This window comes from Budorcas taxicolor, chromosome 13 (assembly GCF_023091745.1).
Source record: "Budorcas taxicolor isolate Tak-1 chromosome 13, Takin1.1, whole genome shotgun sequence".
NCBI lineage: Eukaryota > Metazoa > Chordata > Mammalia > Artiodactyla > Bovidae > Budorcas > Budorcas taxicolor.
Genome location: NC_068922.1, coordinates 77,618,788 through 77,762,966, shown reverse-complemented (window position 1 = coordinate 77,762,966; position 144,179 = coordinate 77,618,788). Strand labels below are relative to the sequence as shown.

General features: G+C 45.7%; 1 protein-coding gene across 1 annotated transcript; it reads left to right on the top strand.

Annotated features, from left to right (window-relative positions):
- The first annotated feature begins 49,041 nt into the window (after positions 1 to 49,041).
- B4GALT5 (beta-1,4-galactosyltransferase 5) lies at positions 49,042 to 120,836 on the top strand. The gene is made up of 9 exons (XM_052650581.1): positions 49,042 to 49,156; positions 101,613 to 101,747; positions 111,219 to 111,332; positions 112,295 to 112,419; positions 113,521 to 113,637; positions 114,260 to 114,447; positions 115,384 to 115,506; positions 119,132 to 119,233; positions 120,126 to 120,836. Exons 1-9 carry the CDS (start codon positions 49,042 to 49,044, stop codon positions 120,271 to 120,273), a joined length of 1,167 nt encoding a protein of 388 aa, XP_052506541.1. The 3' UTR covers positions 120,274 to 120,836.
- Positions 120,837 to 144,179: the final 23,343 nt, after the last annotated feature.

Sequence of the window (144,179 nt, the reverse complement as noted above, 5' to 3'; positions counted from 1 at the left end):
TCATACCTGCCCAGAATCCCAGTTTTCCTTTGGAGATTCTCCCACTTTCACTTTGGACCACGTGGTTTGGGTGAGGCTGACTATGCCCTTTGGCTCTGGGGTAGATCATGTCACCAGTCCTGGCCCATCAGAGCTAGGCCACAGTGATTAATTCAAAGGTGACCCCATGGAGAAGGAAATGGCAACCCACTCCAGTATTCTTGCCTGGGAAATCCCATGGACAGAGGAGCCTGGAGGGCTACAGTCCATGGCGTTGGAAAGAATGAAACATAACTTAGCAACTAAGCAAAACAACAAAGGCTAGGAGTGATGGGAGAAAACTGCAGAGTGATGGTTACAGGGTATGCGGTTTCTTTTAGGGGTTATGGAAAGATCTCACATTGGTTGTGGTGATGGCTGCATGATTACGTGAATATAATAAAAACCGTTTCACTGTAAGAATGAAAAACACACACACACAAAGGTGACCCTAGCATGGTCAATGAGAACCCTCCCTCAAACCTTTATTAGAACTATGTGGATGGGGGACTTCCCTGGCAGTCCAGTGGTTAAAGACTTTGCCTTCTAATGTAGGGGTTGCAGGTTTCATCCTTGGCCCAGGAACTAAGATCCCACATCCTGCTTGCCATGTGGCATGGCCAAAAAAAGCAAAATTAAAAAAACGAAAATAATAACAAAAAACCTACATGGAAAAAGTACTCCTCACAGCGGTTGGGATGGTAAGAGGGAAGCAGACTAGAGTACTGAGATCATCTTTCTTACCTGCTTGAGAAGGAAGGCAACAGAGACCAATCTGAGCAAGACAGAGTCCCCACTGACATTGCTTGAGTCCTAGATCCAGCCATATCGGAAATGTCTACGAGCTTTTCCATTTCATAAGCTAATATATTCTGTTTTCCTCCCCTGTTTTGTTGGCTCAGGCTAGTTAAGCACATAGTAGGAATAGATGTTCAAATAGCAGTGGTGGTTTTGCTTATAGTCACAGGCCCATCCCCTTACTTTTTAAAAAAACATTTTTTTCTTTAATAGCTTTGGTGGTGTGTCGTGTGGAAGTCACTCCATCATGTCCAATTCTTTGCGGCCCCATGGACTGTAGCTCACCAGGCTCCTCTGTCCATGACATTCCCCAGGCAAAAATACTGGAGTGGGTTGCCATGCCCTTCTCCAGAATATCTTCCCTACCCAGGGATTGAACCCGGATGTCCTGCAATCCAAGCAGTTTCTTTACCATCTGAGCCACCGAGGAAGCCTATTGTATACCATATAATTCACCCATTTAAGGTGTACATCATAGGGGACTGGAATGCAAAAGTAAGAAGTCAAGAGATACCTGGAGTAACAGGCAAGTGTGGCCTTGGAGTGTAAAATGAAGCAGGGCAAAGGCTAACAGAGTTTTGCCAAGAGAACACACTGGTCATAGTAAACACCTTCTTCCAACAACACAAGAGACGACTCTACACATGGACATCACCAGATAGTCAATGCCCAAATCAGATTGATTATATTCTTTGCAGTCAAAGATGGAAAAGCTCCACATAGTCAGCAAAAATTAGACCAGAAGCTGACTGTGACTCAGACCATGAACTCCTTATTGCCAAATTCAGACTTAAATTGAAGAAAGTAGGGAAAACCACTAGGCCATTCAGGTATGACCTAAATCAAATCCCTTACAATTATACAGTGGAAGTGACAAATAGATTCAAGGGATTCGATCTGATAGACTGAGTGTCTGAAGAACTATGGATGGAGGTTCATGACGTTGTACAGGAGGCAGTGATCAAAACCATCCCCAAGAAAAAGAAATGCAAAAAGGCAAAATGGCTGTCTGAGGAACCAGAGATCAAATTGCCGACATCCGCTAGATCACAGAAAAAGCAAGAGAATTCCAGAAAAACATCCACTTCTGCTTCACTGACCACGCTAAAGCATTTGACTATGTGGATCACACCAAACTGTGGAAAATTCTTAAAGAGATAGGGATAACAGACCACCCTAACTGCCTCCTAAGAAACTTGTATGGAGGTCAAGAAGCAACAGTTAAAACTGGACATGAAACAGCAGACTGGTTCCAAATTGGGAAAGGAGTACGTCAAGGCTGTATATTGTCACCTTGCTTATTTAACTTATATGCAGAGTACATTATGCGAAATTCTGGGCTGGATGAAGCACAAGCTGGAATCAAGATTCCCTGGAGAAACATCAATAACCTCAGATATGCAGATGACTTCTGTTTCTACCCACTTGTGTATACTGGACATTTTATATAAATGGCCTCATATGCGATGCACTCTTTTGTATCTTTCACTTAGTGAATTTTCAGGGTTCATCCGTGTTGTAGTATTTGCCACTACTTCCTGCCTTCTTGGGCTTCCCTTGTGGCTCAGCTGGTAAAGAATCTGCCCGTAATGGCTTCAGTCCCTGGGTTGGGAAGATACCCTGGAGAAGGAAAAGGCTACCCACTTCAGTATTCTGGCCTGGAGAATTCCATGGACTGTATAGTCCCTGGGGTCGCAAAGAGTCGGACTCAACTGAACGACTTTTGCTCACTCACTCATTCTTTCTCATTGCTTAGTAAGATGCCCTTGTAAGGGCATCACATTTTATGTATCCATTCATCAGTTGCTAAGCATTTGAGTTGTTTCTGCTCTTGTCTATAATAAAGAATACCGCCATGAAGCTACATGCACGTGTTTTTATGTGGACATATGTTTTCTATTCTTGGACATGTATCTGGCAGTGGGATGGCTGGGTGATACGGCAGTTCTATGTTTAACCTCTTGAGGAACTGTCATCCCGTCTTGCAAATGACTGCACTATTCAACATCTCCACCAGCGATGTGTGGGCACCCTGCTTCCCAAGCTGACTTTTGCTGTGTAACTCTAGCAAGTTGTTTCAGCTCTCCATGCCCCAGTTTTCCACATTTGAAATGAAGATTTACCATGGCTGGGTGATAGGGCAATTAAAAAGAGATCATGCCTATGAGATTTGGGGTAAATCTTTTAAGTTCTGGACATCTTTTTTTTTAAATAGTAAATTTTATGTTTATGTTTATTTTACCACAGAAATAGGGATAGCAAAAGCATTTCCTTCATCGGGTTCATCTGGGGAGGAAAGGGGACTCAGCTGCAAGACTCAGGGCACACTCAGTAAAAGATGAGGTGGCGTTAGTGGTAAAGAACCCCCCTGCCAATGCACGGAAGGTAAAAGACCCGGGTTCGATCCCTGAGATGGGAATATTCCCTGGAGGAGGACATGGCAACCTGCCCCGGTATTCTTGCCTGGAGAATCCCCATGCACAGAGGACCCTGGCGGGCTACATAGCGTCCAAGGAGTTAGACACAAGTGAAGCAACTTAGTACCTACTTAGAGTGTGATTCCCTCTTTCCAGCTGAGCAAAACTTGCCTGCACATCTGTGTACTATGCACCAAACTGTATCGTATGTATTAATGCTCCTTTGATTTAAAGTCGGAATTCTTTCGCCTTGCGAAACCCTGGAAGACTCGCGACCTAATCTCTGGAGATCAGCTGACGTTAGGGAACACAGAGTGTTTCAGTGGGGTGACATGATCTGCTGATGAATGACACACTCCTTTGGATACAGAAACTGTGCTTGAAGCAGGAGAGTGTGAAAACCTCATGACTGGTGAGTGGGGTGGGGGTGGGGACGTGGGGGAAGGGGCGGGGGAGGGCTGGATGCAATGGCAGTCCCCTGAAGGCATCCTGCCTTTCTCTCTGATCTCACCTCTCCCTCTCCTTCCTCCCACAGTGCCCATCAGTCAGAGTAAATAATTCACATTTTTCTGGAAGAAGCGACGCTCTCCAGACCTTCCTACACGCTGTCCCCTCTGCCAGAGAGCCCTTTCTGCTCCTTTCCTCCCTGCTACCTAGCCAGTCCGGTTCATCCTTGAGTTTGCAAATTAGAGGTGAACTTCTCCAGGAAGCTTTCTGAAGTGGGGATCTTTTTCTTTTTTTTTTTTAATAGCAAATTTTATGTTTACATATATTTTACCCCCCAAAATTTTTAAATAGGAGTATGATTGCTTTACAGTATTGTTAGTTTCTGCAGTATAATGAAGCTGTATAATATAACCATATGTATACATTTATCCCCTCCCTCTTGGACCTCCCGTCACCCCTTACCATCTCACCTGCCCCTCTAGGTCATCACAGAGTGCCCTGTGCTGGACAGCAGCTTCCCACTAGCTATCTACTTCACACGTGGTAGAGGATACATGTCAGTCCTCATTTTCCATTTCAGCGTACCCTCCTCTTCCCTTCCCGGGTCCACATGTTCGTCTCTATGTCTGGGTCTCTATTTCTGCTCTAGAGTCTAAATAGGCTAGAATCTATCATACACAGTGAAGTGAGTCAGAGAAAAGCAAACATCTTATATTAACATTATATATGTGGAATCTAAAAAAATGGTATGAATGAGCCTTTTTGCAGTGGGAATCTTTCATCTTGCCTATGCAACACTTATTTCCTCTGGGTCAGAAAACAGCATCTCAGTTTCTCTTTGGGGAGCCATTGCCGCCCCGTCTCTTATGCATGGGGTTCAGATGTGAGACCCTGGCTCCATAGGTGAGCCTGGCCAATGAGCATATCCGATTCTCCTGGCCACAGTGATTGGCTCGGAGCTAATCGGGTGGGTGTATCATTCCAGTGAGGCCAATGAAACTCCTTCCCAGGAGTCTTGTTGGAAATGTTAGGAAAGACAACTGTTGGGGTTGCCAGTTACAAGAATTTAGCGAGCTTGGAGTTGCTGCTGGCTATCTCTGCCACTTACAGAAAGCCTCTCTGAGAGTAAATCCGAAGCAGAGGAAAGCAGAGCCGAAAAGAGAAGAGAGAGATGAAAGAAGAGACAGAGGTATATATTTTTTGACATCGTTTGAGTCCCTGGAGTCATGCCTCCAGGCAGTTTTGCAGCTTGATTTCTTATAAAATCCTCTCCCACTTTTATTTCACTAGTTTGGTGGGTATTCTTTCACTTACAACATAAATGTGTACGTCCGTGCTCAGTCACTTCAGTCATGTCTGACTCTTTGCGACCCCATGGACTGTAGCAGGCCAGGCTCCTCTGTTCATGAGTTTCTCCAGGCAAGGATACTGGAGTCAGTTGTTATGCCCTCCTCCAGGGATCTTTCTGACCCAGGGATTGAACTCATGTCCCCTTAGTATCCTGCATTACAGGCGGATTCTTTGCCCACTGAGCCACCTGGGAAGCCTTACAACACAGACACACCTGAATAATTCTCCCCAATTCCATATACACCCTTCAGCTGGGATACCCTTTCTGGGCTCTCACACAGCTCCGTGTCCTCCATTTTCTTTGCATTTATTAGATTGCATTCTAACGATCTCTTTGTTTGACTGTATCCCCCATAAGACTCAAAGAGCCGCTGTGCCTGGTTTGCTGCTGGACCTGGAGCACCTAGCCAGGCCCAGCGCATGATAACACCTCAATAGATTCAATGTTCATTGCTTCTTAAAAAAAAAAAAAAAGAAAATCACAGACTGGGGATTCCACACAGTCACTTTATGCTAGAAGATGCTGGGCTCGAGGTCTCTGCACGCCGCACCCTATGAGCCAGTGAAACTAGACTAAGAACAAAAGAGAAGAAAAGTGGCCTGTAACCGAGCCCTCAGTATCTTCTAAGTCTGTCTGTGTACAATTTGATGAGTCTGGGTATACGCAAACGGGGCTTCTCTTGCGGCTCGGCTGGTAAAGAATCTGCCTGCAACGTGGGAGACCTGGGTTCAATCTCTGGGTTGGGAAGATCCCCTGGAGAAGGGAATGGCTACCCACTCCAGTAATCCGGCCTGGAGAATTCAGAGTCGGACATGACTGAGCGACTGTCACTGTCACTTTCACAGGCAAACAGTCGTGAAACCATCGTCACGATCAGTGTACTGCTGCAATTGCAGCCTGGGATAAAAAGGTAACACTCTAACGCTAAAAAATGAGAGAAAGGGAAACAGTCTTGAGAGCTTCCATCAAGATGATCGGATCTGCCCTCATCATTTCACGGAGGAGAAACCAGGCCTTAGAGAAGGCTCCACAGATGACTGAGCAGAGTCAGACAGCAAGCCACGCTAATGTCTTAGCTGAAGATCCCATGCCTGTTCCAGAGCCTTTTCAGGAAGTCCTTCCCACCTGCTCACTTTTTCCTACCTCTGGTAGGTCTGGAAGAGTTCAGGGCACAGGTGACAAGTCTATGGAAGTTCTGTTCCTGGTCTGGGGACATGGTCCCCAACAGGAGTCATCTCTACCCCCAGAAAGAAGGTTTATTGGACAAGTAAACACGATGGAATGGAATGCCTGCCGAGGACCTGGCCAACAATTTGACTTTCTGCTCCCTAGAAATTGATTTCTACTGAGCCAATACACTAGTCATCAGATGGGAATGGCATTTCATCATCCTGGCCTTTGCTGTTCAGTAGCTCAGTCGTGTCCGACTCTTTGTGACCCCATGGACTGCAGCACACCAGGCCTTCCTGTCCTTCACCATCTCCTGGAGTTTGCTCAAACTCATGTCCGTTGAGTCAGTGATGCCATCCAACCATCTCATCCTCTGTCGCCCCCTTCTCCTCCTGCCCTCAGTCTTCCCCAGCATCAGGGTCTTTTCCAGTGAGTCAGCTGTTCACATCAGGTGGCCGAAGTATTGGAGCTTCAGCTTCAACATCAGTCCTTCCAGTGAATATCAGGGTTGATTGCTTTTAGGATTGACTGGTTGGATCTCCTTGCTGTTCAAGGGACTCTCAAGAGTCTTCCCCAAACCACACTTTGAAAGGTCACCAGAAACCCAGAGGTTAAAGTCTTTGGGACATAGTTCCCAGGCTAGACCATCCTGACATGTGAGTGTGGGAGAGGAATGCATTATGGGGACCCAGTGAACCAGTCTTGGAAGAGCACGACCTTGTATGTGAGAATGTGCAACCATGAACTCTGAGAACACTTCAGTCAAGGAAGATGTTGCGTGAAGGGCCTCCCAACGCCATCCACGTGACCCGGAGGGGACCGTCTGCAGAAGCTTCGAGGGGCTGCGTTGTTTGTAAACAGGAAGTGGGACCCCGTTTGTGTGTCTGTTCCTGAGGACAGAATGAAAATGAGTGGGCTTGGGTTTCCCTGGTGGCTCAGAAGTGGAGAATTTGCCTGCAGGTGCGGGAGACATGGGTTAGACCCCTGATCTGAGAGGATCTCACGTGCTGCGGAGCAGCTGAGCCTGAGCACCCCAGCTACCGAGCCTGTGCTCTGAGCCCAGGAGCCGCAACTTCTGAAGCCACGGGCTGCAAATACTGCAGCTGCGTGCCCTAGAGCCCGTGCTCCTCAACAAGAGAAGGCACGACAGTGAGAAGCGCATGGACTGCAACTAGGGAAAAGCTCGTGCGGCAATGAGGACCCAACACAATCAGGAATGAATGAACAAATAGATACATTAAAAAAAAATACCCGCCAAAAACAAATGGGCTTGAGAAGATCAGAAGGAAATACCAACCCGAGGGAGATTGTAGAACCTCTGTCTCTCATTGTAGATTTTAAAAACAAGACAGTTTTTTTTTTACCATTTTAGGAACTATTTGATTACGATCATTTTTGAAAGCAGAAGCCCAGTTCCCAGTTAGGGGATCAGGACCACTGCGGCTAACATTACTTAATATGGTGCAGTCAAGAAGGGACAAAGCCAGGAAGTTCATATTTATTGACTGTAAATATGCTACTAAAAAAAAATCACAGACTAATTCATAGTAGCATATACACAGATACACACAAAATGAATCTATAATTTTCTATCGGTCTGTATGGAAATGCACAGGTATCTTTGGAAAGATCCCACCCGTGCATTAAGGTATAAGTTACCTCGCTCCATGATGGTCACAAAGAGAATGTACTGTGTATCACTTATTATCAAAAATGAAAAACGAAGCTTAACAAACAAAAGCAGCACATGTTCTTTGTAGTAACAAACCCAAACAATTCAAAAGCGTGTAGTTAAAAGTGCGAATTACCTTGCTCTTCCCAAGAAATATTTGTTGAATGGAGGAATAAATGTCTCAACCCAAAATAGTTGATGAACAAGTGATTAAATAAGAGAACAGTTCGGCCCAGAGAGATCTCCATTCAAGGTGACCTCCCCTCCCCCACCAGCCCCCAGAAGGCCAGCTGGCTTCCCTGAAAGTCTGGGCCTCGGGCCAAGGTTTTTCTTTCTTTCTAGACCAGGGCCCTGTCTGGGAGTCCTTTTCCCTCTGAGCCTCGTAGAATGACTCATGGGGATTTTTGTGGACAGAGTCCCCTGGTGACCAGAGCGTCACCTCCTGTTCTTCAAGCAGGTGGGTTCTGAGTAGATGTCTCAGAAATGGCTGGTGAAGGACGGGGCTTCCAGAGTGCCTGTCCGCTAGCAATCAGCCTCCAGGGGACTGTCAATCCCTAGTTGTAACAGTACTTGAGGAGACACTGCCGGCCCAGGCAGTGAACCCAAGGTCCAGTCCTGCCAATTAACTTGCTGTGGGGTCTTTCCCATCCATAGAATGAGGGTCGGGTGTGGCAGATACTGGTGGTTGCCTGTCTAGCATCTGTCCTGTCCCTTTCTCCTTGCTTCCAAAACCTCAGTGGTGGGGGCTGGGGGGTGGGGGTGGGGAATTGGATTGCCATGTGTTTAAGGGGATGGATGGACCTCTCTCCATTCCCAGTGTTTCTGTGTGCAAGTGAGTGTGCACACACGTGTGTATCTTTGTGTACACACACAAATCTTATGTAGTCCAAGTGAATCATTTTATGTACTTATTGCAGTAGAGCTGCTTTATAATGCTGTGTTAGTTTCCACTGTAAGCAGAGTGAATCAGTCATACATATACATACATCCCCTCCTCTTGAACCTTGCTCCCATCCCATCCCCTGTATCACCCAGCTAGGTCATCACAGAGCACTAAGCTGAGCTTCTCATGCTTCACAGAAGGCTCCTCCTAGCCATCTGACACACGGTAGTATATACATGTCAATCCTAATCTCCCAGTTTGTCCCACCCTCCCCTTCTCCCATTGTGTTCACACGTCTGTTCTTTACTTCTGCAGCTGTATTCATGCCCTGGAAATAAGTTCATCCGTATCATTTTTCTAGATTCCGCATATATGCGTTAATATACGATATCTGTTTTTCTCTTTCTGACTTACTTTACTCTGTATAAGAGACTCTAGGTCCATCCACATCTCTACAAATGACCGCACGTCTCCACATCTCCTTTTCATGGCTGAGTAATATTCCATTGTGTGTGTGTGTGTGTGTGTGTGTACCATATTTTCTTTATCCATTCATCTGTTGATGGACATTTAGATTGTTTTAGCAATCCCACTACTGGGCCTATACCCTGAGAAAAGCATAATTCAAAAGGACACACGTACCCCAGTGTTCATTGCAGCACCAAGAGAATCATTTTAACTCCATAATATCCCCTTGGTAGTAATGGGGTTAGGGTGTAATAACTCTCTTCTCTGTGGTTTTGGACAAGTCACTTAATCTCTTGGTGCCTCAGTCTGTTCTTTAAATTGGGAAGGGTCCTTCCATCCTAATGTTTGCTGTGGGCCTTAAAAGTAAGCCAGCTCAAGGGCTCAACATCCAGCAGGATTTAGAGTAACGGTTCTTAGACAAACCCTGTTGACTCAATCCCCTGTTTGAGGGTTTCTTTGTTCTTTTCACAAGAAACAGTGTGGCAATCAGTTTATTAACTCCATTTGCTAGTCCCACTTGGAATACGTAGAAGTTATCATGTTATAAACACATTTTCTTCAATAAGCAAGTTCATCTCAAAATATTAGGGGTAGGTAGGAGGAGAAATGCTATGGTTTTTCCAGTGGTCATGTATGCATGTGAGTTGGACTATAAAGAAAGTTGAGCACCAAAGAATTGATGCTTTTGAATTATGGTGTTGGAAAAGACTCTTGAGAGTCCCTTGGACAGCAAGGAGATCCAATCAGTCAATCCTAAAGGAAATCAATCCTGAATATTCATTGGAAGGACTGATGTTGAAGCTGAAACTCCAATACTTTGGCCACATGATCTGAAGAGCTGATTCATTGGGAAAGACCCTGATGCTGGGAAAGATTGAGGTCAGGAGGAGAAGGGGGTGACAGAGGATGAGATGGTTATATGGCATCACCACTTGATGAACATGAGTTTGGGTAAACTCCAGCAGTTGGTGATGGACAGGGAGGCCTGGTGTGCAGCAGTCCATGGGGTCACAAAGAGCTGGACACGACTGAGCAACTGAACTGAACTGAGGAGGAGAAAGACTCTTAAGGATGGAGGATGTGGGCTGTGAAATACGGAGATCTGCTGGGTGTCTGGAAATCGCCTGTGTCTGGAAAGCCAGCCTGTGGGAAATACAGAACGGCTGTTCCCTTCCCTATCAGTCCAGATGTGCTGGGGTCTGGGATGACGCTAGGGCCTCTGTTAACAAGAATTGAATCCGTTGAAGAATCTGGGGAACACCGATTCTAGAGATTCATTCTAATCTCTGATTTTACCCTTTACCATCAGGGGAAGGCATCCTACTTCCATAAGCCCTGGTTTTCTCATCTGTAAAACGGTAATGATATTACCAGCCTAAGTGGTTTGTAGAATGAATTAACAGTGGCTCCCAAATGGAGGTGACTTCGTCGCCCAGAGGCCATGTGGCTGTCTAGAGACATTTTTGGTTGTCATTCCTGTCATTTTTGGTTGGTGAAAGGATGGTGCCACTGGTATCTAGTGGGCAGAGGCTAGGGATGCTGCTAACAATCTTACAGTGAGAGCACAGCCTCCACTGCAGAGACTTGTCTGGTCCCAAATGTCAAAGGTGCTGAGGCTGAGAAGCTCCAGGGTACATGTATTAACATGCCACGAGCTCTACAGATGGTGAAACCAAGGAGACTAGTTTTTTAATGGATGGATTGTAGTTGTTTATTTTTAATGTGTATTTATTTATTTATTGGCCATGCCCCACAGCATGTGGGATCCTAGTTCCCTATCAGGAATTGAACCCACACCCCCTGCATTGGAATTCGAGACTTAACCACTGGATTGCCAGGGGAGTCCCCTGAGGAGACTTTTTAATTGTTTAGAATAAGCAAGGCATCAACCCTGGTGGCTCAGAAGGTAAAGAAGCCACTTGGGTTCAATCCCTGGGTCGGGAAGATCTCCTGGAGAAGGGAATGGCAATCCATTCCAGTACTCTTGCCTGGAGAATCCCATGGATAGAGGAGCCTGGTGGGCTACAGTCCATGAGGTCACAAGAATCTGACAAGACTGAGCGACTAACACACATCAGCAAAGCTGCCCACAACATAAAGGCCGTCCCCAGTTCAGTGAAAAGCGAAAGTGAAAGTCGCTCAGTCGTGTCCGACTCTTTGCAACCCCGTGGACTATACAGTCCATGGAATTCTCCAGCCCAGAATACTGGAGTGGGTAGCCTTTCCCTCCTCCAGGGGATCTTCCCAACCCAGGGACTGAACCCAGATCTCCCTAATTGCAGGTGGATTCTTTACCAGCTGAGTTATCAGGGAAGCCCTTCCCCAGTTTAGTAAAACAGAGTTAAGAGTGGGGCGTGGAGAAGGTCAGAGCACTAGAGAGAGCTCTGTTATTCTGTGTAAAGGCTGGTGGGGAGATGGCAATGGTGCCAGAATCTCTGTGTGTGACCCATTGGGAGAAGCCTGCTGCCTGCCAGGGGTTGCCAAGGCCTTTATTCCTGGTTGTGTTGTGTGGCAAGCTTGAGGTTAATACATAGGTGGTATTACAGCTCAATGAAAGTGACTCTGTTTTCTGCAGTTGCTGGTTTACCCCTCAGTCATCATTCACCTAGACAGCACATTAAAAAGCAAAGATATCACTTTGCCGACAAAGGTCCGTACAGTCAAAGCCATGGTCCTCCCAGTAGTCATGTATGGATGTGAGAGCTGGATCATAAGGAAGGCTGAACACCAAAGAACTGAGGCTTTCGAACTGTGGTGCTGGAGAAGGCTGTTGAGAGCCCCTTGGACTGCAAGGAGATCAAACTAGTCAATCCTAAAGGAAATTAACCCTGAATATTCATTGGAAGGACTGATGCTGAAGCTGAAGCTCCAATACTTTGGCCACCTGATGCAAAGAGCTGACACATTGGAAAAGACCCTGACGCTGAGAAAGATTGAAGGCAGGAGGAGAAGGGGATGACAGAGGATGAGATGGTTGGATGGCATCACCGACTCAATGGACCTGAGTTTGAGCAGACTCTGGGGGATGGCGAAGAACAGGAAAGCTTGGTGTGCTGCAGTCCATGGGGTCACAAAAAAGTTGGGCATGACTTAGCAACCAAACAACAACATTGTTCACAATGTGAAGGATTCACCTCATGGCCCAAAATGTCTGCCTTAGCTCCAGCCATCATGTTTCCATTCCTGCTAGCAGTTAAAAAAAAAAAAAGGCTCACCGCCATCTATGAGGACATATTCTGAAAGTTACACACACTATCCTTACTTTCATCTCATTGATCAGATCATGGTCACATGGTCACAGCTAGTTACTAAGGGAGTCTGGGAAATGTAGTCTGTATTCCAGTGTCCATATGCACAACTAAACCTGGGGTTTCTATTATTTTTAAAGAAGAAATAACATGAGTAATCAACTGCTTTTCATTTCTCCAACTCTAGGTTCACTGGGAAAGAATGAAAGGTATTTCCCCAACTCTTGACCAAGAAAGTAGCCAGGATTTTGTGATTGAAAGGTCTGGATATTTTTTAGCCCCTGGATGGAATTTACAGGCCATTCTTTCCCCAGGTCAGGGTCTCAGATTGTGGTGGGCAAAACCGGCTACACTGAGGGGCCTGGAGGAGCTTGTTCCAAACTGAAGTCTCAAGTCCCAGCCAAGGTGACCCACTCACAGTTGTGGGGAATCAGACCTTGGAATTTGCCTTTTGAACAAGTCTCTCCAAAGGCTGAGAAAGTTAGGATTCTTTTATTTTCAAATGACAGAAAACCATCTGATATTGGCTTATGGAAAAATGCAATTTATTGACTTAAGGACTGGCTTAAGTAATGGAAGAGTTCTGGCTTCAGGCCTGGCTGGATCATGAGCCCAGGTGAAGGTGCCGGATATAGCCTCTTGCCATCTCTTGGCTTTGCTCTTTGGTACACTGGCTCCCTTCTCAGTCACCACTTGACAAGATGGTAACCAGTAGCCTCATCTTGCCAGAAAAAGTCTAGTGGGAAAGAGGGTCATTTCCTGGAAACTCTACTGAAGTTCCAGCATTCACTCTGATTGCACTGATTTAGGTCATGGCCCATCTCAGAACTAATCCCGGTCACTCAAGGATGACAGTGCTTTGATTGTCCAGGTCTGGTCACATGTCTGTGGGGATACAGACAGCCTCACCTGCATTGCAGGGACTAGACATGGGGGAGGCGAGTTAACCAAAGAAATACTGGATGCTGTGAGCAAACAAGAGTTGAATGCTGGACAGGCAGGGCAATTGTTTTCTGTGTAGAATCACTGTCCTAGGTCCTGTATCTCCCCAACCTGCCCAGGGAGGGACTGTAGACTTCTCGGCACCCTCGTGGGTGGGTACAAGCTGCCCTTTGGTCCAGATCATGAAAGGAGAACTAAGGCACCCAGTCAGGAGATCATCAGAGCATGAAGCAGGCTTTGTGGATCCCTTTATTCCCCTTCTTCCTTGCCGACAGAACCTAATTTTTGCTGGGTCCAAGCCAGCCATGACTATTCTGTCTCCCGTTGTCTTAGTCTTGGCATAAGCTTAGGACCCAGTCCTGCTAGTGAGGCAGGAGGGGAAGTCTGCTGAGGGCTTCTGGGAAGGATTTTCCTCCTTGTTAAAAGAAAGAGAAGCCCTGTCAATGCAGGAGACTCGGGTTCAATCCCTGGTCTGGGAAGATCCCACATGCCGAGGAGCTACTAGGCCCGTGTGCCACAGCTACTGAGCCTGAGCTCTGGAGCCCAGGAGCTGCAACTATGGAGCCCACGTGCCCTAGAGACCATGCTCTGCAAGAAGGGAAGCCATCACAATGAGAAGCCTGTGCACTGCAACCAGAGAGTGGCCCCTGCTCGCTGCAACTAAAGAAAAGTCTGAGCAGCAATGAAGACCCAACACAGTCAAAAATAAATAAATAGAACTAGTTTTAAAAAAAGAAAGAGAAGCTTTCTCCCCCAATCTCTTTTCTTTCACAGATGTCTTCTCATAGCTTTTGGATGTTGTTGTGACATTTGGAGCTGCAGCAGTCATCTTGAGATCATGAGGGAAAGATCAAGGGACTCCTCCAAAAGGTGACTCATTGTCCTAATACTGAGATGCTGAATTATCCAACCCTGAAACATCCTACTTGTTAGCTTATTGTTACCCAATATAAAAAATATCTTATAATTTAAGGCCCTCTTAATGGAGTACCTAGTATCTATAGCCCAAAGCACCCCAATAAATCTACCTCTGTGTTAAGTCACTTCAGTCATGTCTAGCTCTTTGCAACCCTGTGAACTGTAGTCCATCAGGCTCCTCTGTCCATGGGGTTCTCCAGGCAAGAATACTGGAGTTGGTTGTCATGCCTTCCTCCAGGGGATCTTCCCAACCCAGGCATATAGAAGCTGGTTGTATTATCCTAAGCAAGTTATACTCCTCTTTGAGACTCAGCTTCCTCATATGTAACAAAAGAGGGTTGATTAGAACCCCCTTCTAGGATTCTACTATCATTTTTTATGTGACACCAACCTTGTCAATTCTTTCCTTCTTTTCTTCTAACAGGGAAAAAAATGAATAAAAAGAATTAATAGTAGAAGTAAATAGTCACTGACAATTTTGGAATCATTCATTCAATAAATATTTACTGTTCAACCGTGTTGACCAGGACTCTCTCATTTGGAAGGAACTTTATTCATACTAGTCTGAACCACAAACAGAAAAAGTCCAGAGATAGGTTTAGCTTCAGGTAAAGTTGGGTGAAGATCCCCAGGTGATAACATGTAGAATCTATGCCTCTCTCTGTCTTCATCCTGCTTTCCTTTCTGTTGGCTTCATTTTCTGGGGGGGGCCTTTCCACATTGTGGGGAGATGGTCGCCAGCAGCTCCAGATTTGCAAACAACCAGCTCAGTAACAGAAAAGGAAAGATGGCTTCTACCTTCCAGTTCTAGCATAAATCCTGGTGCGGGCTCTCATTGGCCAGGATTGGGTCATGAGCTCATACCTGAACCAATTACTGCGGATAGGAAAGTAGAATTACCTGCATGGGGGCCTGGGTCATGACTCCACCCAAAAGCCAGAAGGTAGTGCCTGTCCTGGACTGTGTATCTATCCGGGGAACAGAGTCACTGTGAGTGACTATCCCATAGCATAAGAGATTAACTATAGGAAGTAAATCTTCTACAAGTGTGGGAGGAGTAGGAGGCCTAAAGGCTTAGAAGAGGACTCAGCGATTCAAATAGGAGTCATCAGTCAAATTGAGAGACCAGGGGAGTTCATTGAGAGATCTATGGGAAACAGTCGCCTCTGTGAGTCTGTAGCCGAGTCTGTAGCCGAGCCTGTAGCCAAGGGTCTGGCTATGGGCCCAGGCCTTTTGGTTAGCAGGGCCAGCAGTCAGGAAAAAGAGCTGGAAGCGTCATAGTGGAGAGCAAGGACAAGTCCACCAGCCATAAAAATGACAGTTATAATCTAGTTTGAAAAGTGCTTTAACAGAGGAAAGCATACGGTGCAATGGAGTCCTGAGGGCTTGCTGAATCCTCTCTAGAAATCAAGAAGGTCTTCCTGGAGGAGATAACATTTGAGCTGAGACCTGAAGAATGAAGAGAGGACCAGATAAAATGGGGCGGGGGGGGGGGGGGGGGGCGGGAAGTAGAGGAATTAGCACATGCAAGAGCCTAGAGCCAAGATAAGATATAAGAGAGCTAAAAGTAACTTAATCTGGCTAGGACCAAAGTATGAAGTAAGAACGGTTAGGGGTCAGGCTTGAGGCCAGCAGGGGCCAGATTGCAAGTCCTTATAATGAGGAATTTAAACTCTGTCCTAAGAGCAAAGGTGAGTCATGGGAGGATTTGTAGCAAGGGAAAGGTAAGTGTCATATTTCAGCGCTGGCAATTTGGAGACAGGAGAGTTTTCTAAATATCTCCTTTCTAGGAAAAGCCCAAATATTTCACTTGGAACTCAGCTCTTTACCTGCAAGGGTTTGCTAGCTGTGGTTTCCTTCCTTGCAATCTGGGCAGTAAGACATTGTGAAGGTGAGTGTTGGTAATGATACTTTCAACTTCAAGTTACAGCATGCCTGACTCATAGTGGCTTAAGTAAAGAAACAAATGTTACTATCTTTTATAACAAAACGTCCCGAGGTTGGCAGCTCCAAAGCTGTTGCAGTGGCTTGGTGGTGTTCTCAGGGACCCAGGCTCTTCTCATCTTTCTGCTCTGTCATCTCTAGCAGTTGGCTTTCATCCTCAGACTCATTGCCCGCAACAGCTGCTTCCAGCGCCCTGTGTCGTGTGATTGCCGGACATTGATCAAAACGGGAAGGAAGGGGCAGGGGCCAAAGACTCTCACCTCCCCAAATTCTGTTATTAATGAAGTTAACCCCCAGATTTCCCCTGACCTTACATTGGCTAACAGTTGAATCATGTGCCCATCCTGGACCAATCACTGTTGAATGGGGAATGGGATTACTTAAGATGGATCATGATTTATCACCTGGGGCTGGAAAACAACCTATCTTTCAAAGATCAAGGGATTTCTGTCCCTTAGCTAAGCCCCAAATCAAGATTTCTGGGGAAGGAAAGATGTGGAAATGGAATGCAAATGCCTGTGAGGTAGCAAAGATAGGGCCAGATTGCAGGTCCTTATAATGAGGAATTTGAACTCGGTCTTAAGAGCAAAGGTGAGTCATGGGAGGATTTGTATCTGTTCAGGTCCTCTGTGAAGACCTCTGTGAAGCAGATGCTCAAGTGGAGTTAAGAAGGAAAGAGGTTGAGGGTGTTATTTTGTTATTTTAAGTTAAAGGACACCCAGAGCCTTCTCTGAGGGGCTACATTTCTTTGCATCATTGAGCCACAGAACGAGGAATCTGCTCCAGGAAGCCAGGAGGCAGTGAGATAGGAAAGGGGTAAGGCACAACCTTTAAAAGAATGACATAAGCTTTTCAATAACAAATATAAATGCTGCTACTGCTGCTAAGTTGCTTCAGTCTGTCTGACTCTGTGCGACCCCATAGATGGCAGCCTAACAGGCTCCTCAGTCCCTGGGATTCTCCAGGCAAGAACTCTGGAGTGGGTTGCTATTTCCTTCTCCAATGAATGAAAGTGAAAAGTGAAAGTGAAGTGGCTCCGCCGTCGTGTCCGACTCTTAGTGACCCCGCAGACTGCAGCCCACCAGGCTCCTCCATCCATGGGAGTTTCCAGGCAAGAGTACTGGAGTGGGTTGCCATTGCCTTCTCCAAACAAACATAAATAGTATGTATAATATACACATATTTTAGAAAACTTATGGATTTTTGCCTAACTAAAAAATTCATCACATTTTGATTCCACTTGTTTGACTTAGTATGAATAGAATGTTATATTTCTAATTAAAAAATCAATATGCAATAAGCAACATAGATTTACTGTACAGCACAGGGAACTATAGTCAATATCTTGTTATTACCTATAATTAGAAAATAATGTGAAAAATAATATATGTTTGTGTGTATAACTGAATCACCTTGCTATCCACCAGAAACATTTAAGTCAACCATACTTCAATAAAATATATAAAGAAAAAATTTTTTAATAAGAGTAAGAAGGCAAGGGGGTTATAGTAAGTGGGAGGAGTGTTGTACTTATGAAAGATAGAATATGGGAGACAACAGAATTGATCAAGGGAGCTTCAGACTGCAATGCAGATCTGACAAAGTCTTCATCAACACCTTGGGGAGCTCCAGAGCAAAGACTGTTGATTAGAAAAGGCCCAGGTAGGACAGAAGTGGCCAGCCTGGGGACTCCCCTGGTGGCCCAGTGGTTAAGAATCCATTTTGCAACGCAAGGGATGCAGGTTCGATCCCTGGTGGGGAAACTAAGATCCCACACGTCACTGGGCAACTAAACCCAAGCACACCACAACTACGGAGCCCGCGTGTTGCAACGGAAGAGCCTGCATGATGCGACTAAGACCCGAGGCAGCCAAATAAATAAATAAATTTTTTTTTAAAAAGAGAGAGAGAGATGGCTAGCCCAAGTCCCCCACTGTACTCCATCATTGCCTGGGGGCTACTCAGGAAGAGACTGGTCTTGGCTTGAAGTTTAGATGGATCCCAAAGACACTGCAGCTGGAGGCTGTCCACCCACTGCACTCTCCACAGGGGAGCAGCATGCTCTTCCTTGAAGCTGTGTCCCTCCAGGACTGCTCCAGGGCACCCGGGACCTGGTCTGGTTGTATCATAAGAAAGTCAACTTTGAGGTGAGAAATCTGTTTTTGCCCAGATCGGCATCAGCCTTGACGGACGGAATCAGAACAATTGTGAGATTAAGCTCAATTCAGAAATTGAGTTTTTTAAGAAAAAAATTTTTTCCCACACATAGACTATTTTCATTCTGGTGAAATTAGAATTAAACACATATGCACAAAATTTTTAAAAAATCAGTCATAATTCTTACACCACTGATGAGGATGAGATTAATAAGATAGCAACAGGTGACATTTACAAGGTGGTGATTATGTGCCAGGCAGTGTGATAAACAATTCATATTCCTTACCTGTATAATCCCAGCTATGCCACTTGAGTGTGTTACTTAGTGCCTCTATGCCTCAGTGAGAACATCTGCCTAATGGGTATACATGACAGTATCAACCTCATGGGGTTGTTCTGTGGATTCAGTGACGTTAATTCATGTGAAGTGCTGGAATACGACCGGGCTCAATAAATGCTCAATAAATATTAGCTCTTCTTTTCACCACAAGTCCTCATTCTCTTAGCCACAATCCTGAAATTTTTTTAAAAAGCGATGAAAACCAACAGCTGCTTCCCAAAGTCTGGTTGGTGTCAAAGCTCATCTGAGAACAAACCCTCACGTGATCTGAGGATATGTACAGGCTTGTTGAACCCGCTTGGTGTGAATATTCAGGTTCTATCAATAGGTTTGACTACTTTTCTGAAATGTAAAAATTTCCCAATTTTGGAACGCTGATCTCTGATAATGGTCTGTAGACTCGTGGTCTCGATCCCCATGACAAGTCTGTGAGGGTCAGCAGCCTCAGTTGATAGACGAGGAACCTGAGGGTCAGAACAGCAATGTACATTGCCCCGCCCACCTGCCTAGGAAGTGAAAGAGTGAGGATCTGAACCCAGGCCAGCTGACTCCAGAGCTTCTGTTCGGGGAAATTTTTTTTTAAATAGAGAGTAGTTTCCTTTACTGCAGGACTTTCCAGAAACTTTAACCTGCTAACATGCTCTGTAAGTCTCCAGGTGGGGCTTCTAGAAGAGGCGGCATTCCCCAAACTCATAGAATGTGGATGTCAAGGTCATTTTCGCATAGGGGATCTCCAGAATGCTAACACTGCAAACCAGGGAGTCCCCTCAGAAGAGATAAGAAACCTGTGCTGGCCAGGATCAGGAAGGGGCCAAACCACATGCACTCGGGCCAGCAGGGGAAGCCTTGGCAACTCCCACTCTATCACAAACTGACTATGTTTGACCTTGACAAAAAAATTCCGTGTCCTGACTTGTACGACAGATGATGAAACCGTCTTGAGATTCTTCAGCCCACCAGAAGCATTTTGGTGGGGTGGATGGCGGGGGACTGGACCATTCAGCATGTGGGATCTTAGTTCCAGGACTAGGGATCAAACGCGCGTCCACTGCAACCGGCATCAGAAGCGCACAGTCTTAGCCTCTGGACCGCCACAGAAGCCCTTTTTTCTTTTTTCACCAGCAGCATTTTGTACAGTCTTTAGAGTTGACTCATTGGAAAAGACCCTGATGCTGGGAGGGATTGGGGGCAGGAGGAGAAGGGGACGACAGATGGCTGGATGGCATCACCGACTCGATGGACATAAGTTTGGGTAAACTCCGGGAGTTGGTGATGGATAGGGAGGCCTGGCATGCTGCAATTCATGGGGTCACGAAGAGTCGGACACGACTGAGCGACTGAACTGAACTGAACTGAAGAAGAGGAGGCAGGCTAACGCACTTGAAGTAGATATTCAAAAAGAACTTCAAAGGGTGCCACTGGTGCCCGGTTCCTGGAAACCCTCTGAAACATGGGGCAGGGCTGGCGGCGCTGCTCGGTGGCAGGAAGGCAGGCAGGAGACGTTCTGAACGCCCCTCAGGCTCTGCCCTGTGGAGTCCCAGATCACCTTCCAGGCCTTCAATAGCTGAGTCTGTCAACGTCGCTTTTTGGGCTGTTCCACCATTTTCAGTAAGGACCGGGCTGGCCAGATTCAATTTATTTATTTCACTCCTTTAAAAGAAATGTAAAACTCAATTGTTCCCCTGGCTTTTGAAGTTTTATTTTCCAGTTTTTGAAATGCTAAAAGCTGACCCCAGAGAAACAACATTCAGGCAGAATGAAAATATCCAGAAAAAGCAAGTCTTCCTTTCATCTTCTTCCCCCTGCCTGCCTCCTGGTCCCTTCCCCACAGTCATTCACAGTTACACTTATGGATCTCCTTCCAGGTAAACTTGAGACATATATCAGTTCAGTTTAGTCGCTCAGTCGTGTCCGACTCTTTGTGACCCCATGAATTGCAGCACGCCAGGCCTCCCTGTTCATCACCATCTCCCGGAGTTCACTCAGACTCACGTCCATCGAGTCGGTGATGCCATCCAGCCATCTCATCCTCGGTCGTCCCCTTCTCCTCCTGCCCTCAATCCCTCCCAGCATCAGAGTCTTTTCCAATGAGTCAACTCTTCGCATGAGGTGGCCAAAGTACTGGAGTTTCAGCTTTAGCATCATTCCTTCCAAAGAAATCCCAGGGTTGATCTCCTTCAGAATGGACTGGTTGGATCTCCTTGCAGTCCAAGGGACTCTCAAGAGTCTTCTCCAACACCACAGTTCAAAAGCATCAGTTCTTCGGCGCTCAGCCTTCTTCATAGTCCAACTCTCACATCCATACATGACCACTGGAAAAACCATAGCCTTGACTAGACGGACCTTAGTCGGCAAAGTAATGTCTCTGCTTTTCAATATACTATCTAGGTTGGTCATAACTTTCCTTCCAAGGAGTAAGCGTCTTTTAATTTCATGACTGCAATCACCATCTGCAGTGATTTTGGAGCCCCAAAAAATAAAGTCTGACGCTGTTTCCACTGTTTCCCCATCTATTTCCCATGAAGTGATGGGACCGGATGCCATGATCTTCATTTTCTGAATGTTGAGCTTTAAGCCAACTGTTTCACTCTCCTCTTTCACTCTCATCAAGAGGCTTTTTAGCTCCTCTTCACTTTCTGCCATAAGGGTGGTGTCATCTGCATATCTGAGCTTATTGATATTTCTCCCAGCAATCTGGATTCCAGCTTGTGTTTCTTCCAGTCCAGCGTTTCTCATGATGTACTCTGCATAGAAGGTAAATAAGCAGGGTGACAGTATACAGCCTTGACGAACTCCTGTTCCTATTTGAAACCAGTCTGTTTTTCCATGTCCAGTTTTAACTGTTGCTTCCTGACCTGCATACAGGTTTCTCAAGAGGCAGGTTAGGTGGTCTGGGATTCCCATTTCTTTCAGAATTTTCCACAGTTTATTGTGATCCACACAGTCAAAGGCTTTGGCATAGTCAATAAAGCAGAAATAGATGTTTTTCTGGAACTCTCCTGCTTTTTCCATGATCCAGCGGATGTTGGCAATTTGATCTCTGGTTCCTCTGCCTTTTCTAAAACCAGCTTGAACATCAGGGAGTTCACGGTTCACGTATTGCTGAAGCAATACGTGATAAGACATATATAAGCATATATTATTGAACCTATTGAGATGCTTTGGGCTGCAAAACATGCAGCCTACAAGCATACAGTTTACTTGGAAGACGCGTGGACATAGAACAGTTTTTAAGCTGGTTCTTTTAAGACTAGAATCCCCAACCTCCAGGTCCAGACCAGTACCTCCTTTCAGATCAGGCATTAGATTAGAAATAAAGTGCACAATAGATATAATGCTCTTGAATCCGTTTCCCTCCTTCACTGATCCATGGAAAAATTGTCTTCCATGAAACTGGTCCCTGGTGCCAAAAATGGTGGGGACCACTGATTTAAGGGACCAATAATATATTGTCAAGAATTCAGGTTTTTTCCCTCTTTCTGCTCTGGCCTTGCAGTGTGACCTCTGGCCCTGTACTTTTGAGTCTAGATAGCAGATGAATCAGGAGTGTGGGCAATCGGAATATTCTGGAAGCCACTCCTATGCCAGGACAGCCAGCAGTACTTTCTCTCTGCAAGGAAGAGCTTTTGAACTCTGTGATCACATCCACTGGACCCTGACTGAATATGTCCCCAGTCCAGCTTCTAACTGCCCCTGCCCCCAAATGCCCATGGTTCCCCAGTGCCATCTGGTGCTGAGGCAGGGAGTGTGGAGGAGGTGGAGAGAGAGCCATCTTGATGATTACAGTTAAAAGTCCTCACCTTGGGCTTCTCTGGTGGCTCCGTGGTAAAGAACGGAGTAAAGAACCCTCCTGCCACTGAAGGAGCAGGTGTAAACTGCTCGTTTCGCTGCCTGCCTGAATCACGGGCGTCACTCCTGCCTCACCCACTCCCTCCCCCTACAGGGCCTTGGCACATACTGCTCCCTCTGCCCAGAATGCTTTGCCCTTTCCTCTTTGCCTAATTAATGGCTATCTGTCCTTCAGATCCTCCAACGTTTGACCGTAACTTTCATGAGGGCAGGATCGTTTTTGCCCTCCACTGTGATCCCGACACCCAGCACACACAAATTTGATATGCAATCAGCATTCATTAAATACGTGTTCAGAGAGTGAGTGACTAAGTGAATAAGTGAGGTAAGCGGGCCGTTAATGCTAAACCATTCGACAAATGCTCTGTGAGTGAGGAAAATAAGTACCTAAGTCGCTGTATCACTGTGGGAATTAGATATGTCGTACGTTTAAAGTACCTCGAGTGATGCCTGGCTGTGGTGCTGAGTAAGGATTCCTCTTAGTGCTATTTTGTATTGTTGCCATGGTTATTATTTCCTGTAGGTGTTCTTGCAGCTTCCTGATGGGATTAAGCCCTCTTGGTCCTGCTCTGATTGGATGCTTCTCTGGGGACCCTGCAGAGCTCCACCCCGACAACTGGGTCCACTCGTCCATCCAAGCACTTTCATGCATTCCCCAGAGGCAAGGATTGGTCCCGTCCGGAGGGAACACATTCTTGGTGTCCTGCACTGCTTCTGGGTCTTGGCTTCAGAGTACCTCATCTGGATACAGAGTGTCATGAATACATTAAGTGGCACCTACCAGTCCCTGGTGACTTTTCTCTCTGAAACAGGCGTGGGCACCCCAGAAAGCCATGCTTACAACTGCACAACCCTGCCCTCAAGCCAGAATTGACTGGATAAAGGTGGGTACCTGATCTGATGAGCCAATCAGATCTTCTCTCCTGTGAATTTGGGATTATGACCTAGTGATTTTTGTGGGTAGTTGCTTCAAGAAAGAGGTCGTGCACTCAGGTGCTGTAAGGCAGCCATATTTGGTCACAGGCTTAGAGAAGAAGAGGGGAGGAGGGAAGAGAAACAGGGGTGATGGAATCTGTGGGCAGGATGGCAGAGGAGCACAAAATATGCTGCCAAAATTCCTGGTGGATTTTCAGATGTTAGTTTGAGAAATGGCTGAAGCCACTGCCCTTCCTATTCTCCTGTGTGATATAACACTGGTTTTCACATAAAGATAGCTGGGTGATTGTGTGGACACCTATCGTCTGAGCTTTTGAGGTCTTGTTCATCCCTCTTCAAAAAATAGGACTTTGATTTTCCCAGGGGAACTACCTCTGTTTTACTTTCTGTCCATGGTGTTCAGCAAAGCTGATTCTATCTTCATGTGGCTCTAAGCTGGCCCAATCACATTTTATCCCCGAAAGATAAGTAACTGGCTCAGAAATGAACATATAATGCAGCTGAGCCAATGAGACTCCGTTTTGGGACACTAGGCACAGTGAGAAGGCAGATTTGCTTGACCCTGCAGTTGGTGAGAGGGCTGGAGCCACTGGTACCAGGTTGGTCCCAGGAGGAGAGGCTCCCCTCTGAGATGGAGGGAATGTACCTGGGGCATCATTTTAGCCTTCGATCCAGCTGTGCCTGAAGCTGGTCTTTTCAATTAAGTGAACCAAATGACTTTTCTTTTTGCGTAACCCAATGTTTTGTTGGTTTCTTCTGTCACAAATGAAATGCTCCTCCTTTTCACTTAAGCTAGTGATGATTTGGAAGGACTGATGCTGAAGCTGAAGCTCCAATACTTTGGCCATCTGACGCGAAGAGCTGACTCATTCGAAAAGACCCTGATGCTGGGAAACATTGAAGGTGGGAGGAGAAGGGGATGACAGAGGATGAGATGGTTGGATGGCATCACTGACTCAATGGACATGAGTTTGAGTAAACTCCGGGAGTTGGTGATGGACCGGGAAGCCTGGTGTGCTGCAGTCCATGGGGTCACAAAGAGTTGGACACAAATGAGCAACTGAACAACTGAACTGAAGTGAACAGTGATGATTAAAGATGTTGGGTTAGGATAAGAATTGAGTTTCTATTCTGATGACCATGCTTCCACTCCTTTCCCAAAGACTCTCCTTCTCCTCACTTTCTATTTTGAGAAACTGTCTGGGAAAAAGAGAGCTTGGAACTCCCCTTCATCAAATGATGACAATTTTAATTGTATCTCTGAGGAGGGGATTATAATCAGCCAGAAGTGAGGAGAGGATCAGTGACGGCAGGGTTATACAGATGGGGAAACTGAGGCTCACACAGGTGAAGTGACTTGCCCCAAATTAACCACATAGTAGGTAGCCAATCTGGGATTTGAACCCTGATCTATATGACTTTGCAGCCTGGCCTTTAACCATCACCTGTCCTGCTCAGCAATAAGAACACGTCCATGCTCCACCACCTGCTAACATTATATACATGGAAAGGCTCCCAGTTGATGCTCTTTGACCTGCAAATCCCAGGTCAAAGGTTTATTTTAAGAACTGAAGGTGTGCTTCACAACACGGAAAGTTAGACTTGGAGATAACGTGAATGTCTCTGAAATGAGATTTGATCAATTATGATATCACAAATTGTGCTAGGAAAAGCGATATTTATATACATTACATGATGGTTGTCAAGATCACCGACTCTGGAATCAGACTTTCTTGAGCTCAAGTCCTGACTCTACTTTTACTAACCGTAAATAGCATATGTGCATGCTCAGTCGTGTCTGACTCTTTGCATCCCCATGGGCTGGAGCCTGCCAAGTTCCTCTGTCCGCTGGATTCCCCAGCCAAGAATACTGGAGTGGGTTGCTCTTTCCTTCTCCAGGGGATCTTCCTAACCCAGGGATCGAACCCTTGTTCCCTGTGTCTTCTGCATTGGTAGGTGAATTATTTTACCACTGAGCCACCTGGGAGGCCCCTTTCTAATCGTATACTCTTAAGTCAATTTACTTTACCGCTATGAGCTTCACTTTCCTCTTCTGTAAAATGATTATAAAAATGGTTCCCCACCCCAGAGCAGAGGGTGCCTAGAAATATCACTGGGTATAAGCAAATGTGGGCTCTGGAATTAGATTCTATGGAGAAGCTTCTAGCCTTGCTGTTTAATTTCTCTTCTTTCCCCATCTGTAAAATGGGCCTAAAAATAGGATTATAGTGATCAGTGAATACATGCATATAAGTACAGCGCTTTGGCCAAGGCTTGGCACAGAGCAAGGACTTAATAAATGTTAGCTATGGATGGGGAAGGGTCCTGGTTCCTCCTCAAGGACATACTCACATGACAATCTGGTACGTATCTCTGAGTTCTTCTACACGAACTAAAGCCCCCATCTAAAGATGCAGAATGACAACTTCAGGCTGAGCGCAAGCCCTGGACCCCAGATTGGTTGGAACCAGAAAGCTGATGATTGAGATTCTTAGAACACCATCCTGTTACCTCACCACCAACCAATCAGAGGAAGATCACACATCCTGCAGACCACCTCTCAAATTTTGCTTATAAACATTCTTCCCCCAAAACCACAGGGGAGTTCAGGCCTTTTGAGCATGGGCCTCCTGTCCTCCTTGCACGGCTCTTGCAACAAACCTTTCTCAGCTCCGGAAAAAAAAAAATTTTTTTTTTCTAAAATACTACTTTATTATACCTGCTAAAGTCTTATAGGGGCTTCCCAGGTGGCACTTGTGGTAAAGAACACGCTCACTAATGTAGTAGATAGAAGAGACAAGGGTTCGATTGCTGGGTCAGAATCCCATGGACAGAGAGCCTGGCAGGCTACAGTCCACAGGGTTGCAGAGTCGGACATGACTGAAACAACTTAGCATGCATGTGCGCACACAGCCTTACAGTCACCTGTCTCGACTTTTTACATATTCTAAGTGTTCCCCTCGGTGTGATCATTGTTAATGTTCTGGAGCACTTACATGTGCCAGATACTGTGTTTAACTCTGTGCTGAGCCTGCTGCCTGTTTGCTTGTTTTCCTAGATGGGAGATTTATAGTTTGATTCTCCAGTGACATATTTATGGTTGAATATAAATTAAAAGCCTGCTTGCACACCAAAGCCGGGTCCTTTGGGAGGACATCACCTGTTTTTGTACACCTCTAGGGCTAAGATTTCCTTTTTTTTTTTTTTTTTTGAGCTAAGGTTTCTTTATACATTTTTTAATGGTTTACAAAACTCAAAAGCTGAAAGTTCCCTGGTGGCATAGTGGTTAGGATTCCAGGCTTTCACTGCTGTGACTCAGGGTTCAATCCCTGGTCGGGAAACTGAGATCCGACAAGCTGATCAGTGTGGTCAAAAAAAGTCAAAAGCCAAACAGCATTTTGTGCCACGTGAAAATGATATGAAATTCAAATTTCAGTATACAAAAATAAATTTTTATTGGCACACAGCTGTATCTGTTTGTTTTCTTGCTGCCTATGGTTGCCTTAGCCTCCGATGGCAGAGTTGAGCAGTTATGGCAGAGACTGTGTGGCCCTCAGATATTTACCAAGTGATTTTTATCTAAAACGTTGGTGGACCTCAGTCATATTTGGGTCTTATAACATTTTTATCTCCTTTGTAGCAATCCCATTTGAACCTGTTCTCCTGTTTTTATTTTCTTTCCAATAAGGAGAGGACTCAGAGGTTATGCCTGGCCCAGGGTCATTCCCCAGTTCATCCTGATAGTCAGGTATCCTGGCTTCTGAGTTCAGGGGCTGCCCAACGTGCTAGAGTAGACCCTGATGCTGGGAAAGATGGAAGGCGGGAGGAGAAGGGGACGACAGAGGACGAGATGGTTGGATGGCATCACCGATTGAATGGTGAGTTTGAGCAAGCTCTGGGAGACGGTGAAGGACAGGGAAGCTGGGTGTGCTGCAGTCCACGGGGTCGCAGAGAGTCAGACATGACTGAGTGAATGAACGACCACACTGGGCTAGAGCCCTGCTCCTTAGATGTGCCGGAGACTCGCCCTGGAAATCCCCCAGCCGCTGGCCCGCCAGATGGGTTTCAGCAAAGGCAGGACCAGCAGCGTCTGCTGGTCTAGAGAGTGCAGCGTCTCCTCAGATGGCCCCGCGGGGCGCCTCGCCAGGCCCTTTCTTCCTCTGGAGCCCGGCCTGGCGCACACAGGCTGCTCTGTGAAGCTGTGGGCAGGCGGCCTCTGTCTCCAGCAGTGTTCAGTTACCCCAGTGACATTCAATTGTTCCTGGGAGAGGAGGCCCGCGTTTGGCAGCTCCTAGACCTGGATTCCAGGAAACCTCTGCCTGACTCCTATTCTGTTTGTTTCCAATCAGCAAGTCGGCCTGTATCGCTTTCCGCCGGTTGCGTAAGTCTGCCTGCCACGCTCGCCGCCTCTCTCTTGCTCTCATCTTTATGTCATCCAGCTCACTGCTGGTCGGGGAGGAAGGCCTGGGACCTCTCAGGGAAGGGGGCAAGATGCGGGCGTGTCACCGGGAGCTCACTGCTGGGGACACACCCGCAGCCCAGATAACAGATCCGAACGGCCGCCTGGCCGAGCCCTTAAGTTTCCAGGGCTGCGTGTCTCACGCAGGCTCTCCGCTCTGAAGAGACCCCCGAGGTGGCAGTTCAGGCCTGCAGGTGCCTGGCCCACGTCTGTGTGTACACTGATGCATACCCTCCGCACAGCGGTTTGGCAGGAGCTTGGGAAACCGAAGTTGAACACACAACTCACCCAGGTTCAAATTCTGGCTGTGCCACTTACTGACTGTGTGCCTCTGGGCAAGCTGCTGAGCCTCTCTGTGCCTCAGTTTCTGTATCTGTACTATGGGGATAATAATTAAACCTCCCTTTTTAGATTGGAATAAGAATTGAATCATTTAACGCATGTACAGGGCTTAGCACAATGCCTTGTACATACTAAAGGCTCAATAAATGCAAGTGATTGTTACTATAATTACAGTGAAGTGAAGTCACTCAGTCGTGTCCGACTCTTTGCAACCCGTGGACTGTAGCCCACCAAGCTCCTCTGTCCATGGGATTCTCCAGGCAAGAATTCTGGAGTGGGTTGCCATTAACTATTATTATTTTAAAATGTTTTATTGGAGTATAGTTGCTTTACAATGCTGTGTTCATTTCTGCTGTACCACAAAGTGAAATCAGCCACATGTATACATATTCCTCTCTTCTTTGGATTTCCTTCCCATTTAGGTTACCTGTGAGCAATGAGATTCCTATGCTATACAGAAGGTTCTCATTAGTTACCTATTTTAAATAGCTATTATTATTGATATTCATCAGACAGCAAAGGTCACATCTGTGCCCAAGGAGATAGGAACGATAGCATTTATTGAAGCACTATTTTTAATAATGGCAAATGGGAAGCCGTCTAAATATCTCTCAGTAGGGAATGACTAAACAAGTTATGGTAGACCCACACTGTGGATTTCTGAGCAGCAGTTCAAAAGAAAGGGGCAGATTTATACAGCCTGATGTGAAAAGACTTCCAAAATATAATCTTCAGTGACAAAAAGCAAGAAGCCAAAGGACACACAAACAGGAACATAGATGCAAAGCACAAATACGCAAGACAGTCTGTGGGTAACATAAATATGTAAATACACAGGGAAAAATGTCTGAGATAGCGCCGTCTGAGATGGCCGTCAGTAGCCACACGTAGCTATTTACATTTAAATATAAGTTCATTTTAAAAGTTTAATTAAAATTAAATAAACAATTCAGTGTCTCCATGGCATCAGCCACATACAGGTGCTTAGTAAGTCACCTGTGGCCAGTGGCTAATATATTGGACACTGTGGACTAGCTAATCAGTGTAGAATGTTCTATTGGACGGTGCTGGTCTAGATGGGTGAAAAAGCCAAACTGAATAGCGGTTGCCTTTTGAGGAGGAGGCAAGGGTCTCATTTGTTCTTCTGTTTATTTACTTTTTTTTTTGACTGCGACACACCACATGTGGGACCTCAGCTCCCTGACCAGGCATTGAACCTGCATCCGCTACACTGGAAGCAGGGAGTCTTAACTACCGGACCGACTGCCAGGGAACAGTGTTTATCGAGCACCGACTGTACCCGCACTACACCCAGACCACAGCTAGGAGTAGAACAGATCAAACGACTTGCCCTCTTGCTTTCCAGTGGGTGATATGTCAAGTGGAAACTGAGGCTTCGGTGAAAAATAGAGCAGGCGCCTGGATAAAGAATGTTGGCAGACGGCACGGGTTGTTAAGACACTTTTTACATTCACCTGAATTTTTTAAAAATGAGGAGACTGCCTTACTTGTGTAATTAAAAATTTATAAAAGGAAACCAAAGTACCTCAGCCCTGGAGAGAAGAAACCTGGGTACCTGCCCCAGTTCCGTCCCTAACCCTTTCACCGTGTGCCTAGTGGCTTAAGCTTTCTGGGCCCCCGTTTGTCTATCCTGATGTGCCTTAGATAAAACCTCCGAGGCCCCACCCCCAGCCCCTCCATCCTGTAGTTGATGTTTCCGCCAGTCTTTTCATCTGTCCAGGAAACCCATGGATCACTGGAGTCCTTTGGAAGTGTTAACACGTAAAGACTCTGCAGGAAGCTGTTGCAAGAATCACAACAACCCAAGAAGGAAAAGGAGGAGGATAGAAAGGAGGGGGCGGAGGAGCAGGACTGGGGAGGTGGGGAGACCACTTGCAGTCAGCAGAAGCTTGGACCTCCAGCAAACTTAGCCTGAGAGCTGCTTCAGCACACCCAGGTTAAATCCACACAGAGTTCTTGTTAGAGTCGTGCAGACAGACACTTCATAATCAAAGCTAATATCTACTGAGACTGACCATGCTGCAGGCAGGCAGGCTTTCCATGGATTAGCTCATTTCATTCTCACGAGAGCTTTATTGAGGTCAGTGTAATTTATCAATCTCACTTTACAGATGAAAAAACTGAGGTTCCAACAAACTAAATAATACCCAATTGTTAGGCGGAGAGGCTGGACTTTTCAACCCAGATGTGTTAACCACCATGTGTCAGCACCTGTGGCTTATAGTCAGCTAGAACGTGAAGCAGAAGTGAAGGCTTTTGCTTTTTAAAAGCAGTCCATGCATGTATCCTGGGCCCATAGACCAAGCAGAGGTTAATTCTGATTGAGGGTGTTGGGTCTTCTTGCTTCTGCCCTTGCCGGCCACTCCCCAGCAGCCAAAGGAATCCTCAGTCAGATGCTGACCCTCTGCACAAAGACTGTCCCGGCTCCCAGCTCACTCAGAGTAAAATGCTTTTCATGATCAGCAGGGCCTTCTGCGATGGCCCCCAGCCCACATTGCTTCTGGTAGCGGTCACTTGCTTCCCTCACTCCCCTCCAGCCACAGAGGCTGCATCCTTGCTGTTCCCACTGGCAGCTGGGTCCCTTCCCTGGGCTTCCGTGGGAGCTGTAACCTCCCAGGACTTCCCGGAGGAGGTGAGCTCTGAGCTGAGCCTGGCAGGGTGTGTGGGTGTATGTTAGCTTCAGAGAGTGGGAAAAGAGGGGAGGTTTTCAGAGAAAAGGGGGCGTGGGGGGGATGGAGAAAGAAAGACAGAGAGAGAGAGGCTCCTGCAAGAGACATAGAGAATACCGGTGAGGTCCACGTTCCTGAGAAAAGAAACTGAGTGGAAAGCGGTGAGGAGGACTGAGAGGCAGGCAGGGCCAGGCCATGCCGGACTTGTCAAAGAGTATTCAGATTCTCTCTTGAGGGTGCCTGGGAGTTATGGGAGAGTTTGAGCAGTGGAAGGACACATTCGAATTGGCTTTTCCGCCGCTCACTCAGTCCTTCCTGGGAGCTCTTTGCAGCTCATGACTTACCATCTGGTGGGGTTCCAGGTGACTCTCTGTTCCACCTCTGTCAGTAACTCTAACTATATATATAGTTTAAAATTATGTCTTTTTCCCTCCTGAGGAATGTGTTTGGGTGCATATTAATTTTTGTTTTGTTTTGTTTAAGTGCAGTTTTAGGTAAAGAACAAAATTGGAAGGGAGGTACAGAGTTACATAAACTCCCCCACCCTACCCCCCGCCATTCGTAGGCTTTGCACATTGTCAACATCACTGGCCAGAAAGGGGCATTTGTTTTTCTTTTTAATCAATGATGAAACTTCACGGCCACTTCATAATCACCCGAAGGCTACCCGAAGGTTTACCTTAGGCCTGTATGTTTGCTCTTATTGCAGATCCTATGGGTTGGGAGAAATGTACAATGACGTATGCATGCGTGCCAAGTCACTTCAGTCGTGACAGACTCTGTGCGACCCTAGGGACTGTAGCCCATCAGGCTCCTCTGACCAGGGGGATTCTCCAGGCAAGGATACTGGAGTGGGTTGCCATGTCCTCCTCCAGGGGATCTTCCTGACCCAGGGATGGAATCCGCGTCTCTTTCGTCTCCTGCCTTGCAGGCAGATTCATTCCTACTGAGTCATCGGGGAAACCCTCTTGTCTCCATAGCTTTGCGTTTTCCATAATGTCACATAGCTGACATCATACAGTATGTGGCCCTTTCAAATTTGTTCCTTTCACTGTGTAATGTGCATTTAAGGTTTCCACCCTTTGGCTCTTATGACCATTTATGTACAGGTTTTTGTGTGGACACATAGTTTCACATATTTTCTGAGTATACCTCAGAGTGAAACTTCTGGGTCGTGTGGTAACTCTATGTTGAACCAATTGAGGAACTGCCAGATTGTTTTCTAATGTGGCTGTGCCATTTGCACTCCTACCAGGCTGTGTATGAGGACTCTAACTGATAGCTTTTTATACTTTTTTTTCCAGTCACACAATTATATGATCATATACAGAGAAAGAGAAGAAAGGTGAGGATAGGGTGACCAGCGGGGGTCAGAGGGGAAGGCTGGTTGGTACCTGATCCTGCAGGGTCTATAGGCCTCAGGGAGGTGTTGAATTTTATTGTGACTTCAAGGGGTGGCTGCTGCTGCTGCTAAGTCGCTTCAGTCATGTCCAATTCTGTGCAACTCCAGAGATGGCAGCCTACCAGGCTCCCCCATCCCTGGGATTCTCCAGGCAAGAATAATGGTGTGGGTTGCCATTTCCTTCTCCAATGCATGAAAGTGAAAAGTTAAAGTGAAGTCACTCAGTGTCCGACTCCTAGCGACCCCATGGACTGCAGCCCACCAGGCTCCTCCATCCATGGGATTTTCCAGGCAAGAGTACTGGAGCGGGGTGCCATTGCCTTCTCCGTCAAGGGGTGGCTATTGGAGGTTTTCAAGCAGGGAAAGAGCATGAACTGATTTGTATGTGTGTGTGTATGTGTGTGTTTTCATTATTTAGACATTTAATCCATTTTACCCATGTAATAAATGGGTAATGAATGATTTATATGGTCCGCCCCCCTGCAACAAGCTTTACTGTTTATTTTCATGCAAATACAAATATATAGTCTTGCTTTCCTACTGTGTTTATATATGGTAGATATCACCCTTATTTTTTCACATGACAATGTAGTTTAGAGATTTTTCCATATCAGTATATGGACAGCTTCATCATTCTCTTTTTTTTAGACCCTGCATCATATTCTGTTACTGCATGGATCACAGTTTATTTTAGGGTTTCCCAGGTGGTGCTAGTGGTAAAGAACCTGCCTGCCAATGCAGGAGACATAAGAACCCTGGGTTCAGTCCCTGGGTTGGGAGGATCCCCTGGAGGAGGGCATGGCAACCCACTCCAGTATTCTTGCCTGGAGAATCCCATGGACAGAGGACCCTGGTGGGCTACGGTCCATAGCATCACAAACAGTCGGACACAACTGAAGCGACTTAGCAAGCATGCACACTACTCTTAATAGGTAATATTTTTTTGCCTTTATTTTGCTTTTGTGACTCATATTTTTTTAAAATAAATAATTCTATACAAATGTCATCTCACACATATGCAGGGTTATTTGTAGGACGAATTCCCAGAAATGAACTTGCTGGGTCAAAATGTATATGCATTTACCATTTTGATAGATTTTGCCAAATTGCCCTTCAGAGAGGTTGAACCAGTTTATACCCCACCAGGAATTATGAAGGTTCCCGAGGCCTCAAACCCCTATCACTCAGTGCATTATCAAGCTTTTGGAACTTAGCCAGTGTGATAGATGGAACATGGTGGTTCCTGTAGTTCTAATTTGCACTACTTAGAAGGAGACAGGCTAAACAGCTTTCCAGATGTTTAACAGTCATTCAAATTCCCTTTTCTATGAACTGTTTACATCCTTTGTCCATTTTTCTTATCTGTCTCTATGAGCTCTTCTTACATGAGGGAGAGTAGTTCTTTGTGGGATGAGTTGCAAAAATTTTCTTCTGGCTTGTCATTTGTGTTTTGACTGCATCTGGTGGGGTTCTTTTTTCTTTTTCTCTTTCTTTCTCCTTGCCATAAGTTTTTTTTTTAACATAGTAAAATTTATCAATCTTTAAAAAAAAAATTTTTTTTTTAGCCACACCGCACAGCATGCATGACCTTAGTTTCCCCAACCAAGAATTGAAACTGCACCCCCTGCAGTGGAACCCGGAGTCTCACCACTGGATGGCCAGGGAAGTCCTCAATCAATCTTTTCTTTTATGGCTTCTGGACATTGAATCATAGTTAGAAAGCCCTTTTTCATATATATATATATATATTAGTATTTATAGTTCCACTGTTCATATGTTTTAAATTCCTCCAAATGTTCTCCTGTATGTCTCATTTGCTGTTCTCTCTAGCAAAGCTTCATTCATTCATTTTAACTGTTGCATAGTATGTCATTATTGACCAATAAAACCACTTTTCCCCCTAGCTCCCCTAATAGCTAATTTAGGTTGCCAGTAATTTTTCATTATTATACTCCGTGCTACAATCAACACCTTTATATGTATCTCCTTACGCTTACTTGCCGGAATTTCTTTGGAGTGTGTATCTAGAAGCAGAACTTCTGTCAGTCTCTGGATGTAAAACAGTATCTGACTCTGGCTTTAGCTTGTATTTCACTGTTCTGTCTCTAGAGCAAGCATCTTTTCATGTTTACGGTCCCCTCGGATTACCTCTGCTTGCAGAAATGCTTTCCAAACCCTTTAGTCCTTTTTCATTGGGGTGATGGTCTTTTTTTTTTTTAACATTGATCTGTAAGAATTCTTTATAAATTCTGGATGTAATTTCTTTGTTAGATTGATTGTGAGTATTTTCTCTGGCTTGTCGCTCGTCTTTTTCCTTTGTGGGGTCCTTTGTCATAGAAGGATACTCAATTTTGATGTATTAATAGTACAATAGGCTAATCTTTTCCGTTATGCCTTTCATGCCTGGTTTAGGAAATCCCTTGCTCTCCAAGATCATAAAGATATTCTTTCATATGTTCTTTTAATCATTTTAGAGTTTGAGGGGAAAAAAATTCTTTTGAAATCTAAATGAAGCCCAAGGAGATGGAGGTGCTTTTATGTTCTCTGAAACTGGGCATGGGCTCAGAAAGTGGAGGGACCGCTCTCAGCTCTGACCGTCCTGCAGCCTCTCGCTCAGGGCAGTATTACACCTGCTGCCATACGGGCTGATTGACTACGGCCAGGCTCCAGGCTGTTTAGACCCCAGACTCAGATGATCTCTCACTGCCTTTGATCACGATTCCTCATCCCTGCCTGTGACCCTGGGGAGTAGCTGCAGCCACAGCGTCTCCCTCTGGCCCCCGTCACTCTGCTCAGAGCACTGCTGCTGGCTCAGAGGATGCAATGGGGGAGAGGCAGACACAGCTGTTTTTCCTTTTTGAGACCGTGACAATTGTCTGATTGCTTCAGACACCTGCTGCAACATAATGCCCTTGGCTAATAGACTTTCCCTGTTGCGGACATGGTGGCCTTTCCTCCAACCCGGGGGTGATATTTGGAGCTGTGTCTGTCTCCTGGGAGTTGGGGTATTTTTGCATCTCAGCAGAGAATGAACTGAGCCCAGCTTTGGAATGTCAGCACTCTGTTCAGGAGCTGGGCTGGCAGCGGGCAGCAAGTGGGTTGGACGTGAGAGTCCTCTGACCTTCCCACGGGAACTTTCCAGCGACTTTCCCATCTAGGGTCAGGTCATTTTAGGATTTTCCTGGGCCGCTGGCACTGTTACTTTGTAAGGCCCCATTCACATCCTGTTGCTGCTGCTGCTGCTAAGTCGCTTCAGTCGTGTCCGACTCTGTGCGACCCCATAGACGGCAGCCCACCAGGCTCCCCCATCCCTGGGATTCTCCAGGCAAGAACACTGGAGTGGGTTGCCATTTCCTTCTCCAATGCATGAAAGTGAAAAGTGAAAGGGAAGTTGCTCAGTCGTGTCCGACTCTTCGTGACCCCATGGACCGCAGCCTACCAGGCTCCTCCGTCCATGGGATTTTCCAGGCAAGAGTACTGGAGTAGGGTGCCATCGCCTTCTCCGTCACATCCTGTTAAGCAGAACAAAATGCCTCCCCATGGCTCAGTAGATACAATCAGAGGCAACCATGAGAATTCAGAGACCGATGACTAGTGGACCTAACATTGTATGTATTTTTTAATGGTTATTTATTTCTGGCTGTGCTGGGTGTTTGTTGATGTGCTCAGGCTTGCTTTCCTCTAGTTGTGGTAAGCTGTGGCTCCTTTTTGTTGCAGTACGTGGACTTCTCACTGCCATGGTTTCTCTTGTGGAGCACCGGCTTTAGTACTTGGGGCAGACAGGCTTAGTTGCCCCAGGGCTTGTGGAATCCTCCTGAACCAGGGATCGAACCCGTGTCCCTTGCATTGCTAGGCGGATTCCTGTCCACTGTAGCGGCAGGGAAGTCCCTAATATTATATTTTGTAGATATTTTCATTAAACGTTAATTTCATTTTCTACTGTTTTCTTTTTATATTTTGGAGTCAGTATTGGCCTCAAACATCTTTATGCACCCTTGAAACATTTAGGGACTTTGGGCTTTGGCCTTTGGTGTTCTTTGATAAAACTGCCCATCCCCCAGCTTTCCTTCCTAAGATGAGATTTGCCAAGCCCACTGCCATGCCCACAGAATCCCCAGACACTCACTGAGCACTCGCTTATGTATTAAATCACAAACTGCTTCCAAACCCTCCTGTGTGTAACATCAAGGGATATTTGTAGAGATTCTTTGTCTTCTCAGCAGAATCAAGGAGCATTTGCTGGACTCCCTTCATCTGTGCAAAATTTGGAATGTGTTCTGAATCCCCTCCTACATATAAAATCAAGAGATATTTGCAGACTGCTCCCTCCTCTGTGTGAAATCAAGGAATATTTACCGAACACCCTCCTATCTGTAGCATCATTAACTGCACACAGAGTTTCCTGTGTTTGGTGCCATGCAATCTTTACAGAGCATTCCTGTTCTAGGTAGAATCTGGGAAATGAACACCTTTCTCCAAGTAGAATAATTAATTGCTTGCAGATCCCTCTCTGGGATAACCAACAGTTTGCAAAACACCTTGGAAAATCAAGGGAGAGTGGCACTGCTCTTTTCTATTTATAGAATTATGTAATATTTGTAAGTCTCTTCCCAGGTATGAAATCATAAAATGTTTACAGAGCTCTGCTGTGTATAGAATTTTAGGGTGTTTGATCAACTTTTCCTTCCTGTATATAGAATTATGGACTGTTTTTGAGGAACATTCCTATATATACAGAATCATGGAATGTTTGCAGAGCCCCTTTTTGTGGTTTGAATCTTGTACTGTTTGCAGAACACCTGCTTCTATAAAATCATTGGATGTTTGCAGAACCTCATTGCTTATCGTTATGGAATGTCTATAGACCTTACTCTGGAGAAGGCAATGGCACCCCACTCCAGTACTCTTGCCTGGAAAATCCCATGGATGGAGGAGCCTGGTAGGCTGCAGTCCATGGGGTCACTAAGAGTCAGACATGACTGAGCAACTTCACTTTCATTCATTGGAGAAGGAAATAGCAACCCACTCCAGTGTTCTTGCCTTGAGAATCCCAGGGACAGGGGAGCCTGGTGGGCTGCAGTCTATGGGGTTGCACAGAGTCAGACACGACTGAAGCGACTTAGCAGCAGCAGCAGCAGCATAGACCTTCCTCATCTGTATAAACTCAAGGAATGTTAGCTGAAACCCTGTCTCCTGTGTAGAGTCATGGAATGTTACCTAAGCACGCTCCTCAGTATAGAACTTGACCTATTTCCTCTCCATCCCCACTTACACCTTGGAGGGAGGAAAGAGATAAATGGCCAGGTCATGGTTGGGGGGGGGGGGGGGGGGGCGGGTCTTGAAGGTCAAATGAAGATTGTACTTTCTTCTATAAGCTAGAGAGAGCCACTAAAGTTTTTTTGATAAAAGGAGTGACATGATGAAAACTATGTTCCAGGAAGTTTAATATACTGAAGGAAATAAATGGGATAAACTTAAAGGTGGTAGCTTAAAAAACATTTTTCAAAGCAAAGTAAAAATTAAAGTACTGATGCATTTCTACTAAGTGTGATAATCTGTAGTAAACACTTTGATACATTAAAAACTCATTCTCTGTTGTAGGGGTTAGCAAACTGCAACTCATGGGCCAAATCTGGCCCACTGCCTATCTTTGAAAATAAAGTTTTATTGGAACACAGCCGCATACCTATGGCTGCATCCGTGCTACAACAGCAGAATTAGGTGGCTGTGATGGAGACTGAATGTGCTGCGAAACTAATAATATTTGTTACCTGGCCCTTTACAAAAGAAGTTTGCTTATCCATGCTTTAGAGGGAAAAGAAATACCTTGAAACATTTTTAAAATGATTAAATGAAAGGGGTAATTGTTCGTTTTCCTACAGCAGAGTCAGTTGAGTTCATAAACAGTTTTATTCATTTAACCAATAGTTGCTAAAAATCTACCATGTGCCAGGCCCAGTTTTAGGCACAAAGAATGCAAAGATGAAAAAGAGACATTTTCTTGTCCTCAAGGAAATGTATAATCTAGCCATAACCATCACATAACTCATACAAAACCAGCTGTGTGACCTTGGGCAAGTTCCTTAATCCTTCTAGACTGAAGTTTCTTCTGTGAATGAGGGTGATAATATCTACCTCAAGGTGTTGTTGTAAGGATTAAGTAAGTTCCTGTTTTACACAGTGCTTAGAATAGCACCTGATACAGAGTAAGTGCTATTTAAGTACTTGTTTTATTATGTACACACACGTGCATATACACCCACATGCTCTTATGTGCATATAAAACAGTGTGATTGGTGCTCTCATAGAAGTGTCTGACTATTCTACAGGGGAGAATTTTATGTCAGGAGGTAGTTCAGGAAATAGAAACCACTCCAGTTATTTTAGTCAGAAACAGATTTTTAAAAAATAGATATTTATTTATTTGGCTGCACCGGGTCTTCCTCGCAGTATGTGGAATCTAGTTCCATGACCAAGGATTGAATCCGAGGCCCCTGCATTAGGAGCACAGAGTCTTAGCCACTGGACCACCAGCGAAGTCCCAGAAAAGGATCTGATACAGGATTTTGGTGCTTGCAAAAATGCCTGGAGGGCGGCAAGAGTGGTCAGGGTGACTTAATTTTAAGGTTCTTCCACCACACCATGCTTCAGAAGTCACCAAACTGCTACTGCTCCTGCCATCACCACCCACCTCCTACTCCTTGCGCCCGCCAAACTGGGGACTAGGTGGTGGACTCCACTGCCCATACTCTTCCCATCTTCTAGGACTGGCTGGCCAGCTGTCACAGCCACCGGGAGAGGACCACTGCCTCCCTTTCACCCTTCAGATTTCACGCAAATACATCTAGTTGACAGAGCTTAATTTACCATTGACTTCCTTGCTGCAGGAGAGTCTGGTAAATGTCATTTTAAGCTTTTAAGCCTCTTGCAATAGAAGGAGAGGGAAATCGAGATCAAGAGCACCCATCTGAGTATCCAGATCCAGAATTCTGGGACATTTCATGACAGGGAAACAAATTTGAGCTGGGTCTCAAAGGATGAAGAGAGATGAGAACCCAAGGTTTCCAGGAAGCAGAAACAGAGCGTGCAGAGTCATGAAGGCATAAGAAAGCTTAGTAGAGTCCACAGCTACTGTTGCTGTCACTACTCAGCATCTATTCCACTGGAGCAACTGCACAGTTGGTCTGCCTTTGGCGAGTCACCCTTTTCCACTATCAGCCACATGGTTCATATGAAGCTCCTCTTGCTCCTTGGCTCTAGGGGTGGGCATGTGGCCAGGTCCAGCCAATCAGCACCCTCCATCCCCTTAGTCACAGCGACTGGTTCAGGGATGATCATGTGACTGAAAGCAGGCCAATTAGACTTGATCACAAATACTCTTTTTTGGGTGCAGATCCCTTAGCTGTGGGGACCACCTTCTCAGGGGCTGGTCAACAGATGAATCTGATGAAGCCAACCCAAAGGAAAGCAGAGCTAATATATGGAGAAAAATTGTGTGCTGATGATATTACCCTGAGCCCTTGGATTCAGCTATGCCTGAAGCCATGTAAACTTGCCTCAGGCCATTATAGTCATGTAAGGCAATAAATTCTTTTTTCCTTTAAGCCAGTTTGAGTTGAAAGTCCTACTTATACATTAGGTCAAGAGAGTAGTTTACTAGTATCAGAGCCACTACACTAAAGATTTTACAGCAGCATTATTTATAGCAGCCTCCAGCTAAAAACTACCCAAATTCCTGATAACAGCTGATTGGATAAGAAACTGTGGAATACTATTCAGCTGTTAAAATGAATGACTTGCAACCTCACTCCTCAGTATGATTGAATCTCAAATATAATGCTGAACGAAAGAAGTCAGACATAAAAGAATATGCTCTATGATTCTACTTACACAAGTGAGAACCAGTGATGTCCTTTTTCTTAATTGCTTGTTCAATGGGTATAGTCAGTTTTAAAAATTCAGTGAGCTATACATTTGTGATATGTGTACATTTCTGTGTGTGTGTTATACTTCAATTAAGAACAAAATGGAAAAACCTCAGCAAGTAGAAAACTGAGGGGACAGGGTTGGGGGAGCGAATGGCAGGCCAGGACTAGGTGGATTCGTGACTGAAATTATGTCATCAGGACTCAGTTTCTCTTTGTTACTCTTCACATGCTGTCTTGATCCCTAGGTGCCACATGTTGACAAAATGGCTGCCATTGCTCCGGCCTCACAACCTTTCATATTTATGTCTAGCATGGAGGGGAAAGTCAGCTCTCCAAAAGCACAAATTTAGATGTCTAGGAATTGAGTCTCATTGGCTCTGATGGGTCTACCCAACCCTGAACCAGTTATTACTACCAGAGGAATACAATAGTCTGACTAACCAGGCTAGCTCACCTAACGAGTCAGAAATGGAGTCCAGAGTTCAGAGAACCCAACAGACTGAAAGCAAGAGGAGGAGGAAATTGGAGCTGTTGCAGAAGTGAATGGATGTTAAGTAGCTAAAAAAAAAAGTTCAGTAAATGCTGGTACTTATACTTCTCCTCCTCCTCCGCTTTCTTCTCGTAGCATTTAGAAAAATGCCTGGCACCTACTTTGCTAGATGTAAATCACTTCTATCACTGGACACTCGGAAGCAACCCAGGCATGACCTAGGCCAGGCCGTTCAGGGTAGGAAAAAAAGCATCAGAATGTAGAAAGGGGGAATGAATCAGTCTTTTGATGGCAAAAAGCGCTCTATAGAATCAATGCTACTGGAGGACTTCTGCTAACTTGTTATGCCAGCTCCTCCTGTCTTACTCTCTTTCTTCAGAGGGATTTCATGGCAGAGGGACAGAACCCTGGAACAATCTCATCATAGAAACTGTGGGTGAGGCAGGAAGTCATGAAATCCTTGTTCACTGCTGCAGAGAGTGTAAATTGGCACACCCGTTTCAGAGAACAATCTGGAAATAGTTCATCAGAAGAGGTGCATTCCTACTGCTCAGCAAGCTGCACTCACATGAATGTGCTCTGGAGAAAGTCTTGCCCTAGTGCGCAGGGCACACGCAGAGCGGCACTGTTATAGACCCTGTTGCTGCAGCAAACGACCCCAGACGTCACGGTGTAAACGAGGATGACTTGACAGCTGGGGGCTAGACTGTTTGAAGGCTTGCTCTCTCCAGGATCTCACGACTGATGCTGCCTGGCAGTGGGGACCTCTGCCAGGGCCTTGAGCAGGGCACCTGGACATGGCCTCTTTACATGGCTGGACTTCCTCAGTGTGGTAGCTAAAGGCTCCCAAGGTGGGTGTTTCAACCAACACGTCAGAAGCCGCATTTCCTCAGAAGTTATGAGCACTGTCATTTCCACTTCTTTTTCTTGGCTACAAGTGATTCACAGTCCCAGCCAGATTCAAAGGAAGGCAAATTAAAGAAAGTTCCAGAAGAACACGGGAGTGGGAAATATTGTTGGGGCTGCCTTTGTGAGTGACATTCTGCCAGAGATGCTCATTGCAGCTATGTTTATACTGGGCCACCATCCCTTATCCAAACCCCCTGGGGTCTGATGTGGTTTGCAATTTTGTAAGAATCTCAGAATTTTGAAAGGTAATATAGTATATACACTGAACATTTGCATTACACCCTTTGAGAGGACTGGGTCAACCTCTAAGTAAAAATCTAAATATTTCCTCATATAGGAACATAGGAATATTCATATTAAGTGCGATAAAGACTACAAATAGCTTTCTGTCTAGTAAGGTAAGTTTTGTCACTAGTTCAAGTCAGGTTGAGTTTTACTGCCAAATAAATTATGAAGAAACATTTAAGTTTTAGAATTTTTAGATTTTGAATTGTGGCTTAGGATCTATGGACCAGTAATAGCAAAAAAAAAAAAAAAAAGGAAACAACAAAATAAACATCATTAAGAAATGAATAAACTCCTGCCACATGTTTCATTGCTGCTGAATCTTATAAAAACATGTCGAGAGAAAGCAAATTGCACAAGCGTTTATTCGTGATCAGCTAGGATAAGCCAGGTTGCATGTGTGCACGCACAGTCACTCAGTTGTGTCCAATTCTCTGAGATCCTGTGGACTGTAGCCCACCAGGCTCCTCTGTTCATAGGATTTTCTAGGCAAGGATACTGGAGTGGGTTGCCATTTCGTCCTCCAGGGGATTGAACCTGACCCAGGGATTGAACCTGTGTCTCCTGAGGCTCTTGCGTTAGCAAGCAGATTCTTTACCACTGAGTCATAAGCCTGATTATATTGAAGTAAAGCGAATAGCCCCTGGGACTTCCCTAGTGGTCAGGTGGCTAAGACTCTGAGCTCCCAATGCAGGGGACCCAGGTTCAATCCCTCGTCAGAAAAATAGCTCCCACGTGGCGCAACTAAGAGTTCTGCATGCTGCAAGAAAGATCGAGGGTCCTGTGTCCATAACCAAGACCCAGCGCAGCCAAATGAATAAATAAATCGGTATGAAATAAACAAAATCAAAGCAAACCCAAATAGCCCCTGTATCTCAGAGGCTTACAAGAAAGTCTTATTTCTTGCTCAGGTTATATGTTCATCCCCGCCCGGTGGGCTCGGGGGAGTTTTTTCCTCTCTTTGGGACTCAACCAGTAGGGCAGCTGGTCTGTGGAGCACTGTGGTGGAGGGGCGGGAGGACCCACTGGCTCTTAAAGCTGCTGGCAAGAAATGATATCTGTTTCTTCTGCTCTGTGCCTCAGTTTCTTCTGGAAGGGCTGATGGACTACCTAGCTGGAGCTTACCAGGGGGAACCTCCCAGTCAGGGTTTCCTCAGCAGGGGTTTCTGGCACCACAAGTAATCGATGCCAAGACTCCTGGGGCCTGGAAAGCAGTTAGGACATGTCAGCGATCTTTATCTACTCACTGCCCCTGGGAGGGTGAACTCAGCTGTCACTGCTGTGTAATGTTATCACACCACTGGTGATTAGTATTTATGGATTAGGCAATGGTTTCCTCAGGGCAGGTGCCTGGAACAGGAGAGCTTGAGGGGTTGGGGAGGGCATGGTGCTATTTCTGGCTGGCTCAGACGGTAAAGCGTCTGCCTGCAATGTGGGAGACTCGGGTTCGATTCCTGGGTAGGGAAGATTCCCTGGAGGAGGAAATGGCAATCCACTCCAGCACTCTTGCCTGGAAAATTTCATGGATGGAGGAGCCTGATAGGCTACAGTCCATGGGGTCGCAAAGAGTCAGACACTAGCATGTGAGGCCCAACTCACACTTTCCTGGAATTTCTCCAGGGACCCCCCAGGCCCCACCGCCCTCCACCTTTCTTTAGGTCACTCCTTTCCTCCAAAACCTTCAAGGGCTCCCTATGGCCCACAGGAAAAAAAGTACAGGACTGTGAGAACAGGACAGTTCCCACTGACTGAGAGCCTGCGACACGCCAGACTCTTAACAGACACTCTCTCAAATCCTCACAGCAACCCCAGGAAGAAGGAGCTCAGATTCTCATTTTACAGACGTGGACGTGGAGGCTCTGAGAGGTACAATGACTTGCTAAGGTCATGCAGTCAGGGTCAAAAAGAGGCAGAACTGGTTGGTCACAAGATCTTTCTGACTCCGAGGCCTCTGCTGAGCTACAGGGTCAGGGCCCGTTTTCCTTGGAGGCACCAGCTGCTCCAGGCAGGCTGGCCTCCCCTCCCTGCCGCTCGAGCAAGTAGGTCTCAACTCCCTTTCAAAGGCCACCTAGACTCTCACAGGCCACCTCCCCAGACTGCTGTTGTGGGAGTCCTGCATTGTGCTGCAGTTACTCACTGTCCTGTCCACCGCCACCGGCTGCAGGCACCTCCTCTTAGTCACTTGCGCATTCGTCATGCCCAGATGCGCTCTTTGCACATCTGCTATTAATTCAGCACTCCTTCAACAATTATTGAGCACCTACCCATTGGCAAGTGAAATTGCTCAGTCGTGTCCGACTCTTTAGGACATGGACTGTAGCCTACCAGGTTCCTCCATCCATGGAATTTTCCAGGCAAGAATACTGGAGTGGGTTGCCATTTCCTTCTCCAGAGGATCTTTGCAACCCAGGGACTGAACCCGTGTCGCCCGGAATGCAGGCAGGTGCTTTTACCGTCTGAGCCACCAGGGAAGTGGCTCATCGGGTAAATCTGCCTGGAGGAGGCACAGGAGACAAAGGGTTCGATCCCTGGGTCGGGAAGATCCCCTGGAGGAAGAAATGGCAATCCACTCCAGTATTCTTCCCTGGCAAACCCCATGGACAGAGAAGCCTGGTGGGCTGTATAGTCCATGGGGTCCCAAAGAGTCGGACACGACTGAGTGCTGACGCACACTGTGTGCCAGGCCCTGTGCTGGGTGCAAAGATTCAGCAGAGAATGAAACAAAATCTCTGACCTCATGGAGCTTATGTTCCAAGAAAAGGAGCAAATAAAGACATACATGTGGTGTCAAGGATGAAAAGTAACATGAAGAAAAAGAAACTGGGTAAGGAGATAAAGAGTTCTGGGTGCGAGAAGGAAAATATTTTAGAGGAAAATCTCTTGGAGGAGGTAACATGTGAGCGGAGACCAGAAAGCAGTGAGCTTGTTTGACACAGAGACTGGATAGTGAATGAATGAATGAATGCTTGAGTGAGTTGGAAACCTGACTTGGAGATGAAAGGTGTGGAGGAAAGATTTTACCATCTTTCCCCCCTCCTTCCATTTGCAAAAGTAACCAATCAATGCTCTGTTATTTCAGATGAATCTGAGTGGAGATTGGTCATCAGTATATAGTCCAGATGTGGGAGGGTCTCCCTATCTCTTTTCACGGGGAACAGGGGAATTCCTTGCCCACCTAGGCTAGGGTAGAGATAGATGGTAAGCGAATCCATCTGTGGAGGATACTTGTTCTGAGTCAGCTAGATCCCTGCCACCCGCTTCCTAACTGGAGCCCATTTTGGATCTGACTCTTTGCAACCCCATGGATCATACACCGTCAAGGCTCCTCTGTCCATGGGATTCTCCAGGCAAGAATACTGGAGTGGGTTGCCATTTCCTCCTCCAGGGGATCTTCCCGACCCAGGGATCTAATGTCTCCTGCATTGGCAGGCAGGTTCTTTTCCACTAGCACCACTTGGGAAGCCCACAGAGGGGCCAGACCCTCTTTTTCCCTCTCCCAGCATGGTTAGAGGTACTCAAGTCCCTGAGATCTTTCCACCTAGCAGCACTCTGAGGAAGTCAGTCCTATGAGTGTCATTTACCAACGTGCAATGATGCAGGGATGGGTTCCAAAGGATTCATCCAAGGATGGTTATTGATTCCACTCACAAATGCAGGGGCACCTCTTCCCTCAACTTCCAGAACACCCAGCCTCCAACCTCTCTGACTCCTTGGCAGAGTCACAATTTCCTGCTCTGCCGTTCAAGGTACACTTCCTCCAGGCTCGGCCCTAGACGTTCCCTTTTTTCCTCTGAACTAGCAGCCAATGTTGTATCAAGGTGTGGTTTTAATCTGCATTTTTCAGATGACAAATAAATGCAAGCATCTTTTCATGTGCTTATTGGCCATTTGCATATCTTCTAGCTTTTTCCTTCTTTCTTTCTCTTTGGCTGCACCGTGGGGCAAGTGCAATCTTAGTACCCAGAATGAATCCATGGCCCCTGCAGTGGAAGTGTGGAGTCTTAACCACTGGATCACCAGGGAAGTCCCAAAGATATTTTTTAAACCCAGGGGGAAATTTGGGAATTACTGTTGTTGTCCAGTTGCTAAGTCATGTCCACATCTTTGCAGCCCCACGGACTGCAGCACACCAGGCTTCCCTGTCCAAATTTGGGAATGGACTGGATATTACAGTTCACTGTAGTATAACTGATCATTTTCTTAGGTGTAATAATATTTTTGTGGTTATGTAGGAAAATGTACTTTTTCTTAGGATTTCCTGTGGAAGTACTGAAGCATGAAGTACCAATAAGGCAGCAACTAAAATAATTCAGAAAAAAAAACTACATGTGAATATAGATAAATCTGAAAAAATAGGGGGAGGGGCAATATAGGCATGAGGGAGTGGGACGAATAAACTATTGGATGTAAGATAGACTCAAAGGTATATTGTACAACATGGGGAACAAAGCCAATATTTTGTAATAACTGTAAATGGAAAGTAACATTTACAAATTGTATACAAATAAATTTGTTTTTAAATCTGGAAAAAGAACAGTCCAGGAGGAGAGTGTACAGTTGTTCCTTGTACTAATCTTTGAACTTTTCTGTGTGTTTGTAAACATTCATTAAAGACAGAGTTAGGAGGGAGGCAGCGTTGCATGGTCCAAACAAAAAAATGGCAGGTCAGATTATTCCAGTTAGTTTGAGATTTCTGATCTAAGGCCTCACCTCTGTATCTCACTTACCCTGCAGTACATCCCTATAGGATGGGCATCCACTGGGCCCATTTCACAGGTAGTGAATAGAGGCTCAAAGGGTGAAGTGACTTGCTCAAGGTCACACAGCCAGTTGAGACCAAGTTAAGATTTGAATTCACGTCTGTCCGAGTCAAAATGTTTGCTTTCCTTTTTTGTTGTTCAAGCCTCTTCTCTCTCATCCCATTTCTCAGGGGTATTGCTCAGCTGAGAACTAGTGTGCATGTATTATTCAAATTCTCACAACAATCTGATGCAGTCCTTACTGATAATATCCACCATTTTGCAGAGAGGCAGAGAGGTTAAGTAACTTGCCTAAGGTTGTGTTCAGCTAAGAATGCAGGAGATAGGAGTCAATGAACCAGGACAGTCTGACTCTAGAGCCCTCATTTAAAGAGCCAAAGAAACACTGTGAAAAGTATAAACCACATTAGGAATACAAAGCAGGATAACTGTTGGTTTTCACAGAATCCCTGCAAAGTCCTTTCTTCCTCTGACTGCTCTGGCATTCCAAGGGAATACTTGGCTCCGCAGTTCAGCTAGTGGCCCACTGAGGCTGAGGCAGGTTCTCCTTTGCCCTGAGACTGATCGTAAAGCATTGCTTGAATATGGCCGCATACTATCCCACACAGGAGGATACCAATTTGTCTTCAGGATAGGAATTAGGGTCCAGATGGAATGCTGAGGCACTTAAAATCTACAATCTACTGGTCAAAGGTGGAGAAGGCAATGGCAACCCACTCCAGTACTCTTGCCTGGCAAATCCCATGGACGGAGGAGCCTGGCGGGCTGCAGTCCATGGGGTCGCTAGGAGTCGGACACGACTGAGCGACTTCACTTTCACTGGTCAAGGGTACCTTGAGGGATGGATCATTTTTTAAAGATTTTATTTATTTATTCATTTTTGGCTTATGCGGGCTTTCTCTAGTTGCGGCGAGAGGGGGCTTCTTACTGCTGTGGATTTAGGGCGCGGGCTCAGCAGTTGTCGTGCACGGGCGTAATTACCCCACAGCATGTGGAACCTTCCTGAACCAGGGATCAAACCTATGTCCCCTGCATTGGTAGGTGAATTCGTAACCACTGTCCCATCAGGGAAGTCTGAGTCATTTTTTATTTAATCCCTTACTGCAAGGCTTGGGTGGATTGCTTCTCCATCCAGGAGCCTCACTCTTCATTTGTACAATAGGAATAATAAGAGCACACATCTCAAGGTTGCTGGGGGTGAATTAATGAGGTAAGTAAAGGCCAGTGTCTCTCAAAGGCAAGTCTTCCCTTTGGTGACTGTTATCATTAAGCTCCTTAGGAGTCTTTGGGATGTGGAATCTGCCCAGAGCTACAACCTGTCCTTGGATTTTATCCATGCTGGTCTTGAGTCAACCTGGGGTCAGATCAAGCTTTTTTAACCTCAGGGCTTTGGCAACTGCGTTCACCCTTTGATGTGACTCCTTAGGGAGGGCTTCCCTGACGTTAGTCCCCCTCAAACATATTCTCCTGCTTTATTGTGTTCACATCACTTATCAGTACCTGACATTATGAATTGATCTTTCTTTTTCTCCTCCCATTTGAGTGTTAGCTTCAAGAAGAGAGATTTTGCCTGTTTTATCCTATGTAGCATCCCGAGCGCCAAGACATGCTCACTCACCCGTCTGACTTGCAATAAACGGTAAACCGAATGGATGATTGAATGAAAGTGTGTACTGAGCCCCCGTGCCTACAATCCCCACTCTCCTGTCGCAGTGGGTGACCAACGTCAGACATTGCAGACTGCCCTGGGCTCCCAGGTTGGGGGGGTCCGACGGGCACTTCAGCGACGCTCCCCAAAATCCAGGGCGGCGGCCGTTCCGGTGAGAGGGGCTGTCGCCATTTGGCGACGTTCCCCCGCGGGCCGCCGCGGGGGGCCGCACGGCGTGGGGAGCGCGCGGTGAGCGCGCGCGCGGGTCTTTTGCGACGGTGCCCGGCGGCGCTGGCCCCGCCCCCGGCCCGCCCCCGCGGCCCGCCCCGCCCCGCCCCCGCCGCTGCGCTCTCCGCCGGGCCGCTCAGGCCCCCGCCCGCTTCATGTGGCCGGGCCCGCGGCGGCCGGCGGCTGGGAGGGCGCGGCGGCGGCAAGAGGCGGCCGGCGAGGCCCGGGAGGCGGAGGCCAAGGCCCGCGCGGCGGCGGCGGCGGCGGCGGCCCGGGAGGCGGCAGACGGGGAGCGGCGGGAGCAGGCCCGGCCCGGCGCCCGAGCGGCGGCCCGGCTGCAGCATGCGCGTCCGCCGGGGGCTGCTGCGGCTGCCGCGCCGCTCGCTGCTCGCCGCGCTCTTCTTCTTCTCGCTGTCGTCTTCGCTGCTCTACTTCGTCTATGTGGCGCCGGGTATAGGTAGGAGTGGGATCCGGGTCCCCGGGGTGGGGGGTGCCGTTCTGATCTCCGCGGGGGGAACTCCGGGAACCCACCGCCCCGCCCCGGGGGACCCCGGCTTTCGGAGGACACCCGGTTGGGAGGCGACTCGGAGCCTGGCGCTAGGAAGACCACGGGGACTCCGGGCCGATCCTCGGGAGACCCCCCCCTCCCCCCGCCGCACGCCGCACGCCGGGCCCTCGGGGGATCAGGACCTTGCCGCCCTCTGAACCCCGACGGGCTCCGGAGCCCCCACCCCCCCGTCAGCCTCCCGCCCACCCCCTGCCCTCCTTCAGCCCCATCTCCCGGCGCTAACCCTACGGTGCCTTCGCGCGCGCGCGCGCACACCGACACACACACACACACCCGCTTCGTGCTGGGACGCCCCCTGTTCTGGCCCCGGCCTCCCCAGAACCCCTACTTCCCGCTGCTCGCCTCGAGAGCTCCCGCCCCGGGGTCTCCTCCAGCCCCGGTTCCCGGCATTCCGCGGACACCGAACCCCCCCGCAGCCCGCCCGCCCCTCCCCGCGGAGCCCCGGTGCTGGCGTCTCCCGGAGTCCCAACCATCCCGGTTCCCATCCATCCTTCTCTCCGCTCGCCGGCGACTCTACCGTTTCCTGCTCGCTCGCCCTCCCTGCCCTTTCTTCCCTCCACTTTCCCTGGTTACATCCTCCTCCTGGTCCTCCGCCCCAACGCACACATCCTCCTCCGAATGGCCAGATCGCTTTCCTCGCCGGGTGCCAGCCCCCCGCTCCCCCCGAGTTCCACCCCCCCATTCAATCTGCAAGCCCCGGAGCGTCCCACGCCGCCACTCCATCCCCTCCCCTGCCCCGCCTACCCCCAAGGGCACACCCTTGTCATTCCCGCTCCCTGCCCTCCTGCCTATCTTTCCCCAGCCCTCACCACCCCTCTCTGGTCCTCAGCCAGTTTCTTCTCATCTGAAGTCTTAGGGGAAGGGGTGCTGTGTGGCCTCTTCCTTTCTTCCCTTCTTTCACTTCTGGAGTCTCCTGGCGTTAAGGGTAGAAGGGGACCTGTTCTGGGGCCGGGGCGGGGGTGGACGGCCCTAGAGCAGGGGCTATGACGAGGGCCTCGGGGAAATGGTGCAGGTGGGAAGGAGGAGCGTGGAGAAAAGATGGAATGGATGCTGATTCTTCTCTCAAAGGCTTAGCTTTTAAAGGAAAGGCAGCTCTGGAGAAACTGAGCCCTGCCCAAGTAGAGGCTGTCTAAGACCACAGAGCAGATATCAGGGAGGAGAAGAAAGATACCAGAAGGAAGTAGCAGCGTGAGGGTTAAGGTCAGGGAACTTGGAGGTCAGACTTGGATTGTGGTCCCTGCCCAGTATGACCTTGAGCAAGTTACTTAGCCTCAGCTTTTCTCTGTAAAATGGGGGTGTGCATTAGGATGAAAAAACCTCATAGGGTTTTAAAGCTGGAAGTAGATAAATACCCTTTTAAGGTACTTACTATTGTACTTGATGCTTGGAGAGTTTTAAAAGAAACAGCTATTGTATGTAGCTTTTGAGAAAGAAGAGAGTAGATGGAAGGTATGTATTTGCCTGACTTGGCATGAAAGGTGAGAAATGATCAGAAGATGCTGTTGGAGGTGGGGCAGTTTTGCTCTAAAGAGTCTGGACTATTTGGATGTTAGGAAAGGGTTGATGGTTTAACTAGAGAAAAACCCTTTAGGATTGAAGTAATGATTAGTGCCTTTTTGTTGACCTGTCAACACTGAACTAGCTGAAGAGAGATATTTCCAGATACAGCAAAAGATTCTTTCCTGATTTTTTTTTTTTTTTGAAGAGCATATTTCATTTGGTTAATATTGATGATTTGAACTGCAAACTCGATCTCGAAAATAGAACAGGTAACATCAGGTTGCTGTGACAGTGTTTTAGGAGAACCATCTCCCTCTGGGAAGGAACTGTGGGTGGCCTGCTGAGGTAGGAATTTGGGCAGAATAAGAACAGGTGAGTAATTAGGGGAATTAATTGAGAAAAGAGTTCATTAGCATATTGGATATTAGTCTCTAATAAAAATGAGTGTAAAATGATGGATTTGAACCCAGAGGCAATCTTGGAGCCATAAGCCCTTTTGTGAAAGGAACAGGTTTTTTCCTGGTGTTGATGCGTATATCAACTATGTCTAAATGGAAAAATATATCCCACTGGGTTGGTAATCACCCTGTTGATTAGAGAGATTAGAAGCAAAGAGAGATTCTGAAACAAAATGGAACTTATCAACTTAATTAAAATTCTTCAGAGGTAGATTTTTAGGTCACTGGAACCCCAGTGTAAAGCAATGGGCTCTACCACACTTCAATTCCTACCTCACTGGTAACTGAAAAAGATGGAAATCACTGAAATAGTCACTAATTTCTCCTTAAGTATAAGTCTTCTAAAGGGCAGATCAACTTGGGATTCAACTTCTGTTAGTCGGAAAAGGGGAGTGGTGGGAAGGATGTGGAGTTGTTTTCAGATTCTCACATTGAGGAGTTTGGTAGTTTTCTTTATCTTGGCTTTCCTGTTAACCAACTTAATTTTTTAAAATCAGCTTTGGACAGAGTGGCAAATCTTTTCAAAAGGTTAAGGCAAACTAGAGAAAGAGAAGCTTTTTATATGCCTTGGGCTGTGAAGACTTTATTTGAGACAATTATTAAAATAGCTTAGAAAATAATATTAGATGATATTCGTGTGAAATTTCCATTTTTGCAGGTCAAAACCAGTTGTATGTCGGCAGTTTGATATAGCTCAACCTAATACATTTTCAACTAATGACAATTCTGTGTTCTGGCATAACGGGAAGTATGAGACTTGTATTTCCTTCCAGGTTTAATTTTTTCCAGTCCTGCTTTTGGTTTGCTTTGTATACCCTGTGGCCACGTTGTGCTCAAGGGCTAAAGGGAAGTCCTTAATCCAAGAGTGTGTTACAGCTATACTTGGAAATAGGCAGACTTGAATTTGAGATGTGAGAAAAATCACATTAGTTATAAATATTTTAAAGTTGCTCACATGTAATATAGCCCAGCTACAGTTTCAGCATAACTATTGTTGATATTTTTGAGATCTAACGCTGGCTCTCAATATCAGTGACCCATATAGTCTGAGAGTGAAGGGAAATTTTCCTGGGCTTGGGGGTCATCTGAAATGGGGGTTCCTGGTACCATTTGACTTAGAAAATTGGATGTGAGGAGGATCACTAAATAGGGCTATAATGTGTTTGTAACAAATACAGAGTGCTCTTAGCTACTTTGATATCCCCATGCTGATCCAGTTTAAGTAATTTAAAAATACAGCTTCGTTGGCCATTATGTTTTTGTTATTAAATCAAAAGTAGTGTTTTAACATCAGCAGCTTAAAAGTAGAAATGAAAAGGATGGGGCAGAAGTGTCCAGGAGGTGGGGGTTTTAAAAAAGGAAGAGGAAAGGAATGTGGTTAGGAAAGTGCATAGGTGCCTCTTCTCTGTAGCCCCCTCCCCCCTGCAGCCTGAGTGGTTACTGTTGATTTCATCACTTGTTTCACCTGCACTGTTGAAATATCCCTGTTCCTTTCAGAATTCTGGAGAGAACTTTGGACTTATTTATGATCTTTTAACTTAGAAAAAATCCGAGAGCTCAGAGTACCTCTGTTCCAGTCTGACCGGGTCTTTTAGAAGATAAGTGAACTGTTTATGGATGTACATTTGAAGGGCTGATTTTTAAACTCTTATGAAGTTTATGGTGCTGTCACATGGGAAGGTTGTTACAGCAGTTACTCACGTTTGCAAATCGTTTCAGTTACTGAATTTGAGACATGCCTGTGCGTTGTTAGAGCAGTAGTTTATATACTGAGGACATTTTATTAAAGTTCCTCTGTTTAATTTTGCTTTTGATTATTGAGGAAAAGAAAGGAGGAGTGATTTTTCCCTTTGGGCCTGCTTAGTTCCAAGACAAGTTTGATGTATGGTTGGCTTTTGGAAGGCAGAAATCAGTCATTTCAGTCCCACCTGATTTGACCAGATGACCTTGAGCAAGTTCCCTTGATTCTTTGATCTTATCCTTGGCCACAAAACAAAGCTGTTTGAAAAACAAGAACTGCGTCTTAGCCAAACTTCTAGTGAGTTTTTTTGTATAGAAAGTTGATAATTCATGTGCATTCTATATGAGATTTGGACCTAAGATTCTAGGTAAGATACATGTTTTATATAATCAAATGCAACCTTTTCTAGTAACCCCAGGAAAATTTCAGATCCCCTCCTAAGTGTAGTATGAAAATTGTTGTTTTTCCTCACCTGCAAGTGGCCTCAAAATGCTTGGGTGTACTTAGTTCCTGAGCTTTTCTGGAGTGAAATAGGCACTGTGAATGTGGGTTATTTAGAGAATTAAAAGGCACCACCCTGTTACAGGACCTGCTTCTCCCCACTGGCTGGCTCACTCAGATATTTCCTCTGAGTATTACATTGTATCAGTCTTCTTAGAAGGAAAGCACATTTGGAGAGCAGATTGAGGTTATAAAACTGAACAGCAGCACATTTGACCAGGATTTTGGTAATATTTTATGTCTTCCTGCAGAAGTTTGCTATGTTGGAAACAAAGTCTTAGGTTTGAAGTTGAAGTCTCTTGAACAAGTGAAAATGTGCTGGTCCCAGACAGACTTGGGAAGCAGTGTTCAGACAGTATCAGTTGCCATTCCAGGGCTTCAATACTCCGACCAGTAGCTAATTCTGCTCCGACCCTGACATTTCCCCCAGTGAGCTTGACAGGCCGGTGGGAGCTGCCTATAATATGGCAGGAAGGAGGGTCTCCTTGTGTGGCCACGGCTCTTTAGAGCTCTCCAAGACTGGAACACCAAGGCCACAGAAGCTGAAGTGCTGCTTGCTGACTTACTTGCTTCCGTAAGAATCTGCCTGCAGTGTAGGAGACCTGGGTTTGATCCTTGGGTCGAGAAAGTTCCCTTGGAGAAAGGGAATGGCTACCCACTCCAGTATCATTGCCTGGAGAATCCCATGGACAGAGGAGCCTGGCAGGCTACAGTCTATGGGGTCGCAAAAGAGTTGGACACAACTGAGTGACTGAACACTAATTTTGGAGCTTTTATTTTTTTAAAGATTTTTCTGGTGTGGACCATTCTTAAAGTCTTTATTGAATTTGTTGCAACCTTGCTTCTGTTCTACCTTTTGGTGGTTTGGCCATGAGGCCTGTGGGATCATCTTAGCTCCCTGACCAGCGGTCGAACCCGCATCCCCGGCCAACGGTCAAACCCGCATCCCCGGCATTGGAAGGCAAAGTTTTAATCATTGGACCACCACGGAAGTCCCAGCAGCTTTTTAGATCATGGAAGATATGTTGTGCACATCCAGCTGCACAACAAAGCAAATAGAACTTCAGCAAGTGAGAAGTAGGCAGGCACTGTGATGCTGCAGAGGCCTGCCAGAGAATGAGAGAGAGAACCAGTGGTTAACATTGGTCAAGATGAAGGTTCAGTTCAGTTCAGTCACTCAGTCATGTCTGGCCCTTTGCGACCTCCTTGGACTGCAGCATGCCAGGCCCCCCTGTCCATCACCAGCTCCCGTAGTTGAAGGCTAATCAGAAGCAGAAGGTTAAACAGAAGCAAGCAGATTGGGTGTTGGCTTCAAAGACGTTCAAGGAGATAAAAAGAAGCAGGCCTGTGTACACTGTCAGTGAAAGAGCAGTAATTCTTTCAGCTCTGTTCAGTTCAGTTGCTCAGTCATGTCCGACTCTTTGTGACCCCAGGGACTGCAGCACACCAGGCCTCCCGGTCCATCACCAACTCCTGGAGTTTACTCACACTCATGTCCATTGAAGTCAGTGATGCCATCCAACCATCTCATCCTCTGTCGTCCCCTTCTCCCGCCTGCAGTCTTTCCCAGCATTGGGGTCTTTTCAGATGAGTCAGTTCTTCGCATCAGATGGCCAAAGTATTGGAGTTTCGGCTTCAACATCAGTCCTTCCAATGAATATTCAGGGCTGATTTCCTTTAGGATAGACTGGTTTGAGTTATTCTTTAGCCTCTAGATTTTTGACTGCTTTTTAAGCCCAGATTGAGTCATTAACTTGTCCAAAGTTGAGAATTACAAAATATCCCTGAGGCACATAACATTCGATTGAAAAGATACGGTTAATCATGATAAACACCTAGAGAAAACTGAAGATAGTATGTAATGTAATCAGTTGATGCTTCCCTTGTAGCTCAGTCAGTAAAGAAACTGCCTACAATGCAGAGAGCCAGGTTTGATTCCCAGGTTGGGAAGATCCCCTGGAGAAGAAAATGGCAACTCACTCCAGTATTCTTGCCTGGAGAATCTCATGGAGAGAGGAGCCTGGCAGGCTACAGTCCATGGGGTTGCAAGAATTGGACATGACTTAGCAAGTGATCCACCACAACCAGCTAATCAACTTCTAAATTCTGTGATACTAGCTGTTGATGAGGTGGAGGTTCAGATATAGGCATTCATTCACTGATTGAATAAGTAGTGTTTTTTGATTGCTGCCCCTCTTGTCAGATATTCTTGGGTATTGGGCAGTCTAGAAATGAGTAAGGAGGAACATTTCTGCCATCCTGGTGCTTTCATTCTGGTGGGACGTTTTTCCCCTTTGTGGTGCTTTTATTCTGCTGGGGAGACAGCCAATATGCAAGATATTTTTGGATAGTGGTAGGAGTAACTGAGGGTCTATTTTAGACTGAGTGGTTAGGGAAAGATTCATTAAAGAGGTAATATTTGACTTGAAGGGTAGAACTGGCCACTCTCAGGTCTGGAGATTAGGGTGGTGATGGGGGTGTCACGCATATGTGAAGGCCCTGAGGCAGAACCCCTAGTGAAGGTTGACTGCATTTTTATAATGACGGGAAGTGGTAGGAAGTGAGCTTAGAAAGACGGTAGGGGTCAGGCCTCCTAGGACCCTCTAGGCCGAGGTAAGGGCCATAGGATGAAGGTGAACTAGAGGCTCAGACAGCAAAGAATCTGCCTCCGATGAAGGAGACCCGGGTTTGATCCCTGGGTTGGGAAGATCCCCTGGAGAAGGGCATGGCTACCCGCTCCAGTATTCTGGCCTGGAGAATTCCGTGGACAGAGGAGCCTGGCGGGTACAGCCCATGGGGTCACAAAGAGTCGGACTCGACTAACACTGGCGTTAACTGTTAGACATCAATCAGACCTGGATTTGAGTCAACTCTGACTGAGCGGGCAAACGATTTTCAGTTTTCCCATCTGCCCGATGGAGTATACCATCTTCCTCAGGGTTGCTGTGAGAATTGAGTGGAATATGCACGGAAGGGGGCTTGGCACAACAGTGGATAGGCTCAGAATTGTTATATTTTGTTATAACCATAGGAGATGTCCTACCATAGGAGATGTCCTCTTGGCCTAATGCTAGTGCTAAACTCAGAGGAGGGTGGGGCACCAGTCCAACTTGACCAATAACTAGATGGAAGCCTTTATTTCAGTGTTCCCATCTATAAACTGAAGCAGTGAACTCAAGTACAGATGCCAGGGTCCCTCTTAGACCCGAAGTTCCATAGTTCTGAGCAAGTGTGAGTTGAACCTTTTAGGGGAAGGAATAATGAGTTCTGTCAAGTAAAGATACCCCATTTATTAATTAAAAAGTTCAGACCACTCATTCACTTGGTTTCCCACCTTTAGTGAAATTCTGTGAAGTGTCAGTGTGTAACCATCAGACATGGTTGTGTGTAACCATCATGAGGACATCTGCCCTGAAAATAAGACTTAGAAATGTCTGCACCAAAGTCTGTCTTTGAAAGCATTGTGACAAAGAATGGTCAAAGGGAAAAAACCCTAAAGAATTCTATGGAAATACCTTTGGGATGTTACAGCTTTTTTTTTTTTTTTAATCTTCTTTCTTTCTTTTCCCCCTTTTTGTCCCCTGGGTAATCCTTTTAAGTTTTAATCTGCTAAATCAGTTTTTTTCCCCCTCTAGCTTCACACTTTTGCTTTTAAACATGAAATGGAGCCCTGGATTCATTAGTTTCTGCTCCATCTTCAGTCCTCTAGGTAATTGGATGTTAAATGAAAAATGAATATTACATTTTGACCCAGTAATTCTTTTTAATATTGTGGCTTATAGCGAAGAGCATTCATACCTCCTACTGATCCCAAGCCTGGGAATCACACTGAATAATTTAAAGTGGTGTCTCTTCTCAGATTCCACCCCTTCCCACCCCTTTTGTTAGTTTGAGTGAGTAATTATTAGACTATAAGTAGTGTTCCGCCTCCTTCCCAGGTGACAGAGATACCCAGGTACTTAGCCATGACTAGAAGGAAAGCTGGTCATTGTTCTGAAGTACCTTAGTTACCATCATCAATTATGAACAGTTCTCTGAGGCGATTAGTAGCATGATTATAATGATGAAAAATGTTGTGGAGTGTCACGTACAGGGACGTCTAGATTGTAGGACAGTTCAGTGTCATGCTTTAAAACTTAACCTAGAGGTGTGCTAGTGAGCACAGCAGCACAGCAGTTTATTATTTTTATTAAAGAGCTGTAAAACATTTAAATATCCATGGAGAAGGAATTTTTTTCACCCCAAGTGGTCCTAAAAGTATGATTAAGAGACCCTTAAACTTTTTGCTTAATTTTCAGGTGTTGAACAACTGTATACTTGGAAAGATGGAAAAACAGTATTTTTTTTTTTTTTTAACTCATGGACCTGCTAGTTGCCCCATTGTGAGGAGGTGTGCTTTTTAAGCACTAAGCTTAAATTATACTCACGATTGTGATGTTTATCAGTATTTTCTGATTGGTAGACTATTGGCTTTTAAAGGCCAGAAAATAGGATTTTCTTAAATGTTGTGTTGTGGTCTTGTTTGTGTAGTTTAAAACAAATAATCCTTTATTCTCTTGCATAAAAATGGAAAAAAAAAAACCAATTGCCAATTTAGGAAAGTTAAACCAGGTGGGCCAGAGGTGATGGTAGACTGACCTCAGGAATCTCGACGTACCTATTGTAAATCTTTGTATTTTAAATAAACCCATTTAATCATTTAACTTTTAAAGAGAAACTCATTCTGTCCATATCTTCATAATCTATGGAGTCTCGATAGGGAGGTTCTCTGGGTTGTCCTATCCTTGTGCTTAGCACACTAGATGCACTTAAATACTAATTGAAATGAATGGAGAAACTGTTGTGTGGTCAAACTAGCCTCTTTGTTTTTGGATTGTGTTTAACCTGGGGAAAGAGTCACTTCTTCAGTTAATCCTTATTTTGAGTTTTAACGGGGTTGAGGGGAGGGAGTTTGAGAAGAGACACCAATTTAAATTATTCAGTGATTTTGTGATTTTGGTATTCACTTTGCCCGAAACAACTCTGTCCTTTTTTTTTCCCCCTTGCTATTTCTCTGTGGTAAAATGTTTCTGACATGAAATTTGCCGTGTATTTTGGTAATTTAGATGTGCAATTCAGTGGCATTAATTGCATGCACAATGTTAAGCAACCAGGACCACTATTTCCAAAAATTTCTGTTGCCCCAAACAGAAATTCGCTTCCCATTAAGCAATAACTCCTCGTCCACTGGCCCAGCCTCCAGCTGCTAATCTGCGGTGCCTGTGACTGCCCCAGGTGCCTCGTGTAAGCGGAATCGCCTGATATCTGTCCCTTAGAGTCTTCCCTGCTCACTTGGCAGAATGTTTGCTGGTTCACTCCTAGAATAGCATGTGTCAGAACTGTATTCTTTTTGTGTGTGAATACTATTCCATCATGTGTATCACCCCGTTTTGTTTTCTCATCTGTTGACAAACACCTGAGTTGCTTCCACCTTCTGGCTGTTGTAAATAGCACTGCTGCAGGTGTTGGCACACACGGATCTGTCCGAGTCCCTGCTTTCAATTCTTGGAGTATTTACCTGGGAGTGGAATGGCTGGGTCCTATGGTAATTCTAGGGCTTCCCAGGTGCCTCGGTGGTAAAGAATCTGCCTGCCAAACAAGAGATGTGGGTTTAACCCCTGGGTCAGGAAGATCCCCTGGAGAGTTAGAAATGGCAACTCACTCCAGTATCCTTGCCTGGAAAATTCCATGGACAGAGGAGCCTGGCGGGTTACATTGCATGGTCGCAAAAGAGTTGGACATGAGGTAGCGACTAAACAGTAACAGTACAAGGGTAATTCTGTTTCATTCTTTGCGGAGCTGCCGGACTTTCCCCAGTGCCTTTTCTCCAGCCTTGCAGCCAACACTTGCTTTCCGAGTGTGTATTTTTTTAAGTGTAAGACATCCCCATAGGTGTGAAATGGTAGCTCGAGTGAGTAATGAGGTCGAGCATCTTTGCATGTGTTTATTGGCTATTTGTATATCTTGTTTAGTGAAAGGTCTGTTCAGGTTCCCTTACCCTTTTTGTTTATTTATTTATTTGTTTATTTTTCCTTTTACCCTTTTTTTTCTTTTACCCTCCTTACATTGGATTGTCTATTAAGAGCTCTTTATATTGTTAAAATATTTAACCATTACAGAGACATGATTAGCAAGTATTTTCTCCCATCCTGTGTGTTGTCTTTGTACTCTATTGGTAGGTGTCATTTAATATGCAAAAGCTTTTAACTTTAATGAGATTCAGTTTATTTATATTTTTCCTTTTTACTTTAAGAAATATACTGCTTGGTCAGTTTTATGACTTAACTTTTGCTCCCTACATTGTACCCATTTCTTTTTTATTTATTTATTTTTTGCTCGGGAAAGGTTTCCATAGGCAGCCTGTCAGTAACTTACGGAAACCTTTCACGAGCAATTGAGCTGATTTTTGAGAAAGCAGGAGGCAAGGTTTTTTGGTTTATCTGTCTCTTACTTTCTCTTCCCCCTCTTGTTTAAGTTTGATCTTCGTTTCTTGATTTCTGATTCTTAGTCTTTAAAATGATTACTCTCTTTGCCAAAGCTGACACGCTCTGCAGATTCCATTTGATATTTCAAGTATTTGAAGAGTCCTATGACTCTTCTGATAAAGGGGGGGAATCTAAATCTTTCTGATGTTTGCTGATTATTTTGCTCAGTAGGACTGAAATGTCACTTGCATTTAAGTATTTTCTATTTCGAATTGCAGTTCTCCGAAAATCCATGTAAGACAGGGCCAGATGTTAGAACACCAAATTTTTGATGTTGGGGACAGTACAGTTTAGTGGTTAAACATAAGATTTAGAAGAGAAATTTAGAAAGTATTATAGATTGATAAGCATAGTCCATGAAACACTGGGCTCACTCTTTCTTCCATACAGAAATGAAAGCGTATGTTGACTTTGATGACACTGAAAAGTAAATATCACTTGGCGTTTTGTTGGCCTCGGATCTGGATTAACCAGCACTTTTCATGCTTTGCTGTTTAATACGTAGTGATGCTTAGAGCCATGGTAATGCATGGCTTTGAGTTTGATGTTAAGTGTGATTTTTTTTTTCTCCTTCTGATTGTTTGAATACCAATAATTCTTTATTCAGGAGAGCACTGTTTCCCCAGTCCCTGGCACAGGCACAGGATGGCAGGTGGTGATGACGAACGACCTGCCAGGAGGGCGGCCTGGCTGACTAGGAGGTGTGTGATAGGAACACGTGATTTCTTTCTTTCCAGTTTCCTTTATAATATTATCAGAAAATGAAGAGAATGTTAAAGAATGAGGAAATAGAAGAGTCTAACATGTTAAACCTGCTGGACTTCTGCAACAGTGACATAGTAAAATTTGGCACTTCGATTTTTTTTTTTCCTGATATCGTCTGAGTTTCCAGTATACTGATCCAAATGTAAGTGTTAATGATAGTGACTTAAAACAGGTGGGTTCTTGGGAAATTTTTGTGTTTTGGAGCCTGTAATAAAAGAAGAAATTTACAAACTTGACTTTGCGTTCATTTGATTTGGCTGTTTTCTTAAAGCTAACTTAATCTCTGTGTTAACTCCTTACTGTGTGCTAGGTCTGGGGGTACAGTGATGAATAATCTGAACACCATAGCTCTGTTACTTTTAAGTCTTCAACAAGGGAGCATGGCTTCATTTTAGTAAAAGCTTTTCAGAATTTTGAATGATTTTTATATTCCCAGAGGACGTGTTTAATTGAGGGTCAGTTGATGTTAACATTCCTTAATTGCCAGTAGAGGATATATTTTATTGTAGATATTTAAGGCAGCAAAATTTTTAAAGGAATTCATGAAGAAAGACACATTACATTTCTTAACACCCTCCCCGCCACCACCCACCCCCGCCCGGGCCCATTGGTTGTACCTGTTTTTGGTGGTGTTTATATTTGTTATTCTTTAGTGACTAAGTCACACCAGACTCTTTTGTGACCCCATGGACTGTAGCCCCGCCAGGCTCCTCTGTTCATGAGATTTCCCAGGCAAGAATCCTGGAATGGGTTGCCATTTCTTACTTCAGGGGATCTTCCTGACCCAGGGATCAAGACTGCATCTCCTGCGTTGCAGGTAGATTCTTTCTCCCTGAGCCCCCCGGGGGTGTTTATATTTAAACATGGAATGTTTCTGATGTTTATCTCCTGAACAGAGTCATGGCGATGGTGGGGAGCAGTGACTGAAATTTCTTAATAATGAAGTTTCTTAGATGCTCTCGACCAGCAGAGGGAGGATGTGTTTATATGCTGAGGCCTCTTCCTTTCCACCTGGAAGTATCAGTTTTAGAACAGAAGTCTGGTACTTTCTCGGTGCCATAGAGAGAAAGTTCTCAGAGAGCATTTGTCAGATAAGGATCAGTCTGCCTTCTACCCTTCAGTGGCTTTCAGGGCTTTCAGGATAAAGTTCAGTCTCCCTATGGTAGCTTAGAAAAATTTTTGTGGTCTGGCCTGTACCTTCCTCTTCAGTTTCATTTATGCCTCTTGTCTTCCTCCAGCCCCATGGACTTCCTGCCTGGTTTCCAGCATAGACTAGGCTCTTCGCTTAAGCGTTTCTCTGGCTGACGGCAAATACTCCTCCGGCCTGTCCTTGGATCTGTAATTCAGTGTCAGATGCATGGGCCTCATTTTTCTTGTTCACTGTTGTATCCCTGCCTAGAACGTTGGTTTGGCACACCGTAGTGTTAGTTGCTCAGTCGTGACCGATCCTCTGCAACCCCATGAACTGTAACCCGTCCATGGAGTTCTCCAAGCAAGAATACTGGAGTGGGTTGCTATACCCTCCTCCAGGGGATCTTCCCGACCCAGGGATTGAACCTGGGTCTCTTAACATTGCAGGCAGATTCCTTACCGTCTGAGCCATCAGGGAAGTAGGTTCTCAATAAATACTATTTGTTAAATTGAAAAGTAAGGTGGAGATGGACAGATCTGAGGTCCTGAAAAGTGCAATTAGCTGATTCTCTGCTCATTTGGGCATGTTGTGCTATTAAGACTTCAAGGTGAAGAATTAAAAAGAATCAAATGAAAACACAATGGATTAGTAAAGATATTAATTGTAATAGAAAGTATGATTCCTAGCTCAGTTGCAGATTAATTTGCCCAGTTCAGTCAGATGTTTGATTTTGATCTGGGGGGTGTGGCTGGGTGCTGGTTTGTGGGCAGATGACAAGTAGGGGTTCTAAAGTTTTACCTATTTGAGATTCAATATGGATTTTAACCCTTTGAGGTACTTTGTATCTTACACAGTATGTGTAGGATAATGCTTCGAACTTGCAAATCACAAATGAATGTATTAATGGTTTGCCTTGTTCCTTAACTTGAAATCTAGATGAAAAAATGATAAACAGGGAATTCCCTGGTAGTTCAGTGGTAAAGACTCAGCACTTTAACTGCTGTGGGCCTGGGTTCAGTCCCTGGTTGGGGAACCAAGATCCTGCAAATCACATGGCATGGCCAAAAAAATGAAGATAAAATAAAAATCGATAAATAGGAAAACACTCAGTCCTAATTTAGGAAGTAGATACAGTTTCTTGTATATTGCTAGGAGCATTGTTTCTAATTTTGAATTAGAAAAATATTTAGGTTAGTGGTTTTGGTGTTTTCAAACTTTGAAAAGTTTGTTCACAAACTTTTCAAATTTGTGATCAAAGCTATACTTTTTGTCTTGAGTATGTGCATCAGTATTTAATTTGAGAGGTAGTTTTTGCCTAGGCAATGAGAAATTGTTTTATATTTTACTTCTTTCGAGTAGTGATAAGGAAGAAACACTTTCTGAAATTGGAAGTCCATATGGTTGGTATGAAAAGTAAGTCTGTTACTCCTAAGCAGCTAGTCTTGCTGATGGGTGGAAGGTGGAAATAACCTTGCCTCTGTTGCTAAGGTTATTTTTGAGCTGACTTGTGTTAGGCTGGCACCCATCATTTGCTTTGTCTGCAAGGGACAACTGGAATCCCAGAGAGAGAGAAAGAGAGTTGTGTGAATGTGAGTGGGAGGAAGTGAAACATTTGGTTTTGGTATTGGCTTGATTTTTCTGTTTCGTTGTTGACTTGGCATGCCTGGCTTTTTCATTCTACTTTTAAGTATCCAGAAATCTTCAGGTCTGTGTGAATTAGAAGGTTTGGATTTAATTGAATTTCATTTGGCACTGTGGGAAATTAACTTTAGGTAAGAGTTACTTTTTGGGTTGGCTTAATGGGAAATAGATGGGGAAACAGTGGAAACAGTGTCAGACTTTATTTTTTGGGGCTCCAAAATCACTGCAGATGGTGAGTGCAGCCATGAAATTAAAAGACGCTTACTCCTTGGAAGGAAAGTTGTGACCAACCTGTGTGTGTGTGAAGTCACTCAGTCGTGTCTGACTCTTTGAGACCCCGTGGACTGTAGCCCACCAGGCTTCTCTGTCCATAGGATTCTCCAGGCAAGAATACTGGAGTGGGTTGCCGTTTGCTTCTCCAGGGGATCTTCCCAACCCAGGGATCGAACCCAGGTCTCCTGCATTGCAGGCAGACGCTTCATCCTCTGAGCCACCAGGGAAGCCTGTGACCAACCTAGATAGCATATTGAAAAGCAGAGATACTACCTTGCCAACAAAGGTCTGTCTAGTCAAGGCTATGGTTTTTCCAGTGGTCGTGTATGGATGTGAGAGTTGGACTGTGAAGAAAGCTGAGCACCGAAGAACTGATGCTTTTGAACTGTTGTGTTGGAGAAGACTCTTGAGAGTCCGTTGGACTGCAAGGAGATCCAACCAGTCCATCCTAAAGGAGATCAGTCCTGGGTGTTCATTGGAAGGACTGATGCTGAAGCTGAAACTCCAATACTTTGGCCACCTCATGCGAAGAGTTGACTCATTGGAAAAGACCCTGATGCTGGGAGGGATTGGGGGCAGGAGGAGAAGGGGACGACAGAGGATGAGATGGCTGGATGGCATTACTGACTCGATGGACATGAGTTTGAGTGAACTCCGGGAGATGGTGATGGACAGGGAGGCCTGGCGTGCTGCATTTCATGGGGTCGCAAAGAGTCAGACACGACTGAGTGACTGAACTGAGATTGACCAAAGCCGGGTGCCAACCTTGCAAAGGAACGAATGGCAAAATACTATTTTTAGGACTTGTGTTGGCACAGGTTTTGTGATTTGTGTTTAGTAACATTCCCCGGTAACCCAGTTCTATCATTAAAAGAGTAAAACAGTCAGCATAGGTGAAGCCATAGTTTTGGGTTCTATTGTTTGTGTGAAAAACTGCCTCTTCATTGTGAATTTTGAACAAACTCACCAGTAGATTATTTTAGTAAGCTTGTGTCATCGGAAGCATTCCAGAATGAATCATGTTTTTTAGGATCTAACAAATGTTACCACCCTTGTTCTGTTGAGCAATACTTTTGAGCTATTTAATCAACTTTAAGGAGAGTGAAAAAGTTGGCTTAAAGCTTAACATTCAGAAAACGAAGATCATGGCATCCGGTCCCATCACTTCATGGGAAGTAGATGGGGAAACAGTGGAAACAGTGTCAGACTTTGTTTTTTTGGGCTCCAAAATCACTGCAGATGGTGACTGCAGCCATGAAATTAAAAGACGCTTACTCCTTGGAAGAAAAGTTATCACCAACCTAGATAGCATATTCAAAAGCAGAGACATTACTTTGCTGACTAAGGTCCATCTAGTCAAGGCTATGGTTTTTCCTGTGGTCATGTATGGATGTGAGAGTTGGACTGTGAAGAAAGCTGAGTGCTGAAGAATTGATGCATTTGAACTGTGGTGTTAAAGAAGACTCTTGAGAGTCCCTTGGACTGCAAGGAGATCCAACCAGTCCATTCTGAAGGAGATCAGCCCTGGGATTTCTTTGGAAGGAATGATGCTAAAGCTGAAATTCCAGTACTTTGGCCACCTCATGCGAAGAGTTGACTCATTGGAAAAGACTCTGATGCTGGGAGGGATTGGGGGCAGGAGGAGAAGGGGACGACCGAGGATGAGATGGCTGGATGGCATCACTGACTCGATGGACGTGAGTCTGAGGGAACTCCGGAAGTTGGTGATGGACAGGGAGGCCTGGCGTGCTGAGATTCATGGGGTCGCAAAGAGTTGGACCCGACTGAGCGACTGAACTGAACTGAACTGAAGGATGATAAAGGAGTTTACCGTAGTTTATTCATAATCATCTTTTCATCCCAAGTGTTTTCATTTCATTGTTTCCTTACAAACAGATATTTAAAATTTTTATACCTTAGGAGTTACTAGGCTGAGAGAATTGACGTTATAAGGGTGGCGGCAGTGAAATGAATGCTTTGAGTGTTTGTGTTGGAATAATCTTGTACCATCTCTTTGCTGTAATCTTTTCCTGGTTAGTTCTGTTTCTCTCATTTTAACTAAACAAAGCGTCTTTATATAAGATTATTTCTAGCAGATGACTCTTGAAAGCTCTGAAGAAAACATGTGGAAAACTTGATGGGAAGTTCTCGCCCTTGTGACGTCACATCAGTTTAGTCTCATTCCTAAACACTATTAATAAAGTTAAAATAGAAGGACCTCAAATTTCATTACATGTTTTAATGTGGCTAATTTAATGGAAAAGTGTAATATTTGATATATCTCCTCCTTTGATTGGGTTCTACAAAACAGAAATAAAATCTTTCTTTAAAACCTATTAACGGACTTCCCTGGTGGTCCAATGGCTAAGACTCTGCACTCTTCATTAATGAAGGGGGCCTTGGTTCAATCCCTGGTCGGGGAGCTAGATCCCACAGGCTACAACGAGGCCCAGTGCAGCCAACTAAATAAATAAGTAAAAGATACATAGAAAAACCCTACTTGTACTTGGTCATTTTTCTCCAGTCTGATGTTTTTTCCTCCAGTTTGTCAAGAGTGACCAAACTTTCTTTCTCCACCCTCTTTTTTTCCCCATTCCTATATGTACAGAAGGGGAACACCGTTGATGTCATGCAGTTTATTCTTTCTGGTAAAGATGATTATATCAAATGCAGTTAGTTCCTAAAAATCACTATGCTGTACAAAACTGTTGAATAAAAACCATAGAGCTTGTGGGCAAGATGGGGTTAGGCACAGAACACTTAAAAACTAAGTTAGTGTGGTATTAACAAAAAAATACTGGTCCTAATGAAACCAGCACAGTTTTACACATGTTGAGTGGTTAAGAAACAGCAAAAAATAGGGCACTTTGTTTTGAAAAAGACCTGAAATTTGCTGGTGGAAGTGGGCAATCCAAAGGATTGCAACTCCAGAGTTCCTGTGAAGTGTGCTGAAAGAGTCCTGGGTGTTGTAACATCCACTGTGTATGGGATGCTTGCTCAAGATGAACTGAGATCGCTGGCAGATGTTAGACATAGGTGTGTGTCTGTTCAGTCAGTTGTAGTTTTCTGGGTGTCGCTCATGGACGAAATTGCATACAAGCAACACAAAATTCCAGTTATCCTCAGGGTGTTCCCAAATATGTCACTTGTGTTGGAACAGATGTGTACTTTGAAAATAAGTCTGATAGCGGAACTGACTGTAAGACAAAATAACGATGTAATTTGAATAAATATGTGAAATAAAAAAGTTTTTATTTTTTATTGAAGTACAGTTGATTTGCAACGTTGTGCTAATCTCTGTTGCACAGCAGAGTGACTCAGCTATACACATACAGACATTCTTTAAAAATGTGGTTTTAAAAACGTTTTGAAATCTCAAGCTTCCAAAAGAGTTGCATGTGTAGTATAGTGACTTTTTCTTGAACCATCTGGTGACATTATGTCCCCTCACTCCCAAATATCAGAGTGTGTTTTTCAACAAAGGATATTCCAGCCAAGGACAAGTCCACCCATTAACATTAATACTGATACTCTAACTCTGTGGCCATCGAATCCCTGACCCCCGTTCAGGCTCTGCCAGTTGCCCCAGGAATGTCCCTTATGTCACAAGGGTGCAGTTCAGAACCGCCCACTGTGTTCCCCGTGACGTTCCCTTAGTCTCCTTCAGGAAACTCTGGAAGAGTTCCTCAGTTTCTCCTTGCATTTCATGACTTTGACACTTCTGAGGATGACAAGCCAGCTCTTGTAGCCTGTCTCTTACTTTGTCTGATGTTTCCTTGTGGTTAGATCCAGGTTCTGCATCTTTGGCGGTAAAATCGCAGAAGTGGTATGAACGTCCTCGTGATGCGTGTCGGAGGACACAGGGCTGTGATTTGCACCATCGCCAAGGATGTTTGCTCTGATCCCTTGACTGAGGAGGTTTCTGAGGAGGGTTTCCGCCATAAAGAGACTCTCTTCCCTGCTGTATTCAGTATTCAGTATGTATTTTGTGGGAAGGTCCTTAATAAATGTAAAGGAAAAGAAAGGAAAAAAAACTATATAAATATTGTTCTTCATCAGACTTCTCCATGTATTTATTTATATAAAGCCATGCTTTTTTAATGAAAAATGTTATCAGCATGGATGTGTGGCTTTAATCTGTTTACTCTTATTTGTATTTATGCTCAATTGTCCTGATCAGGCCAGGGGGGCTCCCTTGCCCTGGTGTCGGTCCTTCTGTCTCTCTCATTCTCGAGCACTTCCTTACTTTCTGGAATAACAAGTTGTTCTAGGCACACTTTGTGCTTTCTTTATCCCAGACCTGGAATCAGCTATTTATCTAAAACATCATTCTTTTTAATGGAGAATGGGTTCTTAGAAGCCAAGATCCTGGTTCTGGATGCACTCATTGCTGTTGGAGTGTTGTGACTTCTAGTTTTTCTTATCAATGCATAGAGCTCTGGAATATATATAGGTACACACACACTGTTAGACACCCACACACTACATCTGTATTTATTTCTGTGTGTGTGTGTGTGTGTGTGTGCGTGTGTGTGTGTGTGTATAAAATGGTGAGTTCACAGCAGTATCCACAATTTTTTTTTAATTTATTTTTTAAATTTTAATTTTTACTTTATTTTACTTTACAATACTGTATTGGTTTTGCCATACATTGACATGAATCCACCACGGGTGTACCTGCCTTCCCAAACATGAACCCCCCTCCCATTATCCACAATTTAAACCTAACATCTCAGGGTTCGTTTTATTTATTTATTTATTTTTTTCCTTTCCATATTTGTAACTCCTTTCTCTAACAGTGAGAGTCCTAGCTCCCGTTTTCCTTGCTGTTATTAAAATTTACTTTTTTGATTAATCCCCTATATGTAACCCTATATTCCGCTGTGTCCAGTCCCTGTTTGGACATGTTTCTCACCCTGAACATAGTTCACTCTCTCTTGGCTGGGCTGTCTTCCCTCATCATCCCACTTGGGTTCTCTGCAAGCCTGCCCCAGGCTACTCCCTCCAGCCCTGCTTGGACTCTGGAACCCCACCCTGGCATCCCCTCTCCTCTGTTGGATGCTTTTCTCACCCTTCCTGGCCCTGACACTCCATTCAGAGCAGTGTCCGCATCCTGCTTGGCTCAGACATCCCTCTGTGTCTCCCTGACCGTCCCCGGTGCAGGCATCTACCTAGCTCTGTGTGGTGGCGGTGCTCAGTCGTGGCTGACTCCGTGTGACCCCGTGGACTGCAGCCCACCATGGACTTTCCCAGGCAGGAATCCTGGAGTGCGGTGCCATTTCCTTCTCCAGGGGTCTCCTGACCCAGGGATCGGAACCTGCATCTCCTGCATTGGCAGGCGGATTCTTTATTTATGGTGCCACCTGGGAAGTCCCACTTCGCTTGGCCCCATCTAATGGCTTCCTTTAGGACTGAAATTTTTTTTTTTTATTTAAATTTTTTAGAAGGAAAGGGAAAGGAGATGGCACTGTATAAAACTTCTTGATAAGTAAATTCACATTTTTTGGGAAAAAATTATTTGTCTTGACCATGTCACCTGAGTTTTGCATACTGAAAATAGTGTCACTATACCTGTCGGGATTTCTTTTTAGACTATTTTCTCTGTCTCTTGACGCACAAGCTACTCCTGATTCCTGCCTATAGACTCCACATATGTAGCTAACTAGAGGCTGACGAAGTGACACTTAGCCCATGTAATTGTGATGACTCTTCTTTCCCTCTTGAGGGTGTCTTCTGACTGAGGGGCTGGGGTGTTGGAGAAACCCTATTTTGCAGAAGCGACTGTCTCTGTAGTTTGTGTTTCAGGCTCGCGTTCCCCCAGCTCCGCAGTTGGTCTTTCTCTGTCTCCCAGCCACAGTGGCAGCAGGTGCCACTTATTTGGTGAGCCTTTCTAAAAGCGTTCCGCATTTATTGTCCTCTTAATTGACACTCTTAACTCCATGAGACATAGATGTTTTAGAGATGAGGAGACCAAGGCTTGGAGAGGTTAAATAATCTGTTCAAGGTCATAGAACTTGTTTTGAGGCCAAGCCTGCTTTTTCTTTAGAGCTGATGCTCTTGGATAATCCTGCGCTGCCAGCGGACATGAATTTGAGCAAACTCCTGGAGATAGTGGAGGACAGAGGAGCCTAGCGCGCTGCTGCCTGTGGGGTCCCAGAGTCAGACACACACAGCAGCAGCGACGCTGCTCCTAGAGGAGGAAGGTGAATTTGATTAAACTGAGTTTTCCAGCCATTGTTTTCCATTCCTTTTGATTTAGGAGGAGGAAGTATAAACTCTTTATAGTTCGAAGAAGAGAGATAGATGTCATTAGCTGTGTGGAAATACTGACATTTAAATGATGACTGTATTACTGGAATAGGCCCACAGAAGTGGTAGGTGTGAAGCCTAGATAAGCCCTCTTTTTATTTTTTTTTTTTGATCTGGGCACAGTTCATCTCTTTGTACTTAGAAAGGGTACTTTGAAGTAGGAGGATCAAAACTTTTCGAACTTCTTTGGAAACTAATGTGAAAATTAAGGTCTTCAAAGTATACTTAAGCTGTCTGTTGCTTTTTAAGGAAGAACGGCTTAGACTTCTTACTTATCAGGCCATCTCGGTGTTGTCATTTCTTGGCGAATGGAATGATGTGACTAAGTGACAGGTTGACAGTGGGTTTCTGTCATGTGGTTTTGAGTTATTTTCCAGGTACAGAGATTATTTTGTGCCTTTGTCCCCATTACACTAGCTCTCCCTTGTGACTGGTGTTAAGTATGAGGAACACGTCAGGAATTGGGGAACTTCCCCCCGGGCTTCCCTGGTGGCTCAGATTGTAAAGAATCCGCCTGCCATGTGGGAGGCCTGGGTTCGATCCCTGGGTGGGGAAGATCCCCTGGAGGAGGGCATGGCCATCCACTCCAGTGTTCTTGCCTGGAGAATCCCCTGGCGGGCTGCAGTCCGTGGCATTGCAAAGAGTCGGACACGACTGAGCAACTCAGCACAGCACAGCACCCCAGGCTCCTCCTCCTGCTCAGAGTTGTTCTTTCCGAAAAGCTGCAGGCCTGCCCTGGGGGTCAGACTGGCACCGTAACCTCGTTTGCACTGCTGTCTAACGGCAGAGCACAAACACAGTCAAGGCAGTCAGGCTTTTGGAAGACCGTGAGGAAAGGAAGCTTGTTTCTTGATAATGTCTAACCACTAGTAAGGATGTTTATACTTAGAATTCCTAGAGCCCTGGCATTGGAGGTGCAGAATTCGCTGTCTCCCCCTTTCGCTCTACTCCTCCCTCCCGCCTCCCTCTCTCTCCCCATCGGCCAGTTAGTCATCTTTCTCACAGGCCTTTAGAAACACGAGTCATACCGTTCTGCCTGCCGATGTGCTCTGTTTAGGAGGAGGAGAATCTGCCTGCCCCCGGGAGATGTAAACCCGCGATGAGTCCTGGAGTCACACCTTCTAAGCTCTTGTCCCGCCTCTGCAGTCTGCCGGTTTTGTGACTTCAGGCAAGTTTATTGAACCATTCTGTACCTCCTGCAGTTTCCTCGCGGGATAACGTCAGTTTCCTACCTCATAGTGAAGCGCTTCGCAAGGTCCTCGGTGATGGTGAACACGCCCAATAAATGTTAACCAGCTACGATGATGGATAGTCTGCCTGTTGGGAGATTGTAATCTTGGATGTGTTTTCTGGACTAAGTCACAGACACAGGGTCACAACGTGAAAAAGTGAGAGAGGATGATCAAGGTTACTGCAGCAGCCTCTGTGTTGTACAGATGGGGGAATGGAATCTGAGAGACGTTACAGGGTTGACTCAGTGTCCCTGCGATAAAAAGACTAGAGCTGATTCTCAGTCTGGTAATTCCAGGGGCTTTTCATCAGTTTTATCAGGGAGTCTCACAAACATGGCATTGAATGATGGTGATACGATGATACCAGGATTTTTTTTTTTCCTTTTTCTTTTTTTGGTGGGGGATGAGGCAGAGAGAGCTTTGTGTATAAATAGAAAAAGCACACTCAACATACCTATTGTTTTTTATAATGCAGACTCAGTTAAAAAAAAAAAAAAAAAACTTGGCAGGTGGGACTGCACCAAAGATAGAAAGCATGATTGCAGGGGGACATAGGTTTAGAACAGTTGAATCGCTGTTGCCCTTACAGACATGGGGTAGGTTGGATGTCATACTGGTTTGCTGCTGGGAGAACCAGGCTATATGCAGGTGAGCAAAAAGATAAAACAGATTCAAAGGGCATTGTACGTCTGTAACCAGGGTGAGATGGGGGATTGTTACAGGTCAGTTGCTGCTATAGTTTTTGCTTGTTTTATTTTTTTAAGTATGTATTTATTTTGGATTGTAAAACTAATACATTCACTGTTTAAATCTGGAAGATACAGCAAAGCACAAAGAAAATAAAGACAGCCTAAAATCTCAACCCAAAGATAAATTGCTATTAACATTTTGTGCTATTCTTTCTCTCTCTCTTTTTTTTTTTGGTATGTGTGTAATATTTTTAAAACATATTTGACCTCATATGATAATGTACAGTTTGATATACTAACTTAAAGTGGTAAAACAACCTAGAAGCAAAGTGGCTGTCGTGTCGTAGTCCTGTAAGGAAGTCTGGACTTCACCATCTGGCGTAGAACATTCTTTGTTGGATGCTGCATATGGTAGCGACGTCTGAAGTGGCCTGTTTGTACTGCACCTTCACCTTTATCAGAATGACTCATATTTCCTTGCCTCTTGGAAGGCTCAGAAATGAAAAGGATAATTCATCCTCAAGGAAGTTTTGCCTGGTTCAACAAGTACCATTTGATCACTTAGTTGCTCAGCTCTTATCTACTATCTGTCTAATAATATTCCAGGACCAGAGTACAGGCATAATCTGTTAATTTATGTTAAATTAACTGGTTGCCAGATACTGCCAGGTAACTCCAGTCCACAGCAGAGAGAGCAATCATTCTTGCCACAAGAAATTCATTTTGGTCATATGCGGAAAGGAAAGCCAAATATTCATGGAATGTACATTATAGATAAAATGGAAGTCTGATGGTAAGGATTCTTCCCTAGAATATTTTGTGCTTCCCTGGATTCATAAAAGTAGATTTTTAGAAAACAAGAACAGTTGTTAAATAATGGCTACGTACGTCGGACTTAGCAATCAGTGTGTCTTCTTTGGAGGTAAATATGATCACATAGAGAAATACTGGCAGTAAATTGGCTATTATTAATATCACACTTTAGTTTATTGGAATTGAAAGATATCACTTTCTTTCCTACTTGTGTAGATACATTTAACTTCAGGAATGTGCTTCCATTTAATATCGTATAATTAAAATATTCATCCTTTTAATTTTTTTGTCCTGAAAACATTCCTTTTTAAGATTGACTCTTTACACTAGAAGCTTTTGAAGATGTTTAAAATGCAGTTCTGAGAAATAGTGGGTTAAAAGTAGCACTCGTTCTGGGAGTGGGGAGTGACCGTGCGGACTGACTAGGAGGGTCTCAGGGAAACTGGAAGGGTGATGGTTGTGTTTCATATCTTAATAGGGATTTGGGTTACACAGGTATGTGCATCTGTGAGAACTCAACAAGTGACGTGCTCATTTTATGGAATATTTATGTCAATATTGATCTCGTATTAATGATATGTATGCTGCAGTATTTAGAGGGCAGTATACTGATCTGTGTAATTTCCTTGGAAATGCATGAAAAAATAAGATGAATTGATGAATAGGTAGATGGATGTATTTGTGATGAAAAAATTAAGAGTAAGGGAGGGTGGGGAAAGATGAACTGAGCATTTGAAATTAGCAGATGCAAGCTATAATACGGAGAATGGAAACAGCAAGACCTTATTGTATATCACAGGGAACTATCTTCAATACCCTGTAATAAACCATAATGGAAAGGAATATATATATTTATGTATGTATATATAACTGAATTACCTTGTTGTACACCAGAAACTAATATAACATTGTAAATCGATTATATACTTCAAAAGAAAAAAAAAAGTAGAACCAAGATGGTGAGTATCTGGGTGTTCACTGTAAAGTTCACCTTTGCTGTATGTTTGAAATTTTTTGTAGTAAATATTGGTTGAAAATGTTATAAATTAGCATTTTTAAGGTTCTAGTTACCATAGGGCAGAAATGGAGCCATTTGAATCTGACCACTGACTTGATCATTTTAATTTTGAGACTGAGAGAGAGCAAGTGAAGAATTGTTAAATTCTCTGTCTTCACTACATGAAAGCGCTCACAGTCTTTCTCATTGAGTCCAAGGATTATTTTTCTGATTATTGTACTGTCCTGGAAATGGCCAAGTAACATAAACCCTGTATAATTGTCAAATGTCATTTCTACATACAATATCCAGTGGGTTCATAAACACTGCTTTGCTAAGGCACTTTCTAAGGCTAGTGCTCAGTTCAAACCTGTATTTTTCTAGTCTCTTCCCCTACTCTGCAAGCTTCAGTCTGGATGTTTTCAGTTGTCATGACTTCTAGTTCATTAATTCTCCTTTTCTTTCCGCTATGTCTATGCTGGGAGGGCTTGGGGGCAGGAGGAGAAGGGGACGACAGAGGATGAGATGGCTGGATGGCATCACGGACTCAATGGACGTGAGTTTGAGTGAACTCCGGGAGTTGGTGATGGACAGGGGGGCCTGGAGTGCTGCAATTCATGGGGTCGCAAAGAGTCGGACACGACTGAGCGACTGAACTGAACTGAATCCAATATTAAACTCACATAGTAAATTCTTAATTTCTTAATTTTTGAATTTTTATACTTAAAAAAAATAGATTCCAATTTATGGTGAAACTCTTTTCTCCCCCTCTTTTTTCTTACTTTTTCTCTCTTTTCTCAAATGTACTTATTTTGAAAACTCATGAGTGATGACTCCAATACCTGTACCCCCTGTGTATTTTTTTTTCCTTTTTTCTGGTTCTTTTGATATTCAGTCATCTGGTGTCCTGTCTCTTGGCATGCCTGGTAATTTCGATTGAAAACTGGTTGTTGTCTGTAAAAAATTGTAGTTGGCCTTACATGATTTATCCTTGACTAGAGAAGGCTCTGGAGAAGGCAATGGCACCCTACTCCGGTACTCTTGCCTGGAAAATCCCATGGATGGAGGAGCCTGGTAAGCTGCAGTCCATGTGGTCGCTAAGAGTCAGACATGACTGAACGACTTCACTTTCACTTTTCACTTTCATGCATTGGAGAAGGAAATGGCAACCCACTCCAGTGTTCTTGCCTGGAGAATCCCAGGGACGGGGGAGCCTGGTGGGCTGCCGTCTATAGGGTCGCACAGAGTTGGACACGACTGAAGTAACTTAGCAGCAGCAGCAGAGAAGGCTCACTTCATTTGCTAGGCAAAGCGGATGGGAGCTGATCCCATTATCCTGCCCGTCCGGAGCTGACCACAGCCAGGGTGGGGTTTACTTCTGCTCACCTGCTCGTAGGTCGTAGCCCTGCAGGAGTTCCAGCTGAGAATCTGGGCTGTATACCAGGGCCCATCCACTGCGATGTGCCCTGAACTTTGATCTTTGAATCCTCAGCACAGGGTATGGATAAAAACCCAGCTGTGCTCTTCGGAGGGTTTCTACTCTGTTAGCCTCCAGACCTGTGCACCTTTGGGATTCTACTGTGCAAATCTCTTAAAGGGAAAACTGGTGCAGTCCTTTTCACTGGGATCCTGGCCCCTTAAGACTCGATTCTTTAGATCTGAGATAACAGCCAGGAGCTCTGCTGATTCCTCTGCCTATTCGTGGTGTCTTCGGTCCTTTGCCCAGACTGTCTGCCTCCTCTTTCAGCCTTGTTCTTGGTACCCAGAATTGGCAAATACCCTGAAGAACAAACCAACTGCAGTGTGTTGGCTCACACTGCCAAGGGATTCTCCCCTTTCCAGGATTTTGTCTCCTTGAATCCTGGCTACCTCAGGAACTCTGTGAAGTTTTCAACTTTTTTTCTTTTTACCCTTCTAGCTGTTCTCCGAGGAATCCCTGGTCTGAAGTAGCTACTTAGTAATAGTTGGAAGCAGACACTGGTTTATATAAATCTTGCTCAAGTGTTTTTTCTTTATTTTGTAGAAAAGATGGTATTAGTCTTTGCTCCATTTAAGGAAGACATGTCCATTTCAAGGGGAATTCAAAAGAAATATGACCTGTTGATTAATCTAAAAGTGAATATATAAGTAAGTTATCATCACTAGTGTGCTTTTTGTCTAATAGTGTTAATGGTTAATTTAAAAGTGTTTTATTTCAGTTGCTGAGTCATGTCTGGCTCTTTGTGACCCCATGGACTGGAGCACGCCAGCCCCTTCTGTCCTCTTCCCAGAGTTTGCTCAGATTCATGTCCATTGAGTCAGTGACGCTCTTTAACCATCTCATCCTCTGCTGCCGACTTCTCCCTTTGCCCTCAGTCTTTCCCAGCAGCAGGGTGTTTTCCATGAGTCAGCTCTTACTAGGTGGCCAAAGTACTGGAGCTTCAGTATCAGACCTTCCCATGAATATTCAGGTTGATTTCCTTTAGGATTGACCAGTTTGATCTCCTTGCAGTCCAAGGGACTCTCAAGAGTCTAATCCAGCACCACAATTCAAAAGCGTCAATTCTTTGGTGCTCAGTCTTCTTTAGGATCCAACTCTCACATCTCTACATGACTGCTGGAAAAACCATGGCTTTGACTATAAAAAAAGAAAATAAGTGTTTTATAACACTTATAAGTGTTAGTCTTAGGCACAGACAAGTTAAATGGTTTATCTAAGGCAGAGTTTCTCAATACCTGCACCAGTGACATACTGGGTTGGGTAATTCTTCGTTGCTGGGGGCTGTTCTGTGCAGTGTGGAATGTATAGCAGCATCTCTGGCCTTTTACTTAGTAAGATCCCCTAGCAACCACCTCCCCCAGCTGTGACAACCCAGAATGTCTCCAGATACTGCCAGGTGTCCCCTGGGGAGCAAAGTCACTCCTGGTTGAGAGCCACTGGTCTAAGAGGAGGGCTGAGTTGTCCTAATTTGATATTTTGCCAGAGAAGTGGAATTGAATTTTGATTTACTGGAGTTACTGTCTTTTACCATTGAACTGCTTTCCAGCTGCATTCTTGCCTAATCATTCAGTGGTAGACCCTGGGGCCCTTAAATGGTTATAAGAAGAAATAGGTTCAAGAGGGAAGGGGGTATAAGTATACTCGACGGCTGGTTTAGATCCTGGTATGGCAGAAACCAGCACAACGTTGTAAAGCAATTATCCTCCAATTAAAAATAAATATAAAAAATAAGAACATCCACCTGAAAAAGAAAAAGAATATATAGATTTTATCACCCTTGGCTTGCCTGTTGTGAATTGGGAGCATAGGTCACTCTTGAAGACAGACCCTTGCCTTGGAGGTGTGAGGGTAAGGGGTCCAGCCTGTGTGTGGCTTCCCCTTGGGCGTCTGCAGAACAGTACTGTGGCCGTCTGTTTTCACTGTGATCTCACACGTGGCCAGTCTAAGCGGACAGGAGCAAATTAACACAGAGAAGTCTGCTCAGAACGTAAACAAGCTCTTTGGAATCTAAGGGACAAAGGGCACAAAGAGATCAGAATTAGGGCTGAAACTAAGGGTTAAAAGTAACAAGACAGCTTAGAAGAAAAGTGAGCTGGAGTGGACTTTCTGACACTGGCAAAAATGACTTAAGCTTTTTGCTACTTCTTTCTCTTACTCTGCAGACACTTTCCTGTTTTCCAGTTCTTTCTGCTTTGATGCCAAGGCTCTTATTAATAATGCATGGCTTTTTTTCTGGTACTCCCTGCCTATCGAGCCTCTTAAGTGCTGAGTCAGAGAAGATTGTTACAGCAGCAGCTCAGCACCTCGGAGAGAAGTCCCGAGGCAGTGCTCAAAGGCTGCCCTCTTTCCTGCAAGCATATCCTGTAGCAGCTCTCACCTTAATTACTCTAAACCTCCTGTTCAGAGGTTGCTCTTTTCTTTCTCTTAAAGGCTTTCAAAACTATCCAGAAATGTCTGTGACAGAAGGTTTTTGAGAGCTCTTAAAGAAGTGGGTCTGAAAAAGGAAAAAAAAGTAGTTCTGAATGTGAATGTGAACTGCATTTGATTCCTGGGACAGTACTGTCCTTTATTTCAGTACTTTTCTAGCTGTTGCCTGGATATGTCTATCCTGAGTTCCCTAATATCTGTTTTGTACTATTTAAAATGATATTTTCACCTTACCTTTTTGATAGGCAGCTGCTAGGAGTCAGACAGACGTAAAAGAACGGGACAAGTAATTAATTGCCCGGGGACCACCCGGGTGCAGGCTCGGAGCCAACATTTTCCTCCCTGCCCTTTGCCAGCCCACGGCCTTCTGGATGGCCACTCAGAGCCTGACCTTTGAGAGCCCAGCCACTGCTGTGCCTGCGGTTGTCAAAGGCAGGTCTGTCTGGGCCACAGTTTTATTTCTGGTCGGTTAGGAAGTAGCTGTGTTGGGATGGGCTCTGCGAACAGAGAAATTGTGGACGCCGCGGGGTTTGTGGTGCAGGTGGAGGGGAGAGCGAGCGCACACCTGCTGTCGCTCCTGGCGCAGGTGGTCACGTGGGGAAGGGGTGGCGAGGTCTTGGACACGCCCTGCAGCTCTTTCTCAAGTCAGCCTTTAAACAACGACACATCTGAACAGACACATCTGAACAAACTCGTTAAATCAGTTTATTGACCCGCTGCAGTGCGTTTAAGTGCTGATTTTCCCAGAATGATCATCCTCTTTGTTACCCCGGGTTTTAAAGGTAGCTTAGAAGTTATTTACCTCTCTTCACAATCAGAAATAACAATATGGATAAAAAGAATACTCGAGTGGAAACTCACAAATATCATCACAGTTTTTTTCCTGGAAGATTATCCTAAAACAAAAGGCTTACGAAAGTAACAATTGGGACTCATACGGAAGGCCCACTCCGTTCTAATCGCTAACTTTGGAGTCTGAGATTTATTCTTTCCATCCTTCAGCAGGCCTGTGAGATGCTCAGTCTTGAGCTGCAGACCACACGGCCGAGCGGGGTCCAAACTCAGCCATTGGTCTTAGCTGAATGGAAGGCTGATCCTACCCCATTTCGCTTCCTCTCCGTTCACAGAGAAAGGGGATAGCGTTATTTGAACAAGTGGCTCTTCAGTGTGTCATTTAAGTCTACACGGAAGCCTTGATTGCTTTCTGTTACAGCACTGATAATATTGCACAGCACATCATTAATTTGCACGCTCACGTTCTTGGTGTTGTATGTGGCCTCCAACAGTTCAGGGACCAATTTTTTTAATTAAAAGAAATCCTAAGCTGGCCTGTGAGTGCTAAGCATACCCAGGGTCCTGCTCTTCGAGCTTTGTGGGTGTTACTCGTCTTCCTCACCTGATGAGGTAGGTGTTATTTCCTTCATTTTACAAGCGAGGAAATTGAGGTACAGAGAGTCTAGGTAACTTGACCATGGTTCTTTTTTTTTTAAAATGGTTAATTTTATTTTTGGCTGTGCGGGGTCTTCGCTGCAGTGCTCCGGGCTCTTGTTGCAGTGTGCGGACTTCTCTTGTCAGGGGTCACGGGCTCCAGGGTTCCCTGGCTTCAGTGCCTGTGGCTCACGGGCTGAGTTGCCCACAGCATGTGGGATCTTCCTGGACCAGGGATCGAACCTGTGTCCTCTGCACTGGCAGGCAGATTCTTAACCACTGGACCACCAAGGAAGTCCTTGATTAAAGTCAGCACTCAAGCCCAGGTTGTCTTATTCTGGAGGCCAAGCTCTTAAATGCTAAGATCTAGTCCCCTTTTAATGTATTTGGATCCCCATTGCTTTGTAGTAGAAGCTTAAATATTGATGAGTGGTTAGATTAAAAAGTTAATGAATATAAAAGCAACTCCTTGGAGGCTGGGCACAAAGAAATTCTGATTTTAGAACGTATTTTCCTTTTTCAGGTAGATGAGAGGGTATAAATGCTGGTAAGGACTGGACAGGCCCTGGTGAGGATTAGAGTCAATTTAGAAGATGTATTTTGTTGAAAGGGGAGATTAGCCAATAGGCTACGCAGCACTGAAATTGCAAGAGAATCTAGAAATCTGGATTGAATAATAGTAATAGCAAATATTTAAATAAATCTAGTGCTTATTATGTTCTGGGCTTTATTCTTAGTATGTGACAAATGTTAACTCATTTAATCCTAAATGAGATAGGAGTATTGTTATCATCATTTTATAGATGAAGAAACTGAGGCACAGAATAGTTTTGTGTTTTTTTTGCTCAAGGTCATTTAGCTGACTGGGAATTATCCCTAGGTAGTTCTCTTCCGAAATTGTTACTTTTAACCACTCAACTGTCTGGCAGTTAATTCACCTTTGAAAGTGAAAGGAAAACCAGAAGACATCTGATCAGCCAGACAACACGTCTGTGTGTAGATAATTTGCAGCTTCTCATCTGAACCTTAGCTTTTTGTGAGATGAAAACAATTTATTTCTAAGATAACTGCTTTCCTTAATCATTCTTAGTTGGCAATTTTTATCTGTTGTATACAAACTTACTTCTAAGTCATTCCACGTATGCTGCTGCTGCTAAGTCACTTCAGTCGTGTCCGACTCTGTGCGACCCCATAGATGGCAGCCCACCAGGCTCCCCCGTCCCTGGGATTCTCCAGGCAAGAACACTGGAGTGGGGTGCCATTTTCTTCCCCAATGCATGAAAGTGAAAAGTGAAAGTGAAGTCTCTCAGTCGTGTCCGACTCTTAGCGACCCCATGGACTGCAGCCTACCAGGCTCCTCCGTCCATGGGATTTTCCAGGCAAGAGTACTGGAGTGGGGTGCCATTGCCTTCTCCGTTTCACGTATGCTAGTATTGTTAAATATCAAAACTGTTCGTTAAACCCTCTACCTGTAGGGCTGGTTTGCTACTTGATAAATTCAAAACCTAGAGTTCTTACAGATTTCAGGTTTCCTTGGTATATTTGATAGTGGGGGAAAAAAGTTACCATCTTTCAAACATTTTTAACTTTACTTGCAGGATGCATTTTTCTTCTTTAAAATATTGCTTTTAAAAACTAGAGTTGCCAATTTTGTTAGCACAGGGTTGGTTGATTTTTGTTAGGTTTTTGTTTTGGGCAAACATCATTTCTTTAATCTACTTCTTTAAAACAGGATTTTTCTTCCTCTAGTTCTGGTCATTTCAGCTAAAAGGGTGATAATGAAAAGCAATGTTAATGGGCTATTGGAATAGAATAACCAGAAATGTATAAGTTAAGATGTTGATTTTTGAAGTTTAAAAATTGTTTAATAGGATATGAATAAATTGGAGATTTACAGCTTAAAACAGGTTTTGAATTGTGCACACATACGGTATTTATTACTTAATTGAAACTCTAGGCTGGTGTTTTGATTATTTTCATTGAGAAATTTAGCTTTGGAAGTATTTGTCTCTATTTGAAATGTGTTAGAAGCCAATATTGTGTTTCAGATTCTTTTAAAGTATGGATCCTAATTTCCCCCCATCTCTTTTGTTAATTATTTGATTTTTACCCCCAACGATTAGAACAGAAATCTTGAATTTGGCCATAGGCTAACAAACTGTACCACACCTACTCTTTGAACCATATTTAACAAAATCTTTATTGGGTTGCTACGGTATGCCAGGCTGTTGTAGACATTGGGATAATGAGCAAAACATAACAAACAAAAAAAAAATCTCTGCCCTCATGGAGCTGATGTTCTAATGTGTAGCGGTCAAATCAGACAAAAAGAGAAAATCATGAGTCATATTAGATGATTAGTGATATGGAGAAAGATAACTGGCGGGGGGAAGGCGTGGATATATGGGGGTTTTTTGAGGCAGAGGAGGATTGCCATTTGAAATGAAGTTTGGTTCAGGCAGGTCCTGCCTGAGTTGGATGAGTAAGCCACGTGGTTGTCTGCCGCAGAGCAGCCCCACCAGAGAGCCACATGGGCAGGGCTTCAAGGGGCCAGCTTGCCTGGTACCCTTGAAACAGCAAGGAAGCCGCCGTGGCTGGTGCAGATCGAGTGAGGCAGAGAGTGAAAAGAGATGCTGGCAGAAGGGTGAGGATGAGATGCAGATATTTGCGAGCCGGGATGGGCCGGCTGACTCAGTGAAGGGCCAGGTGTGCGAGTTTTAGGCCTGTGGCCCCTGTGGCAGCCACTCCGCTCTGCCTTGCAGCTTGTAGCACTGAAGCAGCCACAGACAATAGAGAAACCAGCTGGCCATGTGCCAGTAATACTTGGTTTATAGAAACAGGCAGTGGCCCCCAACATTTGCTGACTCCTGGTTTAGAGCCTTGGAGACCATTGTCTGGAGTTTGACTTCTTCTCTGAGTGAAATGAGAATTCACTGGAGGGGTTTGAACAGAGAGGAGTGAGATCATTTGACTTCTGTTTCGAAAGGATGTTGCTGCCTGCCTTGACATCCCTGCCTGTGAAGGGGTGAGGAGGGTGAAAGGGTAGAGTTACCGTTAACCAGGAGAGGAGGGCCACAGTGGAGCAGGTTCGTGGGTGGGAAAGGCCGTGCTTTGGCTTTGGACCAGTTGAGTTTGGACATCCAGGTGGAGACATGGACGGTGTTCAGGGAGCCGTCCAGGCTGAACTTACATGTGGTATGTGAGGTCCTGAGGCTGGATAAGCAAAGCAGCGTGATAACAGCAGTTAGCTTTGTCTGCACTGTTTTGACACTTTGGGAGTTTTGACTCTTTCAGCTCTTAAATGGATTTTATTTTAATATTGTTTAAAAAAATATTTTTATTGAGGTGTAGTTGATTTACAGTATCTTGTAGGTTTCAGGTGTATAGCACAGTGATTCAGTTATATATATGTGTGTGTGTGTATGTATACTTTTTCAGATTCTTTTCGCTTATAGGTGGTTATATAATATTGAGTATGTTTCCCTGTGGTATACAGTAGGGAGAGTCCTTCATTGGTTACCTTAAATGAATTTTAGAGAAAGCTTCTGCCCTTTTGGTTCTGTTTATTATTTATCACCTATAATTTAATTGTTATAATTCTGGTTTTTCACGTACGGCTTTTAAAAAATTGTGGTGATATAAGCAAAGTTAAAATTTACTGTTGTAACCTCCTGAAGTATAAAATCCAGCGGCATTCAGTGCCTTCACAGAATTGTGCAGACACCACCGCTGTCCGTATCCAGAACCTCTTCATCATCCCAGAGACTGCACTCTTTAAGCAATTCCCCAGCCCCCCTTTGTGCAGGCCCTCGGTCATCACATTTCCACTCTGTTCCTATGAGTTTGTCTTTTCCAGGTACCGCATGTAAGCAGAATCATACGACGTTTGTGCTTTTGTCTCTGACTTAGCGCGGTGTTTTCCAGGTTTATCCTGTCATAGCACGTGCCAGTGCTGTTATTTTTGAAACTTCTTGGAATAATTAATACAGACTTCTTGTACTGAGTATTATTTCTAAGAGGAGTTCTTAGCTACACAGCAGTCTCGAAAACCCATCCTTATCACCCAGGGTCCCTGTGTGGGGAACTTGAGGAGTTGGTGAGGGGCTTGCAGCCTCTCTGTGCTAGAGGAAGAACAGTGGTGACGGTGTGTAGCTGGGCGGTTTACTCTCTGGCCAACGTGACTTGATGGGTTTTCTGATATTGTATGGCATGTTTAATCACAGGATAAGCTTGTCTCATTTGGAATAGACAGAAAACCTGAAAAAGTGGCAATGTAAAGGAAATGGTCAAGATTCCTTCTGGAAGAGGGTGGAGAGGTATTTGGGGGAGTGGAATTCTGCAACTGGCTCATCTGACAAATTGCTGAGCTTGGGGGCAAGTCCTGTAAGCCTGCCCCTCCCGCCAAAGCAGTTTCAGTGTTACTTGCCCTGTCTCCCAAGTTACCTCTTCACTGTTGGCTTGATGGCAGCAGTGTTTATGGCACTGTGTGCGTTGAGGAAGAATCTGGCTGTCCTTTGGGCCTGGGGGTTAAGTCCACTGCGAGCTCAGCCGACACGTGAACAAAGTGATATTTGTTTAATGAGCATTAGGTCTCACTCGGAGAAGGCAATGGCACCCCACTCCAGTGCTTTTGCCTGGAAAATCCCATGGGCAGAGGAGCCTGGTAGGCTGCAGTCCATGGGGTTGCTAAGAGCCAGACATGACTGAGCAACTTCACTTTCACTTTTCACTTTCATGCATTGGAGAAGGAAATGGCAACCCACTCCAGTGTTCTTGCCTGGAGAATCCCAGGGACAGGGGAGCCTGGTGGACTGCCGTCTATGGGGTCGTACAAAGTTGGACACGACTGAAGTGACTTAGCATCAGCAGCAGCAGCAACAGCAGGTCTCACTGGTAAGGCTCGGTGATGTTCCTGCCTGCAGTGGCAGAGAATGACCGATAGAAGAGAACAATGAAGGATAGAATGAAAATAAATGTTCACCTTGACTTCAGAACTGGCAATTCCAGAAAAGCCTTAAGAACAGATTAGTTTAAAAAAAAAATTGAAGAACGAAACTGGAGACGAGGTCTTTTTCAAGACGCAGTCCCAGTTTAGTGGCTCTTTCAGGTCATTTCCTATAATTCATCCCAGCAGTGCTGAAAACAATCAGCTATGATGAGAGGTGAAAAGGATGATCAAAGTATCCATTGTTCTTTCCTTTTGAATCGTAGTTGGCTTTGGGTCTTGGCCCTAGGTTAAAAAAATTTTTTTTTCTTCTTTTATCAAGTGGGCAAAGGATGAAATTATTGTATCTGGCAGGTTGGGGGGGACTTTGCTTGGGGCTGCAGGAACCCAAGAACTTTTCATTTTTACCCCTGTTGGCAGTAACAGCAGTAACAGTGTGTGTTGAAGAATATATGGAGGCCAAGGGTGTCCACTGTCTTAGTAGCATGATGAATGGGAACTTTTAAGCCAGGTCAGAGCAGTGATGGACTCCCAGGTTGCTTTTCTATAAAATGGAAATAATAATACTTACTTGATTAGAATGAAATGAAGCCCTCTGATCCCTTCAGTTTCTTCTTGATCAAGGCTTGTGCAAGGAGGAATTTGGGAGGAGCATGTCCTTCTTACCCTGTTGGGGCTGTGTCACTTCACCCTTCCAAAGACCTGGGGAGCTCCTGGATGGCTTCCAGGGCTCAGCGATTGTGTGTTTTAGCAGCCTTACGTTGGGAGGCATTTTTCAGGACCTTGTGGCCAGCTGATTATTAGTCTTGCCCTTCAGAGGCATGCCCGCCGGTACCAAAGAGTGCATCCATTAAGGACGCCCCACTGGCGTCTAGCTGATGGCTACACTGGGAACGCATGTGCCTCCTTTGAACAGTAGGCGAAGAAACTCAGAGAGGGCCTAAACTCTTTTTCAGCCAAATTATAATCCACCTGTCCTGGGCTCTAATTAATGCTGGGACATGCCTTCCTTGCTGTCTGAGTTCCAGGTTCTGCTTTTCTCTCTTGCTTCCCCTGGGCTGTCTCTGGGAGATTAGTAACCAAGTTGACCTTCATCTTCTAATTTAGCCCAGGAGCCCTCGGCTGTATCTGATTGGCACCTGGGCAGGGGTAAGAGCGAGGCTCTCTTCCAGGGCCGTCTGATTCTCTACTGTACCGTTTTTGGCTCTGAAGAAATAAAATTTCTTTATTCTGAGTCCTAGGGTGGAAACTGTCTTTAGAGCACGTGTTCACATTTGTTGTAAAAGATATTTCACCTGTCATCAAATCCGTATGTAATTTTGGAGAGTGTGACTTATTTTGTATCGTGTTCTGGTTATATTTTATTTTTTGTGCTTAATAAATGATAAGAGGCTGCATAATAAAAAAAAAAACAAAAACCAGCAGTTTCAACTCTTTCCCTCAGTAGACAGTTCCACTTCAGAAATCAGACAAGGATCAAGTAAAATTTAAAAAGCTTGACTTCTACATAATCACCAAGGGTTTGCACCTAGCAGTTAGGATTAGAGATTTGTGTGTTTACGGTCTAAACGGTGTGAAATGGGATTTAAAAAAAAAGTAGAAATGAGAGTGCACTTTAGTTAGTGTTGAAGTTCCTGGTGTATTGAAGATTTGTGTTGTCGGAAACACTGCTTTGGGGAAGAGTGGAGTTGCGGTGCTGGGGGGTAGGGAGGGGTGGAAGGACCTCGAGAACCTTTTACCAGGAGGGGCTACCGTGTGACCCCAGGGCCAGACTTTGGGGAGGGAGACTACTCGAAGAGTTCTTATACCCAGGATGAACTTGTGCTGGAGCTGAGTGTGGATCATCTTCGCACGATAGGTGGTGTGGTTGTGGTCATCTTTGAAGCCTGTGGTTCTCTTTCTAGCCCACGCTCCCCGACTGACTCCAGGAAGTTGTAGCGTTTTCTGGCTGTTACTCTTCAAGGTGCCTCTGAAAAGATTGCGTAAATGCCCCTGGGAAGAAAGACGTCATCAAAACTGTAGCATCTTAAAAAAAAAAAAAAAAGGCACACACACCCCGCGTAGGCTGCTCTTAGAAGGGCCCGGCCCCAGAATTAGAGCGATGACGCCTTTGTGTTGTAGAGAAACATGGAAGTATTATAATTCTCTGCTTTCCTGGATGACTTTCCCTCCTTACTCACCAGGAAGCAGCAGGTGCTAGTCATCTTAGAGAATGAATGCCATCGTGATTGCTTTAAAGGGTGAAGACTTGTTACTTGGCTTTTTTGTCTCTCCTTCCTTTGAGATGGGGCCAGGACAGGCTGGTCACAGCCTTGTGTCCCTTGCACCTGCCTTCCCTCCAGCCGGCTTCCTACTAGTTTTACGTGTGGCAGCCCCAGCGCTAGTACAGAGGGCCTTCACCGACGTCACAGCCCCGGCGCAGCTGCCAAGGGCGCACGGTGTGCTCAGGAGAGCAGCGGGGTTTCTTAAAGGAGGAGATCAGTTAGCAGGCACAGTCAACACTGGGTCTTGAAGGGACTCATTCATCCTTCTCTCTCTCTCTTTTTCTTTTTTGATGGCGGGCGAAGGTGATAAAGTTGGTACAATCTCCAGTCAATCGCTTAACTTCATCTCTGCTTTTATTACCACTCCCAGCATAAATTGTTTAACGCAAAGGCAGGCATAATCTCATAAAATTACTTAGCGCTAGTATCCTGCTGTGAGCATCATTTTCTCATGTTGTGCTCTAACCACAAATTAGCACAAGACACTTTAAGAAACTCTTCTGTGGATCCACTTAGAGAGGTTATATGGGTAGAAGGTGACAGTTGGAACGCCTTGATTTTTTTTTTTTCTTTTGGGTGAGTTTTTCTTTTATTCTTATGTAATTCATTGCTCTACTAGAATAGTGTTGTTGTTCTTTTAACCCACTTCTTACCTGATAATATTTCAATCCCTTAAAAATTTGCCAGTGACCCCATCTGTAGCCTTGACTCATTTTATGAGCAGGGATCCAGAAAGTGCCAGACGTTGTCTGGAGAGCTAGAGTCAGGGTAGGGGCAGGCGAGGCAGTAATAAAACTTCAGCCAAAAGATCCACGGCCTACGATTGAGTTCAAGAACTAGGTTTGTTTCAGGGTGGCCTCAGAGTACCGCAACCCTACTCTTAAGATGAAGTCACTCGCTCACCCCTTTAATGATCTGCCCGATTGCTGAAGTCAAGTCTGGAGCTGAAAAGTTTGCTTCTTTTAACAGGGATCTAATTGTAAAAAGCACAGATGGCCACTGATGGTTTACAAATGTTGGGCATTTGCTGATTTTAAAAATAACTGTGAGAAGGGAAAACCAAGGTGAGAAGAGAGACAGAAAACCAAGTGTACATGTTAGGCTTTGGATTGTCAGACAGCAAAAGACAAAAAACCAAAACACAGGCAGTACTGAGTTTGCTCAGTTAGTTCTCTCTCTCGGTTCAGGTTTTCCTCCCGGTACACTGAACCCCTAGTGCATTCACTGGAATAGTTTTTGGTCAGAGGCACCTACTACCAAATCCACAGGGTCATAAGCATCTCTGAAGGCCTGGAGAGCCTGCATAGTTGGGCGTGGTGGGAAATGGTAATTGGCCTCTGCTAGGATTCCTATCCCTTGATAAACTTACTCCCTCTGGCAGTCTTGTTAATACTTACAGTGCTAAATCTATTACAGAGGACAATTTAATTTAATTTAATTTTCGTGACATTTCAGTCCTATATGGTTGCCAGCAGAGCTGTTGTCTGTCAGTCGCTAAGTCGTGTCTGACCCTTTGCAACCCCAGAGACTGTAACACGCCAGACTCCTCTGTCCTCCACTACCTCCCGGAGTTTGCCCAGATTCATGTCCACAGAGTCGGTGATGCTATCTAACCATCTCACCCTCTGACGCCCCCTTCTCCTTTTGCCTTCAATCTTTGCCAGTATCAGAGTCTTTTCCAGTGAGACGGCTCTTTGCATTAGGTGGCCAGAGTATTGCAGCTTCAGCTTCAACATCAGTCCTTCCAGTAAATATTCAGGTTTGATTTCCTTTAGGATGGACTGGTTTGACCTCCATGCAGTCCAAGGGACTCTCAAGAATCTTCTCTGGCACTACAATTCGAAAGCATCAATTCTTTGGCGCTCAGCCTTCTTTATGATCCAACCTCTCACAGCAGAGAGTCAGTGTCTTAAGGTCTTTGGAGAAAACTGAAGTTTTTTGATTGTAGGGTGTGCAGACCTAGGGATTGGCCTAGAGAATAAGTCCAATCTCAGAAATTAGTCATTTTTCATTTGGTGAACCTACAAATGTAACTGAAGAGAGCCACAAACAAGGCACCCTCAGGAATGCTTGAAGGGAGAGGGAGGCACAGCTGGGTTTGGTCTTCCCTGGAGTCTTTTCTCCTCCCCTCCCTATTCACCCCAAACACATGCTTGTTTTCAGTGAAGGTCCAGGCAGTGGAAGCAGCCCTGTCTGAGATCCTGGAGGACTGCTGATGTCCCTTGTGGCTGGAATTGGGGCGTGGCAAGATCTGACATTGCAGCGACAGGGGGCAGGTTTTATGAACACTGAGTCACCTAAGCATAAGGAATTTAGAACTTGACCTTGAAGGCTGTGGAAAGCCATTCGGAGATTAAGTGAGGGAGCAACAGAAAGATTTATGTATAATTTCTCTTCGGTCCTCCTGAGATAAAGAATAAGTGCAATTTTGGGTTCCAAAAACAAAGAATTGGGGAGTGAGGGGCATAGAATAGCCACTGAATGCTCTAAGTTTGTATGTGACCATTACCAAGGTATTTATCCCTGTATTATAATTTATGACATGTTTAGAGAATTCTTAGTGCAGTATTACTATAACTTAGATTTAGTTGGCATTTTAGGTACATCCAAAATCAGACTTTGCCCCCAAATTTTTATATGAAAAAATTCAAGCATGCAGGAAAGTTAAAAGAATAACACAGTGAACACATGACCTTCCATCTAGAGTCTACAGTTTTTACCACTTTGCTTTTATTTAACTCTGGCTTTCTTTCAAAAAGAATTGGACTTCCCTGGTGGCTCGGACAGTAAAGCGTCTGTCTGCAATGCGGGAGACCCGGGTTTCATCCCTGGGTCGGGAAGATCCGCTGGAGAAGGAAATGGCAATGCACTCCAGTACTATTGCCTGGTAAACCCTATGGACAGGGGAGCCTGGTAGGCTACAGTCCATGGGGTCACAAAGAGTCGGACACGACTGAGCGACTTCACTTTCCTTTCTTTTTCCTCTGAACCATGTAAAATTAAACTGTAAATAGACATCAAGATATTTAAATACCTCAGCAGACATCTCTTTAAAAAATAAGGATATTCTCCTATATAACCACAGTACTATCACTGCAACTAACACAATTAACAGTACTTTCATAATATCTTCTAGTGTCTAACCCATATCCAAACTGCCCCAGTAGCGCTGAAAGTGTTATTTATAGCTGCCCTCCCCCCGGTCACGTATTTTCATATTTGATTATGTCTTTTTCGTCTCAGTCCCCTCCTCAACCTCCAGTACATTTTTGAAGAGTCTAGGTCAACTCTTTCATAGAATATCCTACAATCTGGAATTGCCTGGTGTCCATTTGATGTGTTCCTTAATCTTTTGTATTTTTTATAAACCGGAAGATCTGAACTCTTGATTAGCTGTAGGTTAAAAGTTTTTGGCAGGAATACTCTTAAAGGTAATGTTACCTTGTTTTAATGTTAGCAATGCCCAGTTTGATCTCTTGGTCAAGAATGCCCATCTGCTCTCCCCATTGTAAACGTGCATTTTTGCCCTTAGCCATCAAGTGATCTGTGGGAAGCGTGTGTAATGTTCCAGGGTAGTCTGACGAGTTTTGACCACAGTTTACACTCGATAGCATTCCCTCACAGAGTGGGCTGGCCGTCCTGTTTCTGTGGGCTTGGTGGGCCTTGCATTGCTGTAGCACATGAGCATCACTTAGCTGGAGAAAGAAGAGTTAACATCTGCTCATCCTGGGTCAAGCGAAAGACACAGCCGTTATTACAGATGACAGAAAATGAGTGCTCAGAAGACCCCTTTCTAGCACTACAGTTTGACGTTTGCTAAAGACAGACCATCTGGTCTGGAGGAAGGGCGTCATACCCACAGGGTGTTAAGGAAAGACCTTATTCTGCTGAATGTTTATGCCTCCGAGTCAAGGCATTTCCAGGTGCTTTCTTTGGTAATTTTTGACCTTTATAGAAACCAAGGCTCTGATTCCCTGTATTTGACAACCGGGGTGCTCATTTCAGCTAGAACGTTGCCTTCTGGAAACACTTAAATTCCCAAAGAGTAGATAACCCTATTAGTCTGCTACAATCTTCTAGGCTAAAAATAATATGATTATCATATATTATCCCCATGGGACATGGAGAATAATCTCCTTTCCAAAAGAGGATCAGGAAGGGGACCGAAGGGCTGTGTGCGGGAAAATACTTTGGGGTCGTGGGCTTGATGGAGAGAACTTGCTCAGTCAAGTTATGACTGGAAGCCCCAGAAGTTTTAGGATGATAATAAATCATTTGGAGGTAGGCAAAAGTAGAATAATGGTTTGGTACTGGAGAAGGCAATGGCAACCCACTCCAGTACTCCTGCCTGGAAAATCCCATGGATGGAGGAGCCTGGTAAGCTGCAGTCCATGAGGTCGCGAAGAGTCTGACATGACTGAGCGACGTCACTTTCACTTTTCACTTTCATGCATTGGAGAAGGAAATGGCAACCCACTCCGGTGTTCTTGCCTGGAGAATCCCAGGGACGGTGGAGCCTGGTGGACTGCCGTCTCTGGGGTCGCACAGAGTCGGACACGACTGAAGCAGCTTAGCCGCAGCAGCAGCAACTGGGAACATTATTTGGGTCTGGAGCAGTAAAAAGGCGGGGATCCTTAATAAGGCAAAAGCTTGGTTCTGTTTTTGTGCGCCTCCCCCCATATAAATGTATGATGATTGTTTACAAAAATGAAAGAAAAAGACCATGTCCCAAGGCAGCATTCATTCCTAGAGGCTGTTCCTAGATATTAAATAGGTGCTGTGTGAAAAAGGCATTCTCAGTAATTCTGGAAACTTCATAATTTTGGATCAATTTGAACAGATTTGGTTACTGCAAGCATTTCTACCTTTATTCTGTTTATAACGTTTCATAGCTTTTTCTTTCAAGGTTGTACAAGATTCTACCAGGTATATGTATCTGTTCTTTAGTTGTTGCTTTTGAGTTTTTGAGTTTTCCAAGTTTTTGTTTTTAGGAATAACAGAATTAAAACCTTTGTGTGTAGAATGTCCTCGTATTTCAGATAATTGCCTTAAAATCGCTAGATCAGAGAATATGAGTATTTTTATGGCTTTTTGTTGAACTTGCAAATAGTTTTCCCAGAGGGTTATACTAATTTACACTTACACCAGCTAAGTTTGTCAGGTATTACTTTCACTATGTCATCTCCTGGCTTAGAGAATCTTCCTTGTATGGTTGCAGTAAAACCAGCCTGCTTCTAACTTGAGAAAACAAGGCACCTCCCCCAAATGGCCATAACAGCAAGCAGTGTACTGAGCTGTAATTCATTAATTTAATAAACGGATAAGTGTCTCCTATTTATCAGACATTGTAGATGGAAAAAAAGTAAGACAGTCTGTACTGGTAAGGAATTTATAGCCTGCTGGAAGAGATAAGCTCACATTTATAGGGATCATGGTAAGAGTTTATATATATCAGTTGGGAAAGAGTCAAGACCACCCAAGACTAATCTTGGGGGTGGGATGGTACCAGGAAAAGCCACGAAAAGCGCCATTAAAGCTTCTTCGCGTGAACAGGTGTCACCCAAGCGCGTTCGTACAGAGGCCAGGCGTCAGCAGCCGCAGGAGGTGCTCTGCTCTCTGGCCGGTGGAACTGAGGCCAGAGAGCCTTATTCAGGCCCAGGAGGTGGGCAGAGTCAGGCTTCCACCTGTGACACGTCTACTCACTCTGCACATTTACCCCCAGGGCACGGCCACGGTCCGTGCAGGCAACCCAGTGCCAACGGCCCCAGAAAGGTCATTTTTGATCGTCTCTGAGACAAAACTGGACATCCTTGTTTGCTCAGCCTCTCCTGCGCGTGTGTACTTCTGGAGGTTGTTAACTGACCACGCTGTTGAGAATTTGGGGGGAGAGACTTCCCTGGTGGTCCAGTGGTTAAGAATCCGCCTGCCAATACAGGGGGACGTGAGTTCGATCCCTGCTCTGGGAAACATCCCCCGTGCTTCAGGCAGCTAAGTGTGCGTGTGTCACAACTACTGAGCCTGTGCGCCAGAGCCCGTGGACTGCAACCAGGGAAGCTGTGGCAGTGAGAAGTCTCTGCCCCACAGCTAGAGTAGCTACACTAGTAGGGTAGCTATTCTAGTAGCCGGTTGCCACAACTAGAGAAAACTCTCGAAGCAACAAAGACCCAGCACAGCCATAACATAAATAAATAATTTTTTCTTTTAAGAACTTAAAATGTAGGAAAGAAAAATTGCGGGTGGGAAGCTGAGGTTAAGCGACCACCATAGGCTATTCAGCTAGCTAATATCTCTCAGGCAGCACTTTCATTTCTAATCTCATGTACAGTTTAATAATTTAACAGATAATAGACTAACAGGTCAGTGGAAATGTTTACAGGGAATTTAAAAGCTGTTAATTTTTACCACTTGGACTTTTTTTTTTTTTTAATAGCTGGGGATAATAATTAGAGAGGGTGGAAAACAAAACCTGTGTTTGATTTGGTGGTTTGTCTGCCTTGAGTGGGAAGGACCGAGAAAGCAAAAAATTCGTCAAATGAAATTTTTCTCGTCAACTAACTGTTGGGATTCCTTACAGTTAATGTCTCTCGTTGCCAGCCCCTCATTTTCTTTAAATACTTTATGTGTGAAAATTGTCACACAGTTGCTCCAGAACATTAAAATAGACGTGCCAAAGGGTGTAAATTTATTGTCAAAAAAAAAAAAATCCTTGTGTCTTAAAAAAACAGCTGTCTTTTCCTTCTTCAGTGTGTGCCACCGTACCCACAATTTTGGATCTTCATCTCTGCATGTGTAGTATGATTATCCAGCATTTTAAGTAGATCTGAAATGCAAAAATTTGGGATTCATTCTTGAGCCTCAAACTGGTAACAATTTTAATAAATAGGGGATGTACCATACTGTGCCGTAGTCAAGTTCCACTGAAGTGGAATATTGGATGCGAGTCACTTAGAAGAGTTTGACCTAAAGATTCAGACGGAAAGAATCAGCAAAGTGTGATGGCAGCAGGGGTTCCTGGGCATCTAGAACCTGGGAGACAGTGGAACCTATTTGCTAAAAACCTGGACTCTGGAGACAAAGACCTATTGGGAAGTCTTGGCTCCAGATTGTCAAGTTACTCATCCACACCTCAGTCCCTTCATCTATAAAATGAGAGTAATAACCTGTTTCTCGGTTTACTGTGAGGATGAAATGAGATAAGGCATGAGGTGCTAAGAAAGGCACTGGCGCACAGAGACTCAGACATGAATTGCCTTTCACAGGAATCCATCCTTTTAGAGCAGAATAAGTTGGCTCATTCTTTACAGAACGCCTCGTGTGGAGCCGTGAACGCTGACCATCTGATCTGGGAGGAGGGGGGGCGGTGAGCGATCAGTTTATTTTTCAGGTTCTGGTATATCTCAGAAAATCTTGGTCCGAAAAGGCTGTGCGAGTTTTGCAGCCGTTGTAGCATGACAGCAGCCGAACTTCCGCATTCGTGTGACATACTCAGCCCTTGTCTCCCCTTGATTTTTATTAGGTCTTTCATAGATGGGGGCAGGGAGAGGGAGTGAGCAGCCTCCCTGTTCTCTTCTGTCCACTCCTTTTCTGCTCTGTTCCCTTCATATTCTTTCCCTCTCCCCATCCTGGGGTACAACCCTTGGTTCATAGATCTGTTCCGTTGTTTTCCTGGAATGTACTTGACCCTGTATCACACATTGGGTGGGCTGTAGGAGGTGTTCAGAAGAAAGATGCCAAGACGTGAGCCAATCCCCAGAAAACACCTAGTCTGATGGGCTCACCCTGAACACCAGACCCACTTTTGCGCCCCGCCCGCCACCAGCTCTCCCCAGCTGCGTATCAGGAGTTGTTGTTCAGTCGTGTCTGACTCTGTGAGCCTGTGGACTGCAGCATGCCAGGCTCCTGTGTCCCTCACTATCTCCTGCTCAGATTCATGTCCATTGACTCAGTGATGCTCTCTAACCATCTCATCCTCTGCTCTCTGCTGCCCACTTTTCCTTTTGCCCTCAGTCTTTCCCAGCAGCAGGGTCTTTCCCAATGAGTCAGCTCTGCGCATCAGGTGGCCAAAGTATTGGAGCTTCAGCATCGGTCCTTCCAGTGAATATTCAGGGTTGATTTCCTGTAAGATTGACTGGTTTGATCTCCTTGCAGTCCAGGGGGCTCTCAAGAGTCTTCTCCAGCACCACAGTTTGAAAGCATAAATTCTTTGGCACTCAGCCTTCTTTATGGTCCAACTCTCACATCCGTACATGAGTACTGGAAAAATCATAGCTTTGACTAGATTGCCGACCTTTGTCGGCAAAGTGATGTGTCTGCTTTTAATACACTAAGTTTGTCATAGAGTTCATTCTAAGGAGCAAGCGTCTTTTAATTTTGTGGCTGCAGTCACCGTCTTCAGTGATTTTGGAGCCCAAGAGAATAAAATCTGTCCCTGCTTCTACTTTTTCCCTGTTTTCCATGAAGTGATGGGACTGGTATCAGTAGTACTGGCTTTATATCTTGACGTCTTCCCTCCATCTGCCCGCTCCAAGATTTGGCAGACAGAGGATTCCTCCTGCTGCTTCATCTAGAGCGAAAATATATTTTTGGTGACATTTGGCACCCAACTTGTAGTAACCAAATGGGACTCTGCGTACGGCACCTTATTCAGTTCTATCCAAAGCGGTTCCTCCTGTTAAGGAGCTGAGTTCTGTCTGCTGAAAAGCTCAGTCTTTCATCCAGAGCCGTGAGTTTGAGCAGGGAGTGTGTATTCACTTGTTTTGACTGATTCCTATAGTTGGCCCACCTGAAATCTGATCCTGGACTATTTCTTCAATGCCAGGCCCCTAAGTACAGCGCATAAAGCCCTTTGTGACCCGCTCCCCTCTGCTTTCCTACCCCTCCCCACCCTGGCCTACTCCAGCCTCCTGTTTCTGCCATACATACCCTTCATTCCTGCCATACCCGACTGCTTTTAGTTGCTCAGATGTCTCTTTCTCCCTGTGTGCCCATGTGTTTGTGCCCTTCCCTTCCCTGTTTCAGCGTTCTTATTTCTAGACCATTTCCTAGAGGTCCCCTCTCCTTGGGAGTACTTTCTGGCACCCCGCCGCCCTTGCAGTATGAGTGACAGCTCCTCACCTGGGCCCCTTACAGTCAGCACTGGCTGCAGTGTCCTGGTCTGGCTGTCACTCAAGACGCGCATGGACTGCGTCTTATTCATAATTGCCATTCTTCTCACATAGTAGGGGCAGCTCCTGGCACATGGCAGGTGTGCAACGTTTTCCTGGATTGCCTTTCACCTGTTTCTTCCTATAAAAATATGTATGTGCCTAAAATCCCACCGTATTTCTGTATCAGCATAATACATACATGCATGCGCACACACCTGCACACACATATGTGCACGCTGTTGCTCTTTGCTTTTTTCCAGGTAACAGTATATCCTAGAAATCAGTTCATAGATTTTCCTCAATCTTTTTTTTTTTTTTTTTTGGTAAATTTATCAAAGTATAGCATACATATTAAATTGTGCACAAATAAATGAACAGCTTGATGACTTTTTCCAAAAGAAGTATACCTGTGAAACCAGTGTCCAGGTCAGGAAATAAAAGGTGACCAGAAGCCCCCTCCCAAACCACCCCCCACACACACACCCCTGCCCTACGGATACCTCTTCCAGGCTTCTGACACTACAGATTAGTCATGCCTCTTCCAGGCCTGTGTACATAGAATTCACGTGTTGCACGAGAGACGCATCTGTGTGGTTGCATATAGTTGTAGTTGACCTCTTCTAGTGGCTGTGTTGGAGAAGGCAGTGGCACTCCACTCCAGTGCTCTTGCCTGGAAAATCCCATGGATGCAGGAGCCTGGTGGGCTGCAGTCCATGGGGTCTCGAAGAGTCGGACACGACTGAGTGACTTCACTTTCACGCATTGGAGAAGGAAATGGCAACCCACTCCAGTGTTCTTGCCTGGAGAATCCCAGGGACGGGGGAGCCTGGTGGGCTGCCGTCTCTGGGGTCGCACAGAGTCGGACATGACTGAAGCGACTTAGCAGCAGCAGCAGCAGTGGCTGTGTCGTATTCCAATAGGCTACACATTTTTAATCTGTTCTATTATAGGTGAACTTCTGGGTTCTTTTCCAGTTTGGAGTGTTTTGACTGGCTCCTCTTTCTTTGGTATTAGCCTCACAGTACTCCATCCATGTGAAGGTACAGTAATTCAAGCAGTCTACTTTGGGTGGACATTTAGTTTTTTTCTGATGTCTTCCTATTACAAATAATGTGGCACAAGGTTTTGAATACACCTGTGCAGTATGTTAAGGAACATTACAAAACCAAGCCACTTAGTGGGGACCAAGCGTAAGTGAAAGTCTCAGTTGTGTCTGACTCTTTGCTATACAGTCCTTGAAATTCTGGGGCCAGATTACTGGAGTGGGTAGCCGTTCCCTTCCCCAGGGGATCTTCCTGACCCAGGAATTGAACCGGGGTCTCCTGCATTGCAGGCAGATTCTTTACCAGCTGAGCTACCAGGAGTGAGAGTACCAGAGAACATTTTTAGGGAAAATGTTATCTGTTTGGCACCTCTGCTCGGTTGGTACAAAGGAATTGCTGAACTTTTCGTGAACAGGTTCATGTAATGAAGCTGGTTAACTCAAAACATTTTGAGTTCCTCTCATAGTGGAGTAGGGAGCTAATCACAAGAGAAGAGCTTGAAATCCCATATCCATGCACAGCTGAGTTCAGAAGGCTCCACTGTTCGTTGTCCCAACTTAAGATATTCATGTATTCAAGTACTTACTGTGCGTCCTCTGTGTTCCAGACACACTGTTCCAGCCACCAGCGGTATAGATCCTGCCCTCACCAAGCTCACATTCTAGAGGGAGATAACACGACAGATTAAGAAAAGGTGTCATATGTTAAATAAAAGAATAAAGCCGGAAAGGACTGGGGGGTGTACACACACATGTGTTGGGTGTTGGCGTTAAGACAGATTTTAAAGGGTAGTCAAGAAAGGGATGGCTTTCTTAATTCTGTTTACCTTACCCAGCCAGATGTAACAAACATTAACGATACACATTTAGGTTAAAATTATGAGCTCTTTAAGTGTATAGACTCCAGTATATAGACTCCTCTAATTGTGTCAATTCCTCTTGGGTTCATTGTGTCAATTTATTTTGCTTTTAAGCTGAAATGTCAGATTTCATTATCTAGTGAGGAATTTTTTATGAGTCAGAGTCATTTATTAACCTGTGTGGTCAAGTGAAAACGGTGTTCCCCGACTCCTAAGGATGTGGAGGCTGCCTGGAATTCTGACGGAGGGAGGAGAGGATGCCTTTCCGTTAGGGTGCCCACTGCTCTGCTCCTGGAAGCTCTCCAGTTAAAGCCATGGCCCAAGGCTGCCTCCATGGGCACCTGGATGGAAATTTCCAATTATGTAAACTTGAAAGGGGCTTATTTCTCTCAGCTGAACTAGGATCACAGGCGATACTTCAATCTAGAAGCTGGGGCAGGACAGTAATTACCATTTCTCATGAAAGTGTAAAAAAGTTACAAGTAAGCCTGAATTTGTAGTAAATGTTATTTTAGCATGTATCACAGGGCAAGGGAGCTGCCCTGGGCAATGGTGGATTAGGTAATTCAGCATCTCTGTCATAGGATTTCTTTGGCCCTGAGCTGTTGGGTATTTGCATCTCCAAGAGGGGGCTCAAGTTGTTGACAGCGCTTTGGTAACAGATGGCTCTGGGCCCATCAAACTGCACCTGGCCCACTGTCGGTGTGGGCCACACTCTTTGTCAAGTGTGGACTCCTGGGCTGAAATCCCGAGCAGCCTAGGACAGTGAGTGAAGTCATGGTGATTTCCAGGAAGAGGGAGTAGGGTGGTTAACGGAGGAAGCAGGGCTGTTTAGCTTGAGGTTGCAGGTTAGGTGGGGTGAGTGTGAGCGTGGTTGACAATGTCTGTTTTCCGATATCTGAAGGGTAGGAAAGGAACTTGACTCTTCTGTCAGGGGGCAGGATGAGAACCAGCGCTTAAAAGTGGCTGGAAAACATTTTGGACCCAACCCAAGGTAGAGTTTTTTCTGAAGACGGCTCTACTGTACAGACTGCATTCTTGGAAGGCACAGTTTTTGGATGGTGGTGACTGAGGAGGTATTGAAAAGTGTTCTTTAAAATCCCATCCAACTCTGAGTCTATGAATCTGTGATTATTTTCTTTGGCAAAAATTTGCTTCCTCAGGCTTTTTTTTTTTCAGCCTTTTGCTAATTCCTGTGGAGAGTTTACAAAAAGCATTAATAATATGTGGTTTGTGTAATTTGTTAATTGAATGACAAGATGAACACATGAGACAGTTGTTAGCAAACTAAGGCAAAATATAAACAAAAGGCACATTTTTGAATACCACAGAAATCCTAGAAGGGGAAGACTGGAGAAGTAGCTACACTGGGGTTTGAAGGATTAATGAGATTTGCACGGCAGCAGGGAGAGCAGAAGCATTGCGGATCAGCAGAAGCCCAGGCAGAGATGCAGAAGGCTTTTGAGGAGGAGCTGTGTGTATATATCTGTAATTAGGAAAGATCCGCCCGGCAGCTTTGTGTAGGAGATAAAGACTTGAGCGCCATCTTCTTAAGAGCAATGGGTTTAAGTCATGTGGGTGTGAAATCTCTGAAGGACAGGTGGCTAGAACATGGATGAGCAAGTTCTTAAGCTTAGCGGTTAGAGCATAGTTAGACCTGGTTCAGATCTATCCCTCAGTGACCTTGGAGAAGCAAGGTGGAGAAGCCGAAGCCTAGAAGTCAAGCCTGAGTTGGGTAGTATTACTTGCCTCTTAGGTTTTGAGGATTAAGTGAGGTAAAGAACTAAGTGCTCAATATGTATTACTCACTATTACTGATTATGTAGCTGAAGTTCCCTACCTAGAGCGGTGATTCTGGTAACGTGCTCCTCTGCCCAGCCACGTGGGTGTCACCTGTGAGCTTGTTACAAGTGCAGGTTCATGGGCGCCAATCAGACTTAGGGAATTAGGGTCTGGGGGTGGGTGGGAGGTGTAGGAATGGGCTCTCCAGGCGATAGGCAGGGAAAGGTTTGAGAACAGCCCTAGGGGAATCGTACAGAACTAAGATAGGGAGGGAGTTGTTGTTTTTTTCCCCCTCATTTATTTATTTTTAATTGAAGAATAATTACGATATTGTTTTCTACCATACATCAACATGGATCAGTCATAGGTCTAGAGTTTTTTAAAGAGGGGCTAACAATGGTATCCTTTACAGTGGAGAGGATAAAAAGCTCAGAGAAGATGAAATTTGGGGGAAAAGAGGTAGTGTGTATTTTTTGCAGTGTCTGACAGCTTTACACACAGTGTTCAATAAATATTTGTCTTTATATTATTGAAGACAGCTGGTGTAATAGTATGCTGGGGATGGAAGGAAGATTTGGTGTAATATGTATAATATACATAATATATAGCCTAAGTGATGAAAATATATATATATATACTGGAGAACCACATGAGAAATACGATACTGGATGAAGTTTAAATCTTAGGTTTAACTGCCTGCCTACTGTGGCCAGGCAAGCTGCTCTCTGTCGTAAATAGAAAGCGAGGTGCTGGCTCTTGTTTTCTGAGGCTTCATAGCATTATACTTTCTTTAAGGATTTGAAGCTGTTCCTCTCCCCCATCCCCCACCCCCTTCCTGGAAACTTTTTTATGCTACCAGAGAGTTAACACTGTGTCTGATCTCTCTGGCCACGCCAAGAGTTAAGCATGCCCTTGTCTTCCGGTCACTGCAGGCCCTCATTTCTGAACATTGACTTCTCTTGTTAATTATTTGACGGCTCTGGGTTTACCTTAGAGAAGATCTGAAAGCTTTTATGTCCCCGAGTAATGTGGGCCACCTGGGGGTTTTCCACATTAAGCATTGTGCCAGTTGACTTGTCCCTGTCCCACCTCCCGTCGCCAGCACAAGCACCAACCACGGTAGCTGGAAATAAATTGACTTCGAAGCTTCATCCACTTAATCCTTATTTACTGCCCATTATGTGCAGGACACTGTGATAATAATGAGACAGTGTCCACAAAACACATCTTGCTGAAGAGCCAGGACCGCCCGAGGCCGTGTGGACTGAGTCTGGAGGAGAGGCTGGGGCTGTCTGCTGCGTTCCTGCCTGGAGCCTGGTTGGAGGTCAGCCAAGTGTTCAGATGAGCCCTAGCACACGCCAGAGTCCAGACTTAGAAACATGCTGTCGCCTCAGACAGCCCCTCTCACAGTGACTGGTGAGGGAAATGTGAGTGAATTAGAATGGCTGGTGAAGAAGCTATGTTTATAAACCTTACCGTTTCTTTCAAATACATAGCATTTGAGATTGCAGATGGAATACAGGAATTATACTAAAGATGGGCTAATTTCATGCTGTAGAGACTTCAGGAAAAACCGAGGGGAGATCGCTTTCCAAAGATGACGGTGATTGGGCAGTTAATCTGCTGAGTATATTTTTTTGTTTGTTTTGCTTTGTTTTTATTGAGCTATAACTTGCATGTAACATTATTTTAGTTTCAGGTGCACAACATAATGGTTGGATGTTTCTATGTATCATGAAGGGAATCTGTTTTAATTGACAACCTGGATCAAGCCACTTGCTCCTTTTCCATCGCTGTGAACTTTGGGGCTGAGGCAGATGGATAGTGAGGACTGCTAGCATTCTTTCATTATCTTCTTTCTCTCCAAATAGTGAAAAAACAAAAAACAAAAAACATAGCTGGAGCCTTCGTCACTGCTTTTAAAAGATAGCCAGTACCAGACCTACATCTAAGTGATTCAAGAAGGCAGGGCAGTTGGTGGCTTCCTTTCTCTGAGGATAACCAATGAGTCTGAAAATGTGAATTTAAAAAGACCAGAGATCTTTTTCAAAATGTTTTAATTGGTCCAAAAGGTCTTTCTGATCATATCAGGGCTAGAATACTGCTTGGGTATTTGAAGATCAGGTAGAATATATGTAATATTTTAAAGCTGTCGAATATGGATAGATATTCCCCTAAGTCCTACTAGCTACCCAAGGAAGATCAGTGCCCTTAAAAATTAAAACCCAGTATGGAAAAGAGAAGTTATAGCCTTGTAGAACCTGAGCGTCTAAAGACGTTTCAGAAAGAAAAGGGGGAAAAGGAAAGAAACTCAGAGTAATGTGGTTTTTTGGTGTGTTTTCTGTTTCTGACTGCTTCTGAATTAACCCCTTGTCCGTCCCCTTCTGTTTCCGCAGTGAACACCTACCTCTTCATGATGCAGGCCCAAGGCATCCTTATCCGGGACAACATGCGGACCATCGGTGCGCAGGTTTACGAGCAGGTGGTACGGAGCGCCTACGCCAGGAGGAACAGCAGTGTGAATGACTCAGGTGCATTTCAGTAAAGAGGGGGTCTGCTCAGAGTGTCTCCTCCCAGAAGAGGGAGATGTGCTTCGAATCATTCTCTTCGATGGAAAAAATGTGCCTTGTGGAGGAGGGGAAGGTTTGACTGAGTCTAAGGTTATCATCAAAAGAAGCTCTTGCCAAAGGAGTCCTTGTTTGTTCTGTGGACAGTATGTTAAGGGTGACCAGTTGACTCCACTTTCACTTCATGAAGAGTATCTTTCAAGAGGCCCCTTTTTGTGTAGTTGCCCTAAGTAGGCAGATTAAGCATGTATCTTTAGGACACCAGAAAGGCAGGAGCACCAGAAATATTTAGAAAATAATTTGATTTCAAAAAATACATCCATACAGCCTGTGAGGAAAAATAGGTTGGTTGGACTTGACCTGCACTTATTTTATGGGTTAGCGTTGCAGGGTTCATTAGTTGGACTTAACCTGCACTTATTTTATGGGCTAGCGTTGCAGGGTTCATTGGTTGGACTTGACCTGCACTTATTTTATGGGTTAGTGTTGCGGGGTTCGTTGGTTGGACTTGACCTGCACGTGTTTTACGGGTTAGCAGTGTGGGGTTCGTTGGTTGGACTTGACCTGCACTTATTTTACGGGTTAGCATTGCGGGGTTCATTGGTTGGACTTGACCTGCACTTATTTTACGGGTCAGCATTGTGGGGTTCGTTGGTTGAACTTGACCTGCACTTGTTTTATGGGTTAGTGTTGTGGGGTTCGTTGGTTTTGTTTTTGCGTTCCATGTGGTGGCGGTGTGCCCATGGTGCTTTCAGAGCTAATCTGGTCCTGACGGCCACACAGGAAGAATTGCACCATCTCGTCCCTTCCTTCAGATGCTCCTCGAGCTTGGCCAGCCCAGTAGGCCCGGTTCACCTTGTTGTGTCTAAATGCTTTAGTTGAAACTTAACAAACTTCCATTTCATAAACATCAGGCAGTCTGGGACAGTTTCCACAAATTATAAAAACGACTTCAGGAAGAGAAATTGAACGGATCACCTAGTTTGCCTTCCTCGGTCAGGTGTGATTTTCACCCAGTGGTTGAATGCCAGTTGCGTGCCCGTGTTTGGTGGTCAGACTCATTTAGCTTTGAAGAAGGCTTTTCAGATTATTCAGCTTAGCAGCAGTGACAGACCCCAGACTGAACATTGCTGCTTCAGTTTTTGGAACTTGGACCTGTAGCTTTTATTATGTTCTAAGCGCTAATTATGTAACGAGAGAAAAAAGAACACCAAGGTTAGATGGCTTGCCTAACATTATATTGTTAGAACTTGAACCTGAATTGTGGGTTTGACTTTAGCTATTTTTTACAAAAGACTATACATAGCAAGTTCTTTTTGAGAGAAAGCTGTCTTTTTTTATGTCTGTCTTTAACTCTTCCAAAAATTGAACAGAGGAAGTATTTCCAGATGGTTAAATGGGTCTGTCGTGAAGCATCTTCAATCTCCAGCCAGGCATGGTTTTTATTTAGAAAACGGATTTTGAAATTTCATTTTACTTCAAATTCATGATTTACCTCTTATTTCTTTAACTGAGGACTAATGTGCTTTCCCTGTGGCTTCTTACTGATCTCACTCAAGCCTAGAGTTATAAAACACATGCATTTTTTAAAAACACTTTGTTCCAGCTCAACCCTTTGTTCCTCTCTAGTAAGTTCTAAGATTATCCGGAACTCACTGCAGAATGTGAAGTTGCTTTGCAAATGTTGCAAATGAGAATTCTGTGGTGTTGGGATCTCAAGAGGAAGCACTGCCTCTGAACGGGAAGTTCAGTCCTGAGAAGAATTGACCGTGTCCTACTGTATCAGTTGGCCCTGCTGGCTGGTTCAGCAGTAACCAAGCACCACAGATTAGCAAACTGATAAGCTTCAATACTTCCTTTCTTCTTGCGTGCATGCTAAGTCGCTTCAGAGATGTCCGACTCTTTGCAACCCCGTGGACTCTAGCCCACCAGGCTCCTCTGTCCATGGGGATTCTCCAGGCAAGGATACTGGAGTGGGTTGCCATGCCCTCCTCCAAAGGGGTCTTCCCAACCCAGGGATCCAACCTGTGGTTCTTAGGTCTCCTACATTGGCAGGTGGGTTCTTTACCACTAACCACCACCTGGGAAGCCCTCCTTTCTTCTTAAAAGTTTGCAAAGAGCAGGCTGTCAACTTTTCAGAACTTTCCAGCCACGTTGTGGCCTCACAGGACACATGGCCTGAAGCCTGCCCCGTGCCTAGAAGAGGAGTCACTGTAGCTCCTGAAGCCAAGGGCAAAGGTGGGCACAGTCCACCATCTGTGGCACTCAGTGTGAAAAGGGTCCCACATGCGTCACCTCGCTTGACTCGCGTATGGCTCCCTTGGAGAGGCAGGATTTTGCTTCCATTTTTCCCATGTGCACATAATCTTGGGGGTGTTGGTGTGGTTTAGTCCCGTGACTTCCCCTAAATCCCGCCCCAAACCTGCTTCTGGTTGTGTGATAACTCTTTTGACTGAAGGATGAAGCCGTTCAGAGCTCTTTCCCCCTGTGTCACTCTGGATAATGAAGCGTGTATGGTATCCTGACCTTTACCCCGTCCGAGTATTCAGGCCTCTCCAAGGGCAGAGCATGCTGGGGCTTCTCGCTGGGCCGTTGATGAGCTGGTCTGTTTTCTCTCAAAGTCAGAGGGCGTGGAGCAGGTCTCTGTCCCCCCACCACTGCCGGTCTTACAACACAAGTTCACGTTAATTCCCTGAGGGCTCGTCATCCTAGAAGCTGAGCAGAGAGTGAGTTAGCCTCTTGGAAGGCTTATCCAGGGACTCATTATTATTTGAATTTGCATGTGTTTATCTTCAAATTATCATCCACTAAAATAATTCTTTCCGGCATCACTTGAGTCAGACTGGTTAATCATCCATTTTGAGTTTAACGTGTCTCTTTTCCTCGTAAATTGTAAGTCTTTGTTGTTGGGACCTGATTATGATGGGGTTCACACTTTGTTTGCATTATCTCATGGCCTCCTCATGAGAGCTCAGGAGGATAACTGCCGTGTCCCCATTTTAGGGGCAAAGGGGTCAGAGCACACGAGTTCTAGGACTCCGTGCTGTGGTGGGGTTGGGACTTGCTGACCTCTGAACCCCAGCAGCGCCCTCCTTGCCTGTGTTATCTTTGTACCCCCGGTGCCTGGTACCCTGCCTCACACACAGGAGGCACAGAGTAAATGATTTTTGAGTGCACGAGTGGATAGATTTAACAAGGAAACCCACCTTTAAGTGTTGTGACCTAGATCCGAGATTACCATCTTGATTGGCTTCTGTGTTAATTGGCACATCCTTGTTGACTAAATGTTGAATAGGAAACATCATTTCATTGGAGCTTATCTAGTAAAAATGAACTCTTTTAAAAAATTCATTTCAAAGTCATTTTCTGCCTAACACAGTCAGAGCGTTTGGGACCTAAAGCTGCTGAGATAGCCAGATAACCATCACTGCTGACCCGGCCACTCTCGCCAGGAGCTTGGTGAGAGTGGCCTGGCTGAGATAGTTCGTGAACTGTGTTGATCCACCCTGAAAAAAGTGCTGTTGAACACATCTATGTTCAGAGGTCTTCAGGAGGCCAAGTGTGGCTGAAAAGCTTAGTGTCTCGTTGAAGTAATGCCAGCTTTCTTCACCCTTGAAAGCAAACAAGGCTGCTGCCTAAAAAGAACGTACCTTAAGAGATCAGGACCGTGACCTGGAAATAGCCTGAAATAAGGGCTTCCCTGGTGGCTCAGTGGGTAAAGAACCCGCCTGCAATGCAGGAGACCCGGATTCAATCCCTGGGTCAGGAAGATTCCCTAGAGGTGGGAGTGGCCACTGCCCCAGTATTCTTGCCTGGAGAATTCCACAGACAGAGGAGCCTGGTGGGCTAGAGTCCATGGGGTCGCAAAAAGTCGGGCACGACTAAAACGACTGCGTATGCACACAATGATGTGCAGAGCCTTCTTGTCACCGAAAGCCGCTGGTATGTGAGATTGCGAGTCCAGCACGGTTTGCTCTGAGTGGTTGAGAGAGATGCTCAAGAGACTGTTGGCATCAGGAGAGAGTTCTCTGGGTTCATCCAGGCCAGCCACTTTAGTCATGTGTTTGAGGGGAGTGGTGGGGTGGCCTGGCATTTCTCATTCTTAAATACAAATTTCCAGGCACCATTCTACCCAGAGAGACAGTTCTTCTCTCCGTATACACGTGCACATACACACCAACCTCCCCACACTGATGACCTGAGTCCCCTTCTGGTCACGTACTCAGAAAAACGTCCTCTTGCCCACATCCTTCAAAACAGGTCTGTTGTTGTAGACAGATAAAGTCATTGCCAGGATGTTTTGTACTGTATTCAAGGAGGTGGATATTCTTAACCTCTTTCTCTCTGGTTTTGGGTGGTCAGTCCATAGTCGTAATGTCTCCTGTCCCAGCAGGTAGTCATCCTTAAGTGGGCTAAATCCTGAAGAATGCAGATTCTTTGTATATTATGAGTACTTGTTAAGATGTCCTGATGACATCTTTCTAGTGTGTGTGTATGTGTATTTTTTCCCCCACTTTTTTCAAACAGAGAGGCAGGTGCTTGGCCTTTTCGCAAATGGGGAGAGAAAGCAGTGATTCCTCCTGGATCTGTTGGTCAGCACTGTGAGGTCCCCACTCAGCTGGATTTGGCAGTTTGAGGGAAAAAGCAGAAGTTTAGCACCCCCACTTATTGGGGTAGCAACATAAACCTGAGTGCAGATTGGACTTCCCTGGGGGCTTTACAAAATACTGACGTCTGCACCTCACGCCCCGGAGAAGGCAATGGCACCCTACTCCAGTACTCTTGCCTGGAAAATCCCATGGACGGAGGAGCCTGGTAGGCTGCAGTCCATGGGGTCGCAAAGAGTCCGACACGACTGAGCGACTTCCCTTTCACTTTTCACTTTCATGCATTGGAGAAGGAAATGGCAACCCACTCCAGTGTTCTTGCCTGGAGAATCCCAGGGACGGGGGAATCTGGTGGGCTGCCGTCCATGGGGTTGCACAGAGTCGGACATGACTGAAGCGACTTAGCAGCAGCAGCACCTCATGCCCAGACTTATGCCCAGACTTATTTAATAAGTCTAGGGTATAACCTGGGCACAAGGATATTTAGAAAGCTTCCTAGATGATTCGAATATTCAGCCAGGACTGCCGAACCACTGATGTAAAGCAGAGTTGACCAAGTAGGCTATTTGAATCTACAGGTAGGAAGCATGTCGTCTGTTAAAAATGTAAAAACAGTTGCCTTCTTTGCTGCCTATCTCCCTTGCTGGAAGAACATGTTCTGGTTCAATATGGTTTAGATTTAAATTAAAAAGTAAAATCATGGCCATAGAAATTCAGCAGGCTGGCTTTTTCTGTCAACGATTCCCTCATTCAGTTGGGTTGTACTTTAGAAGACCAAGAAATTGGTGTTTGGAACCCCTGAGGAGAGTAGGCAATATAGTCCGCCCGTTTCCAGGCGGCTGGAGGAAGAGAACCAGGGCCCCACAATAACCAGGCGCAGTTTTTACCATGGCGCGCGTGCGTGCATGCATGCGAAATTGCTTCAGTCGTGTCTGATTCTTTGCTGTGTCACGAGCAATTAATTTTCTCTGCCTCTTCCACTTTAAAAGGCTTCTACTGCTAGTGGGAAGCTAGATTTTGTTTAAATTTTTACGTAAAGAATTGATAATTAGAATTGATGGAATTAGGGTTTGGTGGGGTGGGGGTTCTCCAAGGTGTAGGGCAAGGTTATGGACTTTCACTTAGGACTTGTATATTTGAGGTTTTCTTTTTTTAACAATGACATTATTAATTTAGTAGCCGGAAGAAGAAAAAAAAAGTGGTCTTTTGTTTCCTGCTTGCTGCTGATGAAACAGGAGGGAAGTGGGCAGGGGACAGCCTTTAAAAGAATGACGTAGCTGTTGAATATGACATAAACTGGTTAGAACCGGCTAGATCCAAGATGGTGGATCAGTCGACTTCCGCTAGACTTTGAGCCCCAGTGCAGTTCATTGTAACACATCAGCAAGCGGAATGACAGACCATAGGTACCACGACAGTTCTGAGGCTGACCATAAAAGGTCAAAAGGTGGGTGGTGACCCAGTTCCTGACAATCTCCACCCCTTCCCGAAAATAGTTGCAATAATCCTCCCACTCATCAGCCCATGAAATACCAAGCCCATAAAAACTACCCACCACATGTTTGGGGGCCTGTCATCTTCTAAGATGGGACTTGCCTGGTGGCTCAGTGGTAAAGAATGTAGAAGGCGCAAGTTCAGTCCCTGGGTTGGGAAGATCTCCTGGAGAAGGAAATGGCAACACACTCCAGTATTCTTGCCTGGGAAACGCTATGAACAGAGGGGCCTGGTGGGCGACAGTCCACGGGGTCACAAAATTGTCAGACACACTGAGCAACTAAACAATAACGACAAATGTCAAGATCATCAACCCATAGTTTAATCAGGCCTCAGACTTGCACCAGGCACGTATCCTCGTAGGAGTTCTGTATAGGGTGCCTCGCTTTCTTTGTAAAAAGGTAAGAGATTGGAGGACCCCCTTCATACCTCCCTCTAGAAAAAAGGCATTTGCAATAAAGTTAAAACATCACTGAAATAACAGTAGATATTGTGTGTATGTGTGTGTTTTTAGTGCTGTAAACCCTTAAAAATAAGAAGCACGAGAAAGGAGACCACCTCAAAAAAATTATAAAAGTTGGAAAGCAGATGGACCAGTGATAATGGACTTAACAGACCCAAGAAAACTCACTGCTAATGTGCAACAAGGAAAGCCAACCACCTCATAGTTGATACCCCAGAATTGCTCAGAAGCTCAGAAGTTAGAATATCAGCTATTTCTGGAGATAAAAATAAAGGTGGCAACTAAGATAAAGATGGGTTGAAAGCTGTTTAAAAAGCAGTCCAATATTCTATCCCCTAACCTGGCAAAGTACTGGAGACTCAATAACCTCCAGCCAGAGATCATAAAACAGAGGGCCTGTCAGCTGGGGCACCTGGCTTTTTTCAGGGTGCCCCCCAGCTTTTCCTCCTCCTGTTTCAGGATGCTTGTAACAAAGACTGTACCATTCTGGCAGGAGATTAGAATGACTTCTCTGGGGAACCTGACCGGACCAAGAAGAAAGACCCAAAGATACTGACCCTGGAGGTTTCCCATCCAAACCTCTGACCAGAACACCCTCCAATGAAGAACCTCCATCCAAACACTTCCAGTTAGCTGGTTCCGAGCCCCACTCTTAAATGTTAGCAGATGGCCAAGCGTCACTGTGCCGGCAATCAAAACAAGTAACAGATTGGAAGAAACGGTATGCTGGGAGGAGAAAACTTAACCATCACACATGTTCTTGAGAGTCAGAGGACAAGGATTGTAAACGTGGAACAAGATATTGAAAAAGATGAACATTCGGAAAATTAAAGGGACACTTGGAAATTTAAAAAAAGCAGGAAATGATAAAGGACTGGATAAAGTTGAGGAAATCTCTCTGAAGGTAGAGCAGAAAAATGGCAGGATAGAAAGTCAGGTAGAAAAGATGAGAAAATTATAGGGCCAGGAGGCCCAACATCCAGAAAGAGAGCCCAGAATACAGAAGGCAGGAAATCATCACCACAGTGATACCTCTGAAAAATTCTTGAACAGGACTTGAATCCCCAGACTTCAGAGGGCACTACATTGCCAACACAGTGGGGCAAGCACACCAATATCAAATTTCCTGAACAAAGAGAAAGTTCTTCACACTTCCAGAAATAAATTACTGTCACCTTTTACAAAGAACAGGAATTGGAATGACTGGACTTACAGGCCCACAGGACTCTAGAAGGAAGTGGAACAGCACCTTTACAATTCCAAAGGAAAATTTATCTCCAGCCTAGAATTCTGTAAAACCCATGTATCAACTGAGGAAGAATAAAAATAATCAGATATCCAGGGTTTCAAAATCACTTCCGTTTCCCCCCTTTTAGGAAGCCACTGGAAGAATGTGCTTTACCAAGTGAAAACAAAGAAGTTGAAGTTAGGAAAACTGAGGTTCGACACTCTAGGGAGATGAACGGACTCCCCTGGCCACTGATGAAGGGAGATCCCAGAGTAGCCCGAGTGGGTCAGGAAGACCCGTCCACATTGGAGTGGGTTGGGAGGCGCTGGACCTTCTTAGCAAGAGGAAGACCCGATGCCTGTGTCTTGAGGGGAAGTGAAGTGGCGAAGGGCAAGACATCCACTTGTCATCATTCCACGTAAAACGAAGCAAACAGGAAAACAAGACAATTAATCCAGGGGGCAGAAAACTTGGCAGGAAAGGAAATGTAATCATCCTTTCCACATGTCTCAGCAACAGAGAATGTTTATTGAATCATCATAATAAAAATACTGAAGATTGTCCTAACCACAATTAGCATGTCTCACTGTAGGGATACTGGAGGATGGGAAGGGTATGTTTGTGGTGGGGGCAGGGGAGGAAGGGTACAAAATCTTCATCCCCCATAGTGAAAAGTTAACAGACCTAAAAATGAAGCATCAAGATCAACTGTATACCATAAAAAAGAACAAAACTGTGCCATTTGTAGAGATGTGGATAGACCTAGAGGGGTGTGGGGTGAATTAGGAGATGTGGGATTGACATATATATATATACTACTGATACTATGTATAAAATGGATAACTAATAAGAACCTACTTTATAGCACAGCGAACGCTACTCAGTGCTCTGTGGTGAACTAAATGGGAAGGAAATCCAAAAAAAAGAGGGGATAATGTAAATGGATACCTGGTTGACTTTGCTGTACAGCAGAAACTAACACAACATTGTAAAGCAAGTATACCACAATAATGAAAAAAAAGACACCCCTCAAAAAAGAAAAGACTGGCTGTATAGGCTGATAGAGATAAATACTAAGGTATGCATGTATGTACATGTTAGTTGCTCAGTTGTGTCCGACTTTTTGCAACCCCATGGACTGTAGCCCACCAGGCTCCCCTGTCCATGCGATCCTCCAGGCAAGAATACTAGAGTGAGTAGCCATTCTCTTCTCCGGGGAATCTTCCAACCCAGGGATCGAACCCAAGTCTCTTGCATTGCAGGCAGATTCGTTACCATCTGAGCCACCAGGGAAGCCCAAAATACTAAGGTAGTTGATTAACAGAAGTGAGAGCATTTCCTTTCAGAAAGGCATGGGAGGGAATGCTGGTTTCTCTTTTTCAGTTATGTTGCAGGGTTGTTTGACTATGAACTGACTGCATATAAAACTATAACAACAGTGAGAATAGAAACACTGGTGAAACAGTATCATCTGATTAACATTTCTATTGATGTATTCAAATTTCAGCTGAAGGGCTAAGTCAGCATCCTGCCTCACCGAAAGATAATGACTTAGAAAAATCCTTGTTTGGTGGGCATCTGAGAATTGCAGAGATGAAGACTTGTACCAATAGGAGCTGCCTTTTCTTTTCTTCCCTCTCTAGATTATCCTCTCGACTTGAACCACAGCGAATCCTTCCTACAGACCACGACTTTTCTTCCTGAAGACTTCACCTACTTTGCAAACCATACCTGTCCCGAAAGGCTCCCTTCCATGAGTGAGTAGAGTGCTTGCTTATCTTCCTCTGCTTTTAAAACCGATGTCCTTCTATTTGATTAAAATAAGAGGGAGAGTGTTCTTGATCTCTCGATATGTCTACTTACAGAGAGATTGCAAGCTCCCCCTGGTCCTTGGAAATAGGAACTATGAAGGTTGCATGTGTCCTGGCTCCTCGGCAGCCCTTCTGCAGGGTTGCCTCTGTTCTGGTGCCATTTCCCACCACATTTTTCACTCTTTGCTTTACATGTTCCACTTCCTTTGTAACTTGAGGTCTGTTAAGATATCCTTGAGAAAGTGTAGGCAACCAGCTTTGTCTTTTACTGTAAATCTCACACTGATTGTATAACTCATTTAATATGAGGGAAGTTATTTTCTTAACAAAGTGCTGGTTAAGAAAAATTCTTGCATCTTTTCTTTCTCTTCCTTTTTCCTCTTCCCCTTCCCTTCCCCTTCCCTTCTTAGAATCTCGTGTGTAATCTAGAGCAATGACAGTGTACTCTTACACCTTTCCTGTGCTTTGGGGCTTCTTGGACTGTCTTCTTCCTGACTTGAGTTCGAGATGATGCATGTTCTGAGTTTGGCCATGACCAGTCAGGGTCACTGATCAGTGAATCAGGACAGCGTGTCTGCACTCGGCTCTGGAGCACACAGAGATGCTACCAAGCTCAGCTGCTTTTCTCCTTCCTCTTTGAGAAGTTCAGCTGCTTTTGTACTTTTGTACATTTCTTTCTACATCTTTGGTGGAAGCAGAACTCCCAAGTCTTTATTTCTTGGTTTGCCGCTTTACCCAGAAATAGGGATGAACTGAAACCCAATGGGTTGGGAAGCAGACGTAGGGACCCCCTATCCTTGTTAAAAAACACAACCCACTGAAAAAGCACTGATCCACGCCAGAGATTACAACCCTGAACGTAGGAATTTCGTGGCCTCTTACTATTTTTTTCTCCTATCTCTGTTCAGAGGGCCCGATAGACATAAACATGAGTGAGATTGGAATGGATGCCATCCATGAACTCTTCTCTAAAGACCCAACCATCAAGCTGGGCGGTCACTGGAAGCCGTCGGATTGTGTGCCTCGATGGAAGGTAGGGTGGGGTCAGACCCCAGGTGCTGGGAAGCCTACCTGGACTTGCTGTCATGTCAGTCACCCTGGATTCCACTCTGACACTTTGTAATTTGCACCCTACTTACCACTTACTGCAAAGGATTTGCATCTGATGGGAACATAATGGAGGAGTGGGTTTCCCTGAGGACTCTGCTGTAGCCGCAGACATACGCATTGTTCTGGTCACTGAACCAGGACCCTTTTTCTTCCTTCCAGGAACATTGGCTAAGCTGTGGGGGAAGAGGGGTGGTGGGTCTCTCCTGATAGATTTGCAGAAGCCATCTTCACAAATTCAGTGCTTTGTGCTTTATTTGGCATTATTGCCAAGAATCTGGTGGAGTAAAAAGCAGAACTATCTAGCCTGTGAGAATTGTTTAGTTTTTTTTCTGCATGACTGTAATCAGGAGACATCAGTAGTGTGGCTCAAGCTTGACAGTGACTTAAGTCAATTCTTTCAACAAGTATTTAGTAAAGTGCTTATTCCCTGCCAGCCCTGTGAGATGCTATAGTACAGCAGCCATCAAGCAGATCTGGAACAAAGCAGTGTTTCCGCTCCATCACTGGGATATAAAATCAACTTAATGACCAGCGTTAAATATATATATATAGATGTTTTTTCATGTCAGTTAAAATTATTCATTTAGTATATGTTGATAATATGGGGCTTCCCAGGTGGCTCAGATGGTAAAGAATCCACTTGCAATGTGGGACAACCCCTGGGTCGGGAAGATCCCCTGGAGAAGGGAATGGCTACCCACTCCAGTATTCTTGCCTGGAGAATATACAAGACACAGAACAAGGCTTTGCTCTCATATATAGGAGTGTTAAGACATCTCACCTACCCTCCTAATCTCTTAGTCTAGTGGTTGGGACAAGGACACCCACATTGTTCTAAAACAAGCTGCGCTAGAATAAAGAAACAGGAGATACTATTGACATAAAGGGTGACTGCAGAGAAGTGGAGGGTAAGGCAACTCCCTGGAGGCCCCCAAGCGAGCCAGGCTCCAGTGCTGAGAGAGCAGTGGGAGCAGTTGAGGGGACTCGCTGACCGGGTGGCCTCTGTCGCTATGACCTGCTGCAGGTGGCCATCCTTGTCCCCTTCCGGAACCGCCACGAGCACCTCCCGGTCCTGCTCCGACACCTCATTCCCATGCTCCAGCGCCAGCGCCTGCAGTTTGCGTTTTATGTGGTGGAGCAAGTGAGTGGCCCTTTCTTCTCTCTTCTTTCTTTTCCAAGACTACTATTGAGAGAGTGTCAAGCTGATCCGTCCTTGGGGTTAAGAGCCCATAAGATCGAAAACTCACGATTGAGTGGCTCTGTGTGGGGCAGGGAGCAGAGGGTGTCCTGCGCTCCTCCGTGGAGATGTTCAGTACTAGCAGGTCTGAGTGCTGCCTGGAGCTTCGTTTACCCTTGAACAAAGGCCTCTTGTGGGCTGGTTTTGCTGGAACTGCTTTGGGTATTGTCTTTACATTTCAGACCCAGGAAGTTCCCAGGAGATAAGGGGCTGCAGGGAGAAATGGCTGTGTTGTTCTTCCTTCCGTGTAGTGGGTTGGGTACCCTTCTAAATGCCATTACACAGCTGACTCTCTGCCTTCAAAAGGCCTTGGGAGAGAGAGGCTTAGGTTTATCCTTATTACCCTTTTTTATTCCTGAGGAAGTTGAGGCCAGAGGTCAAGTGATGGTGAGTCAGTGATGAACCAGGCAGGACCCACCACCCTTCTGGCCCAGTGATCTCTCAGTAAGCTCCCTTTTAGGCAGGGCTGAGGCAGCAAAGATTCTTCTTCAAGAGTCCTTTAAAAATAAAGTTCTGCTTCTTTTAGGTTGGCACCCAACCCTTTAATCGAGCAATGCTTTTTAATGTGGGTTTTCAAGAAGCAATGAAGGACCTGGACTGGGACTGCCTCATTTTTCATGACGTGGATCACATACCAGAAAGTGATCGTAACTATTATGGATGTGGACAGATGCCAAGGCACTTTGCAACTAAACTGGATAAGTATATGTATCTGTGAGTATTATTTCCTTTTAATTAAAGAGGTTAAATTTAGAAGGATGATGAAAGGTGCAAGGATGACCAAATCAAATTAGCTCCAATGTGAATCGCAATCTACTGATGAATGGATAAACGAAATGTAGTATATCCATCCATATGATGGAATGCTATTTGGCAATAAGAAGAAATGAAGTACTGATCTATGTGACAGCCTGGATGAACCTAGAAAACGTTATGCTCAGTGAAAGACAACTAGCTACGAAAGACCGAGTCTTATATGATTCAGTTTGTATAAAATGTCCAGAATAGGCAAATCTGTAGAGACAGAAGGAAGAACAGTGGTTGTATAGGGTTGAGGAGAGTAGGGAGAAATGAGTGACTGACTGCTGATGTTGGGTACAAGGCTCCTAGGGTCGGGGAGGGGCGGTGATGAAATTGATTAACACTGATTGTGGCCATGGTTGCAAATCTCCATGAACATATATTTAAAAAAGCCACTGAATTTTACACCTTAAATAAGTAAATTAGGGACTTCTCTGGTGGTCCAGTGGCTAAGACTCCATGCCCCCAATGTGGGGGACCAAGGTTTGATCCCTGGTCAGGAGACTAGATCCCACATACTTCAACAAAGATCAAAGACCCCACCTGCTACACTCAGACCAAACCAATCAATCAATAAATATTTTTAAAAAATAATAAATGGGTAAGTTATATGGTATGTCAGTTCTGTCTCAATAAAGCTGTGATTTAAAAAAAAAAAATCAGTTAGAAAAGAAATTTACTTGGGTTGATGCATTTGGCCTGAGGAAACCATTTCAGGTGGTTCGGGGCAGTAGCACAGAGTATTGTTTTACTTAAGACTTAGTTCTCCCATGAGATGGCCTGTTCTACGGGGGAAAAAGAGAACACCCTTTCATGCACGGATAATTGATGCCATACATCTCCTTTTAGGCTTCCTTATACTGAGTTCTTTGGCGGAGTGAGCGGCTTAACAGTGGAACAGTTTCGGAAGATCAATGGCTTTCCTAATGCGTTCTGGGGGTGGGGTGGAGAAGATGACGACCTGTGGAACAGGTATTGCCCTTCTGATGTCTTCTAGAAACGCTCCCTTAGGCTCTCCAGACTAGCACTGTCTAGTAGGAATATGACGCATTCAGTTCAGTTCAGTCGCTCAGTCGTGTCCGACTCTTTGAGACCCCATGAATCTCAGCAATCAGGCCTCCCTGTCCATCACCAACTCCCGGAGTTCACTCAAACTCAGTCCATCAAGTCGGTGATGCCATCCAGCCATCTCATCCTCTGTCGTCCCCTTCTCCTCCTGCCCCCAATCCCTCCCAGCATCAGAGTCTTTTCCAATGAGTCAACTCTTCACATGAGGTGGCCAGAGTACTGGAGTTTCAGCCTTAGCATCATTCTTTCCAAAGAACACCCAGGGCTGATGTCGTTTAGAATGGACTGGTTGGATCTCCTTGCAGTCCAAGGGACTCTCAAGAATCTTCTCCAACACAACAGTTCAAAAGCATCAATTCTTCGACGCTTAGCTTTCTTAACAGTCCAACTCTCGCATCCATACATGACCACTGGAAAAACCATAGCCTTGACTAGACAGACCTTTGTTGGCAAAGTAATGTCTCTGCTTTTGAATATGCTGTCTAGGTTGGTCATAACTTTTCTTCCAAGGAGTGTCTTTTAATTTCATGGCTGCAGTCACCATCTGCAGTGATTTTGGAGCCCGAAAAAATAGTGTCTGACACTGTTGCCACTGTTTCCCCATCTAGTTCCCATGAAGTGATGGGACCAGATGCCATGATCTTCATTTTCTGATTGTTGAGCTTTAAGCCAACTTTTTCACTCTCCTCTTTTACTTTCATCAAGAGGCTTTTTAGTTCCTCTTCACTTTCTGCCATAAGGGTGGTGTCATCTCCATATCTGAGGTTATTGATATTTCTCCCGGCAATCTTGATTCCAGCTTGTGCTTCTTCCAGCCCAGTGTTTCTCATGATGTACTCTGCATAGAAGTTAAATAAGCAGGGTGACAATATACAGCCTTGATGTACTGCTTTTCCTGTTTGGAACCAGTCTGTTGTTCCATGTCCAGTTCTAACTGTTGCTTCCTGACCTGCATATAGGTTTCTCAAGAGGCAGGTCAGGTGGTCTGGTATTCCCATGTATTTAATTTTCAATGTTCTAGTAGCTCCATTTAGAAAGATTTAAAAAAGGAAAAAGGTGAAATTAATTTATTATATTAATAAAAATATTTTAACAATTATACTTACCCGCAGTATATCCAAAACAATACCATTTCAACATGCAGTCCTATAAAATTTATTTTAATATAAAATATTGAGATATTCTACATTCATTTTTTTTCTTACTAAATCTTAGAAATCTGGTGTGTACTTTACATGCATAGCCCATTGCACTGAAACCTTCCCAAACCAGAGGTCAGATATGAGTTATATTTATACAGATTTATCCTTCCCATCAGGTTAGGCTCATATTTTAAGTCTGTAGGAACAATCTCATGTGTGAGTAGTGTCAAATAGTATTTTTGTACAGTAAGTAAATAATAGGGGCTTTCCTGGTGGCTCAGCAATAAAGAATCCACCTGCCAGTGCAGGAGATGCCAGTGCAATCCATGGGTCGGGAAGATCCCCTGGAGAAGGAAAAGGCAACCCACTCCAGTGTTCTCACCTGGGAAATCCCATAAACAGAGGAGCCTGACGGGCTACAGTCCATGGGGTCACAAAGAGCTGGACACAGCTGAGCCACTAAACAGCAGCCCAGCAACTATGCCATTTTTACATAAGGGATTTGGGCATCCTCAGATTTTAGTAACTGCAGGGAGGGTGCTGGAACCAGTCCCCCCACGTGGAGACTGAGGAACGACTATATATCACAATGAGTATAATTTGGATTCAGAGGAGGCTGGTAAAAATTCAGATAATACAGAAGTGTATAAACAAAAGGGGCTTCCCTGGTGGCTCAGCGGTAAAGAATCCACCTGCAATGCAGGAGTTGTAGGAAATGCAGGTTTGATCCCTGGGTCGAGAAGATCCCCTGGAGGAGGGCATGGCCACCCACTCCATGAACAGGAGCTTGGCAGGCTACAGTCCATAGGGTCGCCAAGAATTGGACACAACTGAAGTGACTTAGCATGCACGCACGCATATAAACAAAAGAGTGTAAGTCCTAATCCCCATTGTTATCCTGTTTCCTTCCCAGGAAGTAGCCATTTAAACAAGCAGTTTCTTTATAGTTCTTTCTATTCATACATAAACAACCTAGACACATCCCTTCTCCCCTTCCAATCATGTCAATACAGAGAGCCATTTCATTATTATTACAATTACATGGTATTTCCTTGTGTAGACAGATAGCAATTTATTTTTAATCCTCTCCTATTGATGAACAGTGTTGTTTAATTTTGAGCATCTTTTGTTCACATGAGCAAATATTTCTCAGGTTAATTTCCTGGTTGCAGAACTGCAGAGTCAAGAAGTAAATGCACTTTTAAAATTTTGATAGTTATTGTCTGATTTTCCTCCAGAAAAGATTGCAGAAGTATTGTGACCAACAGTACATAAGTGTACAAATTTTCTTACCGCACCACCTGCTTTTGGATATAAACGACCATTGAAATTTGTGCCCCATTTCAGCACAGCAGCTCCTGGACAATTCTTTCTCAGTCTGATGGGTAAAAATGGCATCTCATCCTTTTAATTTGGGTTTCTTAGGAACCTGGTGAGGATGAGCACCTTTTCCGTACTGGTTTGACTGGTTTCTGAATCTAGTTGGGCTCCCTTAGGACATCTGTTCTGCTGGCTCATCTTTTTCTTTCCCCAGCTCAGCAAGGAGTCCCTCCGGCCAGGAATGTGTGACTGGTTTTCCCCAGCACCCCCACACAATTCCAGGCACACAGTAGGCATTTCATACATATTTATCAAATGAGAGGGAGAACACATCTTCAGCCTGTCAGCCCTCCATATCCGTGGGTTCTGAATTTGAGGATTCAGCCAGCTATGGATTGGGGGGGTAGGGGTGCAGAATTCCAAAAAGTTCCAAAAATCAAAACTTGGATTTGCTCCCCGCAAGCAACTATTTACATAGCGTTGAGGCTAGAAATGATTTAAGGTCTGCTGGAGGATTTGTGGGGGTTTTATGCAGATACTATGCCATTTTGGGCTTCCCAGGTGGCTCAGAGGGTAAAGAATCCACCTGCCAATGCAGGAGACATGAGAGACACAGGTTCCATCCCTGGGTCAGGAAGATCCCCTGGAGAAGGAAATGGCAACCCACTCCAGTACTCTTGCCTGGGAAATTCTGTGGACAGAGGAGCCTGGTGGGTTACAGTCCATGGAGTCACAAACGAGTCAGACACGGCTTAGCAACTAAACAACAAACAAGCTGACCCAGAGGGGGCATGTGTGCACCTGTCTGCAGGGGGACCCACATGGTTGTACCTGTCACTGAGACCCCATGTCAAACCTAGGGAATTTTTAATTTCTCTTTTTTTTCAAAAGTTTTCATATTGTAGACTTCTTTTCTAAAACCATGAACTTATCCAGAGGGAAACTGACTTGAATATATAGATGCAAAAGAAGCACTGTTGTTCAACTTGGCGTTCCTCAGCCTTGGGATAGGTTTGGTCTCACCTGTCAGACTTGATCATTTTACCCATCTTCTTTGTCTTGGACAGAGTCCAGAATGCAGGCTATTCTGTGAGTCGGCCAGAAGGTGACACAGGGAAGTACAAGTCCATTCCTCATCACCATCGAGGAGAGGTCCAGTTTCTTGGAAGGTTAGTGCAGTTTTTTTTATTCCTCATACAAAAGTCCTATATTTCCAGGGTCCTCAAGCATTGCAGTCCCTGGGCTTGCTCCTCACCCCTTCCAAGGTCTTGTTCAGACAGTTGTTTGAGAGTTCCTGTTTATCACTCACTTAAGTGTGAGGCAGGTGTTTGGGGGCAAAATGATACTATTGGTGAAAAATGTGATTATAAGATCTTTTCAGGAAATCACTCCTCCTCCTCCTTAAGCTTTGTAGTTGTCTGCGCTGTAGCCTTCAGGGAGTTGGAGAAAAACCCTTTCGGGTCAGAGTCTGTGTAAACTCACGCTCATGTGACAGAGTTTGGCACCCTCTCTGCGAGCTCGGTTCTGGAAGGGTGTCCCTGAGCCTCTGTGTGGCTGCAGCTGCTTTATCACCCTGTACCAACCTTCAATGAAACAAACTCCAGGTCAGGCTGAGCAGAGGCGAGTGGATGGCGTGCCTCTCCAGGTCCTTGGGAGTGGCTCTTTCTGTCTTTCGTTAATTGTTGGGAGGACTGCCCTCACGACAGTCGATCCAACTGCATGAACTGTTTTCCTGGGGAGTAAGAGGGCACTGAATACAGATGGAACTTTCTCGTCCCCCCATTTAACATCTTACCTCCACTTCCCCACTCAGGGATCTCGGGTGAGCCAGTTAGGATTGTGAACCTCGGTTTCCTCCTCTGCCCAGGGGCAGGCGCGTTAAATGAAGTCCAACGGCTCGCGTGAAATAGGAGGTGTTTCCAGTTCTGATAATGGCGCGCAGCCTGGAGGAGCCTAACGGCTGATGCCCCGCCCTGCGGGGCCGGGCAGGAGCGTGGTCTCCCCGGGTTGTGCTGCTCGGGCCCCTTGCTCAGAGCCACCCCCTGTGCCCCTGCTTCACAGGTACGCTCTGCTGAGGAAGTCCAAGGAGCGGCAAGCGGTGGACGGCCTCAACAACTTGAACTACTTCGCGAACGTCACGTACGACGCCTTGTATAAAAACATTACCGTCAACTTGACACCCGAGCTGGCTCAGGTGACTGAGTACTGAGCGGAGGGGGGAACGGTCGTTGGCTTCCCCCACCGCCCCCAGGACAGCAGCCCAGGACGCGTCTCGGGGGGGGGGCGCTCCCCAGGGGAAGAGAACAGGAAACCCAGCGCCTCCTGAAGGATCACAGGGTTCAAGGAAAACAAAATGTGAACAGAGCACACGCACAAAAACGCCTTCCCCGTCCGGACCCGCCGGGGTAGAGGGAGGCGGCCGGGAACTGACCTGCCCTTTTCACAAGACCGACGTCTGTTCTGCTGCCCTCCTCCCCGGCCTCCCGCCCGGTCGTCGCCCCGTCTCAGCCACGGGCGTCCGCAACCGGAACCGGAACCGGAACCGGAACCGGAAGCGCCCCGGAGCCTCTCCCCCCGCGAGAACGGCCTGGGCAGCTTCTTGGCCTCCAGAGCAGAGAGGCAGACCCGCCGCAGGGCAGCTGTGTTTTAGGAAGAGCAAAAGGAAACTCCACACAACCATCCTTCTACATCTCTGGTGTCCCCTCTCTTTCTCTCTTTTTTCTAAATTACCTGCTTTGGGTGGGGATTGAGGGTGGAAGGGGAGGGCTTGGGGAAGAGAAATAGACATGCAACAATCACTTCTTGAAGAAGTATAATTGTAAATAAGCCATGCAAAATGCTTTTTTTTTTTTTTAAATTTAATTTTCTAGCCGGCTCCAACTCAAACCAAGGGTTTATACATCAGATCCTGTATTGGTCTGGCAGACGCAGGAACTCGGCTAAAAGGGAACGACAGCATCTCCCCGGTTGCTGTCACTGTGGAAGGGAGTGGATATAGAGCCTGTCATGGCAGAACGAAACAGTCCAGTTATTATTGCCAGTGGCCAACTTCTGCCTCACCTCCCGTCCCCTTTTCCAAAATCGTTGCTCTTGACTTTGGCTTTGGTTTTCTCTTCCCTGTTGGGCAGTCCTTCCCGGTCCCAGCCTTGTGCTGAACAGGAAGCTGTGGATAGTGCTGCCCTGCCTGAAGCAAATCCTTCAGGTGGGCCCACTGCACACTGCTGGCTCTCTCACCTTGGTGTCTCATCCTTTCCTCGGCATCAGGAGAGAGTGGGGTGTTGGTTTTTCCTACTTTCTGATTCTCTCTCTTTCTTTCGCTTGCTCTTGTGGACCGTGGCCACAGTTTCTGAAATCTGTGCCTAAATTACCAACCAACTTCAATGATTCCGCTGAATATTCCTCTTTTTGGTTCCTGGAAAGTTTTTTTTTTTTTTTTTCCGGTCAACATTATTAACTAGTATTGGGTTGACCAAAAAGCTCACTTGGGTCACTCTGTACCATGGTACGGGAAAACCCAAATGAACTTCTTGGCCAGCCCAGTATATAGAATCATGAGCAACTGAATGATGTGGAACTTAGCCAGGGAGCAGGTGACACTTGTGTGCTGCGGGTCAACTGGGATCCAGGCTAGACCAAATCAGAGCTTTGGGATTAGATTAACAAAGCTGCTGGACAGACAGACACAGGAGCCCACATGCTCCTTTCACTCCCCCGTGTGCTTTTTTGAAGTCAGATTCTAAATTGCATTTGAATTTGTGCCTCTCTGGTTTCCCCTGAGCCAAATCCCTCACCTAATAGTCCCCTTTGGCTCCTGCAGAATTCTGAGAAATACCAGGTTTCCCTCATCCTTTTCCATAAAACATATTTATGTATCCATACTAAAGAGTACTTTCTGAGGAGTACTTCATAGTTTGTTTTTTTTTTTTTTAATTGCCTTGTTTGCCTTCAGTTTCCTTAATTTTCATGGTTTACATGGATGTGTGTGTAGGGGCTATATTTGTGTATATACACATGGGTTGGGGTTTTTGCATGTGTGGGTTCCATGGACGTATGATCCCCACAAGCTGTGGGAGTGATTGGCCAGGCCTTGTTTTTTTTAATGTGTGTTCTTGTTCTTTCGAAGAAGAGAATGCTATTTAGAAAAGAAATCGCATTGCAAAGCTCTTACCAGCTCATATGAGAGAGCAGATTCCTGCCCTTGAGCACGCTGGTAAGTTGTTATAATGTTTTAAAAGAGTTTTGAGCATTTCATGCTTTAAAAGACCTTCACAGGGAACACGACACATGAAGTTCTTTTGGTTTTCCTTTTTGACGTAAGGTGCATAAAGCAATAAAAATTTCTTTCCCCCTTCCTCCATGCGCCCCCAGGCCTCTGTGCTAGCCTGGCCTCTTCTTTCTCTGAGAGCTGTGAGCTGCTTTCAGTGTGACAAAATTACGATGTCCTTTGGAAGAATTTGCCAGGGCAGACTGGTCATTGGTCAGGGATGGCCCATGTTTGAAGCCTTTCATTAGTGTATTTGCCATAAGAACAAATGCTGGCAGAAAGCTAACACCACCTGATTTGACAAAGAAAATGCTGGCTTGAGGACAAAAGGAAAAGTCTTTCCAGGGCTGGAAGTTGGGTGACTTAAATCATCTTGCAATCATGTGTGAGTTTGTTTTATCTGTGTGAAATCTCTTACTGTGCACTGTTAATCATTTATCCACTAAACTGAGTGGGGAAATGTAAAAGCAAAAAAAAAAAAAAACCACAGCCAGCCCCGTGTGCTGTTGATAGCGTGAAATTATCATGTTAAACAACAAGAACCAAATGTGACCTTGCGCATATTTTGGCAGCTGAAATTCCTTAAGGCTATCTAATGGTTGACCCCTTAAATCAGCCTTGTCTTTTGATTGCAGTGTGCAAGGAAAAGTTTTCTTTCACGCTGATTTTTTTTGGGGGGGAGGGAGCGTCCACAAAGCTATTCATTTTGACAATTCAGGGCCTCCCCTAAGAGCTGCCCCACCACAAACACCTATAGCCGAACGCCAGCCACGCGGACTGATGGTATCCACTCACCAATGACGATGACATTGAACTAGCTTATTTCCATCACTACGATTTTTTGAGCTTGCTCTTATGTTTTAAGAGGTGCCAGGGGTACATTTTTGCACTGAAATCTAAAGATGTTTTAAAAAACACTTTTCACAAAAATATAGTCCTTTGTCATTACATTATTTACTCATGTGTTTGTACATTTTTGTATGTTAATTTATGAATGATTTTTTCAGTAAAAAATACATATTCAAGAACCAAACCTTGGTGATCGTCTCTTTTTGTCCAGGACAGTTTGACTTCTTAGAGTCTTGGCTTCTGCTTTAACCGGGCTGACCTCAGGGTGGTCCTGAGAGAAATACTGCCAACCCAAGCCCTGCAGTCAGGCCAGTTGAGTGAAAAACAATGCTGATGTAACCAAAGCATCGAACCCCCTGTGCTATGGGGCATCCGCCCGCACTTGGGTCTTCATTCAAGAGCTGGCCCAGGAAGGGGATTCCCTGGTTAGGATTTCATGTTTCCACTGAAGGGGCCACAGGTCCAATCCCTGGTTGCAGAGCTAATATCCTGCGTGCCAAGTGACCACAACAGCAAAAGATTTAAAAAGGGGCTTCCCTGGAGGCCTAAGCTTCCCTGGTGGCTCAGATGGTAAAGAATTGCCTGCAGTGCAGAAGAGCTGGGTTTGATCCCTGGGTCAGGAAGATCTCTTGGAGAAAGGAATGGCAACCCACTCCGGTATTCTTGCCTGCAGAATCCCACAGACAGAGGAGTCCATGGGTTCGCAGAGAGTCGGACACAACTGAGCAACTTAACACTTTTATTTTCCCTGGTGATCTAGTGGTTGACTCCACACTTCCACTGCATGGGTCACAGGTTTGATCCCTGGTCAGGGAACTAATATCCCATGTACCCAGAGGTGTGGCCAAAAAAAAAGGAATTGGCTCAGGTAATGCCCATCAAGTCAAATCAGACTAGACGAGGGATAGGGGAGGGTCGATGGAGTTTGCCTCCAGAAGGTCCTCGGGCCAGTCTAGAGTTTGCCATCTGCCTGTGTCTACTTGGAGGTTGTAATCATAGCTTCTTTTTGTTGAAAGTTTACCGCTGACTAATATTCTGTGGAAAGTTCTGTGTCCAGGTCCTAGGGATATAACGGTTAGCAAAATAATAGGTCAGCGGCCTCGTAAAGCTTACCTGTCCATTTCTCCTCCTGCACTCCTGATGGAAGGTAGGATTTAAATGACAACCACACGAAGTGCCATAGGGAGGTAACTACAGACCGTGAGTGCATGGTCGGGAAGGCATCCCTGAGGTGCAATGGGTGAGCTGAGGCAAGGTGAACAGGGTACCCCGGTGAGAAGAGGGCAGAGCAAAGGGCACAGTGGGCAGTGTTGGGCTGGGGCGGTGGACAGGGCCAGACTGCAGTGCAGGCCCTGTGAGCCAAGGTGAAACATTTGGGTTTGATCTTTACAGCCGTGGGTTCAAGCATTTCCAGTAAGCAAGGCTGTGTGATGTAAAGTGAAAAAACTAGTGACAGTGTTAGACCCTCAGTCATGTCGGACTCTTTGCGACCCCATGGACTGTAACCTGCCAGGGTCCTCTGTTCATGAGATGTCCCAGGCCAAGAATACTGGCCTGTGTAGACATTTCCTTCTCCAGGGGATCTACCCCACCCAGGGATCGAACCCGCACCTCCTGCATGGCAGGCGAATTTTTTACCATCTGATCCACCAGGGAAGCTGATGTGTAATTTGAACAGATGGCTGGCAGCGGGGAGAATGGTGTATTATAGAGGAACAAAGGAGACGTAAGGGGCCCAAACAGGAGAATGCCGTCCTGGTGGGGGCGGGATGTGTGGGATGGAAGGATGCTGACGTCATCCAGGACCCAGGCACACGTTGCTGTTGGGGTGGAGGAACCCACTACTGGCTTCCCCACTTGTATGGATGGCAGGGCCATTTTCATGAGACAAGGGCACTGGAATTGGACCAGTTTCATGACGAAGATCACGAGATCAATCATGAGTGTGTTGACTTCAGGGAGTTTTGAGAAAACCAAAACAGCTAACAGGCTGTTCTACATTTGCTGGTTTGGGTGGCTCAAAGGAATGGTCAGGACCACAGATGGATCTGTGGGTCTCTGGACTAGGAGATAAGTGAAGATCCTGGCTGACTACCGTCCATGTGGCTGTGAAGAGTCGATCACTACTGAGCATGCATGCAAGGATTGGGTGAGATTGCTTAGCGAAGGAGTAGAGCAGGATGGACAGAGGAGAATAGTGTGGCCTTGACCCAGGCCTCTAAGATCCCCATTAGTAATAGTTGGGAAGAAGAGATTGAATGAGCAAGGCAGACAGGAAGAGTGGTAGGAGTGGCTAGGACAGGAAGGTCAAGGGAGATGTTCAAGGCAGTGGTCAACAGCATTGCATGAAGCAAAGAAGTGAAGCAAGATGAGGCGTGAAGATGAATGATTATCAGTGGGGAGGATGCTGGTCCAGGCCAGAGCCAGTTTGCTGAATCAAGTCTGCGAGGGATGCCACCCTGGAGAAGAACAAGAAAGGAGGAGATGGAGTAGCAGCAAATGCAGGCATTTCTTGAATTTCATGTATGGGGGTGAAAAAGGAAGGCTAGGGGCTGAAGGAAGTATGTGAGGCTTAGGGCAGGTTTTGATTTTCCAAGAGAAACTTGAGTGTGTCTTTGAACCCTAGGGAGATGCCCGCCTAAGAAAGGTAGCTGAATATACATGAGACAGAATAATTCAGCAGGAATGCTCCTGAACTAGTAACAGGTGAGACCAAAGCAAAAGCCCAAACCAGGAGGAATTAGAAGTCCTTCCAAGCCATCTCCCATAAGCAAACACCCTGTGAAGACCTCTGTTGCTGTTAACAAGGATCCAGGATCCCGTCCAGTAAGTCACCAGAATCGGAATTCGGCTGAATTGATCTCTGGTTCTACCACTTCCTCCCCACTGAAAGTTTTTTTGATTTAGGGGAAGTCCAGTTGTAAAAATAGTAGTTCCCATTTATTGAGCGCTGCTTCTGTGCCAGGGTCTGTGCTAATTAAGTGCCTTTTGTCCTCTCAGTCTTCAGACCTCCAAGGTGAACTCTGCCCTTCTTTAGAACGCATTTCTCAATCTTGCCTCTAGACCCTGACCTTGGGGCCAGATAATTCTTTGTGCAAGATGGAGCAGGGAAGGAGGGTTGGTGTCCTCTCTGCTGTGTAGAAAATGCAGCTGCACTGTGGCCTCTACCGTTCAGAAGCTGGTAGCATAGCATGCCCTGCTCCCAGTTGTGACAACCAAAAATGTCACCAGACATTTCGAGGCGACCACAGGGAGAGCAAAATCCCCCAGCTGGGAACCTCTGCTCTAGAGTTGAGGAACGGAAGCCACTAAAGCCACTGCTTGCCTGAGGTCACAAAACTAGCCAATGGAGCCCCCAGCATTTCAACCCCATGTGGTTTTTACCCCAAAAGGTAATTGTTGCTCTGAACCCCCAGGCTATTTCTGATGCAACTTCTTTTTTTAGTTCTTGCCTAAATACTCTTACTAGCTTTTGTTCACAAACACACCTCACAGATATTTTTATTGTAAAAGTAATGCCTGAACACATGTTTGCTGAACAAGTTTTAGAAACTCCCTTTAGGGTAGCAGTTTAGCTCATGTCTGTATGCACCTATATACCTATGTGCAAGTATAGGGAGATAAAGACAGGTATGTTTTTAAAGAAATATAAATTGTAATTACTTCGGGCTTTCTATCTTTCTATTTCCTGGAGATCCTCTATAATGAAGAGCTTTCGCACAGGCTTCCCTGGTGGCGCAGACGGTAAAGCGTCTGCCAGCAATGCGGGAGACCCGGGTTCGATTCCTGGGTTGGGAAGATCCCCTGGAGAGGGAAATGGCAATCCACTCCAGCACTCTTGCCTGGAAAATCCCATGGACGGAGGAGCCTGATAGGCTACAGTCCATGGGGTCACAAAGAGTCGGACACGACTGAGCGATTTCACTTTCTTTTCACTTTTGCACATAAAGTTCAAAAACCACCTCCTCCAGGAAGCAGTGCATGGGCACCCAGTCTGCAATGCCTTGGGGCTCATTCACCTTTCTTTTGCGTCTCAAGATTTCTTACTTTGAATCCTACTGTATGTTTGTTCACTGACTGTCGACCCCACTCCAGTGTAATCCCCATGAAGGTAGAGACTGTCGTTCCCTGCTCTAGCCCAGGCTTGGCACATAGTAGGTGCTCAATGAATACCTGTTGAAGGAATGAATGAACAAATCCGTATTATCTCTTTGAATGGTTGCATGTGGTAACCTATCACATGGATGGATGTGATTTATTTAGCTCTTCTGCTCCTGATGGACGTGGCGGCTGTGTCGTTTTCCACAGTCACATTATATACCGCAGTGAACAGCCACATGTAAATTCGGGTGCACCTATGTAAGCAGGTCAGCTTGAGAGTCCAAAAAGTGAAATTGCTAGGTGAAGGATTTGCATATTTTAGATGTTAATGGAACACACCAAATTGTCCTACAAAAAGGCAGCTTGGGGACTCCCCTGGTGGTCCAAGTGGCCAAGACTCCAAGCTCTCAATGCAGGGGGCCCGTGTTCGATCCCTGGACAGGGAACTAGATCCTGCATGCCACAACTAGAGATCCTGCATGCCACAATGAGATTGAAGATCCCACATGTCGTAACTAAGACCTGACGTAGCCAAATAAATACATATATTCTTAAAGACATTTTGGATTAACCCTTCTACCATCTATGCATGACCATGCCCTTTATATCTTGGTGTGTGTGTGCTAAGTTGCTTCAGTCGTGTCTGACTCTTTGCAACCCCATGGGCTGTTGCCCACCAGGCTCCTCTGTCCATGGGATTCTCCAGGCTAGAACACTGGAGTGGGTTGCCATGCCCTCCTCCAGTATCTTCCCAACCCAGAGATCCAACTTGTGTCTCTTACCTCTCCTGCATTGGTAGGTGTTTTCTTTACCACTAGCACCACCTGGGAAGACCGTAATCCCGTGGAATTGATTTTGTGTGTGAGATGAGATAGGGGGAAGGGCCAGATTTTTTTTTTTTTCTGAATGGACTGTTAATTGTCCCCATAACATTTGTTATAATATGTAATTTCCTCATTTTTTGAAATATATCTCAGACATTAAATTCGTTAGCAAGATTCTTGCTCTTTGTCTCATTCTGCTTTACATGGTTTATATTTATCCCTACAATATATTTTAATGAGACAAGTGCTTCTCATCTTCCATACGCTCCTCCAAACTTTTAGATGTAAGCTTTCCTAGAAGTGGAATATACATACAGAGAAGTCCATAAATAAATGTGAATAACTCTTTGAATTGTTAGAGTGAACATATCCTTATTACCTCATCATTGTTAATTACTAAAAATTTCTTGGCTATTTTTCTGTATGTTTTTATTTTGTATTGGGGTATAGCCAACTAACAAACAATGTTGTCACAGTTTCAGGTTAACAGCAAAGGGACTCAGCCATACATATACATGAATCCATCCTCCCCAAGTCCTTCTCCCACCCAGGCTGCCGTGTAACACTGAGCGGAATTCCCTGTGCTGTAGAATAGGTCTTTGTTGGTCCTCCATCTTAAATACAACGGTGTGTACATGTCCATCCCAAACTCCCTAACTATCCTTTCCCCCTATCCTTCTGCCTGGCAAAATCGCAAGTTTGTTTTCTGTTAGTCTCTGTACTGTAAGTAAGCTCATTTGTATCATGTCTTTTTAGATTCCATATATAAGGGATGTCATGTGACCCTTCTCCTCCTCGGTCTGACTTACTTCACTCAGTGTGACCCTCTCTAGGTCCCTTCATGTTGCTGCAAATGGCGTGATTTCTTTCTTTTTTATGGCTGAATAATATTCCAGTGTGTGTATGAGCCACGTCTTCTTTACCCATTCCTCTGTTGATGGACATTGAGGTTGCTTCCCTGTCTTGGCTACTGTAAACACTGCTGCAATGAATACTGGGGTGCATATATCCTTTCAGATCATGTTTTTCTCTAGATACATGCCCAGGAGTGGGATTACAGGGTCATATGCTGGGTCTGTTTTTAGTTTTTTAAGGAGCCTCCATACTTGCATTTTCTTAATTCAGTGAAATTTAGATTCATTTTGTCAAATTCTATTAAAAAATTATTGTAGGATTACGAAACTGACCTGACATGACATTGAAGTATTAATTTGGGAAGACTTAGTATCTTTACAATATTAAATCTAATCTCCAGAATTACTAAACCCTTTTGCTCGGAGGAAACACGAACTATTTGCTCTAGCTGTGACCAAGTCTGTGTTTTTATTAGTCAGTGGATTCACAACCAAAATACTGTGAAAAAAAGAAAAGTCCCTAGGACTTCCCTGGTGGTCCACTTGCTGAGACTTTGAGTTTCCAATGCAGGGGGCCCAGGTTTGGTCCCTGGTTGGGAAATTAGGGCCCACGTGCCACAACTAAGACCCAGTGTGGCCAAATAAATAAATAAAAATATTTTTTTAAAAATTAAAATTCCTAAATGATAGGAAAGCAAATCTGATGGCATCTTTCCATTTGCTGTATTATTTTGTATTTCATTTCATTACAATTACTCTTTTGACAAAAATGTCCACGATCGTGTCACCAACTAGAAATCCCAGCTCCAAGTTACTTCTCTTGCAGGTGAGTTGGTCTTAAGAAGCAGGCTTTACTAATCATAAGAGTGCCTTAGATTTATATATTTGCTTTATAGTGAAGCTGCTGTGATGAAGGAGGCTCTGTGGGCTGACCACCTATCACTTATCACTTATGTGCTTATGTGATAAGCACTGTACTAAGTAACTCATATACGTCTTTGCACTTACTCTTCAAAATGACCTCATATGGAAAGTATTGTCCTCTCCTTTTGCAAAAGAGAAAACAGAATCATAGACCTGTAACGTCACTTAGGGCCCTACTGAGTGGGATTCAGTGCTGACCATGTCAGGTCTTTCTACATCCAGCTTATCTCACCTAGTTCTTTCTCTGTCAAATTGAGATGGTTCATTTTTTTTTTGTTCATTCAGCAAATATTTGAGTACCTACACAATACCTTAGATCCTGCTGTATACAAGTTCTGGACTGAGTACAGTGTGAAAAACAGAATCCTTATTCTCCAGTACAGTTGGGAAGAAAGACAAACACAAACAGAACCTACTTCATAGTTCAGTTCAGTTGCTCAGTCGTTGTCTGACTCTTTGTGACCCCATGGTGTATATAGGTATCAATATATCATGTCAGGGAGTGATAGGGTGCAGCTAAGATTTCAGTTCCAAACTGTTTTGCATCCAGTAAGTGTTAACAGGGATGTGGAGAAACCTGCAACCCTTGGGCATTGGTGGGAATGTAAAATGGAGCAAATGGTATGGACAACAATCTTTCTTTGAAAAATTAAAAATAGATTCCCATATAATCCAGCAATTCCACTTCTGGGTATACATATCCAAAAGAACTGACAGTCTCAGAGAAAGAGTTGTACACCCATGTTCATAGCAGTTTTGTTCACAATAGCCAAAAGGTGGAAGCAACCCATGTCCATCAACAGAGGAATGGATTAGTAAAATGTGGTACGTATAATGGAATATTACTCAGCCTTAAAAAGAAAGGAAATTCTGATACATGCTACAAAATGGATGAATCTTGAGGATGTTATGCTAAGTGAAATAAGCCAGTCATGTCACAGACTTTGAGAATGAGCTTATGGTTGCTAGTGGGGAAGAGGAGTGGGAAGGGATGGTTAAGGGGTTTGGGATGGCATGTACACACTGCTGTATTTAACATGGATAACCAACAAGGACCTGCTGTATAGCATATGGAACTCTGTTCATTGTTATGTGGCCCCCTGGATTGGAAGGGGAGTTTGGGGGAGAATGGATTCATGTGTATGTATGGCTGAGTCCCTTCACTGTTCACCTGAAACCATCACAACATTGTTTGTTAACTGGCTACACCCCAATACAAAATAAAAAGTTGAAAAAAAAAAAAAAGAAGCCAGTCACAAAAAGACAAATACTCCATTTATATGAGCTTCCTGGAGTGGACAAAATCAGAGACCAGGGGTAGTTCCCAGAGACTGAGGGGATGGGAAAATGAAATTTTGTTGTTCAATAATAACAGACTTTCATTTTCACAAGATGAAAAGTTCTGCACATGGTGGCCCAACACTATGGATATACTCAACAGTACTGAACTGTTCATGGGAAAATGGTTAGCATGGTAATTTGTACATTATGTATATTTTACCACAATTTAAAAAAAAATTTTTTTTTAATGATTATCAAATTCTGCTTCTCGTTAACCCCATCCCATGGGAACTGTGACTATCGCCACTCCAAGTCATGGTAGCCCTTAACATAGTAGGTCCTTGTTAAATATTTATTGAATCAACTTGTAAATTAAAAAAGAAAGACTGCTTGGGCTCTGTTCTGTTTTTGATCATCTGTTCAGATGACAGACATAAACATTTGTCAGACATCGAACGACAGACACAGACATGCCATGGCCCCTATCGCTCTAAACCTCTGGCTAGCTCTCCCCAGCCGCCGGCCAGGACCAGAGGGTGGGCGGTTCCGCTGTGGCCGGCCGGCCTCCCTGCGCTGAGCCCTTCCTCCGCGGTCAGGCTCGCTTGTCCGTGTCTCTGTTACCTGTCACTCTGCACCGTCACTTCCTCTTCCTTTGCGTAGACAGAGCCCAGTGTGTCTGTCTGTCCTTGTTGACTTCCTGCCACGGGATTGCTATTGTTACCAGGTGAAAAACCGGCCCGCGCACATTGTTGGCTTTATTTTTCCTGGACTCCTTTTGTATTCTGTGATCCTTCTTCATCATTCATGTTTACCCTACTTCAAGGGTTGGCAAACTCTGGCCAGCTGGCCAGCCTCCGCTTTTTATAAATAAAGTTTTATTGGCACATAGTCATGCCCATTGGTTACAAAGACAGAACTGAGTGGTTGAATTGCAACAGGGACTACGAATGGCAAAGTCTAAAATATTTACTATCTAACCCTTTACAGGAAACACTTTGCCAGTCTCACGCCTAATTAATTCAGTTAAAAAAATTACATTTAGTAGGTGAGTCTGGCATGTTTTCGGCATCAATAACCTCAGATATGCAGATGACACCACCCTTATGGCAGAAAGCAAAGAAGAACTAAAGAGCCTCTTGATGAAAGTGAAAGAGGAAAGTGAAAAAGTAGGCGTAAAGCTCAACATTCAGAAAACTGGCATCCGAGGCATGGCATCCGGTCCCATCACTTCATGGTAAAGAGGTGAGGAAACAGTGGCTGACTTTATTTTGGGGGCTCCAAAATCACTGCAGATGGTGACTGCAGCCATGAAATTAAAAGACGCTTCCTCTTTGGCAGGAAAGTTATGACCAACCTAGACAGCATATTAAAAAGCAGAGACATTACTTTGCCAACAAAGGTCTGTCTAGTCAAGGCTATGGTTTTTCCAGTAGCCATGTATGGATGTGAGAGTTGGACTATAAAGAAAGCTGAGCGCCGAAGAATTGTTACTTTTGAACTGTGGTGTTGGAGAAGACTCTTGAGCGTCCCTTGGACTGCAAGGAGATCCAACCAGTCCATCCTAAAGGAGATCAGTCCTGAGTATTCATTGGAAGGACTGATGTTGAAGCTGAAACTCCAATACTTGAGCCACCTGATGCGAAGAGCTGACTCATTTGAAAAGCCCCTGATGCTGGGAAAGATGGAAGGCAAGAGGAGAAGGGGACGACAGAGGATGAGATAGCTGGATGGCATCACAGATTCAATGGACATGAGTTTGGGTGGACTCCGGGAGTTGGTGATGGACAGGGAGGCTTGGCGTGCTGTGGTTCATGGGGTTGCAAGGAGTCGGACATGACTGAGCAACTGAACTGAACTGAACTGAACTGAACGAAGACCCATAGCCCTGGCAGCGAAGCTTGTTGGGACTGACGGGCTTGCTGGCCTTCTTCTGGTCTTTGCAGACCTCTCAGGCCCTTTCAAATCTCTTGGTATGCAGGCAAGATGAGAGCAGAGCTGTGATGGAGGAGAAGCAGCTCTGTGAAGCTGCCTTGGCTCAGCAAACTTGCTATGTCACGCTGCGAGTTTATCTGGAGTGGCTTTGAGGGTGTTGAAGTTACAGGGAAGAGACAAGGCGCTTCTCACAGCCTTTGACGCGCCCTCACTGACCATGATAACACCCCGGGCCTGAAGCGACAGGTGCCAACGCTGCCTCCTAACCTGGCCCCAGGACCCCATGCTACAGTAGGGACAAGCTGTTTCTTTAATGACCATGATGGCTGAGTAATGATTCATATTCACTGTCACCTGTGAATTAGTCTCTCGAGGAAAGACTGTTCTGGGTAATTTATGCCGCTTGTGAAATGAATTCTGCTCCTCGTTCTGGCAGAACACTTCCCTAGGAGGGTATGAGCTGTGCAGCTCGAGACAGCACAGCTCTGCGTCCTTCTCTCCTTCGCCATTGCAGCCCCTGCTTTGTGGGGAGGCTGGGCCAGGGTGGGTTGGGGAGGAAGAGGGGAGAAAGAGACTTAAATCTGCTGCTCTTCATTCTAGAAAGAAGGGTGAGGAGAGTGGCTCTATACCTGGTTCCCACTTCTACAGAACTCCGCAGCCGGGGAACTTCTCTGAGACTCCATTTCCTTAGCAGGTTCATAGACAGATAGATAGAGGTAGGGCTTCCCAGGTGGCACTAGCGGTAAAGAACCTGCCTGCCAATGCAGGGGACGCCAATGCAGGGGACACAAGGGACGTGGGTTTGATCCCTGGGTCTGGAAGATCCCTCGGAGGAGGAAATGGCACCCCACTCCCATGCTCTTGCCTGCGGAATCCCATGGACAGAGGAGCCTGGCGGGCTATGACCCGTGGAGTCACAAAGGAGACACAACTGAAGTGACGTGTGTGTATGTGCTAGGTCTTAGTTGCAGCATGTGGGATCTAGTTCCCTAAGCAGGGATCAAACTCAGACCCCCTGCATGGGGAGCAGGGAGTCTTGGCCACTGGACCCCCAGGAAAGTGCCCATATTTTTGTAAGAAGGACAAATTGAAAAGTCAAGAAGTCTGGATAGCTGGATAGGCCTCTCTCTCTCAGTCAAGAAATATTTGAAAACAATCTACTGTCACACCCTTCCCGGGATGGCAAGGAGACCTGAGAGTCTTGCCCTCCAGAAGTTCACAGTGTAGAGAGGGAAGAAAGACAAGAAACCGGTGAACAGATGGATGCGTCTAGTGATGCGATGTAAAGAAAAATAACACAACTGGGACAGTCGGCTGCTCCGAACAGGGTGTTCAGGGATGACACCTGAAATTCAGAGCATGCTCCCAGCAGAGGGAGGGACAATCCTTCAAAACTAACATTCTCAATGTCAGCGTTAAATGCATTCCAATTCCGATCTCCTTTAGGATGGACTGGTTGGATCTCCTTGCAGTCCAAGGGACTCTCAAGAGTCTTCTCCAACACCACAGTTCAAAAGCATCAATTCTTCAGCGCTCAGCTTTCTTCACAGTCCAACTCTCACATCCATACATGGCTACTGGAAAAACCATAGCCTTGACTAGATGGACCTTTGTTGGCAAAATAACGTCTCTGCTTTTTAATATGCTGTCTAGGTTGGGTTGGTCATAACTTTTCTTCCAAGGAGTAAGCGTCTTTTAATTTCATGGCTGCAGTCACCATCTGCTGTGATTTTGGAGCCCCTGAAAGTAAAGTCAGCTACTGTTTCCACTCTTTCCCCATCTATTTGCCATGAAGTGATGGGACCGGATGCCATGATCTTAGTTTTCTGAATGTTGAGCTTTATGCCTACTTTTTCACTTTCCTCTTTCACTTTCATCAAGAGGCTCTTTAGTTCTTTGCTTTCTGTCATAAGGGTGGTGTCATCTGCATATATGTGGTTATTGATATTTCTCCTGGCAATCTTGATTCTAGCTTGTGCCTCATCCAGCCCAGCGTTTCTCATGATGTACTCTGCATAGAAGTTAAATAAGCAGGGTGACAATATACAGCCTTGACGTACTCCTCTTCTTATTTGGAACCAGTCTGTTGTTCCATGTCCAATTTTAACTGTTGCTTCCTGACCTGCATACATACATACAGGGCTATGGGTCTTCGTGGTTTGGGTCAAAATCACGTGAGAGTGTGTTTTTACTAATCTGATGCTGCACAGCTCTTAGAATTGAAGGATCTGATCACTATCATTCAAATCAGCCCTTCCTGAGAGACACTGCAGGCTGATTGCTGGTAGGTTTCAAATTTTCTCTGTTATCACAGAGCCGTACCTTGACAAACACTTCTGAAACCCCGACCAGGACCTGAAACAGTGAAACTCCTCCTGTATTCTAAATTTGGAAAGGTGCAGTTCTCAGTCTGAAGCCTCTAGGTCCTGAGCCCTCTCACTTGCTGGCTTCTCGAGTCACCCTCACTCAGTTGCTACTTGCTGCATTTCTTCATCAAACATCTCTGATGCGGCTGACCAGGGGCTAAATGCCAATAGACCAAGATGAAGACTCCCGAGAGCCCAGTTGGCTTGTGGCCGGGTCAAGGAGGCAGACAGCCAGCCGGTCCACTTCCTAATGGGCCAATATGAATGATTTCTGGGTGTGCAGTGAGCACCAAGTCTGGGACCAGTTCAGAAACCCTTGAAAGTCACAAAGAAGAGTTTGCTGTCTTTTCTATAGATGGTGGGAAGCCGAGGAAGATTCTTGAGTGGGAGAGTGGCAGGGTTGTGACTTCCCTGGTGGCTCAGACAGTAAAAACATCTGCTTACAATGCAGGAGACCCCGCAATGGCTTCGATCCCTGATTCAGGAAGATCCCCTGGAGAAGGAAATGGTAACCCACTCCAGTACGCTTGCCTAGAAAATCCCATGGACGGAGGAGCCTGGTGGGCTACAGACCATGGGGTCACAGAGTCAGACACGACTGAGCGACTTCACTTTCTCTCACTTTCACTTTCTAGGCTTATTTGTCTCGCTACATATGAATTCATCCATCCCTCCATCCAGGCAACAGATGTTTACTGAGCATCTACTCTGTGCTACACACGGCTCTGGGCACCCGGCTTCCATCTACAGCAGCAAACAAGGCAGATGAATCCCTGCCTTCACGGAACCAGCTTTCTGGGGAGGAAGGATGAGTGGACAATTAACAAGTGAGCAAATAAATGACCGAGTTCTGGATCTGCTAAGAGCTGGGAAGGAAATGACAGGGAGGTGGGGTTGAGAATGAGGACACCTGGTGGGGCTGTTTCAATTGGATGGTCAGGAAAGAGACCCCTGGGAAAGTGGTGATTCCCCTGGGGTTTAAAAGAAAGGCAGCTAATGACAAGACCCGCGGAAAGAGAGTTGCAGGAAGAGGAAAGAGGAAGTGCAAAGGCTCTGAGGCAGCAGAGAATTTGGCTTGTTGGAAAAGGTAGAAGGAAGCCAGAGCAGCTGAAGGGGAGGGGAGGAGACAAAGGCGGGGCCTTGCCGCCACGGTGAGAGCTGGGACGATCGCCAAAGGCCAGCCAGGAGCCATTGGAAGGTACACGTCTGGATTTACATTTCTGAAAGTTCCCTCTTTGGGGGGGTGGGGGGTTCCCTGGTGGCCCAGTGGTTAGGACTCTGCAGTTTCACTGCTGAGGGCCCAGGTTCATTCCCTGGTTAGGGAGCTAACATCCCACAAGCTGTGCAGCATGGCCAAATTTTTTTTTTTTTTTTTTTTAATACAAGTTCCTCTGGCTTACTATGGGGAACAGAGCGGCCAGCAGAGAGACCAGCAAGGAGGCTGCAGGTGAGGGTGGTCGTGGCTTGGAGCAAGGCGGTGGCAGTGGAGGTGGACAGAAGCGGACGATTCAGGACCCCTTTCGGAGGTGGCGGTGGTGAGGGGCGGAGAGGGATCCAGAGCGACGGCTGAGCCATCCGGGGGGTGCTTGAGGAGCAGAGACTGCAGGTTGGGGGTGGGGGTGGCAGAGGAATAGTGTTTGGAGAGAGGCACGATGTCTTCTTAGGATGTTTAAGGCTGGCAATTAGATATGCAAGTCCAGAGCCTGGGAGGCATCAGGGTGCAGACGGAAATGTGAGATTCATCACGAGTGTTTACTGAAGGCTGCGGAATGGGTGAGGTCACCCAGGCAGGGGGCGGAGCACCGCTGGCAGGGGATCCGGGAGCATGGATGCCATGCTCAGACTTGGCAACAAGGGTTGTGACGTCAAGGGCCATTTTGGGTCCACGGAGGCTGGAAGCCTGGCTGGGGGACAACAAGGAGGGGGTGTGGACGTGGGCAGGGAGTGCGGATGCTCCTCAGGTGTGGGGGATGGGGATGAGGGAGGGGGCGCTCTCGGGAAGAAGCTGGGGTCGAGGGAAGACACTGTATGCTTTTTAATGCAAGAGGTCCTGGGAGGGGGGGAAACCGAGGCTGCATCTCCCCCATGGCCTAGTGGGGGTGATTTTATCCCTATTTCACAGAAGACGCCGAAGCACAGAGGGGTTTGGTAACTTGTTTAAGGATACACTGCTAATGCAGAGGACTTGAACCCAGCAGACTGACCCAGATGCTTTCTTCTGCCATATCAGCCATTCAGCCGGTCCTTTCTGGAAACCCTTCCCATTATCGGGGGACATCCTTTACCCTTCCCACTTGCCCTCCTGAGCTGCCCTCTGAACCCACCTCTGTAACCACAGCCCCCATCTTGGAGACTCCACAGTCAGTCGTCCTGTGTGCTGCTTTCATTCTCCCGGTGCTGCAGGTGGGGAAACTGAGGCAAGGAGCAGGGTGGTCACACCTGCCCCCGGCTGGAAAGCTGGAGATCTGGGTCAAACCCAGGCTGTCTGATCCGGAAAACCATGCTCCCCTACTGGTCTTCATACTTAGTCCTACGGTGGCTGCCCTCCTGCTGTCGACACCCGGGCCACGGGCGCCTCCCTGTAAGGTCAGTCCTGTTTTCACCCTGTTTTATTCATCTGTCTGTTTGCACCGGGTCACAGCGGCGGCATTCAAACTCTTAGTTGCGGCATGCGAGATCTAGTTCCCTGACCAGGGATGGAACCCAAGCCCCCTGCATTAAGAGCTCGGAGTCTTAGCCACTGGACCAGCAGGGAAGTCCTGGTGGTTTCACCCCATGTTAGAGGTGAGGGAACTGAAGCTCGGAGAGTGGGATGATGTGGCCAAGGTCACTCAGCTGGGGGCAGGGTGCAGGGGCTGGACTTACAATGTGGCCATGGGACCTCAAACCCTTCACATGACTGCCCCATGTGTCCAGGTGACCGGGCTGCACGGGTTTCTCTCCCCAACCCGGGGAAACTTGACTCTCCTGGGAAGCTCCTGACTTTCAAAGGTTGCCAGCCAGTGCTTCCTGGGAGCTGACAAGAGGGAGCCGCCCTCTTGGGTTGCCCCAGGTCTTTCCCATCTGGCCACGAATGAGCCTTTGTGTGGCAGGTTTAGCCCAGCCCCTGTCTACACGACACAGCTTCCTGATGACTCAAGGGCTCCCAGCCAGCAGCTGTGCCTGGCCCAGGAGCCCACCCCCAAATGAGCAGACAGGCCTGCTCGAAGTCAGGCACTTGGGCCTGAGCAGCGCCCCAGGGGTCTTTGCAAATGCTTTTGCCTCTGTCAGGAACCAGCCCCTTCTCATCCTTCAAGTCACAACTCAAAGCCACCACTCCAAAGAGAGACCCTTCCTGACCATCTGGCTCACCAGAACATGCGCTCTAAGAGGGCAGGCATTCACTATGCAAAGAAATTAACACTTTGATAAAATCTTTTCTGCTAGTGATACATGGGGTAAAAATATTCAGGCAATTGGGTAGAGAGTGTCTGGAACAGGGAGTCTCTGAGGTGGTGATAGCTGAGCAGAGACTGGAAGGAATGGAGCAGCCCTGCCAACATCTGGGGGGAAACAGCAAGTGCAAGGGTTCTGAGGCAGGGATATGCAGGTGAGTGGGAGGAGCTTCGAGGAGGCCAGTGTGTCCCGCGCAGAGTGGCTAAGCGAAGGGCAGGGCTAGATTTTTCCCTTTAGGGCATGACCTGGCAATGTCTGAAGACAATTTTGGTGGTCACACAAGGGAGTTAATATTCCCTTGTGGCTCAGCTGGTAAAGAATCCGCCTGCAATGCAGGAGACCTGAATTCGATCCCTGGGTAGGGAAGATCCCCTGGAGAAGGGAAAGGCTACCCACTCCACTATTCTAGCCTGGAGAATTCCATGGACCGTATAGTCCATGGGGTCGCAAAGAGTCGGACACAACTTTCACTTTCACTAGGGAGTGAGGGTATGCGGCTGACGAGTGAGCGGAGGCCAGAGATGCCTCAATGCTCCGGACACCTCTGATCACAGAGGCCTTGTCCAGACGTGGCTAGCTGAGAGAGGCTGGCCTGAGCGGGGAGGGCGGAGCCGACTGTGTCCGCCGAGGGCAGCCTCGGGTCTGCCTGCTGTGCGCTGGTGCCACCTGGTGGTCTCATGACACACTGCACCAGCTTCCGGAGGCGCCGAGTCTCCCTGCCACAGTGACACCAATAACATCCGTGCAGTGCTTGCCGGTGACTCGCAGTGTGCCAGGTCAATGCAGGATATTTTATTCCGATGAGCTCAGACTCCACATCCCCACTCCCTGAGCCTGCCCCAGAAGCTCAGGGAGTCGGTCATCCCCAGCCCCTCTCCTGCTCAGAACATGGCTCCCACTTCTCATTCACAGAAAAAACCAAAGTCCCTAGATGGCTCCAAAGGCCCCTGCCCTCCTACTGAAAGTCAAAACACACTGCAGCCTGCTTTCCCCTCCTTCTCACTCTTATTTTTTTATATACAATGAGAATCACCAAGTGGCTTATTTATCTTGCCCATCTCCTCTAGGTGAACAGCTCCCTGGGGGCAGGAGCTGTTTGTTCACTGGTCTCTCTCTGGCATTCAGCCCCAGGCCTGGTACACAGTAGGTGTGCAACAAACATTTGTTGAATGAATGGATGGGGATGGATCTGCCCAATCTTTCCCGCCTGGCACTTGGAACTTCGTGGGTTTTAATCTCACCTCCATCACCAAGGCTGTGTGATCTTGATCAGGCTCATTAACCTCTCTGGGCCTCGGCTTCCTAAGAATAAAAACAGTACCCTCCTCACTGCATTCTGAAAGCATGAGGTGCATTCCTCCACAAGGGTTTACAACAGTGTGGCGCCCAGTGCGTGCTTAATAAGGGGGCAGTCCTGTACCTCAGACCCCATTCCTGGCCTTCATCCCCCTCCCCTGTCCACCCCAAAGGGAACGGCTCCGAGTCTCAGTCTCCGAAGAGTCCTCTGCGCAGTAGGTGCTCCTTAAATCCCGTGTTGAGAGAAGGACACTGACGATTGAGGAGGGCCTCCTGTTTGCCATGCACTATTAGACAAGCTCTCCTGCCCTGGTTTATGGGTGAAGAAACTGAGGCTTCCACAGTGGCAGAAGCAGGACCTGTCCCTCAAAGCTGGCGAGGTGACTTCCTTCCATCCAGCTCTGAGGGTGCAGTGTTAGTTGCTCAGTTGTGTCCGACTCTTTGCAACCCCATGGAGTGTAGCCCGCCAGGCTCCTCTGTCCGTGGGATTCTCCAGGCAGGAATCCTGAAGTGGGTAGCCATTCCCTTCTCCAGGGGATCTTCCCAACCCAGGGATTGAACCTGGGTGCCCCAATGGCACCCCACTCCAGTACTCTTGCCTGGAAAATCCCATGGATGGAGGAGCCTGGTGGGCTGCAGTTCATGGGGTCACTAGTAGTTGGACACAACTGAGCGACTTCACTTTCACTTTTCACTTTCATGCACTGGAGAAGGAAATGGCAGCCCACTCCAGTGTTCTTGCCTGGCGAGTCCCAGGGACGGGGGAGCCTGGTGGGCTGCCGTCTCTGGGGTCGCATAGAGTTGGACACGACTGAAGCGACTTAGCAGCAGCAGCAGCCCCGGATTGCAGGCAGATTCTTTACTATTCCGCCACCTGGGTGAAGTCAGGGACCTTTGGGGGCAGAGGAAAGGAGTGTCATTCTGAGGAGTAACCAGCAGGGGGCAGCAGACATCCGGCTTCCTTTGCAACTCCGAGCATCTCTGGGTCTGCACCGTCCTGAGATGGAGCCCTCCTTACATTTCATACCCTAAGCACATCACTAGCCTCGCCCTAGTCCCAGCCCTAATCTGAGCGGTCCCTTCTACCGAGAGATACCTTTCTCCTGCCCTGCACTGAGCAGTGTGCTCAGAACTTCCCACACACATTAACCCTCGCGGCAGTCAGAATGAGGTGGCTATGGTTATCGCCCCATTATTCAGAAGCGGTAACTGAGGCCAGAGAGCTGAGGCCGTTGGCCAGAGGCAGTGCTGTTCCGCAATGTGTATTCGGTGCATGGAGGCAGATCGTGCGCCTTTGGATCAGAAGCCGCGACTGTGTGTATCAGATATTTGCATGGTCTCCTTTGGGGAAGGGGTGAGGGCTTCTGCTGAGGAAAGGGAGGCCGATGTTACGCCCAAGAGAGAATTATTTGTTTACAGCGTTCATGGATCCTGCATATGAGAAAATGGAGGATTGAGGAGCTGGGATGGGCCTGAGAGAGGAAGCTTGGCCTTGCCTCAGGGGATGCTCCAGGGAGGGCAGGAGGCCTGCCTGATTTTCCCAGGAGGAGCAAAGGTACCCACCTGGAAGCAGCAGGATATTTCAGACTGAAGGAACCGTATACACAAAAGCCCTGGAGTGGCTCAAGGAACCTCAACAGCCAAGTCTGGCTGAAAGAGCATCAAGAAGGTGGGGTGTGGGGAGTCAGGAACAGGTGGAGAGATGCTGGGGTGCAATTCACTGAGGCCGAGAGGCAGGCATGGACCCAGGACATGCAGGGTGCCGTGGGGTCCCAGAAGGCACCTCCCACTTCCTGCAGGAACCTCAAAGGACTGCCAGTGGCCCCCTTTGACAGATGGGGAAGCTGAGGCTCAGAGGTGATGAGGAGCCGGGAGCAGCAAGGGAGCTCTTCCCTGAAGTGCTCAGAGCAGCTGATTGAAGAGGATCCTTGTGAAGAAAACTCCTGCCTCTCTGGGACTCGATGCCCCACATGACCTAGAACAGCCCACAGGCGTCAAGTCTCCCAGTGGCTCAGCCCCAGCCCCAGAGCCTTCTCCACTGTTCATCCAACCTGCCCCTCCCCTGGCCCTGCAGCCAGAGTCCACGCATCCAGGGTGGGATGGGTGATCCAGGGGACAGGGCCCAACTGTCCTTCTCACTGTCTGCACCTTCCGAGCAGAGTCCCCCAAGGAGGGTATACAGCTGGCACTCAGCCAGACCTCCAGAGCCTGGCTGGCAGGAGCTCAGCATCCAGTTTGGTCTCGTTTTGTTGTTTTTAATAGAAAAATGTTCCCTGCACCACCAACTCTTTCCTGGGCAGGGTTTGGAAACCATCTCCAGATGGGGAATAATTTTAGGGGAGAGGAACGGCTAAAATTACGGACCAGTTTGCTGCCAGCTCCCACTGGGACAAGCCAGCCTTGGCCCTGGAACTTTCCGGAGGTGGGGTGGCCGGGTCTGAGTTGCGGAGAGAAGGGAGGGTGGATAGCTGAGCCTGGGTGAGCTGCAGTCTGGTCACGGGGGCACCCCAGGGAACCTTCCCGACTACTGCGTTCTGAGGCTGCCCACCCATGCCAGGCTCCTCACCCATCCTTATTCCTCACGAACATCCCCAGTCAAGCGTCTGCACTTGACTGCCATTTTGCAGGAAACGCCAAGGCTAGAGGGTGTTGTGTTGCCATCAGCTCCAGGGAAACAGACGGCCCAGGCTCTGCCACAGATAAACCACAGGGAAAAGGAGCGAATGGCAGGGGAAGCAGACATTGAAAGACTGAACAGATGTCAGTTTTGTTGTTTTGGCCTCGCTGGCTTGTGGCATCGTAGTTTCCCCCTGCAGGGATCGAACCAGAGCCCTCAGCTGTGAAAGTACAGACTCCTAACCACTGGACCACCAGGGAATTCCTCATCAAAAAAATTTTTTTAATGGGCAAGACAAAATATAGTCTAGGGATACATACAGAAGTGATAAAACTGAAAAGAAACACAAACATTGACTCTAGAAGTCAGGGTCCTTCTGGAAAGAGGGAGGGGCTGTCCCTGTGTGGGACAGGGTCCTGTGGGGGCTTCTGGGGTAACTGCCCAAGTTCTGCTCTTCCCCAGGAGATGGTCACAGGGAAGTCCAGCTGCCTTATCAGAATCACGAAGGTATGTGTTTGCACTGTGTACTTTTCCATATCTGTGTTCTATTTAAAAAAAAAAAGATTGAAGGGAAAGACTGAAGGCAGGAGGAGAAGGGGACAACAGAGGATGAGGTGGTTGGATGGCGTCACCGACTCAGTGGACATGGGTTTGGCTGGACTCCAGGGGCTGATGATGGACAGGGAGGACTGGCGTGCTGCAGTCCATGGGGTCGCAAAGAGTCAGACACGACTGAGCGACTGAACTGAAAAAAAAAATTTTTTTTTTTAAATGGAAATGTCCCCATGCAGATCAAGGAAGGGAGGCTTGGCGGAGTGGAGTGGCTTTCCCAAGGGTGAGTAGAGACCTGAGATCGGAACCCAGCCTGTAATCTCAGAGTCTGTGCCGGGGCCTGGGGGTGAGAGAGACGCGCTCCCACCTCCCAGCACTGGGAGGCTGATCAGTGGGGCTGGTCAGGAGTCTCTCCCACCAGGACACCCAGAGATTCTGGATAAAACATGGCACGACTAGGCTGGCAGAATTGAATGGAAATACCTCTCCAGGGGCTACTGGCTGGGGGTGGTCTAGTAGCTAAGTCGAGCCTGACCCTTGAGACCCCGTGGACTGTAGCCCGCCAGGCTCCTCTGTCCATGGGATTTCCTAGACAAGAATACCGGAGTGGGTAGCCATTTCCTTCTCCATGGTATAATTCCCTGTGGTACACAGAACTTGTTCATTTCATCTCTTTTTATCTGAGAGATTCTGTTCTTAATCTTGATAGTTTTTGAGGAGTACAGGCCAGTTGTTGAAATATTTATCATCATTAACATTTATTAATGTGTGGATCACAGTAAACTGTGGAAAATTCTGAGAGAGATGGGAATACCAGACG

Coding starts and splice junctions, on each gene's coding strand:
- B4GALT5 (XM_052650581.1), top strand. CDS start 49,042: ATGCGCGTCCGCCGGGGGCTGCTGCGGCTGCCGCGCCGCTCGCTGCTC. Junction 112,420..113,520: donor ATTGTGTGCCTCGATGGAAG/GTAGGGTGGGGT, acceptor GACCTGCTGCAG/GTGGCCATCCTTGTCCCCTT. Junction 115,507..119,131: donor GATGACGACCTGTGGAACAG/GTATTGCCCTTC, acceptor TGTCTTGGACAG/AGTCCAGAATGCAGGCTATT.